This window comes from Dermacentor albipictus, chromosome 7, assembly GCF_038994185.2.
Source record: "Dermacentor albipictus isolate Rhodes 1998 colony chromosome 7, USDA_Dalb.pri_finalv2, whole genome shotgun sequence".
NCBI classification, from domain to species: Eukaryota; Metazoa; Arthropoda; class Arachnida; order Ixodida; family Ixodidae; genus Dermacentor; species Dermacentor albipictus.
Genome location: NC_091827.1, coordinates 118,403,160 through 118,547,338, shown reverse-complemented (window position 1 = coordinate 118,547,338; position 144,179 = coordinate 118,403,160). Strand labels below are relative to the sequence as shown.

General features: G+C 45.5%; 1 protein-coding gene and 2 long non-coding RNA genes across 3 annotated transcripts; 2 read left to right on the top strand and 1 right to left on the bottom strand.

Moving 5' to 3' along the window:
- Positions 1–16,684: 16,684 nt before the first annotated feature.
- Positions 16,685–21,076, top strand: LOC139047595 (uncharacterized). The gene is made up of 4 exons (XR_011507244.1): positions 16,685–16,893; positions 18,103–18,156; positions 19,219–19,401; positions 20,742–21,076. It is a non-coding gene; the product is annotated as an uncharacterized lncRNA (long non-coding RNA).
- Positions 21,077–45,523: 24,447 nt separating this feature from the next.
- LOC135909565 (cystatin-2-like) lies at positions 45,524–60,266 on the top strand. Its single transcript, XM_065441541.2, has 3 exons — positions 45,524–45,821; positions 56,594–56,701; positions 59,919–60,266. Exons 1-3 carry the CDS (start codon positions 45,621–45,623, stop codon positions 59,997–59,999), a joined length of 390 nt encoding a protein of 129 aa, XP_065297613.2. The 5' UTR covers positions 45,524–45,620; the 3' UTR covers positions 60,000–60,266.
- A 5,078-nt stretch (positions 60,267–65,344) lies between these two features.
- On the bottom strand, positions 65,345–139,856 carry LOC135909584 (uncharacterized). The gene is made up of 4 exons (XR_010566746.2): positions 139,729–139,856; positions 101,431–101,718; positions 87,089–87,196; positions 65,345–65,533 (listed from the first exon to the last, which is right to left on the bottom strand). It is a non-coding gene; the product is annotated as an uncharacterized lncRNA (long non-coding RNA).
- Between the last annotated feature and the right edge of the window lie 4,323 nt (positions 139,857–144,179).

Genomic DNA, 144,179 nt, shown 5'->3' with positions numbered 1-144,179 from the left:
CTCTCCTACGCGAAGTCACTGCTTATCCCGATTGCCCCTATTTCATCGATCACCGTCGCCTAGCTCCTTCGGGCGCACCCTTCCGGAAAACTAACGGATGCAGCACCTGGAGGTGATGATGCCAAACCGACCCGACGCGAAAATTCTCTTCTAACCTTGCCCACACATCGGAATCTCATTAAAGTGTACGTAGATGGTGCACCTGTTACGGCCCTGATTGACACTGGCGCTCACATACCTGTGATGAATGCTCAGCATCGGAATCGTCTCAAGTAAGTACTCACTCCTCCCCGGTCGCCTGTGGTTCAAGTCGCCGACGGTGGAACACGAGAAGTTATTGGCATGTGTCTGGCTCGCGTGAGTATCCCCGCGTATTCTACTTCTGCCTTGTTTTATGTTCCAGAGCACTGCCCTCACGACCTTATGCTGGGTCTTGACTTTATCTATATACATTCCGCTTTAATAGACTGTTCTGCTGGTGTTGTGAAACTCGCTCTACCTGCTGCCATTGACCCTCCGGATAGTGCTCCGACACGGCTATGTTCCACAGAGCATATTCGCCTCCATCACCGTGCCATTACCTACATAGGTATATCTGCGTTCCACATGTGCCACACGGCGACCACGTCGTATCCCCTAATCCGGATGCCCTGCTCTCGCATATCGTCGCTTTTCATCACACCGTCAATACCATTTCGTACATGACGTCCTGCCTTCCACTTGTAAACTTTGGACTTTGTACACAAATACTCCCGCGCGGAATATACCTGGCGCAAATAACGCCAGCCAGAGGCTACCACATTTCGGCTTTTACATGTGACAGCTCCTCGTGTTCAACTGTTGCTTCGCCCCCTGTCCCTTCTGACTTGAATTCCCTAACAAAAACGATTGCTCCGGACATTCCGCCGCAGCGTGCTCAAGAAATACGGTGCCTCGTTGCCTTATACAGGGACATATTCGACCATGGAGAGCGCCCTCTAGGACAAACATATGTCCTAAAACATAGAATAAACACCAGTGATGCGATCCCGATCCATCGGCTACCCTACCGTGTCTGGCCTACTGAGCGACATATCATCCATCATGAAGTTGACAAGATGCTTTCTCGAGACATCATCTAACCTTCTTGCAGCCCGTGGGCATCTCCTATTCTACTAGTTAAAAAGAGGAACAACAGGTGGCGATCTTGCATCGATTGTCGACACCTCAACAAGGTAACAAAGAAAGACGTCTATCCGCTACCACGCATTGACGATGCCCCGGAATGCCTGCATGAAGCACTTTATTTTTGGTCCATCGGCCTTCGCTCCGGTTACTCGCACAGTGCTGTCGATGACATGGACTGCGACAAGACAGCCTTTATTACTCCCGATGGCCACTATTAGTTTGAAGTGATGCCTTTCGGTTTATTTGATGCCTTGGCCACATTTGAACGAATGATGGACGCCCTCCTACACAGCTTCAAGTGGTCTGTCTGCATTTGTTACCTGGATGACGTGATCGTTTTTTCTCTGACTTTTGTGACCCACCTCGAACCCCTATCAACGATCCTATCTTTTTTCCGTCAGGTGGGGCTACACCTAAATTCGCCAAACGGCCACTTCGGTCGTCGTGAAATTTCTATGCTCGGGCATAGTTAAGTTTCTTTTGATTGATTGTTCTTTTCTCCTTGAAGTCGACCAAAGTCTCTTCAAGGTGTTTATCGGCGTTGATGAAGCAGGAGGCAGGTTGGAGGTAACAAAACTTGAAGATATATTGCAACGGAAATATTTACACAGTCAAATACAGAGTGAGCAAAAGAACACTGATACAAAACACACAAGTAAACAGCGCCTTACTCTTCTACTTTCTCTTAAGTTAGAGCCTAGGACAACTGTCACTACATACGACCAACCGAGTCTCACTGTTCTACCACTAAGTGGTTACGGCCCAGACTAGCGTTGCATCGTACGGAGTCTTACTGTTCTATCAGGTTTAGTGATTACAGCCTAGACTGAGGAACAAGCACCTCGTCTCGGTTGTTATAGGGGAAAGAGACAAAGAAAAAGGGCGGTAGGGCCGTTAGCCCATCCCACGGAAGCAATTGCCAATGAGAGTTGACAGTTTCTTAAGCCACAACCCAAAGGGATGGGCTTACTCTCATAAGTGAGTCTATTGGAAAACTACCCTGTTTTCCCTCTTCCCACATCTTCTTCTCCCCCTCCTATTTCCACGTGGTCAGTGACGGCCTCGTCAAACACGCCAGGCCTGCATGATTTATTGAGGCCATCTCGCACCTCAGCGGCGTTTCTAGCCAGCAAGGGTGGCTCGGGCGCTGGTGTCCCAACACCGCGTACCGTAGCCCCCCTCAAGGTTTTTCCTGGTAGAAAACTAATTACCGCTGGCGGCATCCGGACTCGGGTGCTCTTCAAACGACGCCGCGCCCCTCTCTACGGCGCGCACTGCATGCTGTAACACGACACAAAGCGGGCTCTCCCCAGCGCTCAAAACAAGATGCACGTGGCTGCCGTCCGAATGCGTAGGGGGGTGAACCCCCCCGCTCCGTACGCGCCAGACGTGGTCAACCTTGCTGGCAGCTGCGTCTCTAATTAGCAGGGGACTCAAGAGCCGGCGCCACAACGTCGCGTATACAACCTTTGTCCGCTCGAGCTTTGTCCGCGTGGCCCTATTATGACCATCGGCGGAATGTCAACAAAGCGCGCGTAAAAGCATTTTCTCCGAATCCGTTTACCGCCTCTGCACCGCGCCCCCCGCGGCGGCGCGCGCCTCGGCTCGTCACCCAACACCACGCGGGCCGTCCGACCCCTCACCACAGAAACGGTCGCCGCCCGAGGCGCTGGGGGGGTGGACGCGTCCCCATTCACAAAACGCGCGGGCAACTCGCGGCACTTCAAAAGTATATACAAAACAATCATGCAGCCCTCCGCCGTCCATTCTGCGTGTTCGAGAGATGAGCGGCCTAACACGTTCCCCCTAAAGAGTATACTGGGCTGATTTTCGCTCAGTGATACGATAAATCACTGCCGCGATTACGTAATGAACATTCTAACCACACCCTAGCCTAATTACATCACAACAACAAACACTTTCATATAACAAAGCAAGAAGAGAGTAAAAAGAAATACACAATACATGTCATCAAACTATCAAGCACACGATTGCAGTTCCAAACTGTAAGAGCACTCTAGTGTCTCTGGGTCTTGAATCGGCACTCACAAAGTCCGCAATATACAGCGCCAAGTGAGCAGGAACATTCACGCCCATCCAGTTGGCATGGCAGTATAGTATTACGCTGGCTTCCATGAGCTGTTGTGAAGCCTGGACAAAGCATCCGCGTTACCATTACTGACACCCTTCCGATGTCGCACTGACACGTGATATCGCTGTAAAGCCAGCGCCCATCTTGTCAATTTTGCCCCGTGTGGAGTCGAAGTTGTAAGGTACGACAATGGATTGTGGTCGGAAACAACGTTTATCTCGGCACCAAAAAGCCAGTAGTCAAACTTCTTTAAGGCCCATATAATAGCAAACGCTTCCCTCTCAATTGTCGACCATCGCGTCTGAGTCGGCGTGAAGCGGTGGCTGGCAAAGGCAATAGGCCTCTCCTTTCCCTCGGCTGTCATTTGCGCCAAACAAGCGCCCGCCGCCGTAGCTGATGCGTCTGTGAAAAGCCAGTAGGGCTCAGATGGGTCCGGAGTGCTGAGCGCAACGGCCTTGCACAGGGACTGTTTCAGTGTCTCAAATGCCGTCTGAGCTTCCTCCGGCCAGGGTATGCTATTGGGTACCGCTTTCTTTGTTAACCGCGTGAGCGGGCTCGCCACCTCTGCATAATCTCTGACGTACTCGCGATAGTAGCCGCACAGTCCTAGCAGGCTGCGTAGCTCCTTTTTAGTGCGTGGTGGCACCAGATTCTTAATTGCAGCTATTTTCTCTGGATCTGGTGCGTGCGTCCCTGAACCGACAATATGCCCGAGGTAATGAATGTGGGATTGTGCAACCTGACACTTTTCCGGACTGGCTTTCAGCCCAGCCTTTTCTAGGATCTGAAGGATAATGTCGAGATGCTTTAGGTGCTCCTTCCACGTGTTAGAGAAAATGGCAATATCATCTAGGTATGCCGTGGCGTATGTCTGATGTTGCGATAGGAGCTTGTTCACCATTCTCTGAAAGGTCGCGGCTGAATTTTTTAGCCCGAACGGCATCACTTTCCAAGCATATTGACCTTCATGCGTTACAAACGCGGTGAAATTCTGACTCTTCTTTTCCATCGGCACCTGCCAGTACCCGCGCCTAAGGTCTATCACCGTAATGAACTGTGCTCTTCCCACTCTGAAAATCAATTCTTGAGGATTCATCATAGGGAACGCATCCACTTTGGTGACGGCATTTAGCGCGCGGTAATCTACACACATGCGGATTGTCCCATCCTTTTTCCCTACGCATACTACCGGATGCGCAAATTCGCTTTCAGTAGGATAGATCAGTTTCCAAGCCAAAAGTTCGCCAACTTGCCGGCTGACTTCTTTCTTTAACAGCTCAGGTATCCGATAAGGGAATGTCTTCCTTGGCTGGTGCCCTGGTTCTAATTCTATCCTATGTTGACCCACATTTGCCATACCTGGAATGCCGTCAAAGAGTGCACGATGCCTTTGAAATACAGCCTGTATTTCCGTCTGGGAATCAGCATCTAGATGAGCAACCTTTTCGCTTGTCACCGCCAACTCTTCGCGCCTTATAGTTGTAGGTTGCGGAGCATATTCTACCTCCCCAAAGTCATGGTCCTGATCGAAAATGACCCCAATATGGCTGACTCTTGCATAGTATGGTCGAATGTAGTTGGCGTGAATACTTTTCACTTTACCCTCTACTGTTTCAACCCGATAAGAATGCCGTCGCTCACGTTCAACCACTGTGAACGGGCCCAGCCACTTAGGTGCCATCTTACCATTCCGATCGTTGTCGAATACCAGCACTTTGTCGCCAACCTTAAAAGCTTTGTCTCTGGTGCTGCGATTATACGCACCAACGTAGCTGTCCTGACGTGTTGCACTAGTTAGCTCAGCGATATTAGCAGCGGTCTCGAGTTGCTCCCGAAGTTGCTGTAAATACTTAGCGGGGTTCTCTCTTAAAGTTGCAGGTACCGTCAGTTCTCCCGTCCACGTCCGCTGTAGTATTAGAAGCGGTCCCGTGGGGTTTCTTCCATACAACAGACGGAACGGAGCCACTCCGGTAACCTCATGGGGAACTTCCCGATAAGCCCATAATACAAGCGGGATCAATTTGTCCCAATTTTTCGAGTCTCTTTGAATGACATGGAACAACATGTTTTTCAATACCCTGTTCCATCTTTCTACGACTCCATTACTCTCTGGGTGTTCTGGGGTTGAGAACCTTGGTGCGCAACCTAATTTCTCGAGCATCGACTGTGTGAGCTGTGATTTGAAATTAGTGCCCTGGTCGGAACAGATCATTTCCGGAACGCCAGTACGACTAAAAATTTCAATCAACGCGTCGCAAGTCGCCTTAGCTGTCAAAGAGCGCAGTGGGACAACCTCTGGCCACCTTGTGCAAATGTCCACCAAGCATAGCGCGTACCTATGGCCTCTCGCTGACGGTGTGTCTAAGGGTCCAATGATATCCACGTTGACAATTTGAAAAGGGTGCTCTGGCCTAGTGAGAGGAGTTATAGGCACTCGGTCCGTGCGACGCCTGTCAGAGCGAATTTGACAATCATGGCATGAGCGACAATGCTCTAATACCTCCTTCTCCATGCCAGGCCAAAAAAAATTATACCTAATGCGCGCTTTAGTTTTCTTCGGGCCTAGGTGCCCTCCGCATAGTGACTCGTGAGCCAAATGCATCACCTCACTGCGCTTGTCTTTCGGAACAACTAGTTGTCTCACTCGGGTGCCTACTATTGAGTCCCAGTGGTATAAGAGTCCATCAGAGACGAACATGCCGGATTTCCCCCTCCGAGCATCTTCCCACCCTTTCTTTAAGGTAGCGTCAGCTAGCTGCAATCTGCGGAACTCTTCTCTTTGGCTTATTGACGCATCCCTCTCGTCACCAATTAGCTCAACTTCCCCAGAAACACCTTCCTCTTCCAAAGTAACGTTGCAGGCCACTGCCTCGGCTTTCTCATTTGATCGCTCTATGATCTGAGCAGGCTCGGCCGGTGCTACAATGGATTCCAGAGAGCTGCTGGCCCTGAATAAATGTTCCCAATCTTCCTTGGTCAACAAACAATCTGTGCCCTCGACGAGCTCATTAGTCAACGCGCAGAGTAGGTCAACGTTCTGAGGTTCCGCTGCCATTTGCGGGCTATTTAACTTTACCGGCAATGTTGCTAGCTTTGCCTCAATAGTTTTACCAAATGCCGACACCAATCGTATCGTGCCTGAAGGCTCCACAATACGTTGCGGAAGCAGACTCTCGCGTATGACAGTTATTTCACTCCCCGTATCTAGAATCGCATCTGTGGATACGTTTCCGCATGAGATCGGGATCAACTGTAGGTTAGTCATGCCTTCACCTTTGTGTTTCAAGGCATCTACCTTTGCAGTAAGAGCTCCATCAGGTATCCCGCTTCCCGTCTCGTCGGCTATCACCACCCTTTGTGTCCTCGGCCTTGGCTCGGTAGCCTTCTTTGGCTGGTTTCCCTTGTCACTAGACTTCGGGCAATCCTTAGCGAAATGGCCTGAGCTGTGACATACGTGGCACTTGAGGGCGCTTTTCGCCACTCGCGTCGGCTTTTGCCCCATCTCTGCCGCTGATGGCTTTGAGGCGTATCCTTTGCCTTTCGCTTGTTCCAAAGTTTGCAATACTTTGGCAATCTCAGGTGGCTTAAGCCATTCCTCGCCTTCTCGTAGCCTCACGTACTCAAGACCCTCTATACTAAGGCCCGCTTTTATACGATCCGCTACCATGAGTTCTGCCATAACTTCTACGCTGTCGGCCCCTCTTACTTGAAGGTAGTAGGAAAAATACGTTTTCACTCGCGACGCGAACTGTGACCACGTTTCCTCCTTCCGCTTCACTGCTCTCTCAAACCTTTGCAGATACTCTGCCGGAGAAAGCTTCAGTTCCACCAACACTGCCTGTTTAACTGACTCGTAATCTGTACTCTCTTCCTGGTTGAGGTTACGCAGTAGGTAGCGAACGCGCTCAGTTAGAGCTGGCATGACTAAATGCACGCGACTCTCATACGGTACCCCGTAAGTAGCAAAAAGTCTCTCTACCTCCTCAAACCATAAGGGTACATCCGCGTCACACGGCAGGCGGAACCCTTTTAGCACTTTTGCGCATTGCTCGACGGAGTCGAAGCCCATTCGCCTCCGATCGCCCCGCTCCGACTCAGCGCTGGACGACGTGCCATTGAGACGTTCAGCATTCGTCCTTGCCTGCAACAGCCTTTCGTACTCGATCTGAAGTTGTATACAGGTAGTCTGAGCATTGAGCCTTTGAATTTCAAGCTCAAGCGTTCTTGTATCATTCGGAATTTGCAGAGGCTGAGATGCCTGCTGCGAAAATTCCTGGCTCTGACTGGGTTCTCTCATTTCATTTGACTTATCGGAATTTAGCCTATCGTCATTTGATAACTCCCGATTCCGATCCATTTCCTCCACCGTCACACCCTCAACTCCATTAGACTCCATTGTCTCTGCGCCCCCGCGTGTCCTCACCATTTGCTCTACACATCAACTGCCATGCCAACTTGAGAAAGACGCAAGAAATCCTGCTCACCCTTTGCTGAATGCACTGTTGTTTTCGGATCTCCTCCACGGTGCCGGGCTTGGCTGCTGTGGGATCTTCTCAAAGGTGCAGGAGGTGCTCGTTGGATGACTTGATCCCTTCACCACTGGTCCAGGATTCGATGTTGTAGAGCTCGCCGATCCTGTCGACTGCGCCAGTTAAGTTTCTTTTGATTGATTGTTCTTTTCTCCTTGAAGTCGACCAAAGTCTCTTCAAGGTGTTTATCGGCGTTGATGAAGCAGGAGGCAGGTTGGAGGTAACAAAACTTGAAGATATATTGCAACGGAAATATTTACACAGTCAAATACAGAGTGAGCAAAAGAACACTGATACAAAACACACAAGTAAACAGCGCCTTACTCTTCTACTTTCTCTTAAGTTAGAGCCTAGGACAACTGTCACTACATACGACCAACCGAGTCTCACTGTTCTACCACTAAGTGGTTACGGCCCAGACTAGCGTTGCATCGTACGGAGTCTTACTGTTCTATCAGGTTTAGTGATTACAGCCTAGACTGAGGAACAAGCACCTCGTCTCGGTTGTTATAGGGGAAAGAGACAAAGAAAAAGGGCGGTAGGGCCGTTAGCCCATCCCACGGAAGCAATTGCCAATGAGAGTTGACAGTTTCTTAAGCCACAACCCAAAGGGATGGGCTTACTCTCATAAGTGAGTCTATTGGAAAACTACCCTGTTTTCCCTCTTCCCACATCTTCTTCTCCCCCTCCTATTTCCACGTGGTCAGTGACGGCCTCGTCAAACACGCCAGGCCTGCATGATTTATTGAGGCCATCTCGCACCTCAGCGGCGTTTCTAGCCAGCAAGGGTGGCTCGGGCGCTGGTGTCCCAACACCGCGTACCGTAGCCCCCCTCAAGGTTTTTCCTGGTAGAAAACTAATTACCGCTGGCGGCATCCGGACTCGGGTGCTCTTCAAACGACGCCGCGCCCCTCTCTACGGCGCGCACTGCATGCTGTAACACGACACAAAGCGGGCTCTCCCCAGCGCTCAAAACAAGATGCACGTGGCTGCCGTCCGAATGCGTAGGGGGGTGAACCCCCCCGCTCCGTACGCGCCAGACGTGGTCAACCTTGCTGGCAGCTGCGTCTCTAATTAGCAGGGGACTCAAGAGCCGGCGCCACAACGTCGCGTATACAACCTTTGTCCGCTCGAGCTTTGTCCGCGTGGCCCTATTATGACCATCGGCGGAATGTCAACAAAGCGCGCGTAAAAGCATTTTCTCCGAATCCGTTTACCGCCTCTGCACCGCGCCCCCCGCGGCGGCGCGCGCCTCGGCTCGTCACCCAACACCACGCGGGCCGTCCGACCCCTCACCACAGAAACGGTCGCCGCCCGAGGCGCTGGGGGGGTGGACGCGTCCCCATTCACAAAACGCGCGGGCAACTCGCGGCACTTCAAAAGTATATACAAAACAATCATGCAGCCCTCCGCCGTCCATTCTGCGTGTTCGAGAGATGAGCGGCCTAACAGGCATCTTGTCGATTCTTCTAGAGCACGCCCTGATCACTATAAAATACGGGCAGTGAAAGACTTTCTGGTGCCGACATATGCCACCAATGTTCGCAACTTCTTTGGCCTTTGCTCCTAGTTTCGTTGGTTGGTCGGAAATTTCGCGAACGTTGCGCGCCCTCTCACTCAGCTTTTCAAGAAAGACGTTGCATTCATTTGGGGCTCTGTGCAAGCTAGTGATTTCACCGAGATGATTGGGCTGCTTACGTCCCCACCCATCTCGTTCACTTTGATGCGTGAGCTCCAACAGAAGCCCTGCCGACGCCAGTGGCCACGGTATTTCAGCTATATTGGCACAGAAAGAACAAGGGCGAGAACGTGTTAATGCCTACGCCAGCCGTCTTCTTTCCTCTGCTGAGCGCAATTATTCTGTCGCCGAACGCGAGGGTCTGGCTATCGTTTTGGCAATGGGTAAATTCCACCCCTATTTGTACGGCCCTATCTGCATTTGTTCAGTCTTCACTGATCACCATGCACTGGGTTCGCTTTTGTCCCTCAAAGATCCTTCAGGCAGCCAAGGCCGCTGGGCTCTGTGCCTTCAAAGATACAAGTATTCAGTTGTGTCCAAGGCTGGCCGGTTACGTCAAGATGCGGACTGGTTGTTGCGCCGTAATGTCAACCCTGCTGACGTTTCTGCGGCCGGCAAACCCACCACCGTTCTCTCTCCGGCTGCTTTTCGCGATGTTGGAGCCGAACAACGTCGGCATGCCTCCTTGAAACACCTCATTCAACGGCTCACTTCAACGGCGCCCGATCCTTCCCTTCACATGTTTGAACTTCAAGATGGTATATTTTAAGCTATAACGTGCGCGCGGACGGCCCTGACATCCTCTTCATTGTGCCTGAGCATCTGCGTCAGACTGTTCTCGCCAAGCTACATGATGTAAAGACAGCCGCTGCTTGTGACTTTTGTCAACGACGCAAGAAGCCGACAACACTTCCTGCTGGTCGCCTTCAAACATTTGACGTACCATGAGAACCATTCTTCCGTATCGGTGTTGATCTTTTAGGCCCTTTTCCTATGTCTGCTTCGAAAAACAAGTGGATTACTGTAGGAACAGACTATGCCACCGGATATGCAATCACGCGCGCGCTTCCGACAAAATGTGCAACAGATGTCGACGACTTCCTCCTAGAGAACATCATCCTTCACCATGGCGCCCCTCGCCAGATCCTCACCGACCGCTACTACAGGCCGCTACAGGCCGCTACTTTCTTTCTAAAGTTGTCAATGACATTCGACATTCCTGCGTGACTAAACACAAACTTTCTACTGCTTACCATTCACATACGAATGGTCTAACCGAGTGCTTTAACCGCACCCTTACCCACATGCTGTCCATTTATACCTCCGCCCACCATCGCGACTGGTACGTTGCGCTGCCGTTGGTTACATTCGCCTTTAATTCGTCTCGCCATGATACCACAGTCTTTTCTCCATTCTTCCCTTTGTTTGGCCGCGACCCTACCCTACCTTTCGACATCGTTGGGCCTGGTAGTCTGAATTCCAGATCCGAGTACGCCCGTGAAGCCACACTCAAACGACGCACACCATATTGCCTGTCGTCGACTTGTGGAGTCGCAGGACATTCACCGGCGCTTATATGAAGCCCGTCATCGTAACGTCCACTACACACCAGGCGCCCTGGTTCTCCTCTGGGCGCCGTTGCGACGAGAAGTTACGTTTACGCTGCTCTGGCCCTTACCATGTCTTGCCTCAAGTAAGCGACCTGCCGTACCAATTCGCCCCTCTTGAGCCAACCCTTGTTATGCATCGCTCCGACGTGGTCCACGTCGCGTGTCTTAAGTTGTATCACTCGCCCGCCTCCAAACCAGCACCGAGCCGTTGTTTCAGCCGCCGGGGTACATGTGACATGCTGACGAATAAGATGTTTTCTTCTTGGTCAAAAGAAGACGACGCGCTCGACTTCGCGCGCTGTCTACCATCTTGTAAGCTGCTACAATAATTGTAAATATCCTGTAAATATACGTCTTACTGTTTTTAACCCCGTAACAATGCTATTGATATAGCCGATTTCTTAGAACGAGCTTCTTTAACAGATGCGGTGATATCTGTGGTTCTAGCAACTGCGCACATTATTGCAGCCATATACAGGCAGCTTTATTTGGTGAAGACCAAAAAGCTTCTCAATAACGAAATCTACAGATTTAGTGCATCTGAATTATTCTTGGAACAAACAGTGATGTCCTAATCGGCAATTCGACGTATTATTAAAAAGCTGCATTGCCGTATTCTAACACCTAAATTTTACTTGCACAGAAGCGGCCTGGTGGTATCCTCTTTCTGCTACCTCTGCATAGGAGGCGGAAGCCATTCGTCATTTACTATAACCCTGTCGGCGTTTTTCCACTCATTAAAACTGTCTTTAGAAATTGAGATTCGAAATGTAGTATTGCTTTGATGAAATACTGTGATACTCTCCCTTGGAAAAACAGTATTAGGAAAGAATCATAGGAAGGTTCGCCGAGGCATTTATAATTACCTCGATGGCGCTCGGCTGCTAAGCTCGCGGTCGTGGGAAGGGATCCCGGCCACGGCAGCGGCATTTTGATGGGGGCCAAATGCGAGGACACCCCTTTACTTCAATTTGGGTGCACGTTGAAGAATCTCAGCTGATTCCAATTTACAGATTGCCCTACTACGGGGCGCCTCATCATGAGATCGTGGTTTTGGCATCATAAGTCCCATAGCATAAAATCTAATTTAAAATTTCGTATGTGAGGCAGAAAGGTTGCCTTCTTATTATTTCGCAGTTTTCCTGAGTGAATTATTTTTCCTTCAATAACTTCTAAATTTAGAAAACCCAGGAAGTAAAAACACAACATCGCAGTTATAGTAACATTAACATTAATATTAAAAATACAAATTCCTCATGTGTAAGTATATTCTTTACTTGACGTTTTTCAGTAATAAGTTCTTTTTCTACTCCTATCTAGGGAAGGTCGACTATCTTTTAAAATATTATTTATCTCTCTGAGCAGTTTATCTCTCTTATTGGATTATTCATATAGTTTACCATCTTGTGTTACTTATTTATTTATTACCTAATTTCTTTCATTTTTCATTTATATTACCACCCGATTCGTGGCCTGTCCCCCATTGTGGGTTTGTGCCAATAATTAATGCTTCATAATGATCATCCTCATCATTACCACCACAAGCAGCTGGAGACCACATTTTGTGTGGGGTAGCCATATGGGTAAAGCTGTTGTTTACCTCTGGTGTGTAAAAAAGTGGTGTAAGAACAGCGTAGACCTATGCCCGAACCCGCAGCAGGACCTCCCGACCTGTGCTGGTAGTTACAGATATTCATCATGCCAGCAGAAGTATCCGTGGTCCAGCCACTGAGCTTGGACTGCTTCCGGAAAGAGTGGCAGCTCCGGCCATTCTAATTGGTATGGAAGGCATAACGACGCTTTTTGTACACCGCAGCATCCGAGAACGCGGAATACTTTTCACGACTACATGCTGGAGGATGTCGAAGAATGGGTCATCCATTATCAACGCGTTGCTACTATCAAGGAGTGGGACGGTGTAGCCGAACTGAGGTGAATTAGCAGATCCTGTTGGAGTAGTTTGTGTATTATGAACCGAAAAAAGGGGGTGCCAGTGAAACCCAAGAACGCGTACAAAAGGTAAAGCCATTGACATCAAGGGACACTGGATAAGACATAGACATACCAGCGTCCCTGCGTGTCTGACATCTCTTCCTTATGTAGGCGTACTTTGTGATTCACTGGTACCCCCCTTTTCAAGCCAAACTGAGGCACATCTAATTAAATCTAGAGGATGGCGCGCGTACTTCGCACGAGAACCATGTTGATCTCTGGACTTCATGGGAAAAGTTTCGAAAATGGCTTCTTGAGACGTATTCGAGTTCCGATCTAAATGAAAAAAAAACTGAGTTCTCTTCAGTGTGGGATACAGATGTCGGTCGAGAGTATCGCAATGTATGTTGTGGTTACGACGTGTCTTTTCTGTTCAGCCAGCACAAAAATGTTAAAATCAAATCCAGTGTTATTTCATTTTGAGAGAAGCGGAGGCCGGACTAAATGTCGCCAAAATGGCTGGACAGATATCCCTGGCCCTACATTCTGTTGCAAGAAAAGAACGTGCATTACTTTATGCGAGAGTTCAAACACCAACTTTTTGGCGGTCTCGTGGGCAGTGCCTCTAAGACTGCGTCAGTTTCTGTCAGAGACTGTCACCATTGAAAAAACACATGGAAGACACTCCAGCTTATACGAACGCTATGTGAACACTTTCTCAACTGTGGACGCGTTTACAGCTATGGGACACATACATATTTGTTATGAAAAATCCTCCGTTCCATTATTCCGCCAACGACTTGAGAAGCTGTCGGGCTCTTCACCCCCCACTATCATCTGTTTGTAAAGCTTTCTTTGTGAGGAGGAGCAGCAACTGCTAAGAGAAGCTCTCCTTAATACAAAGGAGCAGCCGCTAATACGCGAGCCTCATCATGCCTCCTATTCGGAGGCTTTGAGGAATTCTGTTCCTCCTCGAGCTGCACCGCACCCTGTATCTGATCATGTTAAAGTCCGTCCGGCACCAGTCGTTCTTTTTATCAACGTGGTGATTCTCACCGATCGGCAGCATATACCTGAGCATAATGCACGGATATTCACAAAGCCCGCTCCGGAAAAGCTGACCCCCCACACCTTCTGATATGAGGCAGCTGAAATTGGGCGTGCTCAAGGTCCCTATCAGCGGGCATGAAAAACGACAATACATCGATGACGAGAGTACCGGACCCCTCAACGGTTGTCTGCTTCGTCATACATGTACAGATGGACTGTCACACAATCAAAGCCCCGTGGACACTAGACCGGAGTACTCCATAATACGCGGAAACCTATGCTACTTGCATCTACGCTACTTGCCTGCATGAGCATCCTTCGTGCATTTTCGCGAGAGCTTCATCAGCATGGACTTTGTCAGCGAGCATAGTGTTGTCATCCACCTTCAGCAGCGTTTCGTCACCTTCTCGACAAAGAACGCCGCAGCCGCATACGATAACAATGAATGTGCGGTGTTTAGTGGCGTAAGGGCCAGGTATGGCCAAAGAGCAACATGCCAGTGTTAATAAGGCTGCAGTGCAGTTATTATTTCTATGAAGTATGTGAAGTGGCTCTTGCAAACTTTGAAAATTTATGCCCTCCCCATTTGCCGGTCTGGGTTTTCATTCGCACTACACTCTAAGAAAAAAGAGAGTAAAAAGTGAGTCACGGCAACTTGACACTCTTTTTTCTTCCGAAGACCCACTTTTGCGCGAGTAGAGTCAGAAAGAAGAGTCAACATTCCCGCATGGGTCGTTTGACTCTCAATAGCACGCTAAGAGTCATGGAAGATCGCCATTCCTCTGATATTCCAGATGAGTCTGGCGAGAGAAAGATTTTAATGCAGGAGAAGAAATACCAGATAAACTCTTCTGTTTTAGGCAGGCCCTCGGGTTCCTGTCCTGGTTGTAATGCCGTGTATCATTCTTTCATCCTTGTCATGTTCTGCAATTACTTCGAACTCTATATATTGATTTTCCTTGACCCTGTTTGTTGATACCTCACACGCTTAAGCGATAGCTGGATTCCCATGATAAGGAAAACTTGGATTTGTCACACTGGATTCTGACCATAAGTAAATTTAAAAAAAAGTATTGGCTACTAAAGAGAGCACAGCAAAGAGATAAGTTCAGTAGGTGCAGCCAACAGTGTCGATTGTAAATGTAATTCCGCGACTTAAACTAAATTTTGAAGATTTAAGTTCCAAAATCAATATCTTGTTATGAGGCGCACGGTAATGGAAAGCTGCAGATTTATTTTTAGCAGCTCGGGTTATTTAACGTGTACGGAATGCACGGTTACGCGCGTTTTCGCATTCTGCCCCCGTTGGAATGTGACTGCCGCGGTTGTGGTTGGACCCGTCGCGTCGAGCTCAGGAGCGCAACACCAAAGCCACGGGGCTACCGCAGTGCGTTGCGTTCCGCGGCCAGAAACAAATATTAGCGTACGCAACACTGCTTTGGAACCCCCTAGAAATATAAAAACAAAAATACAGCAGTTTCGCCCCAATGCTGCATGAACCACTGCACTAACTATTGCCCGAACCAAGGTTCGTTGTTTCATCGGCTGAATAAACTGCAGTAAACATTCGCTTACTCCTTAAATTAGGAAGCACTGGCTCACGCGCGTACGTGCAAACAACAGATCTCACTCAATGACGGCGACCACTCGCTGTCACAGCGTTGGCGTGACGAAGGGCGCGAACAGAGCGGACCGAACGCTTCTGCTGCCTCTTCCGTCAAAGCGTCTCCGCAAAATTGCGTTATCTGAGCGCCCCCCCCCCTTCCCCAGCTTTGCGTCCATCGGAAATTATCACCAAAACAGAGCGAGGGTGGCGCTAGACCGGGCTAGAGAAACGGCTAGAGGAGGAGAAGCGCGCTAAACTAGCGCATCCCTCTCCCGGCTTGCGCGCGTTTTATCACGTGACCTCCTATAGATACTTGGGGCGCCCATCGAGCCCGGCTCAGCCTCAAAAACTTCCTTTAACGCGCACAGCCAACGGCGCGGGATAGGATCTTATCGCACTTGACTTTATACGAAAGCTCACGGTAACACCGACAGATATATTTCGACGGTTGTGTCCATATAATTGCTATCGCAAAATTCGCAATAAATAGAAATTTTCACTAAAGACCAACCACGCTGCTTCTCCATGCCGTGAGAGAGGGGTGAACGATAGTTCTAGAAAATGTGTTGCTAAATCTCCGCCAAATGACTACGCTCGCATTTGGTGACAACGGCACACAGTCGCAAGAACTTGTGGAGGAAATACCGGAGTTCTTGCAGCTTCAGGTGCACTAGATCATTCAGTAACATGGGCGGCTTTGTAGTTCCACCTCACATCAGAGCAAACTGCACTCGACAGAAATAAAGGGCAGCCGCACCGTTATAGCTAAGCAAATTAAGGACAATTACGCCGCGTCTTCACACTTCGAGCATGCTCCGACAGCCCCCCGATAGATATTTCAAACGTAACCACGCTCGGACGGGCAAATTTTGCTTCTGCCAAGTGAACGTAGCGGGCATTTCAACACGCGTGTTAAATTCATGGCTGTTTCGTTCGTGAACATTACTTAAGTGACGTAAAATTATCAGTGAGCAAAACAGTTTTTATTTCAACGCGAGGAAACAAAACCGAAACTAGCGCAACTGTTTTGCTCAGTTGTGCAGATACAAAATGATCCAAAGCCGAAGCCGTCAATAGCATGACGCCATTTTAAAGTTGCGCTGTATCACGCGCGAGTGCGTTGTCGTTGAATGGTTCTGAAATCGCTGCGCTAGGGGCGACTGCAACCAAGCGTTGCGGCAAGTTACGGTGGGAGCTTCTGTCCGTGCTGTGTGATTGCGACGAGGGGACCGCCGCCAGCAGCAGCGCATCGCCGATTTCGTCTTTCGGTTTGCACTGCATCTTTCATTGTGATATGGGAGATCGCAACGGACAGAGACGACCAGATGCATACGAACCACTACCAGCGGGGACCTGTGACCTGTGCCATATTTCTCTTAACGTCTCAGGTAAGCATATCAGCTTTTGTTCCGAGTTTACAAACGGCGCGGACTCGGCCCTTCCGGTATGGCTACTTTTTGCGCCACGTTTCTCTTAGCAGTTCACAGACGTTTCTTGGGCATGCGTGCGCGTATGTATGCGAAAATACTACTGGCAGACGGAAGCCTCAGGAGAGCATCTGAAATTATTGCAAAGCTGTACTGCCAGGAGAAACACCGTTCTTAACGACTCCGGTGACGAGTGGCCTGTCGCATCGAAAAATCCGTATAATATCAAGTACTGCGTAACTTGAAGTGGAGATACAATACTAGCACCAGTGTGACTTTCGCTGGCGAAGACAGGTAGTCAAAAAGACAGCTTGTGTATTCTGAAGATTTACTAGCGCTTTAGGTATATTACCGCGAATAATAAAAGCGCTACAACGCTGTATGGCAGTGTCAGGAGATGTGGCAGCACAGATATCTTAAGAGCGGTAAAGCGGCTGCATGCACAAGCGAACAGACACAGCGCTTTAAAAGCGCTGAAACAGAAAAAAATTTATGTGCATTTGGCTGTAAGTAGAAAACACAAAACACGTTAGCTGACAATCTAAGCCGATGTATAATGTTATTATTTTTTATGTAATCTTTATTTTCATGGTGGTAAATATTTAAAAGCCTGAATTTGCTGCAACCTTTATATAGTAAAACCTACAAGGCGTACAAAACCAGGCTGTGTTATGCACAGAAGTTGTGGTATTCCTACCGGATTTTTTATTTTGAGTCCGGTGTTTTATGAAAAAGAGGGTCTTTTTATTTGTAGTCTTATGTTAGTGCAGATATTTGGCAAGCAGAAATGAATTGATTGCAAAGTGGTACCTCCTGGTGATCTGCATATAAACCCAAGGTTATCCTGTCTTGGCTATTGTAATGTGCATATAACAATTTTAAGTATATACTGCTGTAGTTGGCTTAGTCACTGTCGCGTATTTTGTAAAAGTAGAAGGCTATGATTATTTTACTGTTTTCATGCAGAAATACCTTTCTTTCTTGTACCAAGAAACGCTCACAGCATTGAATGAAATGAAGTGTGGTGTATTATTCTACTAATTTAATAAAGGAAATTTCGTCTGCACTGCATCAGAGATTAGTTTACTTTCTTTTACTAAACAATGCGTTATCTCCTCTGCTACTGCTGTTCTGTGTATTTTTGTAATTTTGAAATGTACTTTATTTTAGGTATTCAAGAAATGCCAACATCCAGAAGACGCCATCTTATCCAGCACGTTATGGGTGAGACAGATCGTAGCAGGCACTTTCGCATATCTCATTAGCATATGATGCTATTTGTTGTAATTTTTGTGTCCACTTTCCTGGCCTTTATTCATTTCAGCATTATTGTGCAAAGGGTAATACTTTTACATCGAGATAGAGTAATCGTCCAAAGGAGAAACATGGCTGGAGGTGACGGCACACATAAGCCTCCTTTGTTCGTATTTCTATGTTGCGCAGTTACTCTGTCATTGTCTACCAACAAGCCCAAGTTCTTCATCAGCTACATTTACTAATTCTCCGTTATTACAATTTCATTGATACAACATTGAAAGTACAGAGCTGCACAGGAAGACAGAGACTTGAAATGATGAAGAGGCGTAGAACAAGGAGCATCGCTGGAGCCAATGTTTCGACAAAGAGAAGGAGATAAGTTTTCTTGTCAAAACATTAGCTCCAGTAAAATTTCTTGTTCTATCACTATTTATGATTAAAAGACAGCATTATTGCTCTTGCTGAAGTATTATACATTATGGAATAAAAATTAGCAGGGTTAAATGTCAGGAATGTGAAATTTCTTGTGTATTTTAATGCTACAGCGAAAGCCAGAAAAACAAGATGTAGAGAACCACATTGTTATTTGTCACTACCCAGTTTGGCCAGCTTCATCAGAGCATGCACTTTGTTGCATTATCGACCACTGGAATTCATTAATTGAATTGCTTCGTGATTACTTATATTTAGAGATGCTGAACTTGTTTTAATGCAGCTTAACATAGTGCGTGTAAAAAATATACAATGACATTTTAAGAGGCTTGCAGTTGACTAGCAGATCATTTGATGGTATGAGCTCGGGTTTCCACTGAGCTTCCATGCACAAATCGGATGCACATTCTTTTTTTTTCATTGCTTGGATTTTCATAAGCATAAGTACCATTTCTTCTTTGTCGATGTTCTAGTTGTGTTGTAGGACCTAACTGTTTACATTTATTTGTATTGGTATCCATCTTACACAGACAGCTGAATTTTTCTTGTAAATTGTGACATGTTAGGACTAAGAGCATTTGTGCAAATTTGCTGCAGGTACACTCTGGTGGCTCCCGCCCTTGCATCCTACCACCGTGTCCTGACTACGTCCACTAGAGAGTTCGAAGCCTTTGGCAGCTCCTGCTGTCCTGCCACCACCGTGTCCTGACTACGTCCACTAGGGAGTTGGCAGCCTTCGTGATGATGCCAAGCAGGCTGGAAGCCGACAGAAAGATTAAGGTAAATACATGTGATTAAGTGGCAACTTTTTGAGTGAAGTGGCTTGTAGCCACTCAGCAATGAAAGAGTTAACTTCAAAGCAGTTTAGACTCCCTGCTATCTGTGCAGGGATGCTCAAGTCCACGCAGTTTGCCTTAGCCGCCAAAAGGCTATGTGGATTACACGAAATGCGCTGCAAATTTTGAAACCAGTAGGAGACCACTTGTACCATTTTTTTTCTTGCTTAACAAAAAACTGCTCTGATAAAGCTTTAGCAATCTAAAAACAATACAGTGTACACTCATACATGGTAGTGGGCATAAATTTACTAGGACTGCCTCAATAGTAAGTATGCCAATAAACACACCAAAACTGACTTTTTTTGCTAGTTCATCCTCATCTCTGTGCACTGCTGCATAATTTATGTTCCTGAAACCAGTTTTTGCATGCAGCACAACTCCTAAATATGTGGATTACATAAATTTGCAGCTTTTGCTGTAAGCCAGATTCATGAAAATAAAGTTAATAGGCCATTTTGTCCATTTTTAATGACCCATAATAAACTGAGCAGTGGCTAATAAGCAGTTCAATTTTTGGTGTAAGGCCTCTCTTTATTGTCCTGAAAAATTTGGCCCCCTTAATGAAGGAACCAATTTTTCTGCTATGCCTCTTATGATGCATAGATTGGTGCATTACACAAAATCTCACTTAGTGCTTGCGCCAGGAAAAAAACTTTTTAAGTTAAGTATTTCTTGAAATTAACATTTGCGCTATATTGAAGGGCCTCCAGTTTTTCAAAAAAAAAATTTCAAGTGGTCGTGTGCCAGGTTGGTACAGCTCGCATGGAATATCCTACTTACACAAATAGGGAGGGCCATGCCCTCCGTGGTTGCTCAGTGGCAATGTTGAGCTGCTGAGCACGAGGTCGTGTGATCGAACCCCGGCCACGGCGGCCGCATTTCGATATTGTTGAAATGCGAAAACACCCGTGTACTTAGATTTAGGTGCACATTAAAGAACCCCAGGCGGTCGAACTTTCAGGAGTCCTCCACTACGGCGTGCCTCATGATCAGAAAGTGGTTTTAGCAAGTAAAACCCCATAATTTTAAGTTTTTTTAGGGAGGGCAAAGTAAACTTGACTCTATGTTAAGATACTATTATTGATCTACAAAAGACAAAATGAAACATTCCATCCTATAAGCAGCTCTTCACACTCATTTACACTTTTGCACATTTTTATACCTGAAGTCTGGTGGCTTGTGTCTGTTTTCATTATCTGCTATGTGCCGATGGTAAACTTCAGGTTTGCCCTATGGTGAAGAATATTGTGGTGCTTATAGATATCGATCTATGTTTTTCAGGTTGCCTCGAAATTTTACCAAAGCCGTACCACACACTCGGGCAAGGCCTTTTTGCAAATGGCGTATAACCAGGCTCAACGCATGAGTGTCGAGTGAGTCTGGAGATCAAGGCAACCTGCTGTGCAACCAGCATGCAACCTTTGGTGGCCCCTCTACATGTTCCACCTATTTCACAGCTGCACCTCCGCCGCAACTTATCCAAACAGCATCACCAACTGTGGTCACTCATCGAACCATGGATGAATGTTGGGGTGGAGTGATTTGAAGAGACATTCTATTTGTCTCTTCAAATTCTTAGCAAATACTTGTGTTATTATAATTAATATGTGTCTTTAGTGCCGAGTTTTTAATGGTTCCTTTCTATTAGAATTCTCACCATCGATTCCTGGTATTATAATGTATGTCTTTATGCCCAGTTTTTCGTAGTTGTTTCGTACTTGTGTATGTAATTGATAGGTTCATACTTGTTATACAGAAGGCTAAAATGCAAACTTACAGCATTTTTTTTCTTTCTTTTGATAATCTACAGCACTGCAAAGGGTTCAAGAAATGTAACCTAACGTGGGCTCTTGTGCAGGAAAAATTTAAGAGCAATATAGAGTACTTATTTCAAACACCCATTATTCTTGGAAAAGTCAAGAATATAGGAGCACAAAAAAGAAAATATTAAACTAGAGAAACATGAGTTCCCCTCATAAGTCTGATAATAATGCGACTTCCTTTCACTGCAAAGATACCAGTAATGTACTCGCATACAAGGTTTCAAACAAGAAAGCTATGATGCCCTTGGCATTTCTCAGTGCCTATTTGCCACACTGACGAATGTCAAAGGCATCGTAGGTTTCATGCACACATTGGTTGTGTTACACTTTTGAGTATTGCATTTCTCAAACACAAAGGTTTACAGCAGTGCTTTAAATAGCAAGTGCATTTCCTAATTTATTAGTACAAGAGTAACAGTACAGATCATGTAAAAATTATTTTACAGACTATATGTCCATGGATGCACGCTTCTGATGACATAGCAGTGACGTGTTCGTGGGATGAATGTCTTTATTTCAGATTTAAATATTGGCTTCCAGGTCTGGGTTAGTCTCCTACACTGAGTAGTCTAGGTCAGAGCCCATTTACTAGAGAAAGTGAATTAAACTAGGAATTATAATCATGAAAAGATCTTGTTTAGGACACCAATAAGACAATCAGCAAGGTTCTTTGGTTATTCATTTCCAAATTTGTGAGGATATATTTTATGACTGGTTTCAATATTGTGAAAACAAATATTTGTTTATTGTCACACTAGAGTTGGCTGCCCCCATTTGTATACAACCCCTTTACAGGCTAAAAATTCAGTGTGTTACCCTATTTACTCGCATAATGATCGCACTTTTTTGTAAAAAAAATTGACTCAAATTCAGGGGTGCCATCATTACGCTGGTTAAATTTCCCGCAAAAAGAAAAAAATATATTATCTGGCATTTACTACGGGATGACAACAGGTCAACAAATAGGCAGCTGCTGCTGTATGTACTGCAGGACACGAAAAAAAATGGTGGCCGGCAGAGCAAGCCGAACGCGCTGATTGCGTTTTTCTTCTCGTGAGTACATTACAGCGCATTCAAACAGTTTCTTCCATATTAGTAAAGAATAACATCGGCGAGTTTGCGGCAATAGCATAGCCATGCCCACTTTGAGGGGACAGAGATGGGCGCGCTTAGCTCTGCCAGTGACATAGGAACACATGGTGGGCATGCTGCGGAAACTGCGGCATTTGTCTTCACCACTATCCTAATGTGGCACGTTTCCGCTAGGGGTGGGCGAATATCTTAGCTGCGTTACAAACGTCGGTGAATGAATAGGGTACACTTCTAACGTATCAGTGTAAACGTGGCTGCTATCATTGCCGCTCGCGATTTGTTGCGTGCCCACAAGTGCAGATGAGAAGAATCGAAAGACGCCTTTTTTGTTGTTTTTGTTGACCACAACCATTATAAAGCCTACACATAATAAAGGAAAGTTTGGTTGTAGCTTTTTTTTTGTCGTAGAAGTGCAGAAAGTGATGAAAGGAATGAAATGGGGCATCTGCTTAAGAAAGTTTTTTGCATGCAGTCTGCTTGGTTTGTCTTGAAGAGTCGTTCGCATAGCAGTCGACAGATGGTAAGCGCGATCATTATTAGCTAGATTTGGCACATGACACATCACTACGGCAAGTTCGGGGTGAAATCGTTACATGGGAAATTTAAAAAAATCGAATTTTGACGACAAAATTTAGGAGTGCGATCATTACGCGAGTGCAATCATTATGCGAGTAAATACGGTAATAGGCTGTTTTTGGTTTCGTGCACTCTATGTTAAGGGATGCAAATGGTGACATACAACAGAATGCAAAAATGACTAATGAATTCAAGCAGGGCATGGGGCTTTTTAGGCAGATGCGTGCGTGTGCTATTTATAAAGCTCCCCATGGTATGCCTGAAGGCATTTTCTAACACTTTGGTAGAATACACTGACACCCCCTTATTAACTCTTCGAAACAACTTCTATATATTTGTACTAGAGATTTGAATATACTGTCATTCATAAAGTGTTTTATTAGATTTGAATTGTCATTTATTTTTGTATAGCTGCTGTTTTTCAGTTATGTCCTACACAGTGGCAAAATATTTTTGTGGGCACTTTCCTGTGTATAAAATTTTCAGAAATAGCTTCATGCTGTATCTTATTTAGCTACTCGTATGCTGCAAAGTGGTGATACCTATCCAAATGGCTTGTACAATTACTGGAACTATGCAAAAATATATTAGGCCACATTAAATAATTTTACAGATTGCTATTTCAATTAGACATCAGCATTCTGCATATCTTGAAGAGCACGTATGCCAAATTTCGAAGTATAGGACAACTATAAGTGCATAAGGTTATTCTCATGCTATTGTGAGAAAATGTTTTTGAAGTATATTCAATAGTTTTTTTTCACAATAGCATGAGAAGTATGCAAGATTAGTAGGCAGGCCTCTCTGCCTGCCTACTAATTTTGCATACTTCTAGTAACTTTACATGCTCTTTGAATAGATATCGGCACTTTGCAGTCTACAAAGAGCTGAGGTAGCTACAGCACACTGCTTTTTGTGAAAATTTACACAAGAAAGTGCCCGCAAAGATCAGTGTATTTTCCCATTGTGTAGGACATAACTCAAGAAGCAGCTAAAGAAATACTGACATATATGACATCTGCATGAAGAACTCTACAATTTGCTCTCTTTTCAAGCCTCTAGCATGAATAATAAGACTGTTTCGAGTAATATTCAATCAGCAAAACATGCCCCTTGCTATAGTGACCTACAACCTAGAAACGCAAATTGAACGCAAGTCTTTTTGTTGAAGCGACTCTGGGCTGTCTTCCCAAGGGCTTCTGTTAAACACTGAAATTTCCTGCATTTACCAGAATTGCAATGCTCAAATGTTTGTGTATGTGCAATTGGTATTGGCAAACTAACAGAAAAAAAGACAATTCTGTGAAATGAAGAATTGACTATAACTTTGTTCGACATTTACATTTTGACTCCATATCTTTGTTTTGTGCTTTGTGCTGAGTGTTTCAGCAGTGACTGCCGCTAAAAATTGAACATAACTGCTTCATTACAATGCGACAATTTTCGCTAACAGAAATTTATAGCACTGGCAGGCATTATAATTACCGTACTCAATAACGTCTAGTTTGTAAGAACTCAGACTAGCACCAGTTCCGAGATACACAACCCAAAAAGACATGATCAGAAAGGTTTATCTTCCACACAGAATTGTCCCATAAAGCTTACAAAATGTTTTGTGGCTAAGTAATATCTGCAACAGCAAAGCATGTTCCACCAAGTATGGCGATAAATATTTCAGAGCTGTCAGTCTGAGGACTCCTACAAACTAACAATACCTTCAGCACTGAGTAGCCTCAATAATAGGAGGTCAGCCATTTTGATGAAATTAATAAAACTTCAGTTATTGTGATCTTGTTTACGAAAACATTTGCAATTGTAATTCAGTTCTGGTATCTGTCACTTTTGTAAATATTTTCCAATTAGTTTTTCAGACTACAATTTTTGGTAATAGAGGTATTCATTGCAGAAAGATCTAGTACATGGCACTTAATAATAAACGTACTGGTCATCGTAGACTTTCTGTTGCACAGCTGTTTCTTGAAATCTGAAAGGATGTACCCGCCTCCTTATGTTAGCTAGAAACGGAAATCTGTCAGTATGTTTTGTTTAAAATACAGCTGATCAACCCGATAGTTAGGCTGCTTGCCAAATATAAATTATAACGATAATAGTGAAGGACCATAATAACAGAGTGATGCTGACTCATAACTATGCCCAGCTACATCCACGCAGCTGTGCCATACAATGTGCATGTGTTCGGAAGAGCCAAATGCCCCAGAGAGAAAGCAACAGTAACTCATTGTTTGTCATCTTGTTCAAGCAGATTATGCGCTAGCTGTAATTTATGCTCAGTAAATGCATAAATCAGTCATGTCAGGTGTCTTACTTAAGGTTGCAAGTTCGAAGTTCTTGTAATCTTGCTTGTTTTTATTTTGTTTTCTTTGTGAGAATGAGTCACTTGGTTGCCTTCGCACATATTCTCAAAACTGTTTCATCACTGGGAATCAGGAAATTTAATTTGCATATGAAATTCCCAGTTACTAATTTGGTAGGCTTTGAGCTTAATTCTCTTATCTTTTATATGTTTATCTACCAAGTAGTCTTATCGTTCATTGAAACATATCCATGTAATGCAGAGAGGGCACCCAAATTATAAATATCTCTTCTTGCTTTCTACCCTGCTCTGGTGTTTTCAAAACCTAGCACTGGTGCAATGGCCTGTCTGCAGAAAGGTAGTAAAGTGGCTAAATTTAAAGGTCAACAACATAATTAAGATACAAAGCAAAAATAAAAGTTAGCAACTGTCCCCCATAACGAGAGTTCTGCTTAGAGTTAAAAAAAAATTGACATCCTGCTGTGGTGTGAGAATTGCTTTGGGTTCCAAGGGGACTACGTAGCACCTGTACTAGTGTATACAAAGCAAAAAAAAAAGATCACTCCAGATGGGAGCGGCAGTGGGAAGTCAAGCACAGATGCTTTATTTCACGCACCATTAATGTGGTTTATCATCTGCTCCTGTTGTATGGGAATGCATACATTGGGAAGACAATCCTTTGCGCCATTGTTACCTTAGCGGGACGCCAGAGAAAGGTAGAAATCGAGAACAGGTATTCACACTTGGTTGCCCACAGTGTGTTATTTGGATGTGTTTCACTCTACAAAAGACTACTGTGGTAGGTAATCATAATGACAAAGACAAAAGAATTAAAAGAGGTATGTGTCTGTCATCCGTCCGTGACCTCCAGCGTTTATAGAAACACTTCTTTGTGTATATGTGCCAAGCCGTAGGGAGGCTTTACGTAACTCAGTCATGCTTGCTAAGCTAAAGATTGGAATAAGGAAAATCACAAGAACATTGTATGAGTGATTTATAAATGTGGCACCTAAAGTAACATTCATGTATGTCCTGAGGATAGATTACAGCCAGTGCATAATGTGCTCTTACAGGATGACTTGTGATGAGTAAAAGAAGCCTTCCTCACATCTTCCTCTTTGTTTCTTTTGGATCTTTGTGCACTATGTGTATTGTTACAGCTGCGTGCATGCAGCTGGGTATAGTTTGTTTATGTGTTCTGCTTCCCCTCTTGTACTCGTCATTCATGCGCTATCCTTGCCGTAACAAAATACAGCTGCCTGTGCTACTTATTTTGTCAACGTGTTTGGATTATGGAAAGTTTTCTATTAGCGGTTATTTCTACCTGTGAAATTGTCTGTGTGAGCTATTTTACTTAGTCTTGCAAAAGTATGCTTCTCAACATAAATAAATGATCAGTGTAAGTGTTGCTGTATTTATTTTTGTAATTTTTGTCAGTTATGAGGTTTTTATACACTGTTGCATGTTGTATGACAGAATAAAATTGATGCACAACTTTTTAATGTGGTGTTTTTCAGATCAATTTTCATCACGCTAACATGCACAAATTGTGTGGGAAAAAGTGCCAACAAGAGTACCATAAGGTAAGACAGCTGTTTTTACTATTAGACTGGATTATCAATTGCCAACCAGTTGTTTTCAGCAAGCATAGCGTAATGCATAGATAATGTAATCTAAGTTGGAATATTGTTTTTATTGCACTTCATTATATGGGTCTCCTTTGTACATAAGTGCAGCCTCTCTTATTTGTTATGTGTAGCTTACATGCTTAGAATGTTAAGTCGTAAGTTAAGTCTTTTAGAACAGGGAAATAGGTTGAACTTATGAATATTTTGACATAATATAAGAGACTTGTGCGGTGGTGAATTAACCTTCTACATGAGTTACATAATATTTTGGGGTCTCATTATGGTTCTGAGTGGCATTGCAGTGTCATGCATATGCAGCTGCAGGCTACATATTGGATATTTATTTAAGACTGTTTTGCTTAGTTGGCTATTGATTCCAGTTTAATGGTAAAGAGAACTGTCTTGCTTTCATAGTGATTCTGTGCTGACTTATACATTTGAATTTTCCACAAGACAGTAACAAAGATTGATGAAATATTAACTTTTTCTTGCTAACCTGCCATGTGCTTTTTGTCAAGTTTACTGTGGATTCTTTGTTATCCTATGTTGTCTTTTCATAGTAGTCTTCTTGAGAACTAGCCGTAGTCGTGTGTACTTACAGCAAGAGTTGTTGACACATTTTGAAAAGCGGCTCGACACTGCCATCCAAGAGTGAAACGACTTGCAAGAGGCCGCATTTGCCGCTAGCATTTGCAAGAGGCCGGCACCACGCACTAAGGGTAACTTGACACACATGGTGGAGTCATCGGACTCGTCTAGAATAGTTACCTGAATCTTTCTTGCAGTGTTCACGAGAGACTTTATCTTGAGTCGTTCGACTCATTTAGAATTGTTAACGGACTCCCTCAGCATTAGTCTTGTAACCCTTTTGAGAGGGTATAGGCGACTATTACAACAGAGTATGCATGACTATTGTGTGCAGAGTCACGCGAACACCTTGTATTGAGCACAGATAGTCTCGGGACTCTCTGCCAAAAGAGAGTTCGGGTGTCTCCCACAAAGTGAGTCGTATACGTGACGAGTCCAGACTCTTCGAAAAGAGTAAGGGATACTCTTTTTTTTCTTAGTGTGTACTTCATTGTCATGTGCCAATATTATCGAGATAGCAAAGAATATTGGCACTCAGCCACGAGTTCGATCGTTCAAAACTGCTCAAAATCACCTCTAGTGAATGAGGTGTTGCCTTAGAAACGTGCCGTCGAAAGTTATACTGCGGTGTATATCGGTAATTATGACCATGTAAATTACAGAAGTCGCAGTTTCACGAGTAGCGAAGTACGTTTCCGCTACATTTCTTCTGCGCTCTGCGCACACGCAGAGCCATCTTGCGGCAAACACAGAACCCCTCCTCGCAATGTACGGCGCTGCCTCGACACGTGGCACACCACTCGCCCCATGATCGCATCCGCCTTCATGGCGCGTCGCGGCCCGGCCTGTCTCGTGCCGATCGCGACGTTTGACTCGCGTAGATAGTTTGAGTAAGCGGTGCGAACGAGGTGCGATAACACTATCGCGTTCCACTCTTGAAGGCGAAGCTTAAGCATCCACCAATTTTCGCCATGGAATCCCGTGCTGCCACCGCCTCTTCTGAAAATGTACACTTAGATAAGTCCTTTGTTGAAAACCGGGTGGCATCTCGGTGGGCGATTTCCCTTGTCAAGTCGACGTCATACTGTAACTCAGCAAGAACTTGTTAATCCGACTGAGAAGACTTCCGGCTTTATTTTTTCTTGATTCTCTCTTAATGGCGTGCACAGCTTCCCCGGCCAAACGTTTGACTGAGGATGATATAGAGCCGAGTTAACATGACGCACGTGGATATATTTCGAGAACCTTTCAGTCATCGCACTGTTATACTGTGGCTTATTGTCAGAGACGACTGCGTTTGGCATGCCAAAATGCCAGAAAATACCCCGCAGAACCTCCACTGTCGTTTCTGCATTTCTTATAAGGGGCACTGCCTCCATTCATTTTGTTTCGGTATCCACTGCCACCAAGATCATGTCCAGATAGCCACGAACATGAAATTTTTCGAATTCCAATGAACATCCATTTACTTACTTTATCAGTTGTACAGCAGAGAAAATTTGGGAAGTTCATAGAACATCTCTGAAAACAGTACTTCAGACGTACATTGCACAGAGTTTCATATGCCCATGAACGTCCATTACGTCGCCAAAAAAAAAGATATGACGCAGCATAATTGTCTAATTATCAATTATTCTGAAGGTCGAGCCCCTGTCATTGGCACATCCTTTTATGGACCATCTAGATGGCTCCCGCTCTGACCGCCACCGATGAACTGTTGCGTAGGCGCGAACGTTTCTGCGATGTTTCCATGGCCATGTTCACCGACCATACCGTTTCTTCAGTTGTGCATCTTCCCGCCTTAGAGCGTTCTCTCGCCCAGCAACCACGAGGCACAATCAGCCTCGAAGATTCACTAAGGCTACTTAACCCGACAAAGTCCAACGCACCATTTTTGATACGTAGAATTTTATGCCTGAAAAGAGTGATTTATTGATGTAAGCTCAATGTACAGCCCATACTAGCTTTTTTGATATTCTGAAGGAAATGTTCAGTTGTGAATAGTTCAGCAAAACAATAGTTAAGTAATTACAATAGTAATTAAGTTTTACTCATTTATAATTTTGCTGCTTTTTTCATACCAATATACTCTCCGTGGCCAGAACTACGCGTGAGCAAACTGTTTTAAATTTCTTTGACGTGGAATGGCGTTCGAGTTTTGCGGGGTTATAAACCATTATCCTGTAGTTCCATCGAATGCCTTCGTAACACCTGATGGCCATCGCGAATAGTACACCTGGATATCGTTGGTCTACTTCTTCCCTGCGTAGGTCATTGCTGCCTTCTTACCTCGACAGGTACACACGTTCACCAGAATATAGGCCAATCCCCAACGTCTATGTGGGTATCATGGCGGATAATTTCTTGTCCACTTGCGTTTCGGGCTTCGCTTGACCACCTCCCATAATAGCAGACCACGGTCAACAATTTGAGGTCGGCATCTTCAATGAACTGCTTCGTATTCAAGGCACCGCGATATGACGTAACACAACCTAAGACCCACAATCCAGTGGCCTCCTTGAGCGTTTACATCGTCACCCGAAGACTGCGTTCACAGCTCAAGACTCGCCTCCAGAGTGGGTACAGCACCTACCTCTAAAGCTTCTCGGCATACGCACGACGTTGAAAGCTGACTTAGAGTGCTCAATCGCACTGTCTGCATTTGGCACCACCCTTCATCTGCTCCACGACTTGAAGTCTGCAGCTCAACCACGGATTATGTTATGGATTTCCGTACCGTGGTTCCGATCGCTATTCCAGTTTATCCGCCACATTCGCACGTGCACGACGAGTGTGTTACGTTTCACCGGAAATTCTCGCGGCAACAAATGTTTTTATACGACAGCTCCGTCCATCATAAGCACATTCCGCTGCCTTACTTGGCCCTTACACCTGGTTCGATGGCCACAAAAGCACCTTTGTAACTTCCATAGATGTACGACGGGAAATCATTGCGCTTGAACGCCACAAGCGAGCTCATATGAGGACCCGTCAGTAGAACCCCCTAGCCCAAGCTGGGACTCCATCAACTCAAACGACTACCCTGTACAATCGGCGAACGCCACAGGACACCGACTTGTTGCACAGCGATAATTCTCGTGGATTACATCGATCGTTGGTACTACATCCTCTCTTGGGCGGAGTCAACACTAGGACGTGTAACTTGTTGAAGGCAACGCCATCGTCGCAGCAGCAGAGACGCGCAAGCTCGCGCTGAATGCGCTCGCGGCTTGGTTCGCCGGCACTCCGGACGCCTGCTGATGCCATCCTACTAATTATTATCTATAATTTTCGTTTGGGCCGAACGCCATTTCTCCAAACTACGCTCCGTCCAAGGCCCACAAACGTCTTTCATCGTCTCACCAGCAAGCGCTCTTATGGAGAGTATTATGGCCACTGCAGTAGCGCCTTGCCTGAATAAGAGGTCAGTATGAGATAGGATTGTTTAGGCAGGTTTATTGGAGGGGCCAAACTACTATGTTGTAACGCTTCCCGTACATTACCTTCTTCATGGCTTGCTGTACACCCTGAGTTAATTCGCGGATGGTTTGACAAGAAAAATGACAAGCAGCTGCCGAATAAAATGTCTATTGTTCATTTAGAAGTTGTTTATCAAAACTCCACATTTGCAATGTGGTACGCTATTGTGCAATGTGTATTTCGTCCACAGCTTCATTTCAAAGAGCAGCAGCCAGGCACCAATACTGCGAAACAAATTGGGGCGCAGAAACTGGAATAACGGGTTCAGTTTTCGATACAAGAATTTTATATGTTGTACATTGTCACAGTCACAAATTGATGTTTATCGTAAGAACTTTCCTGATCACACAACCTTAAAACAGTGAAAAACATAAATTGTTTTACAATTACAAAAGAACGTTACTAAAATATTGCATTAGCATGGTAATGAAGTATGCAAATAAAGCTATTTATGCTAGCGTGGATAATGTAAACTAATTTTTTGGCACATACGTACTATCTCAATTCCTACTTGAAGGAAAATCTTGCATTTTCTAACCAATTTGTATTGTGCAAGGATAGCTAGACGACAGCGAAATGTCCTGCTGAAGAAAGCATCGTACCTACCATCGAAAACACTCATAGGACATTGAACTGATGACTGGCTATTCGATTTGCACCCAGTGGTCCAGCCTGTGTCCAGCAGCGGGCTATCTAACTAGCGGTTCCGCAAGAAAGGGCTTGGGTTTTAAAATTACGCAGAAAATCGAAACCTGACACGCTGAACCATCGGATAAGTTTCTGGCATAGGTGAATTGAACTCAAGAGCCTTGTTTTTAAGAATGGTATTGCGGGTGATCTTTAGAAGGCACACATTTTAGTTATATTGCTTGTGGCACATTGCACAGCACCCTTGGTCTAAATTACTCGATTGAGGTGGCGATTAGTTCGATGAGAAATCAAAATGCGTCCTTAATTTATTAGGATAATTACGCTAACTATTTTCAACAATAAACTTCACGGAATTATAGCCGCTGAGTTCGCGATGCGTGTCTACTTAGAATGAATTCTCAGGACTGCACCACTTTCAAAATATTAATTTTCAACATATCCTGCGAAATGCACTGGGGTTTATGTTACTTTTTGCATTTATTTACGATACTGCCGCGGCGCTCCTATGCGGAGCTTCGAAAATTATGGAACACATCGCATACAGCAATCTAATAGGGCACTTGGATTCGCAAAACTTTTTTTACAGAGAACAACATGGCTTTCGCGCCGTATTTTCTTGTGACACACAGTTAACGGAATTTTCTTTTGACATAACAACTGCATGAGATCCAGGTACTAGCGTTGACTGTTTGTTTTTAGATTTCAAAAAAGCATTCGATCGGGTACGGCATGATTGTATAATTCACAAGCTTCAGCATTTAAAAATTCGCGCTGACCTAATGAAGTGGTTAATTACCTACTTCGTAAGTCGCAGACAGATAACAGTGGTAAATGGATGTTGCTTATCAGCTGTTCCGGTCACGTCCGGAGTACCGCAGGGGTCTGTTATGGGGCCGTTATTATTTCTTATTTTTATTAACGATATAGCTAAGAACATCCAGTCCAACCTACGATTGTACGCAGATGACTGCGTTGTTTACCGCTCGATAAACAATCCAAATGACAGCAAAATTCTTCAAGATGACCTTAATAAAATTTCAAACTGGTGTACCACTTGGTGCATGACACTAAATGAATCAAAATGCAACTACGTGTGCTTTTCTAGAAAAAAAAAAGCTGACGTTTCCCATTCTTAAAGGCTAAATAATTCGACCATTTCGAACGTAACAGGGGTCAAGTACCTCGGCGTTCACTTCTCAAGCGATCTTACTTGGCATGATCACATTGCAGAGATTGCCGCGAAAGGGAATAACACACTAATTTTCTTGGCTTGAAATTTTCATCCCTGCCCTCTGGCAACCAAAAAGTTATTATACACGACATACGTAAGGCCTATTCTTGAATATGCGTGCACGATAAGGGACCCTTATCAGGACAACCTTAAGTACATCTTAGAGCGCGTGCAAAACCGAGCGGCACGCTTTATCACTGGGAGCTATCGCAGATGTAGTAGCGTCACAGAAATGAAAATACGCCTAGCGCTTACGACGTCAGCCGAACGCCGGCGCTGCTTGCGTCTCAAATTTTTTCATAAGATATTTTACAACAATACTGGCATTAATAAATCAAAATACATGCTTAACCCGCATTACACATCCCATCGCCGTGAACACCCATTAAAAGTAAGGCCAATGAAGCCAAGAACGAACTTGTTAAAGTATTCTTTTTTTCCAAAAACCATCAATGAATGGAATGCTCTGCCTCAGGATACCGTTTCTAAAACATCAAATTCAGCCTTTTTCGATGAACTGCTTGACATGTGATCTTTTCGCGTGTTTCGATGTTTTTTTCTCTCTTTTTTTTCGCGTTTGCTTGCCTGCTATATGTATTTCTGAGTGTAGATGTCTTCATATGTTCATGTATGCCCATGTATGTGTGTATGTGTGTACATGTAGTCCATTCCGTCTTTATTCTCCTTTTTGTTTTGGGAGAGTTATGCTGCCTGCACTGCATTATTCGTCACCATGTTTTTTTCGTTATGTAACCATATATACAACTGTTTAACATATGTATTACTTCCCCCCCACTGTAATGCTCTCGGAGCGAATGTGGAACTGTAGAATAAACAAATAAATAAATAGGGCCATTACAGAGTGGGATTTGAGGAATCAGAAATACGAAATCTCGTGTTACAACAATAAAATTTGTCAAACATACAAGAAAGATGTTAGAACAGTAAATCATATTATCAAAGTGCCAGTCGTAGAAAAACGCAAGACTAAGCGATAGTACAGAAGTATAACACTCCTGCAATTAATTTCAAAATTACATCAATATAGTGACAGGGATAAAACACATATAAACTAATAGTTTTAACAGAAACACTAAATTTTGGCAATTACTTTTGTTATTCATTAGAAACCTTTGAATTCATTAAGCAGATTATACGAGGTCTACGTACTAGTTCATTAAAAAAAGAAACATACCTGTTAAAAAAGAAACGTTCTTTTATGCATTGAAGCTCAAAAGTAACTGAACACCAATGCATTTCGTGGGACATTTTGAGAATTGATATGTGGAAAGAGGTGCAATCTACAGAATTCTTTCCAAGCAGATACGCCTAGCGAACTCGCCAGCTATGCTTCGGTGATTTAAATATTTGACGTAAACTAAATAAATAAAATTTTAACGTAAATACGATAACCCTTTATGGCAGTATTTTGATTTCTCGTAGAACTAATGCCCGCCTCAACGAGTTATTTATACCAAGGGATGAATTGCCCTATCTACCATTGGCAACTGCTAAAAATTTTGGACGTTCTAAAAAAAAGAAGAAAAACATCTGGTACACTTGCAACGCGTCCCACCGAAAGGAGCCCCATATTCATAACGTTCACTCAATCTCCATTTCAGGTTTCACCCCTGTTTAAGCTTTCTGCGGTCCTACCTCCTGAGAATTTCTGCTTTGATGCAATATATGTGATATAGCGTGCTAGATGTCGTGCTCAATATGGCTTACTGCCTTAGTATTGTTCGACTACATCATGCAGTTACTGGGGGCTATGCATCTGTGTATGTTTCCATGTGTGTTTGTTTCCATCTGTGTATCCGTACGGGTATATTTGTATCTAACTGTTTTCCGGAGTACCTGGATAAGTAGGTAGTCCGTAGTAGAGTGGATAGTGCACCAGAAGTCCTTGTTACAGAAACATGGTTCCAAACCACCATCGGGACATGTTAGGTCGCTGAGCATCTGCCAGTGTTTGCATACGTGCTGCTCTTCAACCAACATCATTTACGCTGCCATGGGTCGCTGTAGATGCGGTAGCGGGAAGGCACCGCTGTTCAAAGGAACTCGTTGATGCCATCTTGGGTCCCTCGTTATGTGCCAATCGGTGTGTGGCGCTCTGCAATGAACATCTTTGACGCCAACTTGCGTAACTGTGTCCCACTGTGAGCGTGCTGCGTTACAAAGAAAGAAAAATATTCTCTTAAAATCATGCGATGCTGATTGCAAACGAAGCGACATCACATGGGCTCTTTCAGGAATAGATAGTTGATAACTCGAATTACATTTCTATACACCCTCCCTCCTACAATGATGCTCGATAAGAGCGATGCAAGTATTCGAATAAGTAAATAAATTAAAAATATATGCAAGCACGCGCATTTGTAGGCTGTGCCACAAATGCTCTTGGTGCTTGACGCTTTTATTACCGCCTTCACGCCTACGGTTTAGCGAGCTGCGCCATGAATGCACTGCTCGGCAAGTCGGGCTACTGCGTGCCACTGAGTGTGCAGCAATCATAAGCGCAATTCTCAGCGTTCGCAGACGCCGGTGTGCCAAGCTTGTCGTTTCGGAAGCTACGTGTCTACTTCTCAGCAGCGCTTCAAGGTCGCTGAGCGTGTCCAGAAAATAGCGCGGAAGAGGATACCGGTTGCCGCATGACGCGTTTTTCAGCGGTCGCACGCACCGGCGCACCATGCATTGCACAGGCCACGCGCAGGGTTCGCGGTGGGGATGCTAGATGGCGCCGAGTGCTCTTAGAGAAGCGGGGAAGAGCAATTTCCACAGCAGTATGCGCCTCATACACAACTCCTTTCGATTGTGGTCGCTAATATTGATTCACTATTAAACGCGCTACCGTCCACAGTAATCATGGGATGAGTGCCTATACACTCGAAAAACGAAAAGTTTTTAGATCGAATATCTTTTATATCTTTTACGTGCACCTGCAAGGTTAAGCTATGGAATAGGCAAAGGACAAAATCTTCTAGGGCGATTAAACATTCCTGCTTCAAAAAAAAACACACATCATGGCCGCAACAGTAGGACAACTCAGGAAATCAATTATTTGATCGGTTCATACACATGAACAGGTGCATATGTACGTTTTATGCGCCGTGCATTGCAATCTACGCATTGCTTGCCTTACGCCTTTCATCTGTACCAACCGACGTCGGGTAATTTCCTGGCGGCGCCTCGTATGCGAATATATCATGTGACAGACCTAGGCATGCTTCTGTATCAGAAGTCACATTTATGATAGCACAGTGGGAGAGGCACGTGGACGGGCCAGGGTCACGTAGACGTGCGTGCGTCACACATGTGCACCGCATATTTTATCTTTATCTCCACTGAGTTCTCATAACGGGCTATCACCTGCTCGAAAAAAAGGAAAGGTCACGGTTCTGAGTGCCACCGTAACAACAGGTATTTGAAGGCTACAGGCATATCGCAATCCCTCAGAAACATCCAAGCACTCCACTTGTTTTTCCCCAGATAGGACGGATAGAGAAGCCATATCAAGACCCTGGATTGATAACCCGGAAACACGGTTGGAATTAAAATACCAGGACAAAATCACTAGTAAATTTTTTGTTGGTTGGTAGCCGCAACTTAGGGGACTTTAGTGAACACTGCCTTTCTTGCTAGTTCTTAGGGTGAGTGCAACATTGTGATAGCAATGTCTTCCTTCTGTGGTCTTGTAGGGCATAATTATCTTTTACTACCATTGACTTGGCAAATATATGTGTTAGATGACACATTCAATCAATGCATGTTCATGAGTTGCCTACATATTCTAACAAGCCGTATTTTTTTAGTTAGGAGTTTACACTGAACACCTGAGTTGGCAGTTCTCACAGCTAAAAATTAATAAAACTCAAATTGCTTGCTTTTATATCTTCAAGCTTAGCTTGCAAACAACCGTACATACCAGTGCTATCGATACAAGCTTGACAATTTTTTACTATTTTTTTCTACTTAGAAATATTTGTCCTCTTAGAACATAGTTGTGAACTCTGCTTAAAACACCAGAGAGGCTTCACTTGAGCTGGCTGGCGCTGTTTTAGAATTCAAAATAAGTTTTTAGTGCAATGCTTCACTCCAAAATTGCCTACCAGCACTACTCACGCCATACTAACGTTTAATGCAAGACTTTCAGCTTGAACAGTGCCAGTGCCATGGGCTGCATCGTATTGTTGAACATAAGTAACAATACTGGGAAAGCCCTCTTACAAAATAATTACCGGGTATTTGCTACGCAGAATATTAAATACATATTTGAAGTGTATTTAAAGTACATTCAAACGACGCGTTTTGTAGTTCTAGAAATTGCACTACGGTAAGTAAATTAATACAAAAACGAACAGATAAGTAATAATCGCGTACCATCTGATGTTTCATTTTGATTTATAACCATGCGGGGCCTAGAGGTAAGTGTTTCTCAAACATTAAGAACTTCATTGCACACCAAGTGCAATGAAGTTCTTAAACATTTCTTCTAATTATGCCGTCAATATCATGGGAGAAATTGAGTCTCCTTGCCTGACCACTTTCGATATAAGTGTAGTTCCACATTTCTTGCAGGCAAATAAAACATGTAAAACGGGACCTATCAGTGAGGAAAAGTCGAAGCCTGAGAAGTTCCAGACACCTGCAATGTGGCAGAACGTAAACATGGAAGATACGCATAAACGAAGTAATTTTTGAGTAGCCAGCCTAATAGTTCAAGCACCTCAACCTTGATGTTAAGTTTGTTCAGTCCTTCAGTGCAATCCATAAGATATGCACTTACACAGCTGATTATACACAAATATCGTAACTTCATCCTAAAGCGCTGTATAAAGTCAACGAACTTTGAGTCGCCGGGAGAGCATTCATGACAGCATAATTCGAGCGATTTAAATGCTGTTGTAGAAGCTACGACTTGCTTTAGTGACCGTGCATAGCGTAGTTCACGGTTCACTTTGTTCGCTTTGCGATACAAGGGCCCTGTGACCTGATTTTTCATGACGTTTTGTTGTCTTTACCTCTGCGCAACAGGCCCGGAGCACCATAAGACTGTCGCCGGCTGGGCGAAAATACCTTGCGCTGACTTCTCAATTAAGTATAATGAGTTTCTTAAATAAGAGTACAAGAGGCGGAAAATATAGATAGAATATTTCACGATGTGGTTAAAAGACGTGGGTGACACCATTTCGCCCATATTTGGTGCTGCGTGGGGTTTAGAATAATCATCTCTAACCAGTCATACCAAGAGGAGGCAAGAGCAAGAAGTTCTGATAATTTGAAGCATTTAGATGTGTTTTCACTGTTTGATCTCGCATCGAGAATCATAGCCTCAAAAGCATTGGAAAAATAATCTTTCGCAGCCCTATGGCTAACAGGAAGCTCAATCTAGAAAAGAAAGAAAGAGATTAGTGCTGAAAACGCACTAGTGAGAAACACAATGGGTGTTGGGTACGAACATTTCTATTTGCTAACATCCAATTGAGTTTCACAGTGGGTATGAAAATTTGGGCTATTGCCAGCATACAGAAACACAGCCTATCAGATATTAATCAGAAGCTCGCAGCACAGCATCGCAGGAGCGCTCGCGCAAATACAATTATGCCGTGCAAATGCTGAATGCACTTTGAAATGACAGATCAAAGCGTACTACAAAGATGTAACTAAAGCCATCTTCACCCATAAGTTGTTGTGTCTGGCCAATCGGCCATAACAGCGCAATGCGACGCATACCCGTTTCATTTCGAGCGGCGCAGATACACATAATTATGTTGCTAAGACTGTTCCCGCTATGGTCAAAATTTCTGATGTGGTCAACTTGGACGGCTGTTTAGGTTTTTTGAATTGAGATAGCTCACTAGTGGCGCAGAAGCTGAAGTTCGCACCTGCGCTACACTTAGATACGTGTCTCTTTTCGACAACAGCACTCGTGATTGCACCAGCTGGCATCACAGGCTTTCAGACCTTACAAACAGTTTTAGGTTTGTGAATACATTGCGTTTGTAGGATTTTGCTTACGGCGAAACTTCTTGGCAATTCGCCTAATGAATATCGCCCTAGAAACGGTTATTGCAACTGCTTGAAAGACAATTCACTGGAAATTGGGTTGTGATTCTGCAGGGTCACACAAATCCGCAGTGTTTCTTTTTTTTGCCATTGGATAGTGATACATCAACAGTGGCACATGCCCAGTGACGCAAGTTGGTGTCAAAAAGAGTAGCGCATATTAAGTGTCAAATGCTCAACAAATAAACTAGGTCCAATAGCTGGTTTTGAACACTGTTCCATCAGAACTGCAACCTAAAGCTCTACCCGTTAAACCATGGGCTGCTCAGTGACCCAAGTTGCCGGGAAAACGGTTAGAGACGTAGATAGATGGAAACATAGATACCTGCGAAATGCACGGAACTTCCTCCGAGTAGTAGTCGTATATAAAAATTTATCATTCGTTGTCTTTTTTCAGCTATTAGCAATTACACTTATTGCAGGCCGGTGAGGAAATGTTTTTGGTAGCGCTGCAAGCCAACTAAAAGAGGACAAATATCGGTAAATACAGAAAGTCACGCTGAAACTATGGTATATGCAATATAGCATAATGCTGTAGCAATCCTTATTTGGTGTACTTGTAAATAAAAATGAATGAAAGACCGCCTATTAGCAACTTCACAATGCACTACTTGTGCAAGCAACACTGTTCAAATAAACAGAAATGGCTACAACACCTAGGTTCGATTGGTAATGGGCTCAAGTTTCCCCTTTGTGGCGCAAAATGAAGGTGTTTCGGTAAAGCCGAAAACATTATTGCTGTAGATAACATTATTTTTCATTGGTATCAAGAATTTCAGGCAAAGAATCCGCGGAAATCATGACGCTGTGCGTGAGATCTTTCGACTTGCTTATCGAGTCGCATCACTCTTTTTCAACGCAAGGACCCTTTCAAGAGAGCCGGAGGTTAAAAAAAATATTGAAGCGTTTGCGCGTAGCGGGCCTGCGAATGGTGCAAGCTCTTGCTCGCGGCGTCCATGGACTGGCACTGGTACGATACTTGACTCGTTCGATCTTCATAAGCAACCCAGCACTGCGACTCGTGCCGCAGTATATCACATATCATCCCAAATATACCAAAGGCAGTAACGTCTGTGGTGTATTCAGAAGCTAAATATTGGTATTGCGCACTGATAAGACTAGGCTAAATATATGTTAAGCTACATATTCAGTGTCTCTTCGGGTAAAAACAAAAGAGAGTTGCATCTGTGAGTCCGGGTGCACCTTTCTCTTTAGAGATCCGTGTGACAAAGTAGCTTGCATCTGGTGAGTGATGCATGTTCATGTTCGCAGAATGCAGTGTTCGAAGTAGGGTTCACACTTGGGAACGCAGCAGACATGCACTTCCTCCGTAGCAATTTTCAAACCTCAGAGAAATATGAGAAGTAAATATCAACCAATCAGACTGAGTGCCGTTTAATCCAAAAGGTTTACGAAATTTAGCGAAGGTTTTCTTTTGAGGACTGCCACTTGGACTAGAGTAAATGCATGGCTTAGAAAGGAATAGAACTTGAGTACAGTTGGAAATGAATAGAGACAATGGAATTTGGATATATGCGGTGTCGGATAGCAAACTAGTGGCTCTGTGGCCAGGCCAAATGCTGCAAATGTGGAACTAGCGCTACTGTTAGCTCCTTTTAAATATCATGCGAGCAACTAAAGTAACAACTCAATGCTCTGAATGAGAAAAGAGCATCTTCTGCTCACATCATTAAAGTAAAGCAAGTTATCGAAACGATATGTTGCCTCACGGCATAAGCTGTTCCGTGTTCAACTGCCAAAGTTGTGAGCGTGTTATGGTTCCTGCTCCCGGTTCCTGCGGACAAAAGTACATTATCGAAAATATCTCTTCTAATAAGAAACTAGCATTTCTAATCCTGGGACACAATATTATTCTAACCTAAACAAATGAAGCTTAAGCATCCAGCACTAATTTATCCGCTCCATTGGAAACTGATTAACACTAGCTTGAGGATATTTCGCAGACTTGGGCCTTCCGTACCAAAACACCAAATTCATCGTCATAACTAATTTACTGAAGCGCCTGCCAAACAACGTACACTCCACGACTTTAAACTCCAGCAACATATTGAAATATAAAAAAGAATGGAAATGTCTACTCATCCGGAATAAACAAGCCGTCCCGACTGAACCTTTTGGAACTAAGCACCATAGTGCCAGTCGCCTTTTCTCAATGCCCAACTTTCTTATCCATGTAGTTCTCCGTTGTGCGTCGTCGACTACTTTCGAGAAAAGAGGAAATGTTAAATTGCTGTCTTTCTGGTGCGATAACATTCATAATGGTGCGCAGGAAAATCCTTCCGAAATCGTTTTTTTCTTCACTTTCGGTATTATGCGCGGCGGCATCATGACAATTTGAAAACTAAGGTGACGTTGCAGCGCACACTCTAATGTGAGAACATCTGGCTCAACCCAGATAGGCTGCTTCTCGGTGTGGCAGCTAGGATGTGACCGTTCGTTTGGGGTGGAGAATATTCGGCATGTTTTAATATAGTGTTTTCGCATAGCGTTGCTAAACCCGAGTACGTGCAATGGAATCCCGACCATGGCGGCTGCATTTTGACGGGAATTAAATGCAAGAATTCCCATGTACTGTGCATAGGGTCATGTTAAACGATCCCTGGTAGTTAAAAATAAACCGGAGATGCCCAGTACGGCGTGCCTCGTAGTCATGTTGTTTTGGCAGGCGAAGCCCCAGCATTTATATATGTGAACGAACATCACCTATATTTTGCATCGTTCAATCGAATGCGCGAAGTGCAGCGTATATTTAGGAATACGTGGTCCATGGCCTGGAGATTAGCAGAAATGGGTCTGTGGCTTCATGATAACAATGGGGCGGCTTCGGGCAATCAGCTGGCAGTGCTCCGATCAGGTTAAGTGCGTGGCATTCCTTTTCATTGCAACGGGCGATTTCCGCTGGCCTAGAAACTGGGGATGTTATGCACAACGAGCCAAGGGCATCGCAGCCATAACTATCGTTGACGTCAAACAACAACGCTTGACATTACGGGAGCGAAAGATGCTTCGCGATAGTTCGTTCAACATGGCACGCTGAAACTTGCATAAATGTCAGCCGTTCCAGCATATAGTACGCGAGTTCCCGGCATTTTTAGATTTCAAAGAAGCCCTCCAAACATTTCTTCTTTTTACATACTGCAGCCTTCCACGGCATGTAGTTTTAGTAAGTAAAATAGAGAATTCCCAAAGTAGCGAATAGCTACTAACAATATTACGAATACTTATCAAAATATATTGGAAACAGACTTAGTATCATGAAGTTGAGAAATAGCACCACGCAGAAGAAAACGAACGGTACTTGGTTATGCATTGTCAAGTAAAATTTTTTAGAATAAGAATTGTATCTACTGCAATAATGCATAAGGACCAATATGCCCAATAAATACCGTGGTAACATTTTTCTAACATCCTGTACTCAGTTTCTGGCGATATTGTGGAATATTGAATCTCAGCATCGGTCTCAGTTAATACAGGATCTTAACGTCAATGGGAGCTGTACAGCACCACGTTTGGATCTCAGCATCCGCCTCCGAGAAAAAGAGAGGGATCTGCAAGTGGAGCAACAAGCCCTGCTGCGCACTATAATGACTTGCGTGGCTTCTTCTACTCAGATTCAGCGATAGCCTTTGTTCTCTCTACAGCTTTTCTATAGCGTTTTCTACGGTAAGTATTTTAGTGGTTGTCATGAGATTGCACTGACGATTGCGTCGCAGCAAATTGAGCGGGTTATGTTTTATTCGCCCTGTCTGAACTGATGGCCCGAAGATGGAAGACGACAAAAGTGATGGAGAGATGATGCTGAAAAGACAGGAAGCTAAACCGTAACAAAACTATTGCTTGCTACTTTGCACTGGTGGTTAGAAAAATGACGGAGAAGCAAGTAAAAAAAATAGAAGAAGCAAGTACATAGGATAAGCAACGAGTAATATGCAAATAATCCTTGCTGTTCACGGGAGTGGACAACTGTTAAGAATAGAAACAGAAAGATTACATTTTATTGAAACTTTTATTATGTTGGGCACGATCCTCTCTCCTTTTTTTAAAATTTTTATATTTCTCAAGAGGTCCTGCACAAAGTAAGCTGTTTTGGGAGTCATATCTGTACATTCATGTATTTTTAGGTATGGTGCATGTTCTCCAATTAAAATACAAATAAAGTAATTGCGCGCGAAACCATCTGACGATGAGTGTCGACAGTTATGTGGTAGCAACAAATAAATATCGTGACGCAACATATTGCCACCGTTGCAGCGAATTATGTATGAAGCCTGTACTGCAGACAGATTCCTCTTTACGCTTCCCTAAGAACACTCGTCACCATCTAGCCGCAGGGCCGGAAAGCCTTCACGTGGTCTTTGAAATGCATGGCTCGCAGGTGCGTGCGAGCGCTGCAAAAGGGGTCATGGGGCAACCGAGCTGCCCTCTTGTGCTTCCTCCTGAATGCGCTGCGTCAATTAGTGGCACGGCCGAGAAGCCATCACGTGGCATCCGAGAAGAGCAGCATGGCGGGCAGGTGCATTCGAACGCTTAGTATTGTTCCCTCGCTTGCCGCGCATTAAGTGGAGCAGCTCGCTGAAACGCTGGCGTGAAAGGTGTTCATTGAAAAGCGGCACATGACCTGTGGGTTTGTGGTGCAGCCTGCTAACGCATCAGCTTGCTTTCCCTGAGAAACCTTTGTGACGCGCGTTCTATCCCGCTTTGCATCGAAGAAATGCAAAGGACCTTTTTCGTCATTGTAGAGCAGAAGATTTCTAGTTGCACGTAACCAATTACCGAAGTTTCCGTCAAAGACGTTCATTTAAGAACGGGACACACCTACTGTCCCCTACCTAGTACGCCTAGGTGAGGTCAGAAATGTGGTACCTAGTCAGACCCGCGCCTACAGTGACCCGTGTTCGCGCGAAACAGGTTCGTTAAAGCGCGACCCGTGTGTAGTCTTTGTCACAGTCTCTCTGGATCAAGTTGGTGTGGGCCTTGGTAAAAGCCCTGCTTCATGAGCACAGCAGCCCGATGCGCAACCCATTCGACCATGCGCTAAACAGTGACCCAGGTGGGAGATAAAAGGTTATATCTAAATATACATATACAAATACATAGCCTTCAGAAAATGCGTAAAGTACTCTAAGAATGGTAGCGCATTATGAAAGCTATTTGCAACTTCTAGGATTGGTAAAAAACAAAACTCCCTGAAAACAAGTACATTGCACGTTAATTTTATCGAAAATTGGCAAAAGCCAGCTGGGGAGGACGGTTCATTTTATTATTGTTAGCACCGAAGCAAAGTAGCGACACACTGTACTGGCATCGCCAAAGCGCCTCATTTATATTAGTGTAGTGCAGCCGGACTCATCCGGCGCTTCTCGTTGAACCGCCACGAACTCTGCCGGTAGCACATATCTAGCTTGGTACCAAGAGGAAAGTGTCTGAGTGTATACGACGCTTATTTGATGCTACCTAGCACAGGAGAAACTTCAAGTTGTTTTCTTTTGTCATTAAAGAACGGCACGTACCCAGCGACATAAGTTAGCGCAAAATATTGATGGGTATCTAGTGGCACGGACATAAGTAGGTACCGGAAAGTGCATCAAATGCCCTATAAGCAGTTATTCTATTAAAAAAGTAAAGAAAAAGAATACAGAAACAAATGAATCAGGGAATGACAGTTCGAAAAAGTGTAAAAGCGAAGGAACAAATAGTTTTTTTACTGAATCAAAAACAAAACCCTCGTCGGTAACGTGAAGCTAGCTGCCGCTCTACCATGCATCTAGCACTTTAAAATGAACGGGTGATAAATTTGGTGGTACATGTATAATGTGCAATCGAAGTTGAGAGATTGGGTTCACCGTCAATAAAGAGCTAAATGTTCATCATGTTCACCTTCATTAAATGTGAGTTCGCGGACAGAAATCGGCAAATTAAACTTTGTGAACCCCATTTCGTAGCTGGTTTCATTCCAAAAATAACTGAGGGAGAAATGTGGTTTATAATTTTACTTGAACAATGTTTAATTAATGTAATGTAATGTTTAATGTAATGGCAACACTGGGGGGGAAACCGCTCCATGACAGCATAACAATCGCCGTAAACAAAGTACTCCGCAGAGCGTTATCATTGTTTAAAACCTATATGATTCTTTGCTATCCTTTCTGTATTTTGTTGAATTTGAAGCTCTTGTCGCTCGAATATCTCCGTAATATTCGTAGGTAGCTGTAGAGCGTGACGTCGTCAACCGCCAATGTTTTTGTTCTCCAGTAGTGAAAACAGGGCGTTATTCTGCTGCAAATGTCAAAGCCATCAGTACGGTCACACATTACAGAGCAATGTCAATGCAAAAAAACGGCAGCATGAAACTAAAACCTCTCAGGGCTGTCCATAGAAAGCCGAACACTGCGCATATCGTCTAGTGATAATACCTCCAAGGCTCTTATCTGCGAGGCACTATCTTCTCCTTTTTTATTTTTTATTTTCTTTTGAGGCCATATTGCACTTCCTGTCAGCTTATCTCTTAGCTTATCGTGGCATGGTAACCGTTGGTATTTTCTTGCTCTTTACACAAGCTGACGCGTCGCGGTTGATGATAAAAAAGACGAAGGGGCCGTGCTCAAACCAGAGCTGCCGTCGCCAGAAACGAGAACGCCAATCGTCCACGCATTTTTGCCTTCTGAAACTCTGCGAAAGAAAACAGCCATGTCTCAGAGCGCAGGTATGATTGCAGTCCTCCTAACAGCGCTTTTCGCTGTCACCCTCGCCATTCCCGGAGGCTGGACGACGAAGCAACCCTCATCGAGCCCGAAGTACAAAGAACTGGCCCATTTCGCTGTGGCGCAGCGCATCGAAGGTCTGCAAAAGTACGACACAGTTCTCGAGCTCACAAAGGTGGAGACTCAGGTACGCAATGAGTTTCGATATATAAACCTGGATGTAAAGTTTATTGCTTTACTGTGCAACTTAAAAAAAATATTTTAATCCATTTCTCCCAAAATGGTATTGATGGACGCGAGAGCTCACATAGACTAACTTAGTCTTTTTGATAAAAGATATGCTGCAGTTCAGTTATATTTCGGAACCTTAAATTGAATAAATTGTAACTGTTAGCGTTCAATGTGTATTTTTATATTATACCTGCATTCATAGAGATCATTCAGTACTATGTCCTGCCAGTACTACAATTCATTGAGTGCTGCGTTTGTAAACTAATGTAGTGAGACATTACCCATTTTAGAGATTAACATAGTTATGACGGTTGTTCTGCCATCTAATACTGTATGTATACTCCTAGTCAATACCGGCCTAAAACAACGCACATACTTCGAAAAGTAGAACAAAATTTCTACGCACACAAATGGCTCAACTCCAAGCGGAACTACTGCGTATGCTGCCTATTTTGTACGTCCCTCGTATACGCAGTCCGCCTTTAAATGACGCGATCCATTGCAGATAACAACCGCTTGGAAAATGGAACTCATAGCGTCAACTCTTTATACGGCATTTCCGATCAAATATGGCCAGCTTACTAAGGGCTTTAGGTTTGTGCTGCTCAATGGGTATTTTTTATTAAAACATATTTTCTTTTTTATAGACAGGTGCCGCCAGCAGTCGTTTTGCGCACAGTTTCATACATATTGCTTAAAGACACATTATAGAAAATTGGTAACACTCACCGCACAAATATGGTAAGACACATTACACAAGAAAGGACACCGTGGGAATCGATGCCGGGTAAATCGGGGGACAGCCAAACACCCTAACCACTACACCACATCACAGCTCTGACAGAGGACTCGCATAGCTGTTTGTACTTCCGAAGCTGTCGTTTTATGTCGAGTTTTCACCGTTGATGGTCGTCTGTGGCATACATATAGTTTGTGCAACTGTTCCTGATGCCTATGTGGTTGGTCATAGTAAAGACGTATTGAAATAAGTAGCGCTATACCACTACCGCTTTCAAGAGCCGTCATGTGTGGCGAAAAGCCCAGAAGGCGTAAGATTATGGAGCATGGGAGCTACGCGAAAACTGTTTTTTCAGGCAAATGGTTTCCTTCACAATATTGTCTTTATTCGCATTGCGCCGCATTGTTTGGTGCAGTGGTTTTTGAACCGGAGTGTTGACTTTCTGTGGGAAACTTTCAGCCTTGTTCACAAGGTTCAGCGAAAAATGATTGGCCGCCAGCACCTGCAGTTATAGGCAACTGCGCCTCCTTCAATATTGCCCTGCCTCGACGGTATAATGGCAATACACCCTGTTAGATTTAGACGGTCAATAAGCGGACGGGATTTTGCCGGCAAATCTAAGTTTTTTAAAACGACAAGTATTTCTTTTCACTTCCGCTGGCCGAAACAAGGACACCCTGTCCATGAGATTGACAGTTATCGCTTTCGTGAGCACGAGAAAAAATGCTCTCCAACCACACCTATTACGCCGCTCCGTTGGAGCTTATTTTGAAGCAGCAAGGCGCGTCAGTGAGCCTACCGTAATTGTATTGCAAATATCCGAAGCTTTGCCCACGCTAGCTTGTGTTCACCTATTCACCTTCCGGGCGCATGTGACGATGCGACTACGTACTGTGGCCGTATCAGCAGTGGCGTTGATATTAAAAGTAGAAAGGGAGGAAAACAATCAAGGCGTGGCTTATGATGGACGCAGTAATGTAATGGAGACCTCCGGATTATCTGTGAGCACCATGGCTTATCTAACGCACACCAAGGGATGACACAAGCGTTCTTGCATATCTGTCGGAATGCGACAGTCGGGGCCGATGGGCTGAAGCCACTTACCGTGGCGACTGTCGTCAAAATAAACGTTCAACTATTTAAATATCTATAACCAGGTGCCATTTTACCACTTATGGAAGCTCACAACGGCTCCATTCCTAGCCTTGCAAGTCAATGGCTCGGACGCAAAATGAACCGGGAATAAACCGGATCTACCCACTGTGTCTGCTGGTAATTTTTGTCTGGTCTGCGCCACCACGATGAGCACTTTCTTCTATCTGGAATGTAAGCAATCTACATTGCGGAAGACGAGCCATATTCACGCACAAACTACTTTTAGTTATATCAATATATAAACCAAACATTCCGTGGACGTGCTGCATTAAGCATGCACGACGCTATTGTGCTGCGTGTCATGCAAAGTAAGGTGTGCCAATCAGTGGTTGCAAGCAGGTGAGATGGACTGCACGCTTGCATGCCCAATTACCTCGAAGGAAGGGTTGAACTCGGATTTAGATATCGTGTACATAAGGTGGCTGGATCTGCCTTAGTTATATTCTTTATATCTATCGTGCACAGTTATAAAACTATTCATTTTTCTCCTACCACGTGAATTATGAAGCATTCGTTAGCGCGACGTCTGTTTCATCGGTGTACGCACCCTGAAAGCATTCTGTACATTCACGCAGAGATGGTCATGCAGACTTAGACACACAACATATCTTTTAAAGGAGAATAATTTATTTGCAATACAACCGAGTGCGCAGCGTAGTTTAACTGTTGGTTCTTAACACAGAATGACAGCTTACATATCAAGCTCTGACAGTACGAAGTTTAAGATAATCAGCGACAGGAAATACAAAAGCGGATATGAATTGCTCGCGCTTACAGCGTGTAAAATGTGAAACAAGCACAAAGCAAGAGCTTGCGTGAAATTCATGCGGTTGTGGCCAAGAAATGATAGGCCTCTCATTTCGTCGCTTTCTCGCTAATAAACTTGTTTTTGTTTATGACCAAATTTAGATAAAATATCAGATAAGTACTACACTTGGAGGACGCTTAAGATTGGTCTTTAAGAGAGGAACGCGACAGCATTCAAAGATCTCTGACTGCTCCTCCCGCTTCCCGGCAACTGGTGCTCAGCTAACCATGATGTTTACCGCGAAATACTGGCGGCAAATGTTATGCACAAGGCAAGCCTTCTGGTAGAAACGCGGCCTCTTTCGTGCGCCACGAAGCGGCGTAGGCAAGTGCCATCCGGAAGTGTCGCAAAGAATCGATAAAGCGAGCGCGCCGCTTTATGGCCTTTGAGATTTGCACTCACCAGCGCGCACAACTCTTGTAGGCCAAGGCCACTCTATAAATAGTAGACACGCTGGAAAGAGGGTTTTTTTCTTATCAATTTCCGAGCAACAGCATTATGCTTTCTCGTGCATTCAAATTACAACGCAGCGCTATCACGCATGTACGTTGTGCGGAAGTGGTACTTTAAAAATTTTCTTGTTTATTTTACTTTGAGAATTTAGATTAGTTCAGTAATTTCACTAATTCAGTAACTTGCACAACATGGATGGCATGGATGGCTGGGTATGCGTGGTTCGAACTGATTTCTGCTGAAACATCGGCTGACCTAGGGCGAGGGTCACCGACAATGGATACTGCGCGACATGGCGCCCTTAATGCTGCAGCGTTAATATCAGGCTAAGAACAAACATACGTTCCAAACTTAAGTGTAAGGTCACATTTTGTTTAGATAAGTCATCGAATAAGACAGCGAAGTGCTCGCAGCTGCTGAAAAGACAGCTCTCCATCACTAGCATGAAAAAATAAAGAATGAAAGTTCTGCAAGAAAATATACGTGTTTGAATTGAAAAACTGTTCTGGGAGCCAGGTACAGGGTCGTTCAAAATATGTGCGAACACGGCGAAGGGTGGCCGCGCTCCGCGGAGCGTCAGCGCATCCGGAGCGGTCGCGCATCGAAACGTGGCGCAGGCGCACAGGAGTCTGGAGGCGGTGCATCGTGTCGTCTGCTACCGCGCGGAAGCGCACCATGCTTGCTTTGCTGGGAAGCGCACCTGTGTGCTGGCAGCGCCCTGACATGCAGATGGCATTGTCGCATTTTGCTGACTTCAGCGCGTTGTTGTTGGTTCCACATACGGCAACTCCGCAGCGTGTGTTTGCAATGCAGCGTTCTCGGTTAAATGCAGGCGTTGTTTCAAATTTCTCAGCTCTAGTGTAGATCCGAGAATCATCGGAGAATGATTCACTAGTACAGAGCAGTCGCTTAGCTTGGCACTTATTTGCAGCAGCTTATCAGCCGTGCCAGCGGATAAGAGATTGCCGTGCCCAAGCTAGCTCCCTCTGCCAGTTGATACCCTTCCATAGGACTGAACAACGCCCTGCAATCAGTAAAATGCGACAGTGCCATCTCGGCACCACGTCTGGACGCTGCCAGCGCAGAGTTGGCGCGCTTCCCAGCAAAGCAAGCAAGGTGCGCTTCAGCACTGTAGCAGACGACACGAAGCACCGCCTCCAGACTCCTGTGCGCCTGCGCGACATTGCTTCGATGCGCGACCGCGCCGGATGCGCTGACGATCCGCGGAGCGCGGCCACGCTACGCCTCGTTCGCACATATTTTGAACGACCCTGTACATTTCGTATGCATATTAACGTGATAGCGTTATGTTGCTCGTGTCGCAGAAATGCCGGTGTCGTCGGCGTCGGTGTCGGCGTCCGCGGCGTTGACCGTGAGCGATAAATCACGGCAGGCACTTCATAAATAAAAAGCAACTTCCAAGATGGGCTGGGTGGGAATCGAACCAGGGTCTCCGGAGTGTGAGACGGAGACGCTACCACTCAGCCACGAGTTCGATGCTTGAAAGCGGTACAAACGCGCTTCTAGTGAACGCGGTGTTGCCTTAAAAACGTGCCGTAGAAAGTTATACTGCGGTGTATATCGGTAATTATGAGCACGTAACTTACAGAAGTCGCATTTACACGAGTAGCGAAGTACGTTTCCGCTACATTTCTTCTGCGCTTACCGCACACGCAGAGCGATCTTGCGGCAAACACAGAAGACCCCCTCCTCTCAATGTACGGCGCTGCCCCGACAGGTGGCGCGCCATGCGCGCATTGGGCCTTGCTGTGCGCGGACCGGTGCCAGGCGCGTTGCGGCCCCGACTTCCTCTCCCCTGACGACGCTTCGCCGTGCTCCCACGCGGGTTGCAGAATGAACCGCCGTTCCTTTCTTTAGATTACTATCTGTCTATCTCTCTGCCCGTGCCGATCACGACGTTTGGCTGGCGTAGATCGTTTCGCCCTCCGAGACACCGAGTTCTTTGGTTCGTTCCGTTTGCTCAGGCGCACGTTTCGTTGCCGCGCCGGACGCTGCGTTGCTCGACGCTCTCCGTGTGATAGGTGGGCGCAAAGTCCGATGCGGGGCGCCTCGTAAGTGATCCCTGCGCCATAGCGCTTTGCCTTACACCCCTTGGCGGGTGTAAGACAAAGCTTAAGCTTCGCCTCTTGAAGGCGAAGCTTAAGCGTCCTCCAATTTTTCCAGTGTTTGGGGGAACGTAGAGAGATGCAAGTGTATTTTTCTGTATGCTTTGCGAATGACCGAAAAAAAGCTCTTGAAATGTGTATATCATTTTGACCTAATTGCTTCGTTATCACAACCACATCAGATAGCATTTGTATTTCTTCAGAAGTATTTGTCCTCATGGGACTCCTGGACCTCTAGTTAATCGTCGAAACTAGAAGCGAAAAGAAATTCCATTCAAGGCTAGCGAATCCAAGAAACAGCTTCAGCTTAGCGCTATGTTTTGGTCAATAGTTATAAAAGATTATTCAAGGTATTCAATACAGTAGTCATCTTGTACAAAAGAGGTCTCAGTGTTAACCATAAACTTCCGAAGCTGCGAGATAACAATCCGAGTTCTCTTATGTGACTACCCTCGTTGTGGTGTTACTAGAAAAAGAAACTCGACTGCCTTTATATGCACTTTGTTGAGGGAGGGAACCATTGTCTAGAGTGTGCTCGGGACCCTTGCGGTGGCTTGCTCTTAGACATGCGGGCTGTTGCTGCAGTGCACTGCATCGCAGTGATGCGCACAGATTCTTTTCCTTTTCAATTCAGCGCTCGGCTCTCCGGTTTCCTTTCATTCCCTCTTGTAACATTTACCCAGTACGGAATAGGTCGCTTGCATTTACACTCACTAACCTTTCTGTCTGCCTAACTTTATTCCCTCTTCCTTCAAGAGCACGTGCCAGCCTTATAAATCTGATCTCAGCTGAAAGGCGCGAAGATGACGACGGACCATCTAGGCGTCCAGTTTTTTTAGGTTTGACTATGGGCAATAACGGCCATGCCATGTGCTATAGATATCTGTCTGATAAGAAGCAAGGCGGAGTAGGATTCCTAATTCATAAGGACATAGCGGGCAACATTGACAAATTATACAGCATTAACGAGAGTGTACCAATCGTCGTAATCAAACATACCAATAGATATAGATTAAAGGAAGTAGAAGCCTACACTCCAACATCCATTCACGACGATCAAGAAGTAGATCAGTTTGATGAAGTGTTGAATTAGAATGAGAAAAGTGCAAACTTAGTAAACAGTAGTAATGGTTGACTTCAATGCAAAAGTGGGGGAAAAGCAGGCGGGTGAACAGGAAATTGGCAACTACAGCGTGAATTCTATAAAGGCTAGAGGGGACATGCTGGTAGAATTCGCAGAAAGGAATAAGCTGAAAACAATGAACACCTTTTTTAGGAAACGTAGCAACAGCAATAGGACCTGAAAAAGCTGTAATGGTGAAACAAGAAATGACGTTGATTTCACAATTTCTGCCGATCCCAGCGTAGTGCAGCATGTAGAAGTGATAGTTAGAGCAAAGTGGAGTGGTCATTGGTTAGTGAGGGCTAGGAGTCACCTCAATTTGAACAGAGAAAGAGTAAAACTGGGCAAGAAAATCAGGTGAACTTAGAAGCAGTAAGAGTAAAAGCAGACACGTTTATACTGGTACTTGCGAACAAATCTGCAGCCTTAGGACACAGAGATGATCATGATGGCATAAAAGTAGTCAATGAAACAGTAACGAGGCTGGCGTCAGAGGAAGAAATTGAAGTGGGAGGTAAGGCACCAAGGCAACCAGTGGGCAAGCTCTCCCAAGTAACAAAGAACCTTACGAAAAGACGACAAAGAATGAAATTGTCTAACTCAAGAGATAAGATTTAAGATAAGATAAGATAAGAATTCGCATGTCAAAACTGATCAGGAAAGCGAAAATAAGTGATATTCGGAATTATAATGTGAGAAAGACTGAAGAAGCCGTAAAAAATGGACGCAGCCATAAATGAGTGAAAAGGAAACTTGGCATAGGACTAACCGAGACGTATGCACTGAAAGGCAAGCATGAGAATATCATCAGCATTCTCGAAGGTATCATAAAAGCAGCGGAAGAATTATACAGTAGCCAGAGGACTCAGGAATACACTATGCGAAACAATAATGAACATAATACAGAAACTCCTCCTATAACTAGCGATGAGGTAAGGACCGTCTTACAAGACACAATACGGGGAACAGCCGCTGGAGAGGATGGAATAAAAGTTGTTTTAATCAAAGAAGGAGGGGGCATAGTGCTAGGAAACCTGGCGGCTTTCTATACACTGCGTCTATCAACTTGAAGGGACCCAAAAGCTGGAAGAATGCAAACATTTATGCTGATCCACAGAAAAGGAGACGTCAAAAATTTGAAAAATATAAAGGCCCATTAGCTTACCTCCAATATTATATATTATATTCACCAAAATATACTGCAATAGAATGCGGGCAAGACTGGACTTTAGTCAATCAAGCGAACAGGCTGGCTTCAGGACGGCATACACTACAATGGATCACACGGATGTCGTTAATTAGATAAACGAGAAATCCGCAGAATGCAATGAGCCTCTATATATGACTTTCATAGATAACGAAAAGGTATTCGATTCAGTAGAATGCCAGCATCAATACAGGCTTTACGTTATTAAGGAGCACAGACCGCTTATGTAAATAATTTGGGAAATATCAACGGAGATTCCACAGCTACCCTGATTCTAGACAAGAAAAGAAGGAATATGCCTATAAAGGGAGGTATCAGAGAGAGGGCAGAATCTCTCCAATGCTATTCACTGCACGCTTATAAAAAATATTTAAGCTGTTAAAATTGGGAGGCCTAGGAGCAAAGATCGACGGCGAACATCTCAGCAACCTTCGGTTTGCCGATGACGTTCGATTCAGCAACACTGCAGACGAGTTGTAACAAATGATTGAGGACATTTAACAGAGAGAGTGTAAGAGTGGGTTTGAATATTAATATGCAGAAAACAAAGATAATCATGAAAAGCCGGGCAAGGGAATGAGAGTTCAGGATTGCTAGTGAGCCTCTAGAGTCTACGAACGGTGAAGGAGAACGTTTACCTAGGTAAAATAACCACAGACAACCCTGATCATGACAAGGAAATTCATAAAACAATAAAAATGGCTTGGATCGCATAGGGCCGACATTGTCAGCTCCTGACTGGAAGCTTTCCATTGTCATTGATAAGGAAGGGGTTCAATCAGTGCATTTTATCGGTGCTGACATATGGGCCAGTTACTTGGAGACTGAGAAAGAAGCTTCCGAATGAGTTGAGGACCGCGCAAAGAGCAATGGAACGAAGAATGCTAGGTGTAATGTTCAAAGACAGAATGAGAGCTGTTTGTATCTGAGACCAATCGGATATAGCCGATATCCTCATTGAAATGAGAGAAAAGAATGAAACTGGGCAGGTCACGTAATGAGCAGGTTAGAGAACTGCTGGACGATTTGGGTTACAGAATGGGTATCATGAGAAAGGAAGCGCAGTGGACGACAGCAGAAGATTAAATGGGGCGATGAAACCAGGAAATTCGTGGGCGCTAGTTGGATTCTGCTTGCGCAGGTCGAGGGTGATTGGACATCGCAGAGAGGGGCCTTTGTTCTGCAGTTGGCATAAAATGAGCTGATGATGATGAGGAGCAGGAGGAACAACAACTGTAATGTTGACCTCCAAGAGATATTGTGGGAAGTTCTGCTTTTAGTGCAAACTCACGCTTCGGTACTGCTGCGTCGTGGGCGTTAAATAATTATTTTTTGCTTCAAGGAAGCTTCGACCAAAATTGGGCTTTCAATTCCAGTAGCTCGAGGCATTGCAGAGGAATTCAAGAAACCTACGGGAATCCACATATACCGCAGAGTAAATTGCGCAACACACCAGAAAATTGCCCAAAATATGGGCATCGTTTGAGAAACTTGAACTACGAAATCCAGTGAACCCATTTCGCAATGTCCACAAAGAGAATAAAAAAAGTGGAATAGTTTGTGATTAGAACGCTACACGCGATGACTATCGCCGCAATAGAACACAAGCTTTTATGAATATCCGCGCATGGAACTTCAGCGAAGGGACACCTGGCTACCCCCCCAAAATAACATTTCTATTAACGTTGCAAATTGAGGAAACCAGAACGGACCTGCGCCTGCAGTTATCGCGAGTGCATACGACAAAACTTCAATGGGCGTTTCGTTATTTGAAATACACGTTCAGATGTTTAAATCACAAAGATTCGTTGTCTGCTGGCTTATAATAATGCAATGCTATAACTTAAGCCTATAATAGTATGGGAAGCAAAAGTCATTCTGCAGAATCGACACTGGATCGCAGCTCTGCCGGTCCGACAATCCAGCGCACATGTGGCGCGCCGCCGCTGATCGCCCTGCGGCCATCGGACTCCCACGAGTTTACCGGTAATATTGGTGGAATTGAACGTCACTTAGATCACCGAGAGCGTTCGTCCACATGGTCTGATGACTTTACAACGCAAACACATTCGCATAACCTCGCTCGTACAAAGAAATGACGATAATTGACACCGAAAAGAACATGATCGTCTGCCGGGTCATGCTCTGTTTTTGCTCTTTCCCGGCCGTACAGCCTTTGGTTTGGCCGCACAGTTTGGTGGCCGCTCCTCTTCGGCCACCAAACCTTTCGCACCAAGGCAACAACTTCTTCTTTACTAAATATGTCCTCTCCTTTTGACGTTCGCTTTATTTCTCCTCTGACAGCACCTCCCTAACTGCTTGCCGTTTTTTCTTTGTAACACTCAATGCTTCTACGCGCTTTTTTGGCACCAAATTTGGAGGGATGCGTATAAACGTTGCGTTTGCTTATTGTCCGTATACAGCTGTGAGCACCGAGTTGGTCGCATTTGATCACGCGTGATCTCGCTTGAAATAACGCTTACGGCGGTGGTCTAGGCGGAACTGGGAACATACCGCTTATACGGAGGACGTTATGCAGGACTTGACTAAGAACCTAGTAGGAAACACATGTTTTGCGGGACTTCACAATGGGGACTTCACAATGCCACGCAATAATGGAAATGCTGTATAGGTTGAAATAAAAAAAACGAATATCTGCACAGCCTACGTTAACGTATACATTGATCGCACTAGGACTACACAGCTTCGATGTTTCCAATAAATTTTGTCAGACATTTTTGATGCAATGACTGTGCTGGGGGTAAAAACAATAAGTGGACACGAGAAAAATAACAGTAGAAATCTGCAGGCTTGAAGTTACAAACAAACAAAGTTACCCTTGAGCAAACAAAGTTAGCCTTAGGTGCGACACCACGCATTCCCAGAGGCATTCCTCCACCAGGAAGTTCATTCAGAGTACTAACTATACATTCGAAGCATGCGACAGAAGGGGAGTACAAACTGCGTGCTGTTTCAGCTTTACTGACAGCGTCGAGTAGGCAGAGAGCACATCATGCTGACCATCCGCTAAAATACTGCTCTTGTGGCGCTTGAGATGCTTGTATAAATAAAAAATAAAATAGAAAACGAAATTTTTGTCTGGTCAAATATTTGCAGGTGGTTGCTGGCATCAACTACCGCATAACCTTCACCATTGCCGGATCCGATTGCACAATAGGGGAAGTTGAGTACAACGCTGAACGTTGCCCACCGAAGGATAATCAGGTAAGAATTATTAAATTTCTCTTCACCAGTTTCTCAAGACACAAGTTAAGAAAAAAAGGAAGACACTTTAACCAAAGTAACTGTCCTGCGGGCAATTACAGGACGGGGGCCAGGAGAGCAAAAAGGGTAGAAAAGCTAAGCAGAATGCAATAACACATGCGAAGAGAATTTGTGTGACTAACAGGAAAGAGTGTGACAATGGAGGTAGTTTTTCATTCAGTGCCCCTGTTTTTCAGCAATGCTTTGCATCTGTTAGAGCCGTTGTTCGCTGGCGCCATGATTCAAGAATTGCTTTTCTTAAGGCGATGGTTGTAAATCTTTTCGACCGTGGGACAGCACATTTTCCTTTGCGCACTAAATGAGAGTCATACATAAGGCACACAATTATATCTTTCTACCCAACAACTCTGCGTTCACCGACACGGAGAAAGCCACCCGCACCGAGTCGCATTGATATTGCTCTTCAGTTGGAAGAAACCATTTGACATGGGTCATAAGAATAGTGTGAAATTTGATTTGAACGGCCTATGGACTTGAAGGACTGCAATTATTTGCTGCCGTTTATGTTCACGCAACACAATCAAAACATCGCTTGTAGAAACAATGTGGCAGGGCGTTATCAATATGACGGGTCACGATATAATGTTCAGCAAGCGTTGATATAACATACTAGAAATGTATAAACTTATACTTTATCACTTTTGTCCGTTAAGCATTCTGGGTAATTGCTTTTAACGTTTTCAGAAAAAGAAAGCATTTTATTAATATAATATTTTGTCATTAGACGGAAATCTGGCATTTCCCAGCGGGGTTCTACAAGTCAAGCAGCCAATACAAAAGCTTTAAATATACATATTCGCCACCTATACATACGAGTGCACTTACATGGCAAAAAGAAACTATGCATGTTTTTCTGTTGTTGTAAACGTAATGGTCCCTGTCCATAGCACAGAAAGAACATGGGTTTCATGAATAATGCTTTCCAGACGCTTCTAACACACGCGCACATGCCATAATGATGTACATGCACCGTTGTACATCTTCACCATACAGTTTTACTTCATTTTTGGTCAGGTACTATGAAAATCAGACAAAAAACAGACAAAACAAATGGCTCTCTGGGCGAGGTATCTACAGAGTCCCAGCTACCCAAGTAGACTAAAGCATCAGGGTAATGAGATGCATGCTCTTTTCAGACAAACGTAAGTATTCACCGGCACTGTGATGCGCACATATGCTACATGGGTGCATATTACACGTTTTCGCAGCATAAAAATTATCTAGAGAGAAAGTCTTGTAGTATTGTAGTGGCAGTTAAAGTTAAAGTATTGTAGTTAAAGTCAGTCTGTGAGGTCAAATACGCCCTTCAATATTTTATGCATTCATTCTAAGGTATCGCTAAATGACAACGTGGATTTTTTTTCTGGTAATGACTATTGTATTCATAATTGAGCATCTTGACATAATCAGCTATGGTATGGTAAACAATGCTCAAGCACTCATAAACCTGGAGTTCAAAACACAGGACTATGCGGAGTTCTTCTTGCATCCGATACGCTTCTCTAGGCTTTGAAGTTGTATTTATTTCTATGAACAATTCTCAAGTACTTTTAAACATGAAATCCATAACACACGACTATGCAGAGCCATTTTGCAGCCGATACGATTTTCTGGGTTCTGAAGTTATTATTCACTCTGCGTACCGTCACGGAGATTGTGCGGAAACGAAATGAATGTTCGGAGCAGCATTCTTTTCTTTCGACACTGTTGAATTTGTAACGCAGTTCCCCCTGTAAAAACATGCATGCTTTAGGCACTTTTTTGTTTCTACAGACTGAAGCACCCGAATATATCAAGTTATCTCGTGCACTTCGCAGCTTTTCATCTTGGTTTGGCGAATTCCGCAAATATAGAAGTTTGAGAGACCGGAGATGAAAGAAGCTCCAAGAACAGCGTGCAAATAAGGATGGCGACCTAGCTCTCGGATGAAGATGATAGCCATATTCCAACAACCTGCGAAATATGTATATGAGTGTTAAATAATATTTCAAGTCAAAAAATTTCGCAGGGGAAGTTGATTTTGCCTCAGGAGAATTGGAGCAGATTGTAAATACTACCGTAGCATAGTTCAATGAAATGTGGGAAATCAGCATGCGTACAAACAATTTCGCTCTCGCATGTTGAAATCCAGCAATTTTTTCTGACACCTTTAGTATTGCTTGCATTACATGGCGGAACTAGCTATGATCTGCGCCAGTTGAAAATGTTCCACTTACTCATTTAATACAGTATTGCAAATCGTGTATATGCTGTCAAGCTGCTGTGCCTCGCCAGACACCTTGTAAAATCACGCTGACATACTTTCAGATTGTGAACAAAACGATGCAAGACGCTGTAAATCTTGCAGTTAACTGATCATTCTACAGAAATATAGCCTGAACCTGTGCAAAAAAAAACTGTAAACTGCTTTTTTGTGTAGCAGTTTGACTGGACCGTTTGTTTGATAGAGCAAAATTGCAACATGCTTATACTGGTCGTTCTTTGTAGGGGTATTTTAATCGAAGAATCCCGTTGCTTAAGTAATTTTCACCCCACATTTCTGTATGCGTGCACTCTGCAAACCAGTAAGAACCCGCAACAATCGCAGCCTGTTGGACTCAAATCTCACTGGCACCGAATATCGGTTAATGGTGCCATAAAATCCTGCAGAAACATGATATACATGGTTACATCTGTCTGCCTGTAATTTCGCATTTCGCTGCACAAGAAGTGAAACAGAGATACTCAAAAATACCACGGAATTTGAGTAGTAACCTATTGAGCCTGTCTTGAAGGCACCAGTGATAGAGCCAGAACAATGTTAAACACCCAGCAGCCGACCATTTATTCGAGAACCATGTAACACTTTTCGTATCCTTCAAATCTAATCCTTCACCACTGTGCTATTGGTGCGCTGTTTGGTCTACATGAAACACTCGTTCATTAAAATGCTAAATATACTCACCAACCTTGACTGCTCCATGACGTGACTTCACTGTTCATTGCCGCTTCATTTCAACTTGCGCTTGCAAATTGTAAGCACGCCATTGCATTTTGTTGACGCCGCATTATATGATGTTCGCTACAGCTAGTCTCTGAGATAAGTCTCCGTAGCTTCTTTTCCCTTTGGCATTATCTAAATAATAAATTATTGCATATCTATGGTTTTTCATTACAGGCAAAGGCAACCTGCACGGCCGTAGTCTACGAGAGGCCCTGGGAACATGTCCGAACCCTCACTTCCCTGAACTGCGCTTGAATTAAGATCTTGTCGTGAAGCCTGCAACAGAAAGCTACAAAATTATCAATCTTTCATGAAAAGAGCTGGTCATAGATGTGTATACGGTTACTTATGATTACGTAATGCCAAGTAATTATTGTTGTGTGGTGTGAACAAGTTACGAAAGGGAAATTGTGCAACGACGTAATGAAAATAAATATCCTTAATGTAGGTGAGACATATTGTCAATTTTATAACAGTTGATTGCAGTGCACGAATAAAGAATAATGTTTTACTTTTATTTCACTAGGTAGGCATCGTGTACAGTTCATATATATATATATATATATATATATATATATATATATATATATATATATATATATATATATATATATGCGTGTGGCTGTTGGGAATGTCCTCTTACACTATGTAGTTGCTTGGCACGTACAAAATGATACAGCAGCAAGGAAAAAACTACAATAACAAGCACATGCCCAACAGTCCCATGGAGCGGGCGTTTTCCACCTGCCGGTCTTTCCTACGGGGAATGCCTGCGCGTGAGTCCTCCCAAGAAGTCTCCAGAGTTCTCTACTAGCGTCACTACTGCCTGTACTCCGAAACGACGAAAACGTTCCGCGGTAAAAAACTGCAGGTGTGCTCCTTCCTTTAATTTATTTGTTTCAAATACTCTCAAGGACAGATGGCGAGAGTGCGAGAAAACAAAATACGCATGTATTGGTTCAAATAAAAGCTTTATAGAGTTATCGGTTTTACGTTCCAAGACCACGTTATGATTTTGAGGCATGCCGTAGCGAGAGACTCCAGAAATTTGGACCAGCAGGGGTTTTTTACCGTGCACCTACATCTAAGTTCATGGTCACGTTCGAATTTGTTCCCATCGAAATTCGGCCACCGTGGCTGGCATTCCAGCCCGCGACCTTGTGCTTAGCAGTCCAAAACAATAGCCACAAAGCAACCACGGCGGGTTGCATTGCTTCAAGGAAAAAGCACTGTAAACAGCAAATTTGAATTCGTCAGGGTATGGGATAAGAGCGATGGTGCAACCACGTTGGTTGCAGTCAAAGCTTGTAATAGGAATGAAAGAATCGCTAAACATATTCCTATGGAAGGCAGGTACTTCTACTTTATATTTGTGATATAACCTGGATGAAGTGTAGGTGGGTGGATAAAAGATAGCTTCTTTCAAAACGGGCTTATAATGGTAAACTTTATGGAAAAGGCAATGACGGTACCACTTACGACGCACTGAAAGATCTGCAAGATTTAAACTGATATTCATCGGCGCCACACTAGCATGATGTGAATAATTAGCAAGGATGAAACGAGCGGTGCTATTCTGAATACATTCAAGTGTGTTAATGAGGGTGAGCTGATAATGACTCAAATTGTATTGTAAATTGAGGCGTATTCCAGTTTCAGTATGATGGGTGTTCCATAACGAGAAAGTTTAGGAGAACGTGGTGCAGAGTGAAAATTCCGACGTGGATAACCAAGCGTCCAGTTAAACTTGCTAGAAATGTAGTCTAGGTGGACGCATAAAGGATAGATTGTTAGTGAGTTGAACTCCGCGGTACTTGTAGTTTATGACAGGTAATGAGGGCTAGCCGTTAACAATATATTGGCGCGTAGGAAAGGTGTTAGAACGACGACCCACCACCAAAGTCCTGCAGATGTCCAACAAATGTCCCAAATGGGACATTGAGACGTCCCTAGGACATGTGTAAAAATTCGATGGATCATCTTTGCATGTCCTTGGAATCGTCTCATGCACAGGAATTCACGTTCCGAGAAACATGCCACAAACGTCAAAATGGGATATTTGGACGACCATCAGATGCTTAAATATGGATTATTCTTATTGCTTAATCACGAGTATGTCTCAAGGACATTTCTGTCGGGATGTAGGACGTTTCTCGGACATTTGGTTGTGGATTTAGGATATCCACAGGGCGTCGATATTATTACACATTAACATAATAAGCTCATTTCTCTGGCCGCGAATACAGCTGACCACATTTCGAAGCATGCTAAAGAAGACTGCTGTGTATCTAAGCATTGTGTACATGATTCCCTGCTATGGCAAGCTAATACATTACGTATACAGTAATGAAGATCTATTAAATCAATACATACAGCACAAACTACAATCACTCAGGAGAGGCAAATTATATATATATATTTTGTGCTAGCAGAACGAAGCTACAGAACTATGTTCTACAGGCTGCAGAATCATTTGTCAAACTCATTAAAAATACAGCATTGACTTCAACAAAACAGTTGCAGCAAGATCACAAGTTCAACTCTCTCAAATGCGCTCAGCAGCTTTCAGTAAAGCAGGTCAAGCGGAATATATAAGACAACCATTTAATCATACAAGCTCAGCTATTGCAGATTATGATGCACTCTGTCCACTAACTATCTGCAGGGAATAATATGTTTCCAAATACACTTTGGGTAACAAGGACATTTAAGAACTCGCAGCGGCGACACTATGGAAATTATCATGAGGCTTGCTACGGCTTCACTTCCGTGGTTGCAGGCACATCAACGCAAATATTACTGGAAAGTTCACATATGCCAGCCACTAAAGGAAGGTAAAAGAGTCGTTCTGCAGGCTGTCTTCAATTTTTACATACACTAACAGATGTTATGCTCAACATTTCGCGACTACATTAGGCATTAACGATGTTACTTGATACTAATTCAACAGTGGTAGACCCAAACAGCTGCTGTGTAGTCACCCATTTATAGTGAAGGTGCACTCTGCCTCATGTAAAATTCTTCCGAAGGTCATCAGAACCAACATTTTCGAGTAGTGATGAGGCCATTTTAATTGCGCTGATACTTTCCTGATGCAATTAGACCAATAAAATAATTTTAAAATAACTTTGTAAGGGTGGCGCACTAAGCAAGTTTGTAGAAGACCTACTGCGAGCTGGCTAATTTCAGTGGTTGCAGGCACATAAACGCAAAATTGCAGGCACAAAAACGCCGTCACGTGGTCTCATCCCGTGACCTTCCGTTTTGCCCGCGACGCCGAGAGTATAAGAGCAGCTGCCCCCGGACGCCAGAAGAGAGGCTCCGAATTCTTCCGTCGAGAAGCGTGCTCTCCCGTCTCGCCACTTCGGTCGACCTGACCGGCCGCTCTTTTGCGATGCTAGAATAAACAAGTTGTTCTGTTAGCAGTCGACTCATGCTTTGCCAGGACCTTCGGATGCTTCCAGTTGTGCCCCAGGCCGCCAGGCCAATGCTACCCTTGGGGCTTGCGACCCAGATGCAACAACGGGCGTCAGCACTGAGGTTCCCACAAGCGTAAAACAAAATTTTAGAGTTATAAAAAGTTGCACAGCACACAAAGCCAAACACCCAGCGCGACCATTTGGCAACACGTAAAATAACACGTTCCTACACAAAATAAGCAAAGAATACTCTCTCACAAATAGTGACCGAAGTCATATATTGCATGAGGTATACAGAGAGAAGTGGATCATCCTGTTGATAAAATGAATACATCAGATAAATCAACGGGAGCGTTTCAACTTGACGTGCCCGAACTACAAAGCACTATTTGCCGCCTTTTTGAGCAGCTCTAAAATAAAAATATACAACTTTTGCCACCTGGCGCCAGTAACCTGTATGCTAATCTCACGAAAGGCACGTTGGGGAAAGATCAGTATGGTTTTTGAATCTATGATTTGAAAGGCTTCGCGCACATCTGGTTGACTATATGGTCACGCTGCCACCTAAGGGACTTTGTCAATGTTTTAGTAAGTTTCTTAGCAGTGTCTGCCATTTTCCGTATGTTCTAGATATATTTACCAGCCCAGAATGGACGCTGCACTGTTTATACCAAAGTAACTATTCCAACATGTTGATAGCGTTTGAACTAGTGCACGCAAAACAGCATTTGATTTCGTGCCTACAATCACGTGCAGTGCTTCAACGTTTATCTTATTTTGAAGATGTTTGCACATCTTCCACCTGTGGGGAATGCACGCTGCTATGTGGACGGTTGACTGATGATTCACTTTCGTCTCTCCTGACATATGATGAAATTGCGAGAATAGGCGACTCTTTGTACACTCTAACGCACTTCCTACTTGCTATGATCCTAAGACGCTTATTGCTTCCCTCAAATAACTGATTTTATTATTTCAGCACAAACACTGTTTAATGAAGCCATTATTGTAGCTTTGGATGTATGTGCCCTGGAAATTGCACCTATAACCAATGCAATGGAAACGGTGCCGAAACCACTCAAAGGTAGCAGGCAAGCATACCCCTCTAAATTATAGCTCTCGTTACAGAAGCTGCTTCTTACTCAAAATTTCTTAAATCTTATTCAGTTTACTACTTAGAGATCTTAAGCACCAGCAAGTGAACCTTTTTTGCACCAACGCATGCTAATATCTTTACGCAACAGCTGGGATCACAACTACAAATAACATCGCCTTTAAAATCTGGTACCCACCTGTACCTCTGCTACATGCATATACACTAAATTTAGCAGCACTATATTGTAAAAGAATGCTATAGCTTCGCGTTCAATTACACGAATCTGTCATAGCAGGCTGTTTTTTTGTGTGACCTTTATTCTTTCCCACAGCCATAATTACAATGGTGGCCACATTAGGGGATCATCTGACAGCAACTGTAGAAGGATCTTTTTTTCTGTTTGAGGTATCATTTCTATTGGTTCAACTTTTTGAACTCCAAGTTTAACTGAATAACTTTGATGAACTTACCCCTATATTCAGCCATGTCAATGGCCACGTTATTGCCCAAATTAATAAAATTCAATTGCAACTATTGGGATTTACTCCTAGCATAATTGAGGACAATATAATTTCATTCGTTATGAAGGCAAAGCAAACACGCGGAAGTTTCATACAAATTGAGACATCACGACTGCTTTTTACTAGACTTTCGAAATTGTCAGCTTTTGTTGAGATGCAGTCTCAGCAACTCGAAAAATAAAGAGCAAACACGGATATCAATCACAATGTTTCAAAGTAACTGGTGGATATATTGAGTTAGTCAGGTAAAAGCTGATCACGATTTCCTTTATTTTCACTGTTGTCCACCCCCCTTCCAACCCTTATGTAAAGCTCCTCAAGCGGCCTTTATGGGTGTAATAAATCATTAGGATTAAAAGAAATATCATCACCCGTAGTTGTTAGTTGTTTGCGTGGCGAGGCCAAATGCGATCTGTGATTCATTGATACAAAATGCATCCGTACTGACTGGCCTAACTATATGCGATGTATGGTATTTGTCGAGAGACAAATAGTAATTCACCAGGTGAGAAAATAGACACTGGCGTTTCACCTATAACACTCATTGTGTATACACACAAGAAATAGGCCAGACAAAAGCATTTATTGCGGCTTCCAACACAGCTTATCACACACAAGAAATATTTGTTCGGTGTACTTGCATGTATTATAACATATTGCCTAATAAAAGAAGTCGATGCACTGAATCCAGTCGACTGTTTGCTCCGCCGAGTATCGGTGCTGCCTCACTGCCGCCGTGCATTGACCAGTGGGCTGGGAATCAGACATACGAAAGGCGATGCTTAATCGCCTCTAATACAGCAAGCAGATGAAATGCGAATACGCTGGTAATGACAACACCTGGTGAAGCTTACAGTTGTAAGAACCTTCAGAGATTGACGGGGTGGAATTCCCCCTATAGAAAACTGCAAGTGGTGTGGCAAAGCCAGATCTCATTTCTCAAGATCTCAAGCATTATGCACAACATTTATTGTTCGAAACTAATGCGTTTATAAAAATAGTTGTGCTGTCAATACTATTAGTTAATAGTCTTATAACTGGTCACTGTAGTGTTCAAAGAAATAAGTAGTCATGATGCTGCGGCAGTGGAAGAGTCTATTAATATGGTATAACTTGGCCGCTTCAATTTTTAGACACGTACCTACACAGATGAGTCCTAGTGCCAAAATAAATTTTTAAAGACTCTAAGGAAGTACATCAATCATATTGATCACTTGCTTATTATAAACATCGTCATTATTATTATTATCAGCCTGTGTACGTTCAGTGCTGCATGAATGCCTCTACCAGTGATCTCCCATTACTTATCTCATGTGCCAGCTGACTTATCCCAGGCGTGCAAAACTGCCTATTTGCATCCGACCACCTGGTTTCTTCGGCTGCGCTCACCTTCTCTGTGCAACCATCCCACACCTCTCATGGGTTGCCAACAATCTGCACTACGTAGTACATGTCTTTCGTGATGGTGTAGTCATCCCTCTTTTGCTGCAATGCGGCAAGTGCTCTTTGGGTATTAATTGTGTCATCGGTGTTACCTAATGAGTGCTTTCGTAACAAACGAGCTTAGTCTATTAAAAATGAACTCACTTGGTGAATGCTGTCAATACCTAATTTACGCGACCGCAGTCAATGGTCAATAGCGTCCTCCGAACTAGCAACGAACAGGAGTTCACTGGCTGCCTCAAATCCTTCACGCCTGTCTGAAAAGAGCCGAATGTGTGGGCACGCCCACGCTTTTTGTGACACGCCATTTTACCTAGACTAGGGCAGCATCTAGCTTGTAATGTGGTTCAAGATTTCCATGTAAAGAGGAAGATATACGTGGTGTGTTTGTCAAGCGGTTATCGCTCTCAGTGGTAAAAGTGTCTTACACAGGGGTTCATTATCAAATTAATACAACGGATGTTACGCCAGCGCGAACACGTCAATTGTGCTCTCTTGACTGAAATGGCGCCGCTATCTAGGAGAGGCGAAGCGACGTACTGCATCGTTACAATAACAAGCGCTGACAGTGAGCACTTCGGCATGCTGTGTGCACCCGAAGCTCCAACGTGCTGTAGCCTGGTGTAGGTGGTGTTGGCATTCCCCTGAGATCACGACAGTTTCCACAATATGGTTTGCCCTTTGCATCCGCTTATCCTATGACGCCGGGTTGCCCACGCAGTGCCACTTCAACATGTATCAGTAGAGCTTACATGCGGCCTACTGATTCGTTTGTGATGGAATCAACTAAGAAAACTGCTGCGCTAAGTGACGCAGGAATGGAGGGACGTCGACGGGCGAATCTCGCTTTCGTCCGGAGACACGCCAGCGTGAAGCAGAACGCCTTTGCGCCTTCGTTGCATGCGCTGCGAATTCTTCACTCGCATTTCTGAAGCTGAGCGCATCGCAACTCAACTGGCTTCCCAAGACAATAATTTATGGGGTTTTACGTGCCGAAACCACTTTCTGATTATGAGGCACGCCGTAGTAGAGGGCTCCGGAAAGTTAGACCACCTGGGGTTCTTTAACGTGCGCCTAAATCTAAGCACACGGGTGTTTTCGCATTTCGGCCCCATCGAAATGCGGCCGCCGTGGCCGGGATTCGATCCCGCGACCTCGTGCTCAGCAGCCCAACACCATAGCCACTGAGCAACCATGGCGGGTTTCACAAGACACTATGATACCGCACTGAATTGCTCGTATCTTCGCCTAAGTGAAGCTATGTTCACACTACGGTCGTAACGCGCGTAACAGCTCTTTCGGCGTATCGAACGTAACGGCTGTAATAAACGTTACGGCAGTTAAGCCGGCACCTTTGTTCACATTTGCTGCTGCGTAATTTACGGCTTTTACAACAGGCCAATCAAATTTGGAGCTGCAGAATCGACGTCACCAGCGGTACAATATGGCTCCTGTCAACATGCGAGCGCTGGCCGAGATCGAAGAAATTCACGCTCAAAACAAACTTATAGTCATGTATTCAATCGCCCAAAGACGACGAAGGCAGCGCAGAAGGGTTTGGGTGCGGCAAGTGATTCTCGACCGGGCCGAGGACGGTGACTTTCATAACCTTTTCGCCAAGCTCCGAGTTGGTGACGCTGCGATGTTTCATAACTTCATGCGCATGTCGCCCCAGCAGTTCCGCTTCCTTGAAAACCTAGTAAGACCACTCATCGAAGTTCGGAACACGCATCTGTGGCCATCGATTTCCTCGGCGGATAAACCACATGAACTGAAAACAGTCTCGCAAGGCGCACTGCAAAAATTTTCACGAACATAGACGACCTAATCGTGCGCGCGGAATGGCGGAATGGCACTTCCCGCGCCCGGAGCTGTCAGCAGAAGAGAGGACGGAAGTGTCGTCACCGGTTGTTGAAAACCGAAAGCTTATCGGTCATTGGATGTGTCGCAATGGTCGTAATGGGCTCTATTCTGGACACGCATGGCGGCTGCACAGCCGCCATTATCCGCCATGTTTAATCTCTTATTGGCTGTGGCGAGCTCACGTGCCTTGAAATTTTTGCCGGGAAACGGAAGTTTTGCGAAATGTCATTTTGCGTTTTCATCAAGATGACGAAACGTGACGTGGAGCTGCAAATTTTATGGACTAATACATTTTTTTGGTCCTTGGCAGATATATTGTGATGTTAGCGCTTCAAAAAGAATGTGAGCGGTAGCGTGCAGAAGCCAGTGCAATGCATCTGCAATTGCGCGAATATGTGGTGGCGATTCAAGATATGCGCCATGCCAGCTTGCTGATTGGCTGAAGGAATATCTTGTGAGGAGCGTCACAGGAAGGGCTGTTTCGTAATCGTCAGTTTGACGATGCGTGACGTTGCACTGGGCCGCCATTGCTGAGATTTTCCGCCATAATTTTTGCTGCGACGAGCCGCGCGAATTATGCTAATGAGCAGCCATATGCAATGGCAGCCGAGAGGAATGCGTATCGCCACATTTTCCCCGTCGTTTGGCGCCACGAAAATCTTTTGTTCATAACACGTGCTCATAGTATTTGCATCGCTCTCGGGTGGTGTTGGCATTTGTGTTTGGGGCCATCGTTTTTTAAAAGAACGCGTTTGTACAAAATAATATTGGTTGAATATAGCAAACTTTCAGCAATGTTGTCCACTTTTCACTGCTGCATTTCTATTGTAATCGAGATTAATGCCTTTTCGCACAATCAGACGTTATGACAACGGCCTCTTTCTAATTCATAAAAAGAAATGTACGCAAGGTGGCGCCTTGAAGTTTCCTCCCGCGGTTCGAGTAACTAGCGAAATGAACAAGAGATGGCAGCGCCGGCGCTTGCGTCGCGCAAGTGGTTATCTCTGGCGCCCGCAACGCTATCGGTGATATTCGGCCGTTTCTGAGCCAGCCGAGTCGGGCTGAGTCACTTGCGTTTCACGAAATAGCGATAACGTGGCCTAGAACGTGCGCGCATCACCACTGGTAGGTCGCGTATGTTGTCTCAAGCAAGAAAACAAGGGCATTGGCGCCAACATGCGATGACTCATTGCATTTTCCGGGGACACGCATCCTAGCTATTGAAGCAGACGACGGCTTGTACGCAGCAGACGACGGAAGTGCGAAGCGTTTTCGACGGAACAATCATACGCTTTGAGATAGCTGCTTTGTTTTTACTGCGGAGGAAAACTGTTTTGCTTTACCGATAACGCTATATTCAGTGCCTTCATTTCAGTTTCTTAGGCGAAACGTCAAGTTGGCGTCACGTTACGTAAGCAAAACTGGGCCACCGGCGCCATTTTGTTTGCGTCGCGCCTACGTCACGCACCGAAGAAAATGGCGGAATGTCCAGAATAGCGCCCAATATCACAGTCGTAAATGTTGCCGACCCTTTAACACTCTCAGCCACGATTTTCGCGTGAATTGCGCACGTTGGTACCTCTACGTTAGCTGTCTGAACTAGACGCATACGCTTGTTGCGCTTCCGCTTACGCATGTTACGAAAAATTGGCGCCTTACGAACGTAGTCTGAAAATAGCATTACTCGGCAGCAGGGCACTGCTCGTTAACAAGACGCCACGGTGCAACCAAGCGTGCAACACGGTCGTTGACCCGCAAATCGTGCGCATTTCGCTCCAGTCGATTACAAGTTCACGAAGCAATTTACTAACAGCCCGCTTGGTTTCGCATGTACGGTTTGCGGGCGCCTGTGGTTTATGCTGAATTTGCGCAGTGCTCTGGCGCGTGCAATGCAGTGTTTCCAGGAGAGGTTTCCCGCTCGCGAGTTCTCGGGCAACTTTCTTTTGTTGGGCGATTCTCGAGGATCCCTCTGTAGTGATAGGGTACCACTCATGACTACTTGGAACTTGTCTTATCACGTAGAATAAACATGCAACAGCTTGTTTTACGACACGTTTCACTTTCGTGTTATACGGATTTATATGGAACCACATTTTTTATATCTTGCTAGCACTTGTCAAGTAGAATAATTTTAGCCATTATGTTGGTTTTGCTATCACGATCATGATTATTTTGCATTTTCATTCGTCTATTTTATTTGTATTTATGATAAAACCTTTTCTATACAAATAGTTAAAGTATCAGTGAGTGTTTTGTCGCAATTCTCTTAGCCGTTGTCGTAGAAGCGCTACCGCAGTGCGATCAATTATACTATTATTGCCACGCGTACTTCTATATCTTTATCTCGTGACCGCACTTCACCGGCAAAAAAATGCTGAACTTTATCGCTCCGGGCAAGACGCACCTACTCGTATCAAAAATGTCTTGAATGTCACCGCGCGTTCTATCTATTGCCAGCATTTTTCCGAATCCTGTGCCACCAAGTTGAATGGCTGAGACGAACAATGTTGTCTATTGTGGGAGTCAGCCGAGAACCAGCGATTGCTTTGCTATTTTCGACGAGTCACTTTTAAGAAGCCGATGCGCTTTAGCCGGATATAGGGACCTAAATAAGCCTAAATATACTTTAAATAACCTTTCAGACACTCACACATACATTGTTCTACATTTCTTGCCATTTTCTTTTTGAATGATCGCCTATATTATCATGACTGCATGACATCAACTTTTTTCACTGTAGCACCACCACGGCTCGATTGACGTGTCCACTCTTGGCGTGTCACATCACCATGGAATACCAACTAGCCCGGTATCACACCGTACTTCAGTTAATTTCTTATCTAATTCGCTGAGAAGAGGTGAGCAGCACGCCCAAGTGGAGGGAGTTTTGACGGGGTCTAATAAGAACAGTGAACTTAGAACACCGCATGAGGAGGGTGGATCTGGTGTCGGCGATTGATCCGCTTCCCGGCACTTAGCTTGCGTTGGCTGTTCGAAAATCGCTGCAGTGTGCATCGGAGGGTTCAAAATGCCGCTAAAATGGACCCTGAACAAAGTAAGATTTCCAGAGAAATGTTGTGTAAATGTGTAAAGCTCTCGATACGGTTGTACCGCCACACAAAAGGTTTCATTATGCGCAAATAAATTTACACTCCGGACAGGTATTTGTAACCAGTGCTACAGTGATTGGCGCGCAACGATCTGCTATTCCTTTCAGAACGCGGCCGTCTCCGCGTATTCAGAAGAATTTTCAGTTTTATTCGGCATAATAATGCGTCCTCAGCGCATACGCGTTACTTTGACGTGGTGAGGTTTTCTTGTTTGGTGACGTAGCGTGGAAGACAAGCAAGGTGGTCGCGGTCCAAAAACATTTGACCAATAGCAATGGTTAAAAAGGAGTCGAATTGGGGAAAAGGCACTAATGGTCGAGAAAGGTGTCGAATCTGTGCTAATGGTCTTCTTTCGTTCTGTATAATCATGCATAATCAGCGAGCACATATCATACCAGTTGGCGCATTTTCGCAGTTTTGTTGCAGATGCGTGACAGGCAGTCACTTTCGGTTGTGGCTTGAAAACTTTTGGCCAATCCTGGAAGGCTGATTTCAGAATTGGAATAACAGAGTTTTGGAATAGTTTTACGTTATAGCGCCCCAGGCCTTGTGCTATCTACGAAGCAGTGCCCGGACACGTGCACTTGTTTATCTTTCGTACTGAAAAAAATTGTACGGAAACACGAGGACAAGCCGAGAAAAAACAAGGACGAGCGCTAACTCACAACTGAAGTTTATTCCAAATGCATGCACTGATAGCAAAACTGAAACAGAAGAAAACAAGGCTGTCATCTTGAACATCATCTTTTACCAAGTGTACCCGATTGAGTTGGCCAAGAACCGAAACTCCCTATCATAAAAGCGGACGGAAGTCTAACTGACGCACTCGTCTGCGGTGATAAGCATATGGAAGGCTTCCATGAGCTCATGAACGAGTTGGTCCCTGTGCCTGAATAAAATGGTTGTTTTGTCGAAGAGTGGTTTGAACTGATCTTTATTTTTCTTATCGTTCTTTCTACATGTGGGCCACTGCTTAGAGAGCTTATCAAGGATCACCCCCGAGTAATCTTCGGTGTTGGAGCTCTCTTTGCTTTTACTCGGCTTGTCCACGTGTCCCCGAGCAAACTTTTTCAGTATGCATTTGAACCGACTAGCACAACTTTCGGTTCTCTTAAAAAGAGGGGTCCTGCTGCAGCACACTCATCATACATAACTGTCTCCGACAGTGGCAATACTTCGTGTCGCTGCTTCAACTCAATAGTAAACCAACAACCGTCGACCGTCATCAACAGACGGAATCTACCGAATTTCGACCAATAGCAAAAGTCTATTCTCGACAAAGGCGTGAACTCGAAAATGATTTCTTTATCTCACATTTCATCTAATATTGCATAGTCAGTATATACGTGTCATGTCAGATAGGGAATTCTCGCAGTTTTTGTGACATCGCGCGATAGACAGTTGAAGTCACCCGCCGTGGTTGCTCAGTGGCTATGGTGTTGGGCTGCTGAGCACGAGGTCGCGGGATGGAATCCCGGCCACGGCGGCCGCATTTCGATGGGGGCGAAATGCGAAAACACCCGTGTGCTTAGATTTAGGTGCACGTTAAAGAACCCCAGGTGGTCAAAATTTCCGGAGTCCTCCACTACGGCGTGCCTCATAATCAGAAAGTGGTTTTGGCACGTAAAACCCCAAATATTATTATATTAGTTGAAGTCAGCGCAGCCGGATCTTTTTTAACCAATCGAGGTGCTCTAATGGAACAAAGGGAATAGATATAGCTTGAAATCGCTTTTCCAATATCGCCTTGTGTCTGCGAGCGTCATATTTCATTGGGGCGATAAGCAGATATAACCCTATCGTGTATATTGCTGTAAGACCAGGCATGCTACCAAGGAGCAGGAGGAACACATTTTAATGACGACAAAGGATTAGAGGTCGGCCTGAAGAGCGTGTCTCTAGCCTGCCACTCCTCACTGGGTAAGGAGAAGTGTGAGATATAGAGAAAAGTAAGTGGCAGGTAATTTTGTTATGGTACAATGAACTACTATGTACACATTTTCCAATACACAGATGGGTGCTGTAGACAGAATATACGATGCAGTAATCCTGTCCACACAAAACGTCACCACGCCAGCACATTTCGCACTTGGTGTACGTTTACCCGAATCTAGAGGCGATCGTCTAAGCCAGACTCACATAGAAAGTTCAAGAGTGACTTATGCTGCGTTGGCCATGGGGAACTCTTCTCCACGCACCTAAGAAATTTTCTTCCGAAAAGGTAAGGACTCCAAGTTGACAACGCTAGACTTAGGTGTTCTTTGGTCAGCCGCATATTGAGGGCACACGCAAAGTACGTGAGCTATTGTCTCGGGAGTGTGACAGACCCTGTAGTCAGGGTCCCGTGTTTGCATGATAATTAAGCATGCAAAAAGAAATGCAGCCTTGGGATGTAAACATCTAGGGAAAGCAAATGGCTTGAAATACGGTCTACAGGGCACAATCTTCGGCCAGACCATTCCAATTTTGCGAGACACGGCAAGCAATGAATTTGTATTAGGTAGTTCCCTCGTGCCAGACGAAGTACTTACAGGCACACCCGACCTGCCGTGGTTGCTTAGGGGCTATGGTGCTGGGCTTCTAAGCACCAGCTCATGGGATCGAGTTCCGATCACGGCGACAGCATGGACGAAATGCGAAAACGCCCGTGTACTTCGATTTAGATGCGCGTCAAAGAACGACAGGTGGTACATGTTATTCTGAAGCCCCACATTACAGCGTGCCTCATAATCAAATCGCTATTTTGGAACGTAAAACCCTATAATTTAATTTCAATTGGCTCAGGTACACGCACCGGCTACGTAGTCCTTGGTCGATAAAAGTAGCGATACGGCTTCCGAAGAACATGTTAACATGTTTCCTCCTTACAGTTTTGGTACCTCGATATTTATATGCATGACAGTTCCTTCGTATGACATTTTTGTTGCAAATGTGTCCGAATCACGTGCCGTATATGATTCAGATAGACATGTAAAAAGAAAGGATTACGAAGAAAAAATCCGCCAAACTGCATTGCCTATAGAGAAGGCACCAAGGGCGCATACGATCTTCCGAATTATTTACTTGCACCTATCCAAACAAAGTCCCGAACAAAGACCGAACTCACTCATTGTTGCCATGAGCAATTTGAAAGTTACTTGAAATAATCTCAAGGCGCCCAAAGAAGATAACATCATATAGTCTTCTCTGAACAAAGTCAATCAAGTATTCGCGGGGAAATGATTGACATTCTGCCTGTTTGTAGCGGAACAACTAATGTTGTGCTGCTGTTACCGTTTACCATCCAGCAGAATTGTGTAATGGTTGGCGGTGTCTCAGAGATAACGCTGCCAAGTGCTCATTCTTGCCCGCGAACGTTTATATATCGGGGACCAATGAAAAAGAGAACGGCCAACCAAGTTGTAGCTTACTTTTACTGACTCGGAAACCAAGAGGAAATGCTAGTGTACATTCACAATTTCACGGGCATGCCCAGAGCAACCCTGTCCCTAAGAGAGGTTTCATTACCTGTCCTAAGAGCAAAGTTAGCAATGCATCCATGGGACCCATACCCTTAGCGGAAACTTTGTCCGAACAAGTCACCGTGGACATTACCGGACCCTTAACGCCCGTGTCAACAAAAGTAACCGATACGTATTGACCCTGCTTGATTTTGTCACATGATGTCGAGATGACATGGCCTTGCCAGCCATCGATTGGTCTATGGTGGCTGTAGATCTGGTCAATGTGTATTTTTTTTCGCTTTGGCTTTTCGTTGAGAGAAGTAAATAACCTGGCCATCAAGTATCTCCGCTGGTTGCCTGGACGCAGCTGAACGCCACATAGACTGGACGCGGCATATTCCACGTGTCATCGGCGGATGGAGCGATTTAATGGCTGGAGTAGCCCTTTTGTAGAAGTACAAAGCAAGCAATGCGAAGAAAAGGCACGATTCATAGGACCAGCTACTGCCAACACCCTTCTTGTTTCCGTATCCAGAAGTATGTCCAGCCTGCATGGGGTTGTCTCTTCGCGAGCTTACTTACCGTGATTACGTCCCAATTCTCTACGAGTTGTACGATCTTTCAACATGCTGTGGAACATAGATTGCCAATGCAATGCAGTCAAGCCTATATATGGGCTTTTCTTGGTTTCCGAAGTTGTCTCTAGAAAGAAATTTTGCCTGAGGTTTGCCTCTTGTAAACGTAATTATCATGATTGAAAGGTATCTTTACCTTGGTTTTCCAAAGAATATGCACATAGTGTTCTATTAAATATAGGCCACAGAATCTCACATACGCTACATACGCTGCCAAGCGGGTTTTCCGTGACATCGCGGCGAAACCTGGCAACCGCATTCGAACGTGTCACTAGCCGCAGGGTATGGTTCAGCAAACGTTCGTTGTGCGTGCCGTTGCTTGTATCCAAGGCTTCGTCTCCTTCTCCTTGTTGTTGTACCTGTTGCTGAGCGACGGTGGTAGTTGCAGTAGCTCCGATCTTGGCACGCTTCCCCGATTCGCAACCTTCCGTATAACATGCTAATCGACCTCCCTTTGCTCTGATGTTACCGCAGGCAACTTTGCCTTTGCTTGAGATTTCGCAGCCTGCCGTCTAGCTATATCTACTGCATGATTGGATTCATCGAGGATTATAGCAGTAGAACTTGTGGTTGCCCGCCGTGGTTGCTCAGTGGCTATGGTGTTGGGCTGCTGAGCACGAGGTCGCGGGATTGAATCCCGGCCACGGCGGCCGCATTTCGATGGGGGCGAAATGCGAAAACACCCGTGTGCTTAGATTTAGGTGCACGTTAAAGAACCCCAGGTGGTCAAAATTTCCGGAGTCCTCCACTACGGCGTGCCTCATAATCATCAAGTGGTTTTGGCACGTAAAACCCCAAATATTATTATTTATTATTAGTAGAACTTGTGGGAGGCAGTCGCTTGCGCTGAAGCGCAAGTACAGACAGTCCCGCCGACTTGCCATTCGTGGCAAGACTCGGCTACCAAGCACTGGCGAAGCACCCGCTAAGCCCTCACTTAGTCACGTGGTATCTTAGCGGCGAAGCACCGAGCAAGCGCTACTGCTTGGCCTCCCCACAGCGGATCACATCACGTAACGTCACACCTGCCACACTTACGCTACGGTGGCTCATGGTCTTTGCTACTCGACGAATGACCTTTCCGTGACATGACGTAGTAGAGCTTACACTCTAAGTACAGTAGACGCTAGACAACCTGACGTGTGCTAGAAGTATTCAAAAAGGCATTATGTCCCGCCGAACAAGACCCAGCACCTGAGTTCTAGAGACTGATCTCTTCTCTTAGTTCCCACGATCAAGAACAAACTACTTTTCCAGTAGAACAGGCCCTTCAAAGTCGCGGAAAAACAACCCTTGCGATTACTGCCTCCATGTGAGGCATGGCATAAAACTTTTTCATATGAAAAAAATCGGTGTCATTCCACTCTGTAAAGAAGGAGGACCAGCTAAGCTGTGTGTGTGGGTCCCTAATTGGGAACTGCACCTCCGCCGCTGGTCGGTGCGGCATTGCAGTATGTTCGAGATCGGGCCATGCATGGGAAGTGCTTAACGCCTGCTTCAACTCCCCTGTGAGTCGGTCCGGCACTGCACTATCTTTCGGATCGGCCCACACATAGGGAGTGCTTAAAGCCTGCTTCCCCTCCGCCGTGTGCCAGCCCGTCATTGCATAGTCTTGGTGATGGGCCCATGTATGGGGAGTGCTTAACGCTCGCTTCACCTCCACCATGGGTCGGCCCGGCACTGCACTATCTTCAGGATCGGCCGACATATGGGGAGTGCTTGACGCCTGCTTTACCTCCGCCGTGGGTCCACACGGCATTGCACGTTCAGCAGAAAATAATGCTCAGAATAATATACAATGTAGCATATGACCAGCCATCTAAACCGCTCTTTATGAAAGACAACATAATGCCAATTCATCATCGGTATGCATACCGCCTAATTTCTAAGTACATTACCGAGCTGAAGAATAACATCTCGTTCGTTGCACAACTGGCATCACTGCAGAAAATAAATGTCACGTACGCAAAGAGAAACACCGAAAACCAGAAACACCGTAACAGGTTATATAAAACATATTCTCAGAAGCGCTCTTCCATATTTCTTGAACCTGTGCCAAAATTACAATGTAAATCTCCAACACGTTCGGCCAAAAGATTTGCGTCATTTTGTTTCAGCTATATGCGAAAGGGTGCCACTTTTTGTTAGAAATTTGCGAAATGATATTATGCGCATTGCATTGTTTTTGGAATGATGCATCTGTGTAAAATTGTCATTTGTTTGTGCATTGGGATATTCATTTTTGTCAGTGCTCATATGCTTGTACTGTTCGCCTTTCTTTTTCTGAAGATCATGTATTTGTATCGGGGAGCCGAGAGCCCCTCAAGCTGGCAATCCAGCTTTTTCTCTCTGCCACCCACATCCCTCTGATGGAAAATAAAGGCATTAAATTATGGGGTTTTACGTGCGAAATCACTTTCTTATTAGGAGGCACGCCGTAGTGGAGGACTCCGGATATTTCGACCCCCTGCGTTTCTTTACCGTGCACCTAAATCGAAGTACACAGGTGTTTTCGCATTTCGCCCCCATCGAAATGCGGCCGCCGTGACCGGCATTCGATCCCGCGACCTCATGCTCAGCAGCCCAACACCACAGCCACTAAGCAACTACGGCGGGTTGCTAAGTGGTTACTATTATTATTGTTATTATTATTAGTAGTAGTAGTAGTATCTTCGGGATAGGCCCACGTATGGGGAGTGCTTGGCGCCTGCTTCACCCCCGTCGCAGGTCGGCCCGTCATTGCACAATCTTGGGGATCGGCCCACGCATGGGGAGTGCTTAACGCCTGCTTCACCTCCGCAGCAGGGCGGCCCGGCATTGCATTACCTTCGTGTTAGGCCTACGTATGGGGAGTGCTTGAAATTGTATGTAAACGTGGATGTCAATGAAGTTAGACGATAGTTTTCAACGCTTAGGCGAACACCTTTCTTGTGGACTGCAATGACGTGAGCCACACACCAGTCACCAGGTAAAGTTGCTGTGCTCATAGATAAAGAAATAACAGCTGTTAAGACGTGCGGAGCAAGATCGGAGTAACGGCGAAGAATGAATTTGGCATGCCATCCAGCCCGCTAGAAGGTTTTTCTTTAACATTAAGCAAAAAGGAAAACACGCCTACAAAATATATGAAATATGACACTTGGCACGGAGAGGAGGAGGAGGAGTAAGAACTTTATTATTGCAGAAACTGCTGCACGGTTTCTTCCTGGGTGGTTCCCTCTTACAACGCTCCAGTTGCGATCACCGCTCGCTGGGCCTGGTCGAGGGTCGCCAGTTGCCTTCCCAGGACCAGTTCGGAGAGTCCCGCCTCCCAAGACTGCGTAGTGAGTGTGTGTGTTGTGACTCATGGCGAAATTGCGTTCCCCGGACGGTCGGCACGTTCGTACGTTATATGCGCGAGTGTCGTTGTGTGGTTGCTACACCAGGGACATGTTCGGGACTTATAACTGTCTGGGGAGATTGCGTGTAGACAAGACAAGTGTGGGTACGTGTTAGTTTGCAGGCGGCGCCAGGTCCTTGCCTGGAGTTTATTGAGAGCTTTGTGTGGAGGAGCGTATTGTGTTCTTCCGAGACGTTGGTTCTGTAGTATTTGTTGACGTGTCGGTAATAACTCGTGGGTCGGTCGTCGTTCTGTCGGGGGTTGAAGAACGGTGTGATCTGCCGCTCGGCTACTGAGACCTCGAGCTGCGCAGTCTGCCTCTTCGTTGCCCCGCAGGCCTTCGCACCCGGGGCGCCAGACGATACCGTGGGTCCATTCTAGTGAGCGACCCAGGAATCGAATGCCTTGTATAGGGAGTGTTCCATTCATGTATAAACGACACTCCGCTTGCGAGTCCGTAAGGACGTGGGCGCACCTTCCTTTCCTCTCGGCGTCGCGAAGTGCGAGAGCGATCACTGCTGCTTCTGCTGCTGCGCTGCATATGGCGCGGATGGAGGCAGAGGCTACCAGGTTCCCGTGATTGAGAACTGCGAGTCTGTATTTGGGTCCGCAACGTCGCTACGAGGAATACGGGCTAGCGTCCGTGTAATTTATATCTGGGTCTCTCAAACAGCGCTTGTGCAACATGCGGGCATGCGCTACTCTTCTCTCTTGATTGTGGGTGGGGTGCATGTTCTTAGGGATTGGGTCTACTACAATGTTCTCTCTCGTGTCGTAAAGCAAGAGTTTCTTCTTGCCTTCTTCTTTGCAGTGCTGAGGTGTCAGCGGGAGCCCTAGCCGTTGAAGAAGGTGTCTGCCCTGTTGAGTCTTGTTGAGGCGCTCCCTCTGCGCTATGAGCGTGCCACTTGCTAGCTACTCAAAAGTGTTGTATAGGCCTAGCGCTAGTTATTTCTTTGTGCTTGTCCTTGACGGTAGCTGTAAGGCCGTTTTGTACGCCATTCTTATAAGAGTGTCCATGCACTATGTCTCGCTTTTGCGCTTGACCTTGATACTGGGGTGCGTACGTGACATGGCTGATGACGAGGGCTTGTACCAGTAGTGGGGTTTTGTCTTCTTTGAAACCATCTTTGCTGCGCGCTACTCTGGCGATGAGAGGTGCGATGCTTCTTATAACGTGATTTAATTTCTCTGAGGCTATCTTTATGCCATTGTTCTTCTGGATGTGCAGATCTAGTAAGCGTGCGGTCGGGACGCGCTTTATAGGTTGCCCGGCAATCTCGAGATGTATTGGCGGGGCTCGATGTTCCTTAGTTTGCTTGGGCCGGACTTGAAGGTACTCTAACTTTTTTAAGGTTTCTCAAGATGGTGTTGATGATCCCGTCGGGACCCGGTGCCGTGTTTTGCTTGAAGCTGCTTTGTAAGGGCTCGCAGGGTATATAGCTTAGGGTTCTCAAGATGGCGTTGGTGATCCCGTCGGAACCCGGTGCCGTGTTTTTCTTGAAGCTGCTTTGTAAAGGCTCGCAGGGTTTCATAGCTAAGGTTTCTCGAGATGGCGTTGGTGATCCCGTCGGGACCCGGTGCCGTGTTTTTCTTGAAGCTGCTTTGTAAGGGCTCGCAGGGTTTCATAGCTTAGGTTTCTCAAGATGGCGTTGGTGATCCCGTCGGGACCCGGTGCCGTGTTTTTCTTGAAGCTGCTTTGTAAGGGCTCGCAGGGTTTCATAGCTTAGGTTTCTCAAGATGGCGTTGGTGATCCCGTCGGGACCCGGTGCCGTGTTTTTCTTTAAGCTCTGAGCTGCCGCGTATACCTCCGCATACGTGATGGGTGCATCAAGTATCTCGTTCGGAGGTCCGGATATTGAGGGTATGGTTTCGCCTGCCCGATCCGGATTCCCGTGTATGCATGCTGCAGTTCTTGTATGAGTTCATCCTGGGTTCCCGGATATTCGCGAACGAGGTTTCGCAGGGGTTTTAGTATGTGAAGGATCGATGATGCTGCGCAGTATGTTCCATGTCTTTTTGGTGCTTAGCGTGCCTTTAAGCGAATCGCACAACGTGCGCAAATTGTCCCTGTGAATCTTCAGGGCATAATAGCTGGCCTGTTTAGTGGCATTCGATATCCTAAATCTAAGTTTGCAATTTAGCTTCTGTTTGCGCCATCTTGTTGTGAGGCCTCTAGATGCATCCCATTAGTGTATTAGATTGTTGCCGGTTGCCGGCGTGTCGGTATCGGTTTGGTAAACTTTAGTGTTGGCGTCATATAATTCTTTGATGCATTGGGCCCACTCCTTGATCGTGGTTAAGCCGCCTTGATGTTCCAGGAATTGCGGACTGGAAATCGAGCTGTTGCCTCTCCCTAAACTTAGGCCAATCGGTAATTTTGGCCTTCCCTAGGGGTCGGCGTAGTTTGGCCGAGGCCCTGGTGATTTCGATAACGTAGTGATCCCAGCGAGTCGTCTAGGACGCTCCAGCTTGTTCCCACGGTATTGTTGGTGATGGTGAGATCACAGGCGTGTCCTTGCTGGCGCTGCTTCCTATTCGAGTAGGCGTACCTGGTACAGTAATTAGTGTGTATTCGGGGTGCTCTATGGCTTCTATGAGCTTGGTACCCTTGGTGTCTGCTTTCGAGTTGCCCCAAGTGTTGTGCTTTGCATTGAAATCTCCCGGTATAATTGGGCGATCGCGGTGTTCCAGCATTCCCTGTAGGTGCCGGAACAATGACACGAAGTCAGCCTTTCTGTCGCGGGGGAGACGTATACGTTGCATACGACTTGTTTACGTCTCCACTTCTTGACAGGCCATACAGTGGTGATGAGAAGTGGGATTTACGCACCGGGGAGCACTGTCAGCGTTGTTGCCCAATCTTTGCGGGCGAGCGTTGCCACGGTTCGGTAACTGGGGTAGTACTGAATTTTATACCCCATAATTGGCTTCGGTTGCTCTCCCGCCTCTTGCAGGCAGATAATATCCTGAAGTGCTAGCACCGCCTGTACGTATAGCGAGAGGGATGCGTGCTTGCTTTTAATGTACTTACAGCTGCAAGACCAGATTGTGATGTTTTCGCTTTCCATTTGAGGTTTACGGGCTATGGTGAGACTTGGACGGTATTCTGCTCTCTGTGTCGGAAGTTAGCTTGCTACAGTCATCTGTCTGAGAGCGTATTTTACTACTTTTTCGTTTATGCTTCGGTCCCTTGATTAGGGATTCGTTAACATATTTCTTTAATTCTTGGAATTCCGAAGAAACTGTTGAAATTGTTGCTGTATTTGTTGTTGTGATTGTTGCAGTGATTGTTGCAATTGGTCCTGGGTTATCAGGTTGCTCTCAGACGGTGAGTGCACCTGAGGCTGCTTTGGCTGTGTTCTTTGGTGGGAGGGTGGCAGTTGTGTTTGTAGTGGCGGATGTCCGGTGAGAGTGCTTAGCTGTGGTAATTGAGATTGTGGCGATCACTCACAGGTCGCAGCGTGCGCCCATTCATGCATGGCCACTCTTTTCATTAAAGTTTCGATTTTGTGCTCGTAGTCGGTTAGACGCTGCTTTTGCTGTCAATTTTTCTCAATGACTCTCTAGTACTCTGGATTTTGTGTGATCAGTGTGGATGTGTTTTCTGGTTTGGGAGAGATGACTTCCGCCCAGCTTACCTCGTGTGAAGGCTTCTGCTTCCTTGCTGGAAACGATGGGTTCCTTTTGGATGTCGGTGGTGCCCGATGCTCGCGGCTCGCTGACCGGGAGCGGGAGCGGGATTGGGTGCGGGAGCGTTGCTCGGTATTGACCGGCCGGCCACGAATGTCCGCCCTGCAGGCCTCTTCTTCGTCTTCCGAGGCAAACCATCGTGAGGCTTTCGACTTCATCGGGGCTGACGATGGTTTGGGTCGGGGTCGAACCAATTTGAGTCGCTGCTTGCACGAGTGGTTACCGGTTGGGTGAGCCTCCACGCACGAGTCGCATTTTATCTCGCATTTGTGGCCGTCGTTTGGATTGAGCAGTCCGCACAATCTGCAGATGGGTTTGTCTTGGTTTGGGCACATGTCGGTGCGGTGGCCCTTTTCCCTGCAGATCTTGCAGACTTGGAGTGTAGGTCTAAATGAATGGCAACGGAGTTCACCTCCGTAGTAGTACGCAAATCGTGGTGGATGGGGACCTATGAAAGTCAGCGCTGTACTTTGAGTGGCACCCATCATCCTGGCTGTAAGGATTTCCACGCCTTGTGTTCTCACTCTGAGGTGGGCCATGAGGGTTTCGGTGGTTGTGTGCAACGGTATTCCATGTACCACTCCTCTGAGGGTGCCTTCTCCTAGGGCGGTGTATGCGCACACTGCGTGACTTCTGCCGCTAAGTGTTAAGGTGTGGATGTGTCTTGCTTTTTCAGCGACCTCTTCATACTCGGTTGATAGGATGGCAATGTTGGATCCCGGGTTGGTTCTCAGAATGAATTTGTCGTCCGTGAACTCGGTGTGGCACGCGCCAATGATCGCTTGTGCAAGTGTATGAGTGAGCACGTTTCTTAATGGCAGACCTTGATTTGGACGAATGATTATTTTGTAGTCATTTTTGGCAGTGGTGGAAGTCTAGCGACTCTCCGCGCTGTTGATGCCTTAGTGGTAGTTGCGGGGTCTTGGGGCTTTACACTACCACGTCGCCTCCCCAAAGCTTCTTGCTTGCGTTGCTTTTGTGTTCGTACTGATTGCAAATTGAGATCTTCTCTCACGGTGTTATGGTACAGAGTTTGTTGGCTCACCGATTCAGTAGTTTGGTCCATGCGTTCTTCTTCGTGTCCTCCGGAAGTTGTAAGGGGGGGTCAACGATCGTTGTCGCTTCGTTCACTATGGTTAAGCCAAATGCCGTCGCGGGAAGCCCCGTCGGCGCTGCGAGCGGCCACCGCCGCCGGTTAGGGTTAGCGGCTCAGCCGTGGTAACGAAACTATCAGTGCCGGTAAACACACAATGGAAATGCTCATTATGTTAGATGTTTCCTGAGTATCGGTCTTCACAATGTCTTATTGCCTTATTTCTGGCAAATGTGTTTCCACTGCAAAGATATCGCTAAAATTTATAGGGACTGTTTTTCATGTAATTTGGCAAAGTATTAGAGAAAGATTTTTGTCGGGCAAAAACCAATGCATCTGAAAGCTGGACTTCCGCTTTTTCGTTCCGGTACTTTTTGACGCGTTTTGACTTGCGTTTTATATGTATAATTTTCTGTCAATCCATGGGTTTCTTCGTTGTTGTTTAATACGTTTATTCTGCACGAAAGCATCAATACAGTATTAACGAAGGTAACAAACGCATGCCACTGTGAAGTAACATCAGTTTTCGGTAAGTTATCGACCACCTTCCAAAGTTCATCAAGGGTAGATTGATCACTGGCGTTAATAAAGTCTTTAACAGTTTTGCAGGGCTTAACGTGCTTTCTTTCACAATTATCAAGCCTGCTACTGACCAGCACAAGATTGTAGTCAGATGTGCCCTTCGCCACTCGGACGTCGAGATCTGTAATAGTTTTGCTAAGAAACACAAAGTCGAAAATTGAACAAGTATCAGCATTACCATGTGTGTTTTCAAGCACAACTTGCTCAAAGTCGCATGCAAACATTATGTAGAGAATAGGGCTATCGGCCAGCTGCATTTTGGGCCTTTGAAGCCAACGAACTGAGCTCAATTCACTGTGCAGCCGATTAATTGCGTGCAGCCAATTACCTCAGGTGGGAGAGCGTTAGCCTTAATATCTAAAGGTCCCTGGTTCGATCCCGGGTTATTGGGCAGACACAGTGAATTTCGAAACTTCCATGTAGCTTTGAACATTATACGTAACGGTGTACTTATGGCGTACAAAGTCGTAGTCATTTCTTAATTTTTTATCCTTCTTCTGGAACAAAATATATATATATATATTCAAATGGTGCTTGAGTGACAAGTGCTGTGCGGAAACCGAAAAGCTGTGAATGGCACAAAGCGTCGACTATTCGTTGGAAATTTGCTTGAGGGCACCGTTTTCGCTGCCTGTGGGCGCCTTGATACGTAATACTTTTACACATCACGCGAGCTTCCCTTGGAGCCTCAAAATTAAGATCCACGGCAGCTGTATACAAATAAAGAAATAATTTGAATTGTTCTTTAATGGGTTTACAACCTATGGAATCGAAGGTTTCGCGTCTGAATGAATATTCTTTACTTTAATAAAAAAATTTACCGGATTCAAGGCCAAACAACGCGTGGTGACTCACATTTATTTGTTGAAAAGAATAGTGAATAAAACTGAATTGACTGCAATATCGCGGCACACAATTGGACCATTTATTCATTAGTAAAATTTAGATGGAACGCTCCCTTTTTACCTTGTCCACATTGATTTCTCCAACAATACCACATACAACATTCACGTTTATCGACAATGGCTGCGAGCATAATGTCATCTCTACGATTAGTTTCCACAGTCAAGGTATGTGGTGCTTTCCGATGTGCTGTTGTTTTTCAAGCACTAATGCCCATTGGCACTTCGGCTGGCGTCAGTATAGGATGTGCAGAAATTAAATGAGCACGAAAAACTTGCAGAAATAGCGCGTACAAAATCATGATCACAGGCACTGCGAGGATGGGTTGAGGCGAGTCATTCTTGATGTAAAGGTTTCTGCTAATGCTAAATGCGAGGACATGATCTGTTTCTAGATTCAAGTATATAATATGTAAGGGTGTGCATACCGTCTGAATATCGTACATGTGAGGTCACTGCTAGTGCGGAAGTCACTCACGAGAATGATCTGTTTGTTTCCTATTTTTTTACAAAGAAAGTGTTCATTAGTAGAATACTATGTTGGGCTGGGTGGTGCATAAATTTAGAGGGGTGTGGCGCAAGTTTAAAAGTATCCGAAGGAATAGCAAGAGGCAGAAAAAGCGCCACACTTGCAACTAATTTTACTTCATGAAGCATCTGATGCATAGGCAGAGAAAATACATGCGTTCAACCATCACACGAGCCGGGACACTACGAGTTGCAGTATACTTCTCTGAAGGAGGATATAAATAAACCTCGCATAAAGCAGCTTTAACAATCAGGTTACAAGGTGGCGCCTAGCTAGTTTCTCATCCTATTTAGTTTCTAGCGTCGGCGATAAGCTTCTTCAAACGATCAAAGATCCGAAGGTGGGAATTAACAAATAAAAGCCACTTCATAGGAGGTGAGTACAAGTGATTGCATATTGGCACAAGGCGTCCCGCAATCGCAAGAAAATTGCGCGAACGCACAATGTTAACCTTGCCTTTAGCAAAATGCAAATTGTCCAAAATATGTCCTATGCTGAAGAAAGCAAACCAGAGCCAAACTCTAAGAATTATACAGCGCAGTATATGCAAGGCAGAAGACATGCCATATATGAGATACCCCACGTTGCAACCAGCTAAATAATATGCAAGTGGTGCGGTGTTACAATGAAAGGGCATGAGAGCACAATTCGGCCGTAAATAAGAACGCGGATGGTCATCTGGCATAACATTGTAAACGTCAGAAATGCCGTCCATACCTACATAAGGCGAAGTTTCTCGCACGTTACAGACACAAACTAAAAAGGTAGATATTCGAAGCGTTGTACATTGCTAGGGCCGAGGGCACGTCCATAAGCTGTCCGTCAGTGGCACTTCCCGACAAAAAGAGTGCATTTCTGAGGCGATAGGGAGTTCTTGATGTTACGGTGGTATTAATCGTTTTCTATGTGTATAAACACTGTTTTCCTCAAATAAAATTTAGTCGGAAGTTTAGAGCCTGTTCGTCGTACATGTTGTTCTGTTCGTCCTAATCTCTACAGCGTTGTTTTTTTTAAAGTGTGTTACAACACAACAACAACAGTTTGTTACAAAAGTTTGAAGAATTGAGTTGTAGTCCTGTGACTAGTGTATTTTTTGTGTCGCTTTGAAGTTTTGACTTTGTTTTGACTTTGATGTTTTTCTTGACAACATTGTGTAATGAAAAAACAGGAACTCAAAATGCTTGTTATTTTTTTTCTTCTTTCATGCACTGGACGGTGTTCAGTGTATATATGAGAAAGAATGTATTAATTGTGGTAATATGAATTTAATATGTTGTTTCACCAACTGCCTGGTTATTTTAGAAGCACTGCTTTCTTAGATTGACCAGCAAATTCACCCTATACAAAGAACTTTGGATAAAAAAATGAATGAATGAATGAATTATTTTAATTAATTATTTATGAACACGTAGCCCGCACCAAACACCTGCTGTTTCAAAGTGAAGCTTGGCTTGGCGACCTTCGGCTGGGTGTCATAACTCGTAAGATTGAGTTCATGGTAATGATGCTCAGCCGAACTTTATAAGCCTTAATGTCGGTGAAATGAAATTAAAACCTTATTTCGAACGAATCTGACTGACTTCTGAGCACTATTTAGATCCTTGTAGAGGGAGTGTTACCCCTTTAAGATAATATTTACCTTTAGGCCAGCAAGACTACATTTCTCCTGGTCGAAATCTTCGTCGATTGTGCAATTGGTGCGTTGAAACAAGAACGTTATTTTGTACTTCAGGTTTTTTTCAAGACTCTGAAATTGAATCAAATAGAGTGTCAGCATAGTTTTGGTTATATGGCGTCTACCATTTCTTAGATACAGATCCAGTTTTCTTTTGGGTATGTGTTGCAACTTCTGTTGGAGGCAGCAGAAGAATAAGAAAGCGGACTGCAGGTCGTCTCATTAGATGGGCTCTGTTCGTACAGTCTCATAATTCATAAAGCTATGGAAAGAAGGTAGTATGTAAATGAAGATGGAAATTTAAATCAGGCGTAGACGAACAAAGAATGTTGCTTTAGGCCAAAGTTTCAGCAAGTCTTCATCACGACACTAACTGCTTTCCTTAGCAGCGTTTTATTTACGCGTAACTCACTCTCTCCCATCCTCAATGGGAAGCAGGAATACGGTAATGTTGGGCATGGTGCTACGTAGCTAACGTTACAAAATGTAGTACAGGGATCGGATATGATCCGCAGGTGAAGAAAGAAAGCAAGTTGTGAGATTAAAGGCGAACACTGCAGGTACTGGTTCTGAATTCTGTTGAAATGAGGAAATAACAAACGTAACCGTAAAACCACATGGGGACGTAAGGAGGTGTGGCGTATTCAAGGCAGGAAATTTAACTAATCGATCTTGTATTCGAAAAAGGTGGGAAGGAAGATGAAGAATCTTGGATAGGAAGAGGTATTAGGTTCAGTCCTTCAATCGCTTCAAAAGGGAAATGCATAAGATAACACTGGCTCGGTCAAAAGTAAAAGAAAAAATGAGTAAGCATAGATGTATGAACGTTTAAAAATTTATTATTAGGGGCTTTAGGGCATATTCGTATGATTAGCACCACCAATAAATTCATGTTCTCCCTTTGAAAGATTTATGTTTATGGTTTGAGTATAGTAAACTTGGGAAATGAGATTTGACTCCCCATATTTTTTATCGCTGGAAAACTGTTAGGTCGATGAAGAATAAAAATTTTATTCATCGAATTTGCAGCCTCACAGGTGTAAATCCTGTGCCACTATTATAGTACGTTTGTTTGCCGTGCCCACATGGTGATAATTTACTCTAACAATAATCGGCGGCCCGGTTTCGCTGAAGTAATGTTTGTGGGAGAGTGAGCATTCCAATGGATAGATAATGTTTGAAACTGTGCAGCAAAAGCTGGATTTCATTTCGCGCCAATAATTGCCTCCAATGCTTTTACTTTTTATGCCTATTTGAGGTGTTGTTTTGGTCTTACATCTCGGGCCAGCACAGGCTGCTTTATTGATGGTCTGAGAGTTTACTATTGCATTTTAAGCTCTCTTTAATGTTGCTTTTGCGCCTGCATGCAAGTTTTGGTGCGTACCAGAACGTTTCATAATTTGACCATTGCTTTATCTTATTCAAAGACTTATGTTACCTAATTATAATTATACTTTCAATTATCTAAACAGAAACACTCTCCAATTATTTCACCATTATTCTAACATGATATGCCCCTGACCGGTGCATGAATATGCCTATAACTGAAGGACTGGATTGAAGCGCCCTCAAATTACCTCATGAGATAGCAAGCAAGAAAACGCCTCTAAACTGCACCTCTCGTTACTGAAGCTAACACTTACTTAACTATTTTGAATTCGAGTAGCAACTTAGCGCGATAAAATCCCCAGATGCAAGAAAGGTGGACAAAGACAAGCTTTATTCACCGATGTTTATAGAAACTATAGAATAGAACATATTTTTACAGGCTATTCTTTGCGTAGAGAGGGTTTATCTGTACGTGACCGACGGTCCGGAGCGCCTGCTGAGGTTCCGTTATGACCAGACAAACGTCTTTTTTTTCTCTCTCTTATCCCGTGTCCTACCACTACTGGTGGCACATACCCAAATCATACAAGCTTTTCACGCTTGTAACCCATCCCCACGCGCAGACGCTGCACACTGGGCAAGTCAAACAGCATATCGAGCAGTGCAGGGCTTGAAGCGGGCAACATGAGTCGCTTCATTCTTTGAAGAGGGTCGACCATTTGAAAGCAGACGCGCTATATGGTACACCAATTCGCTTGTATGGTCTAACAGAACGTAAGGTCCAAAAGAGTGCGCCAGCAGCTTTTCGCACAACTCATGTTTTCTGGTAGGCATCCACAGCCACACTAAGTCACCTGGATCATGTGTGACGTATTTGTTTCAGCTGTCGTAATGTGCCTTCGAGCAATGTTGTCAAGCTACAATGCACTAATAAGCAAGGCAGCGGACTTCTGCACGACAGATGGTCTCAGGTGTGCAGACATCATCGTGCTTCATATATGGGAAGATCACATCAAGAGTATAATTTGGTGGCCGAGTGTGAAGGATAAAGAAGGGGCTGTAGCCGGTAGTTTCATGCTGGGTGGTGTTAAATGCCTAAGTAACGAAAGGTAGAACGCTGTATCAGTTCCTTTGACCCGTCGAGACCTACATGGACAACGTCTTCGTGAGAGTTCTGTTGGTGCGTTCCGTAAGACTGTGGATGGTACGGCGTACAGTGTCGAAAACTTGAACAACATAGACGAAGCATCTCTTGAACCACATCTCCAGTAAACAGTCCCCCAAGATCGCTAATAACAACTTTAGGAGGCCCGTGTCGTAGAAGAATAAAACGTAACAAGAAAAGACACAAGTCGGCTTCAGTAGCCGATAGCATACCTCACAGTAGCGTGTCAGGTGTTCAGGGCACACTACGATCCAATGATTTTCTTTGGAGGACCGTGGAAACGGGCCGAGATGTTCGATGCCGACTTGCCCGAATGGAGTCCTTTGGGGCTGCACAGGGTGTAGTCTACCAGGAGGAGTAATTGTGGGACGTTTGCGACGTTGACATTTGTTGCAGCTATACGCGTACTTCCGCATAGTAAGAAGCATATTAGATGAGTAAAATATTTCTTGAAGACGGCTAAGCATTCTAGCTGCTCCCAATTAACCGGTGGTTGGTTCGCCATGCATAGCCCTCAAGATGGATGTGCGCAGACTTTTCGAGACCACCAGAAGACATCGTGAGCCAGGGGTAAAATAGTTTTGGTACAGAAGCTCATTACGTGTACAGAAACGATTGGCTGTTGATTTCTGTTTGGCAGCAGGAAGTTGTTTTAAAGTGTCCTCGTTTCGCTGACCAGTCCAAAAGGTATTGAGGCTGGAAAATGCGTGCTGCAACGATATAACGCAGTGGTCAATGCTGTCCGCGTGACAGTCCATCATGGGAAGGGATAGCCACGACAGGCATTCCGCGTGAGCGTGGCGTTGACCGCTTTTATAGGAAAATGTGAAGTTGTACTCCTTTCGACGGTGTGTTTAGCATGCAAGCCTACCAGATGGATCACGAAGAGTGATGACCCAGCACAAAGAGTGATGGTCTGTAACGATGGTGAAAGGGTGTCCGTACAGGTATGACCGAAAGCGCTTTACTACGAAAATCAACGCCAGGAATTTCTGTTCTGTGGTGGTGTAATGGCGCTCACGTTTGCTTAGAGAGTGACTCGCATGCGCTACGACGTGTTCTTTGGTGTCGAAGGGTTGAATAAGACCAGTGCCGACAAAAATACCGCTAGCATCCGTGTGTAGTTCTGTGGGAGCCAAGGGGTCGAAATGTTAGAGAACTGGATGGGATGTCTAACGGAACTTCAGTTCACAAAAACCATGCGTGCATTCTGGAGTCCAGTCAAAGTGAACGCCTTTCTCAAGCAGATAGCTCAGTGGATGCGACATGTGACCAAATCTGGGAATAAACCGACCGAAGTATGAGCAAAGGCCAAGAAGCTTCGTAGCTCTTTTACTGAGCGAGGTTGCTGAAACGCTTCGACCGCAGCCGTTTTCGCTGGGTGACGTCTTATGCCCTCTTTGTCCACTAGGAGTCCTACAACTCTGCTTGACGTTCTCTAAAGCGACATTTCTCGGAGTTTAGTACCAGGCGTGCTTTGGCTAGGCACTCTAGTAAAAGACTGAGGCGAGCGCTGTGTTCACTAAACGTGCATCCGAAAATCACGCCATCCGATAACACATGCACACTTCCCAATTTGAACCACACAGAATGTTGTCCATGAAGCGCTCAAAAGCTGCAGGCGCGTTACACATCCCGAACGGCATCACATCAAATTTAAAAAGTCCGTCTGCTGTAAAGAATGCCATTTTTTCTTTGTCTACCGTGTGCATCGGCATCTGCCAGTATCCGCACCGCAATCTACACTCGAAAAGTATGAGGCCGAAGAACCGCAATCTATAGCATCATCAATCCCTGTGCAAATGGTATATGTCTTTCTTGGTAACAGAGTTGAGCCGGTGGTAACCAACACAAAATTGTGACGTCCCATCTTTCTTTTTGACTGGAATTACTGGAGCTGTCCACGGACAACTCAACTCTTGGATAACGTCTTTCTTAACCTTACGCACTTGGTCATTGATCACCTTCCATTCCCAAGGTGACACCCCGTTGGCTTTTGTAGCAGAAGCTGTTGAGATCCTTTATCTATGCGATGCTGAACACGAGAAGGGGGCGAGGAAGGCGGAGCCTGTTGCTGCAAAAGCTTGAACGCGTCGAAGTGTTTTCGTAGAATATTTGCCGCTAATTAGTACTGAGTCATTTGTTTATCATAGCCATCATGTAAGCGCCCCTGGTACATGCATCCGAATGGGACTCATCGTTGGCATCGGCGGCTTGTGTAAGCAAGGTGAGCGCAAATACTTGATGTTGACGAATAGCCGCAAGCTACTGACCATGCGGTAGTATTGTGGGTTCCTTGTAGCAATTTATCGTCCATACGACAGTACGCCCGTCGATAACAGACAGCTTACAATAGGGCACTAGAACATTCTTCTTAATGAAACTAAGGTGAACGGACTCTACCGTAGCGTCAAATGTTCTGTCGGTTGCAGGAGAGCAGGTGACTGGGACACATCTGGCAGACAACGGCTGCATGACGGTATCTGCGGACACACAAAGGTCACTTTCGTAACACGGCGGGTGTTCCGCAAATACGACCAGAAGGCTCGAATCTAAAGTAATTTCTCCCGTTCGGCATTCGGGATTGGCACCACACGGCTTCAGAAAATCGTGGCCCAGAATTACGCCATACGTAGCATGAGGTAAAACTACGAACCCCGCGTTAAACGTTTCAAACCCAACCTAACTGCTGCAATGCACACCCCTACACGATACAATAGTTCTCCACTGACTCCACGAAACCCATCGGCACGGTCCTATGAAAACAGCACTTTTCGTCCTAGCAGGCATTTGAATGCACAACTTATTACGGAAATGGTCGCTCCAGTGCCCACTAAGGCCATTGTTGAGACGTCGTCTACACGTAACAAACCTTATTTTAAAACATACAATTTGGTAAAGGGATTTCTGTCATAATCGAAGACTATCCAGCGGCCTCAGATACAAAGGCCGCGCTGACTAGTTTTCCGGCAAAGGCGACGGCTAGTCGCGCCGGGGAGACTGTGACCGGCTTACGCGAGGGGCAGGCGGTGGGGTAAAGCTTCGATTGAAGTCCGGTGAACGGTTTCGCAGCGTTCCCAGGGTCTCGTTGGACAGGCCACTTACATATGTGTACGCACGGACATCGCGTAGCTGGCCACACATTGATGATCTGTCACACCTCAGCACGTGGTGGCGTTGTGGGGCCGCGTTTCAATACCTGACGATGTGGCCCTCGATACAACAGTTGTAGCACAAGGGCGGAGGACGCTCGAAGACAAGCCGCTCAAAGCGCTCAGCCGGCAGAGGTTGTCAAACTGGGCACGGCACCTCGGTACGCTGAACAGGAGCCGTCCACCTCTGTGCATCACGGCTAGGGTGCAAGAACTGCCAATATTGCTGTTCTGACGTATGTGCCTCCGGACGTAGCCACGTTGTTCCAGCCACATCGGCGTCCTTGACACACACAGATGGTGGCAAAGCAGCGCAAGGCACTGTGGGCGCTGAGTGATATATTGGCTACTTAGACCGTGATTGAACTGTATTGCACACTAGTTCATTGCGTCGCCGCAGTTATTCGCGTACTTTTTTTTCCAAATAGTAGATGGAACTTCAAGGGGAGTATGGTAGCGCCATTCAAAGACGGGACAAGAGAAGACACAAAGGGACACACACGCTGTGTGTGTCCCTTTGTGTCTTCTCTTGTCCCATCTTTGAATCGCGCTACCATACTCCCCTTGAAGATGCATACTGTTCTCGAAAAGCTAACAATACTCCATCGCAACTTCATCAGCTTTTTTAAGGTTATTTGCAACCCTCGTAGTAGATGCAAGGGCAGTGGACGGACATGTGTCCACGCTGGGTACAGTTCTGACGTTTGCCAGTCGGCCAAATTTGGGCTCAATACGACGTGTATTTAACGTCTCAAATGCACGGCAGTGATGCAAGCCATCTGAGATAGACGTGAAATTTCCTCTGCCAATCAGAAAATTGTAGACGACTTCTGCGACGCCTTTCATAAGATGTCCGACTCGGGCTTCCTCAGAGATCCGCGGGTTTATGATCTTGCACAACTTCAATACTTCTTCAATGTAGGTAGTGCATGTCTCTGTCGGAGTTTAAGCTGTTTCGGGAAGTAGTCTCTCCGCGTGTTTCTTTTATGCGAAGCATATTACGAGAGCTCAACCCAGCTCCTCAGGCGCGGCGGTGTCGCCTTCAATGACCTTCGACCCCATGCCATACCACGTGACACCGTGACGTCACGACAAAGGAGAAACGGGGCTCCAACTCGCGCCGTCGCTCGCGGCGTCGCTCAACTCTCGCAAGATGGGCTGGGTGGGAATCGAACCAGGGTCTCCGGAGTGTGAGACGGAGACGCTACCACTGAGCCACGAGTACGATGCTTCAAAGCGGTACAAAAGCGCCTCTAGTGAATGCGGTGTTGCCTTAGAAACGAGCTGTTCTCGTGCGTCGCTTGCTCAGGCGCACATTTCGTTGCCGCGCCGAGCGCTGCGTTGCTCGACGCTCACCGCGTCCAATGCGGGGCGCGTAGTCGCTGGCAGGTCGACGGGAACGCTGTCGCGTTCCACTCTTGAAGGCGAAGCAGAGTAACGCATGAGTTGTTTCTTCGTGTAGCCGAACCAAATATAGCCAAGCAACAGCAGTTCACCAGGCTGAACAGTGGTTCAACAACTAAAATAAAGGCTAGTATGCTTCGTATCCTGGGCTTAACCTTAGCTAAGCCACAGCCATTTTTTTTGGCATCAGAGTCTCCAACCGCATCAGTGCAGTTTCTCCCAAAAATAAGACGACGTTGTCAAGCTTCGTGACCGAGGTCCATTAGTTATATCGGCTTACCATATTGTAGTGCGTAAGCCTCTCGTCCACGTCTTCTCCCGCTGTTCCTGCGATCGAACGTGGCTCCATGTAATGGTTGCCGCAGCACCTGGCGTTGACCTTCGCGTAGTTTCAACTGGCTCCGGGTCTGGTCCACCGTTCTATGGCATGGTGACTGTTGTCGGCGAGAGACTGGCTAGACGGCGGCTCAGGGGAAGTTCAAGCGGTTGCGACTGCGTATTACGGCGAGGTCGTGTACCCGACACCTCCACCGCTCTGTTACGGGCTACTCTCTGTCTAGAGAGGGTTTATTGGGACACTACCAACGGTCCTGAGCGCCAGCCGAGGTTTCGTTATCACTAGGCGAACATCCTCTCCCGTCTCTTACCACGCTTCCCACTACTACTTACAGTATATACCCAGATCAAACACTCCTTTCACGCTTGTAACAATATATCCACTGGTCACGCATGAGCATACCAAGAAAATAAGCACATGTACGTGCACATCGAAGGCGGTTGCGCAGGAAGTCAAATTCGGCACCTAGTAATGAGATCGAACGCTCACTTATACACCTATGTCTATTCTTCTTGATAAAGAAGCCCTCAAGTGCAAGCCAAGAAGAGACATTGCTGCTCCTGCGCCGAATAATAGTCTAAAAAAATCGAGCATCACATACACAAGCGGTAGCATGAGCCAGCAATTGTGTGCCCTTATCCTCCTTTTTCTTTAGTTTTGGCGCATGTTCCCTTAAATGGTCGCTAGTGAAATTTGGAAGCGTAGCGTGAACGACCATTTAAGGGAACCTCATCGTCGAGTGCGTCAATGCGTCGGAATAGATCGTAGGTTCCGAAATAGCGCCGTAAGGGTTGCTCTCTAAGCGGGCGCCTGCATATCGGAGTCCAGACCAAAACACCGCCACCGGGCTGGTACACGAGGTCGCGTAGTCGAAGATTGCAGTGTCGGGTGTCAGTCCTCTGCTAGTTCTTGATACACAGGCGGGCGAGCTGTCCGACTTTTTCGGCATGCAGGAGATAGGCGGTAGCGTCGATATCATCTTCGTCGTGACGTGGGAAAGCATGGTGTCGAGAGTGGTCGTCAGGTTCCTGACGTAAACTAGCTAGAACGGCGTGATCAGCGCTGCTTCTTGCACGGCGTCGTTGTAAACGAAGGTTACTTAAGGTAGGACAGCATCCCCCGTCTTGTGTTCAGCGTCTACGTACATTGCGAGCATGTCGACCAGCGCCTTAATCATGCCCTCCATAAGACCATCCGTCTGCGGGTGGTAGACAGTTGTCTTCCTATGACTTCTGTGGCTGTATTGCAAAATGCTTTGGGTGAGATCTGTAGTGAAGGCCTTTCCTCTGTCGCTGTGGAGGAGTTCTGGGCTGCGATATTACAGCAGGACGTTCTCAACGAAGAATTAAGTGTCTTCGACAGTACTATCTATAGACAGAGATTCTGTTTTGGGGTACCGGGTGGCGTAGTAGGTAGCCACAACAATCTAGTTGTTTCCAGAAGTTGACATCAGAAAGAGCCCCAACAAATCCATCCCAATCTAGCGAATGGCTCGATTGGATGTAGAAATCACGTTGGCCTTGTCGGTCGTGTACTGCGTCTCTGACAGTGTTGAGATGCTTTGACGTAATGGGCGACGTCGGCAGCCTGGTAGAGCCAATAGCAATTCTCTTGTATTCTTGCAATCATGCCGGCAAACCCGCGGTGCCCGGCTGTCTTATCTTCGTGCAGCGCGTGGAGGACTTCAGAACGGAGTGCTGCGAGCACAACGAGAAGGCACTTTGCGTCGGTGGCGACAAGTTCTTCACCAAGACGTCATTTCTTAAGAAAAACGAATATATACCGCGTCTAAATACACTCAAGACAAAGTCGGTCTTGCCTTGCAAGTCGGCTTCTGCTCGGCTCAGAAAGGCTTCTGTGGTCTGGGTCCACCAGTTGCACCACGGTGAAATTGCCTGCACCTATTGTATCTAAAGCGGCGTCCACGTCTCGGTCGTCATGGAGCGGCGGTTCCACGGGAGCGCGAGAAAGGCAGACGGCATCAAAGTGTCTTCGTGCGGACTGCTAGATCACTCTGATGTCATATTCTTGTAATCTGAGGCAACACTGTACCAGGCGACCTGAACGATCACTTAAGTTCGCTAGCCAACACAACGCGTGTTGGTCACTTACGAGTTTGAGCGGCCTACCGTATAAGTAAGGGCGGAATTTTGCTGTAGCCCAAATGATAGTAAGCATTCCTTTTCCGTCCTAGAATAATCGCCTTGCGCTTTCGACAGTGACTGTCTAGCGTAAGCTATCACCCATTGAAGTCCATCTTTCGTCTGGACTAGAACGACGTAGAAGTGCGAAAGTCCATCGACGAGGACGACGCGTGAAATCTCCTTGACAGAGCATCTATATTACGCATACATTCCAAGTAATATATGCAATGTCTTCTTGTCGATGAGCTGCTGGCAATTTGCTATGGCAGCTGCCTTCTGCGTCATGTCGGGCCGTACTCCAGATTTGCTGATGACGTGGCCTTGGAACAGAAACTCATCTTAAGCGAAGCGGCACTTTCCAGGCTATAGAGTGAGCCCTGATAACTTGATCGCCTCTAATACAGTCGCAAGCCCCTAAAGGGATTGTCTAAATTTGCGGCGAAGGTGACTACGTCATCAAACTAAACAAGACAGGTCCGCCACTTCATCGCGAATAACGCTGTGTCCATCACACGCTGGTACGTTGCAGATGCCGAACGCGGTCCAAATGGCATGACCTTGAATTCGTAGACGTCATGCGTCGTAATTAAGGAGGTCTTCTCACGATCTCTCTCGTCGACTTCTATTTGCCAATAGCCAGCCTTGAGATCCATCTATGAGAAGTATTTAGCCTTGCAGAGTTCACCCAATAAGTAGTCTACCCGTGGGAAGCGGTAGCTACACCTCTTCGCGATCTTATTCAGTCGACGATAACCTAGGTAGGAACGTGCATTCCGTGTTTTTCTTCACCAACGCTACAGGTGATGCCCACGAGCATTTAGACACCTGTATGATGTCGTCGAGCAGCATTTTATGAACTTCTTGCCTTATAGCTTCACCTTCTTGCGTCTAAACTCGGCAAAGGCTCTGGCGGAGTGATCTAGAGCATTCTTCGGCTGCTTTGCGATGCTTTGCAACTGGTGTTTGCCTAATCGTCATTGACGTCGAAAAGCAGTGTTTGCATCGTCCTAAAAGACTTCTGAGCTGCTGCTGCTTATTTATAGGAAGCCTACGTTTCTTGTCAAAGTCTGGTTCGGGAGCTGCGGTCGTCAGGCTTGATGCGGCAGAGTCCGAGAGGACAAACACATTGCTGGTTTCTTCAATTTCTTCGATGTATGCGATTGTCGTCCCCTATTGATGCACGGGAATGCCTGGCTGAAGTTTGTCAGCATCATTTTCACTTACTCTGTGTGCAGTCGAGTGATCTCCCTTGCGATGGGAATTTCATTGTCGAGCAGTACATGTTGGTCGCCCTCGATAACGCCTTCTGGGTCTGTGGTTGTTTCGCTACCAAAACAAATGACAATGCGGGAGCGAGGCGTGATGCTGAATTGGTCCTCAAGTACGTTGGCTGGACATCCTATCCGTTGGTATCGCTTGGTCTGTGGAGAGCGTTATCGACATCGACCTGAGGTTGACGATTGCGTCCTGTTGGTTCAGGAACTGCATGCACAATATTACGTCCCGCGAGCACTGTTAGCGCACTAGGAAGGTCGCAGTATAGGTGCGATCAAGAGCTGCATTTCGTGTCGCACAGATTCCAGTCGGCGTTATGAAGTGCTTTCCTACTGTCCGAATTCGCGGGACATCCCAAGCAGGCCAGTATTTCTTCAACTTGGCGGTGAACAATCTACCGACGACGCAGTAGTCGGCTCCTGTGTCTACTAATGCAGTAACTTCACGCGCGATGAGAAGCACGTCGAGGTCGTTGGTTCTTTGTTTTGCTTTGCAGTTAGGTATTGGTGTCGGCTCACGGCTGCATCGCGTTGTTATATGGCTGATACGTCGCGTCATCAAACCTTTGGCCGGTGCACTCTTTACTTCCAGCCTTCGCGGGGATGGCGTGGTGTCGTTGTTATGTCTTCGAGATAGTCTCGTCGGCATCTTTTGTGGTGGCGGAGTATCTTTGTCAGTTCGATGAACAGCAGCCACACCTCCATCGGTTGCTGCTTTTAGTTTTGCGAATATGGGCTGACTGACCAGCCCTGGGATGGATCAGTGTATGGCCGGCACTACGGCGACATGTAGGGGCCTGGGGACGCGGAACGGCAAGGTGATCGGGGGCTCCACTGAGTGGCTTCGACGTATTCCGCGATCTCACGAGGACATTCGCCATGCTGTGCACGTGAGACGTTTACGGCACACCCTCCTAGTTCCATTGTGTGGCATGGGCACCGTCAATAGCCGTGAACCGCTTCTCTGCAGTGGTAACCATGTGGGCTGTGATCGGGGATACGCCAAGTGCTATTCTTTCTTTGATTGCTGCGTTGAGCAATTGGTGGATATGCTGGCAGTAACGGCGGTGGACGAAAGAAGTGGAATTTGACCGGAACTTCCAGGACGTCCAGTGACCACTGAAACTCTTCTTTAACTGTGTCAGCAATCGAGGCAACCTAAGTCTGCGACCATGGGCATAACTTCTGCAGCTCTTCTGGTGGAACCACTGTGATCGTCTCGCGAAGGTCGTTGTTGCATAGCACTTGAGCCTCGGCGTAGTTTGTTGTCAGCACACATTGGTTCTATTGCCATGAGTACATTGAAAGCGTCTTCTCAATTGTTTTGGCTTTCGAAGCAAACACTGCGACAGTCTTGGGTGGGCTGCGTGTCACCCGGCGAATAACGGTGATCCACACTCCGAATTAGGAACCGTGCTTTCCACTCTTCAGACATGTCGGAGTTGGCGTGGTGGAAGAAGCCACTCATCTTCGACGTGAAGATTATGTTCTTTCACTAGTTGTACTAGGGTTTCCCACAGAACTTCAACGCTTTCCTTGCGTACCGCACTCGTGAAGGTTTCCAAGATCTTTTCACAAACTCTTTACTCTTAAACAAGGTTGGAGCAGCGTCATCCAAAGAAAAATATGCGTCGCGCAACTTGTCTTCACCGCTCCAGTTGTTAAATGTCGCGGTCCTCCTAGTGTGTGCGGTGCAGGTTTCAGGGTTTTCAAACGATGATCGATGGAAATTCGGTGGCTCCGTGAGCTTTCGAAGTACGATGACTGCTGACAATGCTGACTCAGTCATCGTGGCTTTTGACTTGCTGCTCGTCTTCCGGGTCGTGACGGGTCGTGACGTCCGAACTCCGGGGGCAGGTTTTCTTGCCTTAGGTTAGCTGGATGGTCTGAGGCAAACGTTGAAACTGTATTCGGGGTTCAAGCTTTGATCACGCCTGTGCAGTGGTGTCCGGTGCATGAGCTCGAAGCAACCTTCACAGCACGTCACCTTGTAGTGACGGTCCAGGACACGGTAGCAAAATCGTGAAGGACGAAACTGACTTGTGCCCCTAAAAGCACGTGACAATCAAAGCTCAACGATAGCGGCGAACACAGTCGACGATTGTCGAAAATCTGATCTGCGGATCAAACGCGTCGACTTTTAATCATGACTCATAGAAGGTTCTAGTTTAATCGCTCTGTACGGCGTAGCTTCCAGAAAGTTCCACTGAAATCGTGTCACGCGTGAAATCACATAAAAAAGTTTAATTCCATTTGTCAATGGCTAGAAATATCGTTATTGTTCGAGAAACTTCAGATACGTGCAGGCGCGTCCTGTGCCATGTGATAATGTTTATCATTTGTTAGCCGGTAAGAAGCCATGACCAAATAAAGGTAAAGAAGTATGCGTGTCACTATATAGAGCAGTGCCTGTGTACTCACATGGAAATAAATCACGCTTTGATTCATTGCAGTATACTATAGGCAATAGCAGCACCATGAGTGGCGGCAACCAGAGCTTAAGTACTTCTTTCACTTTGCCATCATCGCTGACAAGGAAGGTAGGTAGCGATGGTATTGACACGTGTACTTATCTTTATCGGGTGACCACGTGTCGCCGCCTAACAAATGGGACGCGCCTGGATGTATCCGAAGTTTCTGGAAAGTTATCGATGCTTCTATCCGCTTTCTGTTGTCGCCCAACCTTATGTTATCTGATTTCATCGCCTGACGCGAATGGTGTAGAACTTTCTGGAAGGCACGCGGGTCCCAACGATTAGTCTGGAACATTCGACGATTGATGTGTAAAAGCCGGCGCACTTGACCCGTTGATCAGATTTTCGACGATCGCCGACTGTGTTCGCCTCTCTCGTTGTGCTTTAAGTGTAGCCTGTTTTGTGGACACAGGTTCGCCCAATAAAAGCTAGTTTTGCCTTTCACAGTATTGCTACTGTGTTCTTTGACGTCATGACCACGTGACAGTATGCTCGAATAATATTTCTCCAAGAAGGATATATGTGGCAACTGATGCATGAAGCATTCACATAGGACGCGCGACTGGGAACAATATGTTTTGTCGTTCCTAATGCTCTCTTTTTGATCTTTTAGACCTATTTGACAGTGTGCAATCAACTTGGTATTTGAATGGACACCAGGACGATAAAATTTTGATAATTATCTTGAAAAAGCTGCGTAATACTGAAAAAATTCTTAGAAAATTTTCGATATTTGAATTGATATTATTCGATTCTAGCACCGTTTGATTCTTGCTTTCTTCTGGTACCACGCGATTCTAATTTTGAATTGGTCGCCACAACTGTTATTCTTCCACTATCGTAAGTAAATTTGCCTAGCAGCCTGTGCGCAACTTACAAAAATATGTTGCCATATCACGTTCTGAAAAATGCACCCAACATAGGCATCAAAAGTTGTACCTCACTTCTAATACCACTTGAGAAACCGCTTCTACAAACCAGAAATAAAACAGCGACCTACACAGCGCGCAGGATTTGAATCACGTACCCTCTTTTCGACCATAACGATGCTTAACGGCACAATTCGAAAACCGTTACGAGACTTGTATGCCAATACTGCATGTCGTGCCATCTCTTCGTAAATTGGTCTGTCTGAAACGTCTATGGCTTCCCAGTCACCCTCTCGCACGTTTCCAGGCATTCGCCACACGGACGTCTCCACGTTTTCTTTGCCATTTACTCCAAGTGGTGTCAGTGACAAGAAAATTAGGATAGTTCTTGTAGTAGGAAACTTCATCGTGGCAAGCTGTGCTGTAGTCCCGCCAGTGTCATCAATCTGCGGTCAAAAGAAAAAGAACACACAAAGTTACACATGAAACTAGCTAAACAAAGAGATGCCCCAAACTTTACTGCTGAATAGGCATGCAAGTGACGTATAACACCAACCAAAACATGTAATTTACATTTATGCACGGCAGGTGACCCCATATAACGACCTTGGAATGTGGACATTTGAAGTAATCACTGGCACCATAACGTTGTCCAGAAGAAATATTCTAGGATCATACTATTCCATCAGTACCTGCCAATTGGTCAACATTTCTATTACAACTCAATTAATGTTGAGAAGAAGCTAAGTGTCGTGAACAAATATATAACGAAAATTGCTACGTCCCTAAGGTTAAGAGCCATAACGATAACGGCATGCACTCTACAGGAAATGTTTGCAAGTTAAAGTGCAGTGGCGAACACATGCAAAAAAATGGAGTTTTCTGGGTATGCGAAAAGCAAAACACACAAGCAGTTTTCTATAACACATGCACGATAGCCGAGAATGGAAAGCAAAAAGCAGTAAAAAATGCCCGAAAATAACGTGGTGTTATAAATTATGGCGAGAAATGGCGTGAGCTGACGCCCGTCAAGTGACACATTTAGGTCTCTGGGAGATGCCTTGATGTTGCGGTGTATACATAATTGTAGGCTGATGAATATAGTGACCATCTAAATACCGCTTTAACCGTTCTGTAAACAGAAAGTTGCCTTGAAATTTCAGAAGAATCTCTTGCATGCCAAGAAGGAGAAATTACACGACAGTATGTGCGCTCCGACAATCTCGTGCGCGTGAAATAGTTACGCAAGAGAACTATGTGAGTGCAAGTTGCCTATCGGAAAGTGCAGAGCATCATATACACGTCGTGTTCTGCGAAGACTACATCGCTGTCAATAGCACTTTTCTATTCAATGCTTGATTCGTCGCACAATCCGTGGTTGGCCAAAGCATCACTTTCATGACGTAGGCGAGGTGAAGTAAAAAACCGTGTGCTTTTTTTTTCACGTCCGGCTTTGCCATTAACAATTTAGCTTGTATGTTGGTACCTGAAAATTGCGAGGAGCGGTAAATGCCTATGAAATTTCTGCTGACAAAAGAGCCTTCTTTTTCGAGGGAATTCACGGCCAAGTGCTGATGTCTCCTTATTTCTTTTTTTGCGCTTCCATCAGGCTATTCCGTCACGATAACAATTGCCGAAAGTCGGACATAGTTATTTCCGCAAAACAGGCTGTGTAAGTATACGCTGGGGCTCCGAATAATTCACATTTGATAGTAGCTCGTCTGTAAAGACCGAGCTTCTGTTCCCTCATTTACTATGTTCGCTATGTTGAACATAGGAGGACGCTATTGGTTGAGGCCCATTCAAATTTTCCCCCAAAGAACATACTATAGATAAATGCTTTCATGACGGAATTGCTGAACAGTTTTGAATAAAATTTCTTCTGTTTTAGGGAAAATGTAAAATGTATGACTGTGAAAAGCGAAATTGGTATTTATGGTCTGTTCTTTTTGCAAAAGGATATTAGAAGATTTCTCATAGAAAAAAAGAAGCACAGTGGTTCCCAATTTTCATTTCCACATTCACTTGGAAGCTGAGGTCACGGCATCACAACATTCTATCGATGGCTTCCGTCGCCGACGCAGTTTCCTACAGATCCGGCACAGTACTACCACGAACCAGAGTCAACAGTGTATTTACCATCATTATTTAAAGCGCGTGTGCCTTACATCACGAAGATATAACAGCACTGGCTGTGTCAGCTGAGCGCCACGTGCCACCCGTGATGAACGCCACCTTTCTATCTCCCCAGGAGCCATCGGCATCTCGAAGGCATATGAACTAGAATCACCGCAGAATTCATCACTTGGCAGCTGAGGTAACGGCAACGCAACATAATGTTGATCGTTTTCCGTCGCCTACGCAGGTTCGTTGCATTTGCGTCACTGCATAGGAATTCGTTTTCACATGTTCCTTGCCGTACCCTCTGCTCCTAAATCATCAGGGGAACGTGTGCTGAGCTATCTAGAGACATGGGGCCCTATAACGTAAAACTATTCCAAAATGTTTTTATTCCGATCTCCTGAGGTCAAATTTGCGTAACCACCGACGCAAGCATCAGGCGGTGACCCACAGGGTTGTCGGAACAAACCAGTCAAATGCTTTCCTCGTTTATAGGAGGTCGCTTTTGTTTGCTTAAAAGCGAATAACTTTGCCTAAACTGAGCGGCTTGCCTTATCTAATGGGCTGATAAAAGGCGAGGAGCACGGCTGAAGTAGAGAAGGATTCGATGGGGGCCCAGCCAGTGCACTGAAACTCGATAACCGGATGAAGAGGGTGGTGCGGCGTCTGCGATTGGTCCACCTTCGCTTACTTAGCTTGCGGTGGCTGGTTGAAAATCGCAGCGGCATGCAACGCAAAGTTAAGAAGGCCGCTAAAAAGGATCATCAGCAAAGAAAAGTTAAGTTAGGTCGTTAACGTGCCGAAAGTGCTCGAAAGCGTTACACGAACACCAAAATAGTTTTATTACATGCGAATAAACCCATGACCTCCGGCAGGTGCGACTAGCCAGTGCCTGAGCGATCGGCGGCAGCCACCTTTTATTCCTTTCGGAACGGGAGAGCCTGTGGCTATTCAGACAAAAATTCAGTTTTGTTCTGCATATTAATGCATCTTTGACGCGCACATGTCTCTTTGACACCGTGAGTTTTCGCGGTTATGTGACGTCGCGTGACAGGCAGGTGAAGTGGGTGAAGCCCAAAAACTTTTGACCAATAGCCGAGGTCCAATGGCGAAAAGGCGTCGAATCAGAAATAACTACTTTTCTTTTGTTCTTTGCAGTCATGCATAATCAGTGTGTTCATGTCATATCAGATGGGGAGCTACCACGGTTTTCGTGACGTCGCGTGACAGACAGGCGAAGCGGGGGTGGTTCAAAAGGTTGTTGACCAATGGCGGAGGGCTGATTGCAGAATTGGAATAAAAAAGTTTGGAATAGTTTTACGTTATAGCGCCCATGGATTCATTGCGAAAAGAAGTTGAAGTATTGCGTAATAGCATCGCCCTCTTTAACGAAACGTTCGAAACAATGAAGACTAAGCAGGAAGGTCTTGTGAAAGAAAATAAGAAGCTCTCGGGAATTAACGAGCAGCTAACAAAGCAGGTTGCCGAATTGAAGCAATACTCTCCCATGAACAATGTGGAAATCAAAGGTATACCGCAAACAAAGGATGAAAGCTGTAAAGCAATTCTGCAACATATCGCAGAAAAAATTGTTTGTCCTGTGACAGGGTTGCAGCAAAAGATGGCTCGAGCAATATTGCACCTTTTCGTTCTCGTCAAAAGAAGACCGAATTCGCTACAAAGGCTAGGAAGGCGCATCTCTCAACCAGGTCCATTGGCATAACGAATCAGGATAAGTCCATGATCCGTCAAAGATCACCAGACTCCAGAGAACAAGTGGCTGTTTGCTCAAGCATTGGCTCTTAAAAGAGAAAAGCAGTGGCAGTTCTTTCGGTTGACAACTGCCGTATCAAAGCAAGAAACTCTACAGACAGTCGGGTGTACCGCATCTCTGGAGTCAATGATCTAGCCATTTTTGCCTGAAAAACACTATTATTTTGCCTTGATGATTGTGAACCACCGTGGCGTCACACATTGTTCATGAGGTGAAGCAGCTTCTTAGTGCTTCGTCCACTTTTCAGATTTATATCATACATTTTAACGTCCGAGGCTTACCCAAAAACTTTAATGATATTATTAACTTCTTTACTTTAACCAATCACCACTTTTCGCACATATTTATAACGGAAACAGGGATATTTAGAGCTGACATCTTACTTTCCATACTGGGCTATCAATCAGATATTTTTCATCGTTTCGCTGATTGCCACGGTCGATCAGGAATATTTATTTCTAACACATTATCATATAAACGGCGTGTAGATATGGCATTTTGCATGGCCAAATGCAAATCAGTTTGCCTTGAAATTGAAAATCACTTTCTGCCAACCAACAAAAGAACTATCATTGGTTCAATTTACCGTTCCCCATAGCCATCTCACGATGATTTAGGTGGTGACCTTGGTGGTTAATTAAACTCGTTCATTACCAAAAACTTAAAGGTAATCACTGTAGGCGACATTAACACTAGCTATAAAATATTAACGATATTTTTTCTGTCCAGTACGCCAAGTGCTTCACTGGACATGGTTTGTAATCCTCACTAGATTCTCCAACACGATGTGCTTCTTCCGGTCGAAATACGCTTATCGACCATCTTCTCAGTAATGTCATGACTAATCTAAAAGCTGGTCCGGTCAATTTTATTCTGGCAAACCATTATCAAATTTTTCTCTTACTATATACTGAAACTACTGTCGCGAAGCACTTTGAGCAGTAAGCGTTCGCGACTAGAACGTTGGAGCAGCGAGAGGTAGTGTAGCCGACCGAGCACCGAAACAAGGTTGTTCTTTCTCGTCGTCGTTGTCTCTCTCCTAGCCACAGCCCAACTGCTCGCTATTTTACAGTACAGTTATCTCCCCCGCGGAGAAGGAAGCCGTCCCGGCGACCTACGGGTAGGACAGCACAGGCGGATCATAGTAGGGCTTGAGACGCTGGGCATGCACAATTTCGCGTCCACGACGGCGATGATCCAAATGTAGCTCGAGGGGTTCCACAATATAGTTGACTGGAGACGTTTGTTTGATCACGCGGTATGGGCCTTGGTACTTCGACGCGAGTTTCGGTGACAGTCCAGTGGTAGAGGCTGGAACCCAAAGCCACACTAGCGAGCCAGGAGCATAGGATACAGGAGCATTGGAACTTTCTCGATGGTGCTTCTGTCGTTGCTGGTCTTCTGACGTAAATATACGGGAAAGCTTGCGACACTCATCTGCGTGTGCAGCAGCTTCGGATAGGGTAGTTGTTTCGGTGGAGTCAGGGCGGTACGGAAGGATAGTATCCATTGTGGAAAAAGGCTCGCGGCCGAACAGGAGAAAGAAGGGCGAAAGTGCCGTGGTAGTCTGCGTGGCGGTGTTGTAAGCGTAGGTCAGAAAAAGTAGAACATGGTGCTATTTGGTTTGGTCGGATGCAACGTACATGGCCAGCATGTCACCAAGAGTGCGATTAAAGCGCTCGGTCATGCCATTAGTCTGCGGATGATACGCAGTAGTGGTGCGATGAAAGATGCGGCATTCTTTGAGGAGAGCCTCGATGACGTCGGAGAGGAAGACGCGGCCTCTGTCACTGAGTGACAGAGGCCGCGTCCCTGGGAGCTCCGTGGCGAAGGATGATGTGGCGCAGGAGAAACCAGGCGACGTCACGTGCAGAAGCGCTTGACAAAGGGGAAGTTTCCGCATAGCGCGTGAGATGGTCGATGGCCACGATTACCCAGCGATTGCCATCTGATGTGGTTGGCAGAGGTCCATAAATGTCGATGCCTACTCAATCAAAAGCACGTGCTGGGCAAGGCAAAGGCTGCAATGGGGCGGTTGAACGACGAGGGGGATCTTTACGGCGTTGGCGAACCAGACAGGAGCGGACATAAGGATGGATGAATCGATACATCCCCCTCCAGTAGTAACGAAGGCGTAGACGCGCGTATGTCTTCAGTACCCCCGCATGCGCGCACTGGGGATTGTCGTGGAACGCTGCACAAATATCCGAACGCAGGTGTCGCGGGATGACAAGCAACCATTTGCGGCCGTCCGGGAGGTAGTTGCGACGGTACAGGAGCCCGTCGCGAATGGAGAAGTGATGTGCTTGGCGACGTAATGCGCGATTGTTAGTGGGTGTCGATGGGCTGGACAAAAAACGCAGCATGGACACAATCCATGGGTCTTTCTTCTACTCCAGAAGAATGTCCGTGGCAGCAAGGGAAGACTCGGACAATGAGGCCTTCGGGAAGCTAGCCTCGTCTGTTAGTGGCGAACGAGACAAGGCATCCGCATCCGAATGTTTTCGGCCAGAACGATACAGCACGCGAATGTCGTACTCCTGCAGTCGAAGGGCCCATCGAGCAAGACGACCGGATGGTTCTTTTAAGGACGACAGCAAGCACAGCGAATGGTGATCAGTTATGGCGTCAAACGGGCGGCCATATAGATACGGACGGAATTTGGTTATGGCCCAAATTATAGCGAGGCATTCCTTTTCTGTGACAGAATAGTTCGATTCAGGTTTAGTGAGTGCACGACTGGCGAAGGCAACGACGTACTCATCGAAGCCAGCCTTTCTCTGAGCGAGAACGGCCCCAAGGCCAACGCCACTTGCATCCGTGTGTATTTCAGTTGGAGCACTGGGGTCGAAATGGCGGAGGATTGGTGGTGACGTCAAGAGACGATGCAGCTTTGTGAAGGCGGCATCGCAATCCGGTGACCAGGTTGAAAGGTTTTGGCCACCATGAAGAAGCTACGTTAAACGTGCTATTAAAGTGGCAAAATTGCGGATGAAACGGCGAAAGTATGACGCTAATCCAATGAAGCTGCGCAGTTCTTTCACAGTCGTTGGTCGGGGAAACTGGGCAACAGCTTGTAGTTTTGCCGGATCAGGGAGTACACCTTCTTTCGACACGACGTGGCCGAGCATGACCAGCTGTCGGGCAGCGAAGTGACACTTCTTCAAGTTAAGCTGGAGGCCAGCATCGGCGATGCACTTTAGGACGCGTTCAAGTCCAAGTAAGTGGGAAGGAAAGTCTGGTAAAAAGATAACGATGTCGTCCAGATAACACAGGCATATCTGCCATTTGAGGCCGCGCAAGATGTTGTCCATCATTCTTTCAAATGTGGCAGGCGCATTACACAGGCCAAATGGCATCACGGTGAATTCAAATAAACCGTCAAGTGTGATGAAGGCCGTTTTCGGACGGTCTGACTCAGCCACTGGCACTTGCCAGTACCCGGATCGTAAGTCTAAGGATGAGTAGAATTCAGCGCCTAGGAGGCGGTCTAGCGCGTCGTCAATACGGGGTAGCGGATAAACGTCCTTGCGTGTGATCTTATTAAGTCGCCGGTAGTCCACACAAAAGCGAATTGTGCCGTCTTTCTTTTTTACCAGCACTACAGAGGAAGCCCAGGGACTGTGTGAAGGTTGTATGACACCGCGTTGGAGCATGTCTGCAACTTGCTCAGCGATCACGCTACGCTCCGTGGCGGATACACGACACGGCCTGTGGCGTAAAGGCGCATGGTTGCCGGTGTCGATGTGATGGACAACAGTGGAAGTACGGCCTAAGCGAGATTGTTGTAGGTAGAATGACGTGTGAAAGCGGTCTAGAAGATGGACGATCTGGGCGTGCTGCGCTGGAGTGAGGTTGGGATCAATACTCTGGTAAAATGTTGGGTCACACGGCGGCGTGGGAGGAGAAACTTGAAGGGCCAGAGCGTCAACCGGAGGAGAAGCCGAGTCGTCAGGCACATCGTAAAGGAAGCTTGGTTCGATTTCGTCGGCATAACCAAGACACTCATTGTGGAGCAGCCTAGCAGGACAAGGAAACAGGTTCGATACATAAAGTGCGCTCGAACCTTGTCGAATGGCAAGAAGGGCAAAAGGAAGCAAGAAAGGATGGCGGCGAGCAACAAGCGTAGACGGCGTGAAAAGAACTGTGGAGTCGGAAAACCCAACGCAGGAAACGGGTACAAGTGCGGCAGAGTATGGAGGAATCTCGGTGTCGGCGGTGACGAACAGACGACCGGAAGTGTCATCAGTATCTTCAAAAACCTTGGTGCCGAATGGCGACAGCACGAGTTCAGCATGGGCACAATCTATAACGGCATGATGAGAGGACAGAAAGTCCCATCCTAAAATCATGGCATGGGAGCAGCGAGGCAGAACAACGAACTCAACATGGTATAAAGCGCCGCTTATAACAACACGCACGGTACACTTCCCTAAGGGTTCAATTGGTGCAGCGCTTGCTGTACGTAATGAATTGGCTGAAGATGGCGTCGCGACTTTTCTAAGGGTAAGATGAAGCTTTTCCGAAATCACTGATATTGCTGCTCCCGTGTCTACAAGCGCATGAACGGCAATGTCTTCTGCATAAACTTCAAGGACGTTCGCAGGAAATAAATCAGGTCTTGAGGAGATCGCTGAGATCGCAGTTCTTGCCTCCGGAACTGCGGTCCTTAGTTTTCCTCTCGGATAGCTTCAGGACGACGGATAAGCGGCGACAGAGAACGCCGACGGGGAGACGGAGACCGACGGCTATTGAAGTGTCGGGAAGCAGGAAACGAGGCTTCGAAGGGCTGAGCGGCAGTAGCAGAACGAGACGGAGAGTCGAAACCGTTACTGTGTGCCCTCGGAGAATCCGAAGGATACCATCCACGCCGGCGGCAAAGCCGTGCTACATGCCCAGGTAGGCCGCATGAATAACATATAGGCCGATTGTCATGGGTGCGCCATGGATTGAGAACAGCAGGCGGTGACTGTTGGAAATACTGCCTAGGTGGGCGCACGGGCTGCTGTGGCGGCCAGTAGCTGCTTGGGGGGGGGGGGGGGGGGGCAGGTGAATAAGTTGCAGCAGCTTGCGGAGGTGAGGGAAAGCCGCTGGTTAGTCTGGATTGATTACCTGCAGAAGGAGGCCTTGGATTAGCGACAACGGCAGCGTACGTAAGTGGCACAGGCGTAGGAGGCGGCTGATGAGCAAGTGGTACTGCGTTAGCGACTTGTTCTTGTATCATTTGACGGAGATCTGGAGACAAGCGCGGCTCTGAGGCTGGAGCGACTGGCAGAAGAGAGAGTTGGCGCGCTACTTCTTCTCGTACAAATTGCTTGATTCTGTCGAACATTTCTGAACTGCAAGGAGTAGAAGTGACACCATCACTCAGAGCTGAAAGCGCGACGTCCGCAGCGAGTGCTTGGCGCGTAGAAAGCCGTTGTTTGCGCAGCTCCTCATAGCTCTGGCAAAGTGTTATGATGTCGTTGACCGTCTGAGGATTCCTTGCCAAGAGCATGTGGAAGGCGTCATCTTCGATGCCTTTCAAGATGTTCTTGACCTTGGCATCTTCGGTCATATCTTGGTCTACACGCCGGCAGATGTCAACTACATCTTCAATGTAGCTCGTAAAAGTTTCGCCCTTTTGTTGGGCACGACAGCGAAGCTGTTGTTCAGCCCGAAGTTTGCGCACAGCAGGGTGACCGAATACTTCTTGAAGTGCCGTTCGGAATGCTGTCCAGGTGGAAAAGTCAGCCTCATGGTTGCGGAACGATAGATGGGCGACCCCGGAAAGGTAGAATGGGACGTAGCCAAGCTTGTCAGCTTCAGACCATTTGTTGTGGGCACTCACTCGGTTGTATGATGACAGCCAGTCCTCTGCGTCATGATCGTCAGTGCCATTGAATAGGGGAGGATCCCGTTGGCGTGGCGCACCAGGACAGACGACTGGAGGCGGTGCCATGGGTGGCGCGGTAGGACTAGTTTCCTCAGGCATGGGAGATGTGACAGGGATCGTCCGGCTTCGGAGTTCCAGGTTGGCAATAAGTCCAGCACCTTCCACCAAATGTCGCGAAGCACTTTGAGCAGTAAGCGTTCGCGACTAGAACGTTGGAGCAGCGAGAGGTAGTGTAGCCGAACGAGCACCGAAACAAGGTTGTTCTTTCTCGTCGTCGTTGTCTCTCTCCTAGCCACAGCCCCATTGATCCCTATTTTACAGTACACTACATACAAAAATATAATTATTATTAAAGGTTCTTTCGATTCTGCAAAATTCGTGGATATGGTATCCGGCTATAACTGGAGCCTATTATCCGAGGAACGTTGGGTTAATAAAGCATTCAGCACTTTGAATCAGAAACCAACCGATATAATAAATACTTGTACGTCTGTATCCTCCATATCCCACTGGTACTCCACAATGAGGCACCCGTGGATCACTAGAGGATAGCTGCACTATATAAATCAAAACATAGCTTCTACAAAAAAATAAAACTCCAGCCATTTAACCTCACCCTTAAGGCTCGGTTCAGATTGTATTCAGGCTAGAAAACAGGCTAGAACAACCTACTATCAAAATAAAGTGCTCGAAAATGGGAATGACTGGAGAAAGAATTGGAACGTAATTAAAGAATTTTTAAATCTTAATCAACAGGATGTGCTTCTGACAGAGTTTACGGACAGCACCAGCACACTAACTAATCCTGTAGCTGTCACCAATTCATTTAATGAATAATCTTTCAAGAGCTTTGCAGCCGTTGTCGCTAACTTGCCTAAGTTGTCCCGCTTGCCTCACTCCTTTTTCTTAAAACCATGAGTTATCGTGAGTTATATTTCGTCCCCTGTGAATTTATTAACGCTGCATTTCGTACCGGTGTTTTTACAACGAGTCTCAAACAAGGAAAAGTAACTCCAGTTTTTAAAAAAGGTGATCGAAATATATTTTTTAAGTATCGCCCTATAACGATACTCCCAGTTTTTAGTAAAGTAATTGAGAAGCTCCTTGTTAATCGCCCAACGAATTACATAACAAAATTTAACCTCTTGAGACCTAGGCCGTTTGGTTTTCGTGATTGCTTATCAACCGAATTAGCACTTATAAAACTAACTGACAGCATAGAACAGTTTATCCGCAGTGGGCTATGGGCGGGGGTGGTATTTGTTGATTTAACTAAAGCTTTTGACATTATTAACCACTTCATTTTGTATGCTAAACTTGAATCATTTGGAACTTGTGGACCTGCTTTGGCCCTTTTGCAAAGCTACTTTACTTACAGAACCAAGGTTTTTAACTATGGAAGCGTTTTATCCTCTCCAATAACAACCAGCCAAGGCGTTTCATAAGGATAAATTTTGGCTTCTTTATTATTCCTCATTTACATTAATGACTTACCATCATCGCTTAACTGTTCTGCGTGCATCCTCCATGCTGATGATACAACGACATTCACTAGTGATTAAGACAATAACAGTCTACTAAGACAGTTAAATGCCGATGTCACTAATCTTTTTTTTCTTCGTGTAAAAACAACTTGCAAAACGTAAGCCCTTTTAAAACAAAGTTTATGGTATTTCCCTCGTCGCAACAAACGCTGCAAGAATCCTTCAAGTATACACTGATAACTACGTCCTTACCCCATATAATTTTATTACTTGGTGGTACATTAGACCCTCATCTTAAGTATAACATTCACGTAAACTCTGTCACTATGAAGACTGCTTTTGGCATCCGCGTGCTCCTTCGAACAAGACACTGTTTTTAGCAACTTATTCTAAAATTGCTTTATTACGCCTTCATTAACAGTCGCCTTACTTACTGCATTTCATCATCGCGCAACACATATCGCGCACATTTTACATCCCTCATTCACCTTCAGATCCGGGTGGTGCGAGTAATTACCACAGTTCATGCACCGCATCAGTACCGCCCATTTTTCGCACTCTTGAAATTCTACCCTTAACCTGCACATTTCAACTCAAGCTAGGTCTTATGCTGCATAGAAGTAGAAACAATGACATTCCAACTGAGTTACTTCCCCCAACGCAACCTTTCCATACAAATAACACGCGGTTTTCTGAAAATAATAATCTCTTGCTTCCTAAAGTCAACACTAACTACGCTAAAATGACAGCCTACTTTTCTGCAAATTTGTTTATGAATTCACTGCCATTATATATTAAATCATGCTCTTCACTACACTGTTCCCGGCGGCTTCTAATACAGTTCTTACTAACAACATACCTGACCAGATTATTAGACAAGTGTAGATACGTTTATATGTGTATACATACGTATGTATATATATGTATAAATGTGTATGTATATGTATGTGTGTATATGTGTATGTATGTATGCATGCGTGTATACATTCATTACTGTGTAGCCATGTTTCATTGTTTTTCTCGTTTTATGTTCATCGATTATTAGGCATTTGTAAATTAGTTTTGTTGCATTGCTGGATTGCGCACTGTTGTTACATGATCATTCAATTGCTGTAATGCTCCTAGCTTCATGTGTATTTCAATATAGAATTATTCTTGCTCAATATTTTGTAATCTGCAACTACCAGATGTTTCATTAATTACTTCTAATATGTTGACGGTATTTTCACGCAGTTCTTACCATCCTTGCTAATCCAATATTATATATTTTATACATGTAACAGGATGTCCCCCTGACAGTTTTTACTTTGGGACCTCCTTCATTATGACATTTTCTTTGTACTTGTAATGCCTAATTATAATAACTTGATAGATTGATTAAAAAACAGATGTAGCAGCTTAATAAATTAACTTGATAGAGCCTCTAAAGCAGACAAATTGGATGGATGAATTCCTCGCCTATGTGAATTTGAATAAAATGTTTACAAGGGATTACAAAAGATTTATAGATATATTTGGGACATATTACCGAGGGCTTTGTAATAAATAAAAATTTTTCGATTTATATGCATAACAGATGCAGTTCGCATAGTTTTGATATCATGTTTAATTACGAAGCTGCAGAACGAGCAACTGCATTTTTTTAAGTATAGCCATTTTCAACAACATTTCGAAAAAAATACTGACGTCATGAGTAAAAAATCTGCTTCGTATAGCCGCTATATTTTTTTTTACTTTAATAAACCCGTCAAAGTCATTGCATGGGTTGTAGCAAAAAATGGTTTCTAAGTTCCTGTTTTCTTAGATAGCAGCCCGCGATGTAAAGCTTCCACTTAAGCAAAGTAGAAGGTATACGAAAAGTTATTCTTTTTGAAGACAATAATACGAGTCCGTTGTGTTGCCGCTCCAACAATCTGAAAATGATGGTTTTTAGAGTAAACTGTTTCACTGGCAACCAGATAAAGTAGGCGCACTCTGCTAGAAGCAGTCAAGTTCATATATTCGCTTGTGCTCACTGTTATTTGAAGAATCACCGACTCACTCGACTCGAAAGAAACACGCGCTCAGGTGTAACAGGAAATATGCTATGTCAGAATCACTCATACTCTTTGCCTAACCATTATATGTTGCCGGTAACTAAACTGTAACGAGCAATAGTTAGATGCATACAGGCTTTTTGCTGAAATCGGAGTGCAGAAGCAATAGGCTTGTTATTTGGGGAATTAAAGTCGTCATCCAAATACGACAAGTAACTTATGTAGCAAATATAATCATCAATCCGAACTTCCCTCCTTAGCTTCAGTTTATGCCCTCCAATGTTTTCAAAAGACTGCAAATTACTAAAGTACCTTCATAAAAAATGCGAGTTTCGCCCAAAAGCGAAGCATCTAGTGCGATAGAAAATTAGCGGACTACGATAAGACGTAAGCATAGTAGTTTTATTGGCCGTATGAGCTTGTAGACATTCGCCTGCTAACTAAGCTAACTATCGCAGTGTCATGCGAACAAAAGTAAACAAGAACACATCTCACTCGATGATCGCGCAATTTCGCGGGCCGCAGCAGCGAGAGAATTGACCTTCGTGCTGCCTTACCTGCTCACCCTGTCCTCCGTTCTTTTTCATTACCCCTTCCACCTTGCTTTCTCTCGACCTGAGCTGCGCTGCAAGGCTAAAGAATGCCTGTTGCAGTAACGCGAACTAAGCGTTGAAAGCACAGCGCATACGAAGCTACCAGCCCTCGACGCACTTTGTCCACATCGCAGACGGCTTTGAAGACGAAGTCCGCGCGACCGCGCACATGGTCGCCCGCGCCGCAGCCGCAAGCCGCCGCAGTGGAGGGCAGCCCCCCCCCCCCCCGGCTTAGTCTCCCCCGGTGACTTCGCACGCGACGAAGGATGGCGCGCTCCTTTCCCGCTCGACTCCCCTGCATGCGCGAAATTGAGCTGCGATCGTCGCATGACCCTCGCACATGCAGCACACGGCGCGCGGCGGTGGTGTCGTCGTGCTTCGACGTTTTACGGAACATCACGGCATCGGCAATGGCGATGACGACAACGACTGCGGAACTGCGCCTGGAGTGTCCATATAATTGCTATAGATATTAGATATCGCCATAAAAGGAAATCGGAATGCCTTGAACTACCTACCCATCTCAATACTCTCAGGGTTCTAAAGCGTTCAAAGATATTCTGCATACGACATCAAAATTTCTTGATTTGTGCTACTTGTTTACACCATACAAATTCGGTTTAAAAAAAGAACAAATGAGAACAACTGGCCACACTACTGAAAAAGAGTCTGTCTTCATTAGGTGTGAAAAGTTAGTTTTGGTCCTGGGCGTTCTCTTACGCTTTTTTACAAGGAATTCGACCTTGTTGATCACGCGACGCTCATAAAATGCACTACTGCCATATACTAGGCAATGCTGCTTCCTTTTTTGCATCCTACCTGCACGAGCTTCCCTTACCTAATGTTCTTCGGCCCTTTAAGGTATGTTGAATAAATGGCAAGGATGGGGTTCGATAAACAACGCGCCTTCCGAAGTAAACAATTAAATTGTCGTGGTTTGTAGGGACGCATACTTGTACATCTAATCTAATATTTGTGCTTATGAGATTACGTGAGTGCATTAAAACCGAACAATTAAATTTGTATATACTCTGACGGCACTATTTGCTTTTCGGGAACTTATGCTCACGTGCATATGGAGAACTGTAGTATTTCAATGGATGAGCTGCAGAAATAGACCTAAAATAACTCTATGCGTAAAATTGAAACAAAAATGAAGGCTTCTACATATTCCGACCAAAAATAAATCGCTTCGCGAGATACCAATATCTGAACTCGCACCAGATAGAAATGGTCGATCGCGTTAGATGTCTTCGTGTATTTTTTACACTGATATCTGCTTGGAACCTCATGTTGTCACGCGAACGAAGGAATAAGAACTGGAGGCTGTTTACAAAGTGTGTCTACAAAGGATAATGCAGCGCTAGCCAGTTCAGCCGCCAGCTCAATAGCCAGAGAATGTTCGTCGTCTACGTTGGGGCGCCCGCGTGCATCGGACACAAGAAACACGCAATATGCATGTATCATTATCCCCGGTGGCAGAAGCACCATCCCGGTGCATCTAACTATCAGTGATAACAGGAGAGTAGTATGGTTTAAGGCGTGCGATATGCACAACGTCAGGCGAATTCGGGGCAGATGCGGCACTGGTACTGACTGGGGCGATTTCTTACGTAACTAGAGTCAGGCATGCATAACTCGATATGGGCCTGTGTACCGAGAAAGGAGTTTTTCTGACAGGCCAACGTGGCGAGTCGGGGACCACAGGAGTACCAGAGACCCAGGCGAAAATTGGACGTCTCTGTGTTGGCGATCGTACAAACGCCGTTGCTTCTCTTGCGAGGTCAGGAGGCGAGCGCCGGCAATATCACGTGATTGGGCTGCCCTGGCGATCGCGTCATGTGCATAGTCGCTGGTCACTGCTGCGTCCAGTAGCAATACAGGTTCTCGGCCGAACAACGAAAGAGGGGGGAATAACCGGCAGTGTCGTGACGGGAAGAATTATACGCAAAATCGGCACAGGGTAGGCAAAGGTCCTGATTAGTATGGTCGGATGAGAAGTAATTCGCAAGCATGTCTGCTAGGGTGCGATTCGGATGCTTAGCAAGACCATGAGCCCTATAACGTAAACCTATTGAAATATGTTTCTATTCCTATCTCCTGACGTCAAATTTCCGTAACCACCAACGCAAGCACCGGGCGGTCACCCGCAGCGTTGTCTGAAGAGACCAATCAAACGCTCTCCTCGTTCATAGGTCACTTTTGTTTGCTTGAAAAACGAATAACTTTGTCTACACTGAGCGGCTTGTCATATCTAATTGGCTGGCAAGAGGTGAGGAGAACGCTCAAGTGGAGAGGGATTCGATGGGGCCGAGCCACTGCACTGCAAGTCGATAACCGGATGAAGAGGGTGGTGCCGCCCTCTACGATTAATCAGCTTTCCCTTACATAGCTTGCGGTGGCTAGTCAAAAATCGCGGTGGCATGCAATGGAAGCTCAAGAATGACGCCAAAGCGGACCCTCAGCAAAGAAGAGTTGGCATAATGAGGAGGCAAACGTGCCGAAACTGCTCGAAAACATTACACGGCCACGCAAGAAGTTTTGTTATACGCAAATATACCCATGCTCTCCGGCAGGTACGATTAGCCAGCGTCTGAGCGATCGGGGGCAGCAATCGTTTATTCCTTTCGAAACGGGGCAGCCTCCGGCTATTCCAAAGAAAATTCAGTGTTATTCGGCATAATAATGCATCTTTATCACGTACACGTCATTTCGACGCGGTGAGTTCTTGCGCTTTTGTGACGTCACGTGATAGGCAGGTGAAGTGGGTGCAGCCCGAAAACTTTTGAGAGGTGAAGTGGGGGTGGTTGAAACAAAGTTTTTGACCATGAAATCGTAGAGGGCTGATAGCAGAATTGGAATTGAAAAGTTTGGAATAGTTTTACGTTATAGCGCCCATTAGTCTGCGAATGGTATGACGTAGTCATATTGTGCTTGGTTCGGCAGGACTGCAGGATGTTGGCGGTGCCTTTAGAAAGAAATACCCCACGATGGTCAGTGAGCAATTGGTGTCGAGCGCCATGCTGCAGGATCACGTCGCACAAAAAAAAAATCGGCGACATCTGTGGCGCAGCTTCTTGGGAGGGCTCTGGTGATGGCGTAGCACGTGGCATTATCTGTCGCCGCACCGACACACTTGTCGCCAGATGTGGATCGAGGGAAAGGACCAAGTAGGTCCAAGCCAACGCGAAAGAATGGCTCCGAAGGAGTGTCGAGCGATTGAAGGCACCCGGCTGGGAGCATCGATAGTATTTTTCGGCGCTGGCATTTCTCACACGCCACAACGTATTTCCGGATGGAGGGGGCAAGGCCTGGCCAAAACACGCGCCGGCGAACCGGGTCATAGGTGTGGGAGGCACCAAGGTGACCTGCCATTGGTAAATCATGAAGTTCTTGGAGAACAGCGGGCCGGAGGTGCTTAGCAATGACGAGGAATAGGACAGGACTGTCGGGGCGTACATTGTAGCGATGATACAGTACACCATCGCAGACGACATGCAGGTGAAGGCACGAATCACAAGACGAATATTACATGCCATCAATGATGGCGCGCGAGGCGGCATCACGGCGTTGCTCGTCGGAAACGTGTAGCACCGGAGTAACGGAGAATAAACAAGCGTCGTCATCGGGGTCAGGGTCAGCGGGTGGTTCGTCCACTGCATAGCGTGAGAAACAGTCTGCGTCTTGATGTAATCGGCCCGACTTGTACGCTATTGTATAGGAATATTCTTGCGGCCGCAGGGCCCTGCGACCAAGCCGGTGGTAGGATCCATGAGTGAAGAAAGACAGCAGAGCGCGTGGTGGTCCCTGATTACAGAGAAGTCCGTGCCGTACAAGTACGGGCAGAATTTGGAAACCACCCAGACGAGAGCCAGGCATTCAGGTTCTGTAATGAAATAGTTGCGCTCCACTGCTGTGAGCAGGCGGCTAGCGTAGGCGATAAGACGATCTTTACCCTGTTGGTGCTGGGCCAAGATGACTCCGATACCGTCACCACTGGCATCGGTAAGTACCTCTGTAGGAGAGGACGGGCCCAAGTGGGCCAGTACAGGTGGCGTGGTGAGAATATTGGTGAGCTGCGCAAACGCGGCACTTTTAGCGGGGCCCCACGTTAACTGCACGTCCTGCTTCAGAAGATGAGTAAGCGGTCGGGCAATCACTGCGAAGTCTTTAACGAAGCGTCGGAAGTAGGAGCAGAGTCTAATCCTGCAAAACTTCGAATGTCTTTGACAAACTGAGGCGCAGGAAAAGACGTGACAGCACGAATTTTCTCCGGGTCTGGTTTAATACCGGAAGCGTCGACGAGCTGGCCCAGCACTGTAATCTGCCGACGACCGAAGTGACACTTCGATGAATTTAGTTGCAGGCTAGCCTCGCGGATGACTTGAAGAACAGCTGATCAGCGCTCTAAGTGGGTCTCAAATGTAGGTGAAAATACGAGTACGTTATCTAGGTAGCAGACGTATGTTGACCATTTTGAAGTAAATGAACCCTTGAAGCAAAGGGTCAATTATTCGTTCGAACGTTTCTGGGGCGTTGCATAGGACGAATGGCATAACTTTCAATTCAAACAGACCATCAGGGGTGACGAGCACGGTCTGCTTTTGGTCATTTTCATCCACAGAAATTTGCCAATAACCAGACCAAACATCTCTTGATGAAAAGGATTTGGTGCCATGGAGACAATTGAGGGCGTCATCAACGCGAGGCAAGGGGTAGACGTCTTTCTTGGTAATGCGGTTTAGATGACGATAATCTATGCAGAAACGCCATGTGCCATCTTTATTTTTAACAAGTACCACGGGCGACGCCAAAGGGCTCGACGAAGGTTCAACAATACATTTGGCAAGCATCTTGTCCAATTTAGCTTGAATATCCTTACGCTGTGAAGCAGAAACTCGATATGACCGGCGATGAATAGGACCGGCATGTCGAGTATGTATGTGATGCTTAACGATTTGAGTCTAGCCCAGTTGGCGATTTTTGAGGTCGAGGATATGGTGGGAACACAAAAGGTGACAGAGAGCTACTGCTTGTTCGGGCGATGGGCCCGCAGCAATCATGGGACGAAATGTTGCATCTGGTGAAATAGCATCCTGTGAACATGATGAAGAACCTGAGCAGACGTCATCTGAAAACGTCGTGACGTGGTCATCTCCTTTGTCGGCCAAAATTCTTTTTTCAGGCCAAAATTGACGAAGGGGAGGCATGTCTGGTTATCGGCGACGGTGACGACGGAGTGGGGCATACTGAAATTGCGCAATAAAAGGAGATCAGGAACAGGTTGGCGACGTAATCACCAACGGGCAGAGGAAAAGATAATAGCAAATTGACGAAAGTCAGTCCTTTAGGCGGCAGGCGGACGAACGCGGTCGTACTAATGTTGTTCGGCAGTTCGGCATGAATATGCCCGAGTAGAGGAAGTTCGAGGCAATGTGTACCGGCAGAACAGTCTATATAATTGGTGCGGTGCCTAGCCCACCTTATATTACATTACAGGGGGAGGCGTTCACAATCAAGATTTCCTTCAAACAAAAGACCCGAGTGCGGAGAAGTACGACAGGGTGCTTGCCAGCAGCAACCCGAAAATCCAGCATGGACTAGTAAGGCACGCTCAACGAGTAGCCACCCTCAGTGGTGCCCTGGGATAGGGGTGTCAACCCTGCGAAGATGGGGAAGAAGACCATGAAGACGGCCGACCACATCTGCCACCGCTAATATATAACCAATTAGAGCAAATATTATTTTTACTCCTTCTCCTCTATCAACGCTGAATGCGCCGTAAGAAAGTCGAGTCAGAGGATTAGGTCATGGGAACAATGGCCAGCACTCTAAAAAGAACAGGAACGTGGTGGTCGGCGACACTTATACGGAAAGTACACATGCCAGTGACGTCAACAGGGCTACCATCGGCCACGCGTACGGCTCGAGTAGTAGGAAACGTGAGAACCTTCCTCAGTCGACGACGGAGCTTAGAACTCATTATAGACACCTGGGCTCTAGTATCTAATAACGCCGTCAAAGGGTCACCGTCAACATGGACTTAAGTAAGTTCTGGTTCGTTGCGACCGTCAATGCAGGATTTCTACACGACGATGATAATGTAGCACCACCCTCAGGCGCTGCTTGGCCTAGTTTTCCGGCCGGGAGAGTCCATAATTGGTCGGCGACGAATAGCGGCGTGGCTGGGGCGATGGGAAGTGACGGCGCTGTGGTGACATGACGAGTGAGCACGACGACTGCCATCGATAGATACGCCTGAGGTAGCAAGCATACGGCGAGGCGAGTAACGGCACGGGTTGGCATATGGGCGAGGAGACGGGAAAAAGAAGCTCGAATACGGCGACGTCCCGGAGGTGCGGCAGTGGCGAGTGATGTGGCCAATGTGCAGACAACAGAAGCAAACGGGCTTGTCGTCCGGAGTTCCGGTATCTTCGAGGGGAATACCGATGACTGTGAGGCGTAGGTGTCTGCACCGGTCGGGCGTCAGGTTGGGAGACGGAGCAGGCAGCAAGAAAACCGAGGTTGGCAAATTTTTGCCGCACAACTGCCTGAATGAGACAGGTCACTTGGGCTGGTTGGTCAATGGTGGGGTCAAGTGGGCGTGGATGAAACGCCGCAGGACTTTTAGCCTCGAGCTCACGGCGAACAATGTGGGGACGCCCTCATTTAAGGGTGGTGAAGCGGTAAGGTCTATGCAAGACGACGTCGCAGTCATGTTAGGAAGCCGGGATAACTGTGTAATGATGCGGCGGTTTTGGCCGGCTCAAAGCTGGCCAAATGAGGTCAATCAGGTCAGTGAGGTCAATGGTGGACACATTGTATAAGATCAACAAGTTTAACGCGTCGTACGCGATCCCGTTCAGTACATGGCCGACTTTGCCAACCTCGGCCATGTTGTCGTCGACTTTCCGGCAAAGAGCGAGCACGTCTTCTATGCACGAGACATACGATTTAGTAGAAGACTGAACTTGCGTAGCAAGCTCTTTTCTCGCAGCTAGCTGCCGTCCGGTGGGATTTCCAAAGAGTTCGGTGAGCTTCTCCTTGAAAGCATCCCAGCTAGAGAGTTCGTCCTCGTGTGTCCGGAACCAGACACGAGGCGTTGCATCCAAGTAGAATAGGACATTCGCTAGCGTAATGGTAGGGTTCCAGCGGTAGTTTGGCTAACACGCTCATACAGGGTGAGCCGGTCCTGAACGTCGACATTATGATGGCCGGATAATATGCCACGACGTGGTTGGTGTACGAACGTGTAGCAGGAGTAGAAGCAGACGAGGTGCCGTCAACGGGAGACATTGCAGAAAGCAGGACGGTGCGGCCACTGCAAAGCTCCGTGGTGAGGACGGAGAACGGCTCCCTCCACCAAAATGTTACCCGAACGAAGCAATAAGAACTGGAGACTATTTATAAATTGCATTTACAAATGATAATGCAGCGCTAGCCAGTTCAGTCGACGGCTCTAGAGTCAGAGAGCATTCGTTGTCTTCGTCAGGGCGCTCGCATGCATGGGCCACAACAAACACGCAATATGCATGCATCAATATAATACCATACTAATTGAGAATTGGTTAAAACACGTGGATTATCAGCCGCCTCAGACATGTTCATTCGGATTACGTTAAACTATTACTGTTTTATATCCTGCTCACGCTGACCTGTCTAAAGTACATGCCAGAAAATTTACAAGAATTCAACATAAGCGTGGCGGCAATTATTATGCCATAAGGCAGCGTTTTTATATGACTTAGGTTCATTCACAACACCTCTTCACTCTCACAACACCTGTTCATTCTCTATTTGCTTTTATTAACGTGTTCCTGGCGACATTTGTGCGTGTCTACACAATCTTATCTTTATTTCGTTGTAGTTCTTGCCTTATACGAGTTATTCATATTATGTACAAAGTCTATGAAGTGTAACTACTGCCCGTACTGCTGAAAGCGAAACAGGGCTGTCCCTTTGTCAAGCCGCGTCCGACATTTTCTCAATGTATTCGCGCGCTAGTAGTAAAACCAAGGGAAGTACGCAGACAAATGCGCTGCCGATAACACCCTTCAGTTAAGCAGTAGAGCCTCCTGCAAGGTACATGAACTTTTTTGTTGTTGAAGAACATACAACATCCCATAAGCTCACACCTCACATTGTGGACAGGACACTGGTGTATAAAATATCTGAACGCTTGCGTTGATATCTACGTAACGACAACGTAGATATTCAGTGTATGAATATCTACTCAACGCTTGCGGCTTTAGAAAAAAAAACTGAGGACCAGGAGTTTTCACAAACTGTCGCAGACGTCCGACAGGTATCATACATGCTAGTTACTTACAAGTATGACTGCAGTACGAGACGGCCCAATTACTGCAATTTGCTTGTGACAACAAAGCCGCCGTAACATTGAAGTGGATCTCGAGAATACCAATAGTACTAATGGAAAATTCTGTGTTGCTGCATGAGTCACCATGATAATGTAAAGTACCACATGAGTTTTCTACGATTTCTACATACCATCGGTGAGAGAGCGAACACCAGCATCTTCTATTTTTTCTGACGCAGCTATGGCCCCTGGCAGTCATACTATTCTTGAGATGGTGGAGTGCTTTGAGTCTACGAATACATAATTCTGTAACAAGAGCTACGCGTGGCATTCCGGTTGAACTCGGTCACTTGCCAAACCTGCCCAATGACACATCGCGTCTGAAAGCGTTGGCTACCGTAGACAATTGTAAATACTGTCTCGCTGCCAGTTTTGTAACTAAAGTTTTGCTATTCGATGCTCTGCCCTCGCATCAAACGGTGCTGGTTTGCACAAGATTAAAACGAAGGGTAGTTACTCTGCCAATACACGCACGCTGTGCGACTGAAAAGGGAGAGCTACTGCTTTACCGAAACTTGTCGTAGGGCTCGCAATTTCATTTATTGTGTAGAGAATGATTGGAACGGGAACGCGGCCTACATCGCAACTGTAATATTAACAATTGTAGCGAAGAATTGTAACGACATAGCGGGTCGTCCTCTCCAGCGCTGAAGAGAACGGCCCACTAGAAAGCGATGGAGAGGACGAGCACTTTATTGTTCCAATCCTTCTCTACAATTATTAATATTACATTGGCGATCTAGGACGCCCTCCAGGCTGCACAAATAAACACTGGAAATATTCCTAATCATGTTTCAAAACAAAGCAACGCCCGAGCTTCGTGCCAAAGACACGCTTCTGCTTATCAATTAGGCAAAGATCCCGCCATAGGGTTTAATTGGCTTGGCTCTGTAAGGACGTCAGTTATAGGTGTGCTCATTACATACTGCGGCATGAGAACGGCAAATAAAGCAAGCTGATCTTGTGAGGATTGTTGCTCTTGCTCCTGTTGAGAGGCTTATCCGAACAATATTTTGCAAGCCAAGTTCTCTTGCATGGAAATTTCTGCCTAAGTGAGCAGCCCTGACTTGACGAGGACTGCGGCTCATTACCGAGTGTTCCTTCACATGAAAAGGTTAGCTGCGCATAACAACACGGATTTCATATCTCGTTGTATAATTCCACAACATGAACACTGCGAATACAGATCTCGTATGGCTGCCAAGAAGCATACAAATTGAGCATTATCTGCTCTTCTGATCTGTTTCACATATGATTGATTTTTTTGAGCGTGCCTTTTCCCATTTGCAAGAATCAACGTCTTCAATACAGCTCTGCAGTCTCTCTAGCTTGCGATGCCTGTTCGCTAAAATTTCGCTTGCCGATGAGTTCATCAATATGGGACAGAAAAAGCACAAAAACTAAATTTGTCATCAAGGCTGATCATGTCGCAGACCCGACTGATTTTCTATGCTCCGGTGCTTCACGTCGTCTATTCCAGGTGGCCTCTTAACACTGGTTCTCTGCACTGCCTTCGTAATATACTGAAAGCTTGTCTTCAGTTCATTGTAATTGTGACGCTGGCTGTTGGTCGATTTCTCCGGACAAGACGACAGCCAATGATAACGATACTGGAAACCATGCCGGCAGAGTGTATTGAAGAAGCGGAAGTCAATTTAGCATCAGGACAGGTGGTATACCGAAGTTAGACTCGCTGTTTCGCGTTCGCTATATTTAAATGGTTGAGCGATCTGCGCCGATAAACCCTGCAGAAGTGTCATTTCCCCCACTGTATTTCCGGAGCCTAAACACCGTATCGAACCAAGGACCTTTAGTTGAACGTCATCTCACGGACGACTTTCAGCTGGTTAGCGTTGAACATGGTTACTGTCCATATTCGTGAGATAGGATGAAATTGCCTGGTGCAAATCAGATCCAAAATCTCAACAGTGACAGGCTTATTACAAAAGAAAGCAACGACAGGTACCTGGCTCCAAAAAGTTTAGACGGAGTATTTGCCTTGGCGTTCATTTCATACCCCACGTGTTGGCAGTCACGCTTTTCTTTTTTGTACTAATAATATATATAGTAACTACAGTTACCACGTCAATCCTTGCATCCTCCATCACGCTTGTTATTTAACAAATAGGGTGCTTCTTGTTCGTACAATTATCTATGCAGCATATACTTTGACTATCATCACTTCTCTCAAACTTTCCTTTTAACCAATGAAACGATCGTGGTCCTTACATATATATATATATATATATATATATATATATATATATATATATATATATATATATATATATATATATATATATACTAACCTTACTAACTACTAACCAGCGCTACTCAGTTTAAGTTTTCACTTTAAGGAAGCCCCGTGATTTCTTCGGGCAGCTGCTACAAATTATCTATATATATATATATACATATATAGTCATATAATGAGAAGCCAACAAACACTGACACCAAGTACAACAAGTTGTGGTTGTGGCTTCGGTTCCCACCTGCGGCAAGTTGTTTTTTCATCCACTTTAATTCCCATTAATTTATCATTACTTTATTTCCTTTATTAAGCACATGCAACTTCCCTTATGTTGTACTTGGTGTCAGTGTTTGTTGGCTTCTCATTATATGACTAATAATTATCGGGTCCCTCGGTTCCTCGGTTCTTCTCGTTTATATACATATATATATATATATATATATTTATATGTATATATATATATATATATATATATATATATATATATATATATATATATATATATATATATATATATATATATATTCAGTTTTTTGTGTATCATGTTGGTTCGAAGCTGCTATTGTATGCATTATAAAGGAGGCTTATTAGACGACGAACCGATGACGGGTAGAGAGTTTCACCGAGCACAGCCCAGTTGAAAAACACAACAGGAAATTTTCAGTCTGTCGTATTTTGGGACGTTGTTTCTGTAGTTCTGTTGCCTGTAGTTCTGTGGTTTGTAGTATGACGTCCTGTAGTAGAAAGTTCTGTAGTTCTTGATCAATATTTAATTAAAAATTGACAGAGACCTCCTTGAGGCTATATAAGTTTGTTAGCACAAAAAAGAAAAATATAAAAGTAAAAAACAAATTAAAAAAAAAAACGTCTCCGCCTAGGATTCGAACTTGCGAACTCACGATTCCGAGCCCGGCATCTTACCACTGCACCACCCCTGATTTTTTTTTCTTATTACCGGCTTGGCAAAAGAAGGTACAATGTGAGTATTACATGGTCATAAAAACAACTAGTCAATGCCGGATCAGTGCAGTGTGATAAGAACGATGTAGACTAGTCACTTTGTCCAAAGCACTTAGCCAATCAGGAGGGTCACTCTGTGCACAGAAAAATTCGCGTATATATAACACACTTTCAATGAAATATTCATGTGCAGGGGCCTGAACAATGCGCTCATGTCTGATATCCATGCGCGTTCGCCACACACTGTGCATGCACAAAAGCATTAACAGATCGACAGGCACTCCCTCTGGTTCCGCGCATGGCAGGAAGCGTATTCCGAAAGCACTTAAGGGCAACTCCTTTTTAAGGCTACGTTTTAGAATATCCCACAAAAACACTGCGTCATGACAGTCCAAAAAGATATGCTCAATCGTCTCCGGTTTATTGCATATAAAGCAATTCACAGACCAAGGTACAAAAATGCCTTTGCTTTGCAGCCACGGTTTCACTGGGAGAGTGCCTGTATGTAGTTGAAAAAAGAAAGATTTAACAGAAGCTCTTACCGGCATTCGTTTAACTCTCTTAAGAACATCTCGTTCTGAACCTAAAACAAATACTGTACGATACAACGGTACAGGCAAGAATACATCAACAAGATCTTTGTACAACTTCTTACTAGTAACAACGGCCAAATATTCACTGGAAAATCTTGCTTTTAGTATTCGGAAAGATGCGACCACTTCACGCAAAAAAGCACTTAAAGGCATTGGCCCCGTATGCATGGACGACACTACATAATCAGGCAATGAATCACGCAGTCTAGCTTGAATCATTGTTCTCAGAAAAGCATCCTTTTGATCACGCAAAAAAAGAAACCTGCTTACAATCTGTTTGAGGAACAAATGTGACAACCCCAGCCCCCCATTCAACACTCTATGGAACAGATTACTACGACTTGTACGTTCCCATGTTGAAGCCCAAATGAACATCGCAAATACTCTATGTAGCTTTTGCACAGACATCCTCGTCAGACATAACGCTTGCATCACATAAAAGATTTTCGCGACTAAAAACAAATTACACACTGTGGCTCTTGCAAACATTGAAAATTTATGCCCTCCCCATTTGCCGGTCTGGGTTTTCATTCGCACTACTTCATTGTCCCAATATTCTTTGCTATCTCGATAATGTGCGAGGGGGACACCTAGGTAGGTGCCTGGAGTTACTGCCCATTGCATGTTACAAAAAGTCTCGGGCTTGTATTGCCAATTCCCATGCCAAAAACCAAGACACTTGTTCCAGTTAATAGCACTTCCACTTGCAGTACAAAATTTTACAGCCTCTTGTACAACTGCTTTAACACTGTCATGGTCCGTACAAAACACTGCTACATCATCAGCATATGCTAAAACTCGAACTTCAGTTTTATGAAAAGTGTAACCCCGAATGTTAGGGCTCTTCAGCAGCCGCAAACAAAAGGGCTCGAGGTAGAGAGCGAAAAGCAGGGGGATAAAGGGCAGCCTTGTCTCACAGACGACAGCACAGGAATACCATCACTTAACTGCCTATTAATTATCAGCTTCGCTATACAACCATTGTACATCATTTTAGCACCTTCTGTAATAACAGTTCCAACATTGATATGGTCTAGGATCAAGAACAGAACTTCATGTACGACTTTATCGAACGCCTTGTGGAGATCTAATTGCAACATGGCCACGCGCCCATACGTTCCGTCACAGCATTCAAGGACAGTTCTAGCTGTGTGAACATTGGTAAAGATTGACCTGCCTTTTATACCGCATGTCTGATGTGGCCCTACAAGTGACTTAATAACACTTTGAAGGCGACGAGCTAAAATCTTCATGAATATCTTATAGTCCACGTTTGTTAGACTGATGGGACGGTATGATTCAACAGAATGTAACTTAATCGGATCAGTCGTTTTAGGAATTAGTACTACGTGGGACGCTCGGAAGGATGGAGGACTTGTTTTCGTTTCAAAGAATTCACTAATTAGTCTTTCAAGTGCGACTGCCATTTCTGTTCTAAAGGCTTTATATAGAGATGCACCGAGACCGTCTGGCCCAGGTGACTTGTTTGAACTAAGCTCCAGAATCACTGATTCAATTTCCTCAGCCGTAATATTGGCTTCTAGAGCGTGCACAAGGTCATCCTCTAATCTCGGCATCAGCGATAGGAATTCTGTTCTGAAGTAGTCAGTGTCCGGAGTATTAAGGCTGAAAATATCTGTGTAATGTTCGACGAATGCCTGTTTGATTATTTCTCTTCGATTTGTGATTTCGTCTTGATAGCATATTTCCGTTATCTCTTTCGACAAAGCGTGCCTTTTTTCATCACTGAGCGCGCGTTTGGTAGGCGTCTCTCCGGACCACAGTTTCTCGTTACGCGCCCTTATCACTGCGCCACGGTACATTTCTTCGTCTATTGCCTCGAGCTTAGTTTTAGTCTCTTTAATTTCCCTTGTGAACAATCCCGGCTCGTAGCACTCCGTACTTAGCATAAAATCTAGAGCAGATACCAGATACCAGCCAAGCCGGTAAGGACCAAACCCAGCCGGCCGTCGCATCAAAGCCAGCGTTCCTTCCGGAAAAAGCGGATAGCGTGACAGCTGTAAGCCTGGTTACGACTGGGCAGCAGGGCGACAACCAGGAAGACGCCGATACCGAGATGCCCGCCGCGTCAAGTGTAGCAGTGAAGCGGGCTCACGAGGATTCGGATATTCAGGAACCGAGATTGGTCGGTGAACGCGGCGAGGAGCCTCCGCCGAAGGCACCTTCAACGCGCCGCGGACCGTTCAAGCCCAAACCGAAATTGCCACCGGAACGCAGTACTGCGTCTGCTCTCCCTCCGCCTTAGCGGAGGCTACCTTTGCCACAACGGTTGAAGCCCGGTCTTTGATCGGGTCAGTACTAAGCTCAAACGCCTTAATGGATATGGTTTCACTCTGTTTGATGTGTGAGTAGTCTGATCGGCGTCTCCCTTTTCCTTAGATGGCTACCAACCTCACGTCCAGCCTACGTGTTGCTACGCTTAATGTAAGGGGCCTGTCGGCGCGTAGAAGGCAACTGCAACTGAACCGCCTTCTGCTAGAAAACGAAATAGATTTGCTCGCGGTTCAGGAAACTAAAATTGAAGACGAAGAACAAACAGACAGAATGGTAGCGGTCTATCGTAGCAGATACAGCGTTTGCGTATGTCATGCTGTTGGAAGAGCGGGTGGATGCGTTATTTTTTTAAGAAATGGTATTGGGGCTGTTGATACTGTGTTCTCGTGTGAAAGTGGGCGCCTTGTAATGTGTGATTTTGAATCGGATGGAGTGGCTTGGAGAGCTGTGTGTGTATACGCTCCGAATGCAATTGCTGAAAGGGAGAGTTTCTTCCGACAGGTGAAGCCTGTCCTGCTTACTGAAAGGCGGGTGATCTTGCTTGGCGATTTCAATTGCGTCTGTAGACCAGAGGATAGGACAACAAGCCGTTCCTTTCGAGATCGGAGCGCCGAGTTACTGTCCGAAATTGTAGGTGAGCACGACCTTGAAGATGTAGGCTTGATATCGACGCATGAAGGCCGGGCAATGTACACTCACTTTCAGGGAGGCAGTCATGCTAGATTGGACCGTATATATGTTCCTGTCGAATGTTCGCTGTTATGTTCTGACTACCAGACGATCTATGTCTCTTTTAGTGATCACTGCCTAGTCATGGTTACAATCGGTACGAAGAGAATAGCTGCGAAATTTAATTGGGACTTGTGGAAGTTTAATGATAAATTACTGGAAGATGAAGAGTACGTGACTAAAGTCAAGGATTATATAGCGAACATGCTGCGAAGTAACTCCGGAAGTTTTATGCAAGTATGGGAACAGTTCAAATGCGATATTAAAATAGCCGCTATTGATAGGTCATGTGCGCTCCGGCGAAAAGAAAAACAACGAGTTAAAGAGCTGCAGAGCACCACCCCTGACATGGTCTTCGAATGTACATTTTGGCCATGTCGATAGTACGACGTGCTGATGCGCTGATGTTTGCATTTGCATTTTATGAGCCAAGATCCGCTTTCACTCCATCGCGTCAAGTGCCGCATCTCTAGAAGAGCAAGAGTGTTCGTACCATCGACAGGTACATCGTGGAGTGCTAGAACATCGATTTCGATGTACGATATCCATATTAAATAAGAAATTCAGAAATCGACAACGTTGACTTTTAGGGTTATTACTGCTAGTTTCGACAGTTGTCTCTCGTTCTTTACACTTTTGAGCGCGCATATAATGCGTGTGTTCAATGCAAAATAGCTACATAAACATTCGTAGATGAGAGTTCTTTCTGACAGCATACTGGCTTCTTACGGCAGCACTGTACCAGATGAATGAGACCCGAGCGAGACAGCTTTTCCCGCAACTTTGTGGAACAACCCAAATCTTCTTTTCCGCTTCGCATAGGCTTGTGAAATATTCCTGGGAAATTAACTAATGTGTCAGTGTAACAGCACATGTAAGTCCACAGGCCTTTGTGCCACATCTTACAAAAAAAAAACGGATACGCAGCCATTCCCGCAAATGGTATGATTTTGATCAGCGGCCGATTTTGAGGAGGCCGGTAGGGCGTTGCTGGTGCCGCGTCGTCACGGCACAATTATAACTATTCGCCACGTCGACTTTAATACCGGTGTCGGTGCCATCAGCATTGCCGGCTTCAGAGAAGCGCGATTGAATACCGCCCAAGAGAAAAGTACAGTGTACACCACCGATGCGAAACTAACATGCAATTTTAAAGGGCCGCGACGGCAAGCGCTTCTGTTGCGGCTTCCGAACTCTTGGCCGTCGCGACCGAATGTTTCTGCTGCGAGATCAGAATTGGTGCCGTAACGTCGGAGTCGATGTCAGGATATAAAGCTGTTGTTCCGACTTCAGAACTCTTGTTGTCGCGACAGAACGTTTGTGTTGCGACTTCATAACTATTGGCCTTCTGTTGCGACATGAGAATTTCTGTCGTAACGTCAGAAATGTCTCTCAATTAAGAAATGTCAAGAACTACTGTCGTACAACAGAATTTCAGTAGTTACGACAGGAATTCTTCTTGTCTTTTTCAACTGGGCACTACAGAAGCTTGTCGCATCGCACAATTTCACTGCACTTCTGTTGTCATCATTGGGTACATGTTGCGATGATAGGTTTCCGTTGTGGAACAGTTCTCTGTAGTACAACAGAAGTTGGTCGCATTACTTCAGGAACACTTCTGTTCTGACAATTGGGGGCCTGTTGCCACAATAGGTTTCTGTAGTATTTCAACAGCTCTCTGTAGCACTACAGAAGTTTTTCGGGTTACTTCAGGAACATTTCTGTTGGGACAACAGGGTGCCTGTAGTGATGACAAATTTTTCTGTAGTACTACAAAAATCTGTTGTAGAGCTTCAGCTTTCTGTTGTAACAACAGACATACGACAGACTGTACTTCTGTAGTCACAACAAGAAATGTATGTTGTACATAAGAAAAGTCTGTCGCTCTATCAGGAATCTGTAGTTACTACAGAAAAATCATGTTGTACAACAGAAATTTCTGTAGTACTGAACACAACCTCTGTTGTCATTTACAACTGGGAGTCTGCAAGCTCGAGAATCTGCGGCACGCGATGCTGTTGGTAATCCTGCTGACTACGTCCATGCGTTCTTCTTCATTACTATGACCCCATGGTCCCCTTCCGTCTGCGGGGATCTATCGCGATGTCGTGAAACTTTACCTTTAAAATGTAAATTACAAGTTTATTACGCACTTTTCTTTTCTCACCTTAACTACTGCAGTTTAGTATGGGCCACAATGGCCAAAACTATCATAAATAAGGTTCTCGTACTGCAAAACAAAATTGTTTGAATAATCGCCAGTATTGATAATACAACTACCTCCAAGTATGCTTTGGAAACACATAACATTGTCCGGGTTAACCATTTCTATCACTTTGGGTTGTTACAAAAAATGTATTTTTTGACGGCATCCATTGCCGATTTTTATTCGACTGTGGCATCTTTGGACATGCGTCATGCTAACATACACACAAGAACAATTAATACTTCAAATATACCACGTTTTCATACCAACTATCAATTACAAGTGTTGTCTCACGACCTGCCCCATGTTCTGAACACATATAAACACACACTGGGATATACTAAAACTGGGCTGCGGAAATATTTTGTTGGAATGTGATTTTGTGTCCTTCATGTTTCGCTTGATTATTCCTATTTTATTCTGAACATTTGTATGACCATTTGAGCGTCTCTATTTCCGATTTTATTGTTTAATTTTTTTGCAATAGATTGTTACACTCTGTATGTATAACTGGTGAATGTTTTCTCTTTATTGACTATACCAATTGTATGTGTGTCTGATTTCTGTACCACTCATGTGCTACTGCTTGTAGGGGTTTTCTGCACATAGTGAAGCTGCTCATGCAGCTTTTTGCCAGAAAACCTTCCAGTTGAACCTCGAAAATAAACCTACTTACTAACTTATTTATCCTGACGACTTAGTCTGAAGAGGCCACGGAATCGTGACAGGGCTTGAGCCGCTGGACGTGGGCGACTTCCCTGTTTCGACGACGCACGTCAGACGGCAGGCAGTGTGAGTGGCTCTATAATGTAATTGACGGGAGAAGTTTACTGCAGATAGCGGTATGGTCCAGTGTATTTAGGAAGAACTTTTGAAGGGAGACCTGGTGTGCGGGTCGGTACGGACAACCAAACTAGGATTCCCCTTAGAAAAGTGGGAGTCGAGTTGCGAGCATCGTGTTATAATTTTTGGCGATTCTTATCGTCCAATGTGAAACGGCGGACCAACTGACGACATTCTTCAGCTTGGCTTAAGGCGTCCAAGATTGGCTGGCATTCTGATGGGTCTGGGGAGTAGGGCAGAATGGTATCAATGGTACGGGATGAATGACGGCCATAAAGAAGATAGAAGGAGGAGAAACCGGTAGTGGCTGGCGCTGCGATATTGTAGGCGTACGTGACGAACAGAAATAGGTTCCAATTGAAGTGGTCGGATGCGATTTACGTAGCGAGCATGTATGGAAGGGTGCGATTAAAGCGTTCCGTGACACTATTGGTTTGCGGATGATAGGCCGTGCATGTACAATGAAGACTAGCGCATTCAGCAAGATATTTTACACTGACTTCCGACAGGAAGCCGTGGCCTCGGTCACTGTGGAGTTCACGAGGGCCTCCCTAAGGAAGCACAATGCAGCGCAATATAAGAGTGGCAATTTTAGGCGCTGTAGTAGCTGGCAGGGCAGCAGTCTCTGCAGAGAATGTTAAATGGTCGACGTCAACTATATTCCGCCGGTTGCCGGACGTAGGCAAATGAAGTAGACCATATAAACCGACACAGACACGAGCAAAATGTTTAGATGGGCATGGCAAGGGTTGGAGTTAACTGGCTGGGAGGCACATGGCGATTTCCTTTGTTGATATTCCCGGCAAGAGCGGACGGCGTTCCGAACGAAGGTGTATGTCCTCCACCAGTAGTAGCGGTGCCGAAGTCGGTCACACGTCTTCAAAACGCCAGCGTGGCCACACTGGGTGTCTGAGTGCAAGGAGGAACAGATCTCTAATCTCAAAGCTCTCGGGATCACGAGCAGCCACGTTCGTCCCTCTGGTGCATAATGGCGTCGGTACAGGAGCTGATCACGGAACTTGAGGAAGTTGCACCAACTGAGGAACATGGCGCTGAACAGTTCGAGAGGCAAGAACTGTTGAAGTATCCGAGAGAAAGTCGAAAACGGATTCAATTCAGGGGTCATTGTGCTGTTTGGCAGCAGTAGTGTCAAAGTGAAGAGACAACGTGCATTCAAAGGGGGACTCGCAACTGGCCTCTAGCGAGAGTGGTAAGCGGGAAGGAGCATACGTGTCGGAATGCTTCTGCCCGAAACGATACACCACGCGTATGTCGTACTCCTGTATTTGCAGAGCCCAGCAAGCGAGGTGGCAGGTGGGACGTTTAAATTCGAATGCCACCACAGCACATGATGGTCGGTCACTACGTCCAAAGAGCGGCCATATAAATAACGGCCAAGCACTCCTTTTCCCTGGTGCCGTAATTGACCTCCGCCTTGGTCAGCGTGCGGCTCGCAAAAGCTACGACGTATTTTGCCTGACCAGGATGACGCTGTGCCAGAACCGCACCTTTGCCTACACCCCTGGCGTAGGTATAAACTTCAGTAGGAGCTTGAGGGTCAAAGTGCCGGATAATAGGTGGTGTCGTAAAAAGACGGCGCAAGGTGGTGAACACATGTTCGCAGGCAGGGGACCACGATGTGAGGTCCTTGGCGCCCCGAAGCTGTCGCATGCAGGGGTGATAGTATCCATGCAAAAGTTAGATTGAAGCGCCGGAAATAAGAGCATAAGCCGATGAAACTGCGATGTTCTTTCACTGTAGCGGCCTTAGAGAGCGCAGGGACGGTCCGCAATCTCTCGGGATCCGGAAGAATGTCATCTATGTACACAACGGGGCCGAGGATCGTCAACCTGCGCGTGGCAAAGCGACATTTCTTGAGATTAGGCTGCAGACTGGCGTTGGTTAAGGAACTGAGCACGTGTTGAAGGCGGCGTAGTTGTGTTGCGAAATCAGGGGCGGATACCACGATGTCCGTCAAGGTAGTATAAACGTATCTTCATTATAGGGCTACACAAAACGTTACCCATCATCTTTTCGAATGTAGCAAGCGCGTTGCAAACTCCGAAACGCATGACGGTGAGCTCATATAGACCATCTGGAGTAACAAAGCAGTTTTTGGGTCATCGGCCTCGGCCATCGGGACCTGCCAGTAGCATGACGGCAAGTCCAATGAAGAGAAGTACTCAGCCTTTGTAAACAGTAGAACGCATCATCAATGCGCGGCAATGGGTAAACATCTTTAGCGTGATCTTGTTGAAGTGCCTACAATCTATACAGTAGCATATGGAAACATCTTTCTTTCTGACAAGTACCACAGGAGAAGCCGATGTGCTATGTGAAGGTTTAATCACGCCTCGACTGAGCATGTCGACCTGGTCGGCAATGACGCGGTGTTCCGCAGCAGATACGCGATGCGGACGTTGGCGCAGCGGTGAGTGGCAGCCAGTGTCGATGTGCTGCTCGACTGTTAATGTGCGGCCTAAGACTGCTTGTGCGATGTCGAAAGAAGTGCTGCAGAATGGTCAGAGGTTAGGCCCACTGTGAGGGTCTCAGATCTTTGGCGATGAATGGACTGAAAACGTCCGTTGATGTTGCATCACGAGCAGAGAAGGTGCTCAGATCAAGCACGATGGTAGGGGACGCCTCATTGGGGACGGATAAAATCTGCATAGAATCGATGGTCTCGACTTGGCCAAGGCATTCATGGCGAAGCAATGTGAGCGGGGATGAAAGCATGTTATAAACGCGCATTGTGCTAATACTGGCGGCAAGGTCTAGACTAGAAATAGGCACAGAACAAGGGCTTTTCGGGCAACGAACAGGTTGGGCGGCTTGAAGAAGACCGTTCCATCGTAGATAGCGCTATGTGTGACTGGTACAGGTGCTGATGAGCAAGGTGGTATATTGGTGTCGTCCTTGACGACAAGTTAAGCAGAAGAATGCGGATCAATGAAGTTGAGATCACTGAGCTGGGTGAATTCAACCTCAGCGTGAGCAAAATCAAGTATAGCGTTGTGGGAAGAGAGAAAATCCCATCCTAGGATAATTGCGTGGCAGCACTACAAACTCAATAGTGTACATAACGTCTTGAATCAGGACATGAACTGTACAGGGTGCGGTTGTTTCAGCGGGCTGAGCACGTGCAGTCTGAAGGGACAATGCAGAAAGAGGCGTCTGTACTTCACGATGTGAATGGCAAAATCTTGCAGCCATAACAGAAACAACTGCGCCGATATCAACGAGAGGGATTGTAGCGACATATACGATGAACATGGCAATAACATTAGCACATAAGGAACGAGGACTACCGCGTTGCGAAACTTGCGTAGTTCTTGCCTCTGGAATGGCGTCGTCTAGATTCCCTCGCTGTTAGAAACGGGCCGCCGACGCATCGGTGAAAGTGACGGCCGACGTGGGGATGTCGAGCGGCAATGGTTGAAGAGAGGACGATCAGTCAGAGTATGAGATGGCGGTGGGTCAGATGGAGTGTAACTTGTATTGGAGTGGGCCCGACAATGAGCTGCCCGGAGATGATTGTCGACTGTTTGCACCCGGTGGCAGAACCTTGCGAAGTGTCCGGAATACCTACATATAAAGCATATAGGCCGATTACCGTACGTGTGCCCCGGGTTGGCCACACGAGTGCCGGCCCAGGAGATGAGGGGAGAAGGGCGGCACACGGGCTGCTAGAAGGAGCGTATCGGCTCTTGGCGTGGCTTGAAAGCTACCACAGCATAAGTTAGCGGAGCAGCCACAAGCGGCTGCTGGGGAACAACCGGTAGTGCGTCAGCGACTTCTCCTTCCATGACGTTGCGCAGAACAGATGGCAAAGGACTAGGCTGCAGCTGAGTGAAGGGTACCAGGGAAAACTGTCGCACAACTTGTTCGCGGACAAAGGCTATGCTCTTCGTTATCAGCGGCATCTGATCGGAACCAATGGCCAGACTGGAGATCAACGCACCGGTTGTAGAAGGAGACCTCGGCAAAACTCGCTGTTTGCGTTGCTCGTCGTAGCTCTGAGAGAGCGTGATAACGTTGGCAACAGTTTTCAGCTTCTTGGTCAGTAGCATTCGGAAAGCATCATCATCAATTCCTTTCATGATATGCTTAATTGAGTCCGCTTCCGATATGGTGGCATTGACGCGTTCATATAGATCGACAACGTCCTCTACGTAACTGGTGAATGTTTCACTGAGTCGTGTGCGTGGGTGCGCCAACGCTGCTGAGCGCGATGTTTGCGGACGGCGGTATGGTCAAATCGTTAAATACCTCACTAAACGTCGCCTTGAACGTTGGACACGTTGGGAAATCGCTCTCATGGATCTTCAACCAGAAGTTGGCCATGCCCGCAATGCAGAAAACGACGTTGGTTAGCTTGGTAGAGCCATTCCATTTGTTGTGAGCGCTCAAACACCCTTAGGACGCAAGCCAATCTTAACGTTGAAGACCTATAAGCTCGAAGGCCTATATGCTTTGTCCGTCCGGCTGAAGATACAGTGAAAGCTCGTTAATTCGAACTTCAATAATTCGAATTTATGGATAATTCGAACTGTACGATTTGGTCCGGCCAAGCTCCACAGAAGTGTATGTATAAAAAAGTCCGTTAATTCGAACGCGAGAAGGTTCCCTCACGGATAATTCGAACTACGCTCGCCTGGCACATGGCCAGAGAAACGCGCCTACTGCCTACACACAAGGCTGTACTGCCTCCGAAACGGAGAGAACGGCGAGAGAAGGCAAAATCGGAAAAAAATCTAACCGACGCGGGGTCAGCCAGAAGGCAGCGGCAGCTGCCGCCTCTCCGTTCTACGTAACCTCCGAGACTTCATGCCCATTGCGAATCTCGGAGGCTTTGCAAATCTTGTACAGCTGCTAATGTTGTGTGGAGAGGGCACGGCAAGCGCCATCGTAACACAGTGAATCAAGTACGTCGCAGCTGCGCTTGCAATCAAGAACCAACGAATCAGGGCCTTCGCCACCTTCACATGTTCAGCGTCTTTGTCTCGGCAGTCTTCATCGGTTGTGCACGTCTCTTTTCAGCTTAGGAGGTATCGGCCATCGCGATTCATTGTGATGGTTTTAAGCCTCGGCTAACGTTCGTTTCGGCGGACATCGGTAGTGTGGCACAGTCGGACCCAGAGCTTCGACTTCAAGAAGGCGTGTGCCCGCGGCACACGCCATCTTTTTCTGACACGCCAAATTTCTGACATGCCCTACTGCTTCCAAATCGCAGTGTACTGTTGCTCTCCTTCACTTTCGTTAGTTTGAACTTTCGTTAATTCGAACTGAAGCGGCTTCCCCTTGCGGTTTCGAATTAACGAGCTTTTACTGTAGTAGGATACTGCTGGCGAATAGCGCTAGCGCAGAGAACAGGCGGCGACGGGAGCGTCTACTGGTCGGTGTCTGGTTTGGCGGAAGGTAGCGTCCGAGTGCGGAGTTCCAGGATGGTAGACGTGAAAGGTACCCAGCGCGTCCACCAATTAAAAAGGAGGTTTACTAGGCGGCGGACGGATGACGGGTAGAGCGCTTGACCGAGCATAATCTCTAAGCTCGAGCATCTACGGCATGCGATGCTGTTGGCAATCCTGCTCCCTACCGTCCATGCGTTCTTCTTCACTACAACATATGCCGCACTTCTGTCGTGTAAGGAACGAGGTAGCACTTTATGTTTACCCTGACACAAAGGCCTTGCGCTTATGGGGGCATGAAATATGAGCATGAAGTAAAGATGTATTTATGCATGCATGCATGCGTGCATGCATGCATGCATGTGTGTGTGTGTGTGTGTGTGTGTCTGTGTGTGTGTATGTATGTATGTATGTATGTATGTATGTATGTATGTATGTATGTATGTATGTATGTATGTATGTATGTATGTATGTATGTATGTATGTATGTATGTGTGTATGTATGTATGTATGTATGTATGTATGTATGTATGTATGTATGTATGTATGTATGTACGTACATACGTATGGATCGATGGATGGATGGATGGATGAATGGATGGATCAATTCAAGCGTGCGTGTTAGAAAAAAGTGTGCCACACGTTAGCATGTACACGGAAACTATCAACGCAAACGCCACTGTATGCTGAGGCACCTGCATAGATTTCACTGACAAATTATTGTACCAGACATGTATATAGAATTGAAAATAGAGTTGAAGAAGACACGGCTAATTATCATCAAAAAGAGTACACAGTATGTGTAAAATTATTCAGATACATGAAATTCGATGATTGTCCTATAAAGCACAATAATAACCATACTTCAGTGGTAACGTATAAGTACCAGTGAGTAAGGAAAAGCTACTTACATTTCTTTTGCAGACAACATACGCCTATGGTGTCTTAACTCCGTGTGGTATCAGAGGAACTACAACCTTCCAAATGCAACAGGGATGATAGAAACTGCACAAAAGACTACGCATTCACTCATAACTCCACACGACGGATCCAACAAGCACGTTTCTCGAAGGCAACGAGAAAGCCCCACCTGCGCACACATGTGCATCCTACGCGGAAGCTTCGTCTTCCCATTTAAGACGCCTTGCAATGAATGGGGGAGTCGCAAGTGCTCATACGTAAGGATTCATTCAAATGTGGTTCATGTTCGTTTTCGCGGAGTAAATTGAATGGCGAGGGTGGCTCTTTCAGATTCTTCATGAAATGCGAAGAAATATACAAAGACGATTTAAGCTCACAAGGCTCTAAGGGTAGATATTCTGACGTTTGGTTACCTACCGTTTTTCTAGAACAAACAATTGCGATATCTTGAAAAACTTGCAACCTAAACGACAGAAGCAGGAGGATAACAGATCCTAGAGTCGGGGAATGTAGTATTCGAAATTGTGTTTTGGAAAAAATATGATATTTATTATGAATGACGATTGAGCTTCAATCATATGTATTTGCCACCGCATAGCCGGACTCTCAACGAGTGTGCTTCGACCACAGGGTTAGGTAGTATTGAGAGTGCATATTTATACACTTGTCAAAAAGGGGCGCACACTTCTTCCCTGGTGCCATTTCGTGGTATGTCATCTACTGCAAATTTGAAAATGCAAAATTTAGAGGGACAGCTGGGGTGCTATGCAGGATGTGCCGAGTTTAGCGAAACTCGGGATTTTCACGAGCTCTGGCGACACCCAAAGGTGAAAGCAGAAATGGTACCGTGACACAGTTTATCCTTCGACAAGCTCCCAGTTTCATTGGTTTATCTAGGTTCACTCTGGGTAGCTATCATTCCTTCGGCGTTGCCTCCTGGGCGGTCGGCATACTGGGGCTCACGTGATCATACCGTCGGTGCATGGTCGTGCCTTCTTTCACATGTTTGTCGTTCCACCGAGTGCATTACACGTACAAGCAAGTTACAAAACAAATACATTTAGTACAACATTATTAGTTACTTCAACGTGGTTTAGAAGCATTTTAAAGCTTACAAGATGTACACTGAATGTGTATTAGACTAATTTGTCATTTAGTACGCTTTCCATTATACCACGAGGGAACGCTGTGGTGGCGTCATCACATCGATTCACCGGGCGAGCATGGCGGCTAAACATCGAAGAGGCCAAGTGTAAACAAACTCGTACAACGACCTTGCAGTGCGCGACGTAGTGATCAGACTCGACAATGACCACAATTTCTTGGATAGTTCTGCTCCTCAGTGAGCAATCTTTCCGTGCACCCCGTAAGACTGCTAATAGCTTCGGCAATTTTACAGATCGCAACGCGCACCTACTGTTCACGGCGCAATGTTAAAGAAACAACTTGTCCGGTGCTGCTTCTGCGAGTGCGCTGAGTTCCTCCACTCTGCGTGACTGCGAGTGTCACGAATATTACATAGTGTGTGCAAAAGGAAGACAGCCTATATAGCTACGAGGTTACAAGGAGGTGGTGCCGACGATGGATCTCGCTACCAACACAGTGAAGGAGACATCGACAAACTGCAGAGAAGTATATTTCTACTGCTTCATGCTTAGCATAATAAGAGTGCACGGATTAGGTCACGTTTAAAAAAGGCATTGCGAGCTAATGAGTGGTGCTGCTTTTACATGCACGTGGGCCCACGAAAATATGGAGAAGATGAAGGTAACTTCCACTAACTAGGGGAGATAACAAATTCATGAGTGACATTAAGCCCGCAGAAACTTTGGAAGAGTATCTTTATACAGGGGAAATAACAATATCAGGTACTGATATAAAGCAGAAAACTTATACAAACATTTCATGGGTTGAGCAGAACATGAAAGGCATTCCGAATCGTAGTCGCCATGTTACAGATACCTTTGAAAAAAGTTTACAATCATTGCATTCTACGGGTTATGCAATATGGGACATTAACCTGGAGGTTAACAAAGAAACTTGAGAAGTCGAGGACTGTGCAGAAAGCGAAGTAACAAAAATTGTTGGAGATAGCATTAAGGCAGGAAAACAGTTGCGTAGTAAACCATGGCAACTGATACGCTAGTTGAAATTAAGGAAAAAAGGAATCGGCAGGCAGGCCATGCACGTCTTCAATCACTTCTTGCCAATTCATTGAAGGCGATTACAAAAGCGTGACAGAATGAATGTCGAGGAGAGAGTACTACAGCCGAGGGTGGTAGAAAATTGCGTAATGAGACAAAAATATGATGTTTGTAGGCATAAGAAGCAAACAGCTCGTAAAAGACGGGATTGTAGGGAGAGGCACTTGTTTTCCAGTGAACAAAAATAGGTCTGTGGCGCTGACAGTAGAGACTCGTGAAGGTACGGGGACACCTCAGCTGCTGGCACACTAATCACCATAACAATGGCCTCTGAAAAAACAACCCTAGTTATGAAAAATAAAGCAATGTTGTCCTAACACATTGTTTTATTATGCATACTAGAAACTAGGCACTTAGTACCTATACCTATAGTACAACAAGCACTTTTCTTTGTAAATAATGGTTTATATGCTGTTGATTAATTCCAATATTCCTCTTTTTTTTTGCAGCAAGACATTGAGTTGCTGGAGGCACTCAACTGCCTGATGGCAGAAGGCGAGCGCCAGGCACGTGCTCTTGAGTGTGACAGAGGTCCAGAGAGCTGCTCTGCAACAGTAGTAACGGTGCCCTCCCTGCTCTCCAGTCGACCCCCCAGAAGACTCCTTATAAAGGAGCGTTCAGTTTATTATTTTGTCAATTATTCAAGCGCATGGATAAAATTGTTGCAGTAAACATTGCACTGTGCATATTAGGACACTTGTAACATGCACTTGGTGTCTCTTCAAAATAGGCAAAAATATAGGACAACCTGTACCACTCTTGAACCATGTAAATGAAACATGCAATAATGCTGCATACACATCATTGTGCCGTTCGTTCTTTCTATGCGCAAGAATGCAGTGCGTGTTGATTAGCCACAAGATGAACGGTGTAATTCACAATGAAAAGACAAGGAATCAGCAGGAGCCTAATAATGCCATCAGTTATAGACTGTGCATATGACTGCAACACTCCCCGATTCAAACGTGCCATTACTTGCATGTTGGATGCCAGATATTGTTTAACAGTGTAATATATTTGCATTTAATAATTTTCACACAGCTCCAGACTTTGCATAGCTCGCTTCTGGTGTATCCATTTCATCGGCCAAATAATTGTTCACTGTGTCCTTTTGTGTTGTATGAAAGGCGGCATCCTCTACAGACGGATACAACTTCAGAAGACAGGACAGGCCCCGCCCAGATGACCAAAGCGCAGCAGCCGATTGCCTCCACGTCTGAAGAAACAGTCTCTCTCCAACAAGCGGTTCTTAGTGCGTCCGGCGGCACGACGTCAGTCTAGAGGGCGTGCCCATTGGTGCAGGCTTGTGTTCACCTGCCTTTAAAGTGCAAATTCCGCGGCCTCCTAAAGTTATATTCAACTGTAGAATCACGTAATGCCTTGCACCAGTTGCATAGACTTTGGCAACCTGATAGCTCGCAATGATCAGGAACAGAAATCTATAAAGGCATCCAAGCACAGCTGGCTGGCCATACTTCCATTATGAGGGGCTGTAAAAATGTCTCGCCCAATATTTCCATGATGTTCTTGAAAAAGAGGTGGTGTTTGGCACTTCTTTAGAATCAAAAACAGAACACAGTGGATGTTGTCCACAACGTCAAAAGCTTGGTTATCTGCACAACATGTAATGGAAGCTTGTGTTTTACATAGGAAACAAACTGCTCTGTCCAGTACAATTTTGAGGCCGGTATGGCACCTATTATGTCAGCAGTGCCAATATGCAAATTATACTTTTCACAAGCCATTGATTTCACCATTATTTTTGTATGATGGTTATTTCAATCAGTGCTTGTATTACATGAGCAGGTGGATTTGAAAGCAAAGCTTTGTTTGCAAACCTTCAGACATCCAAATTGTGCGGCAAGGCACTGGCATGTTGTCGAATAGCTCACACTACATCAGTCCTGCACCAAAGAAGCCCAATGCTCTATTTGAAGTTGGATCGCACAACAATTTGATGGCACACAAATAGGAGTAACACAAACAGGAGAGCGTTCTGCTGTGTGTATTTCTCTTCTATATGTCCCATCGAATTGTTGTGCAATTCAACTTCAAGCTTCTATAGCAATGCACCCAGTCGTCAACCTCACCAATGCTCTAGTTATTAGGCTACAATGACGCACATCTTTGAAATGTCCCTACACAAATTATCTCTCCAAAAAATCACAAGCGTTAAATTTTGCAGCATAGGTGTATGCACGTGCCATATTTTTTACCACTAAACTCGCAGGAATCAA

Bases quoted from the DNA above. Each gene is read 5' to 3' on its own strand.
- LOC135909565 (XM_065441541.2), top strand. From the start codon at position 45,621: ATGTCTCAGAGCGCAGGTATGATTGCAGTCCTCCTAACAGCGCTTTTC. The intron at 45,822-56,593 runs GTACGCAATGAG...AAATATTTGCAG, and splicing joins TCACAAAGGTGGAGACTCAG to GTGGTTGCTGGCATCAACTA. The intron at 56,702-59,918 runs GTAAGAATTATT...TTTTCATTACAG, and splicing joins GCCCACCGAAGGATAATCAG to GCAAAGGCAACCTGCACGGC.